Here is a 113,683-nt window from a genome sequence, read left to right as displayed (position 1 = left end):
TCTAAGATGTAATTCCAAAAGCTCGGTCCGCAAGATGATCCCTGAACGCATCCTTTGGTCGTAACCTTCTGGAGCGTGGCATCAAAATGTGACAGTATGACTTTCCTTTGTTGATGATAGCTTTTCACTAGCGTAAACAAGTTCCGAGGGCACTTCTTGCTTCTCAGCTGGCACATTAGAAATGGCCACCGAGCATTATCAAAGGCTCCTCTGATGTCGAGCGAGATTGCTATGATCATCTTCTTGTCTTGCAGCGCAGTCCTAATTTCGTTGACTGAAGCGTTCAGAGCGTCTTCTGTTGATTTCTGGGGCGTAAAACCATATTGCTTGTGACTCAACTTACCTTTTCGATGAAAATGCCAGTTTATCCGATTTATCATCAGCTTTTCCAGTACTTTTCCAAATACTGAAATGAGGCTGATCGGTCTGTAGGACTTGATGTCTTGAAGGTCGTCTTTTCCCGGCTTGGGAATGACAACAACCCTCGCTATTTTCCATTGAGCTGGAAAGTGGCTCACTCTAAGACATGCGTTATACATACCCAATACTAATGACCTATCCACGTTGAAGAAATGAAGGCAAATGTCGGCGGTGAAGTGATCTTCTCCGGGTGCCTTATGTGGACTTATGTTTGATACTATATCCTCGATCTCTTCTTCAGTGAATATCGGGTCGTTTGGGGTGTAGGGTAGAATTTCCGCCATACGTCTGATGTTAATCTGTTCGTTGGTTTCATTTTGTATGGTGTCGTCCGGGAAAAATTTCTCCAATAGCCGCTGAGCGGATTCTTCAGCCGAAGCTAAATACTCGTCGCCATCTTTGAGCGTCGCTGGTGGAGTAGTCTTTCTTCGGTTTACCAAAACTCTGTGAATTGCAGACCAAGCGGTTTCTCTTGTCTGTGATGCGCAGTAATTTTTCCAAGACTCGATTTTGGTTTTCGCAATTGCATCTTTATAAGTTTGTTTCGCTTCAAGATATTCCGGAAGCGTTATGGTCTCTCTTCGGAGTCTTCCTGAATTCTGAAGTCTGTGCTTACATTTGATTGCTTCTTTCTTGAGCTTATCGAGCTCAGCGTTCCACAAAGGACAGGGCTGTCTTTTGAAAGGTTTCCTGATTTGTATACTTGCTTTGCACGATTCTCCCAAGATGTCCATCAATGTGTTTATTTTCTTTTCCAACACAAGCGAGTTGCTCACTTCAGAAAAATAGTTTTCAGAAGCGTTAATTTCCCTCAGTTTATTTTTAATATCTTTCGAAAATTTTTCCCAGTTCGCTTTTTTTGTATTATAAAGGGCAGTTTTCGGATCTGTGGGATTCCAAATCTTTGTGGAAATTTCGAAAGAAATAGGATTATGGTCGCTGAGTTGGTTATCATTTGATTCTACTCTCCACCTGTGAACGGTGTCCAGAAAACTTGAAGAGCAGAATGTCATGTCTATAACGCTTGTGATGTGACGGTTGTCACGATAGGTTTCGAAGGTGGGTCGATTTCCTTCATTGAGAATGTTCAGATTGAGTTCTGAAAGGAAATCTGCGACTTCTTCGCCCCTTCTATCGGTCTTCGCGCTCCCCCACCACACATTTTTTGCGTTTAGGTCACTCCCTATGAGGATTTGAACATCTCCAAGAAGTGTGAGTTTTCCCAATGTTGGGGCAATGTCAGCGTTTGGCTCCACGTACATAGATCCAATAACAAGAGGTCCAGCTTCTGTGGTAATTCTTACAAGTGTGGTATTTGAGTCACTGAATTTGCTCAGCATTATGCCATTTATCGTGGATTTGCAGATAATTATTGCCGCTTTGCAGACCCGCTCCTTGGAAGTCACTGATTGATAAACAGTGACCCCCGGAGCATTAATTCTGCCGGTATTGCCAGTGTAAGGTTCCTGTAGCAGCAATATATCCGCGCCCCTCTTATTGGCTAGTGCTTCTTCTTGTGCCGCTTTGCAACGGCCCAAATTCCACTGAATTACTTTTGTGGTGCCTGTAGTTTTTAATTGGGTCCCGGTGGTATTTGGAACGATGGAGTTAGCCATAGTTGACTCTTTCCATGGTTCGCATCATCATTTTAATCCGATAAGGACAATTCTTGTCGTTGGCTCTGTGTTTTGACACCTCGGTCTTACCTTTGGCCATTTTAATGCAATTCCAGCAGTGGTGTTCGACTTCTTGATCCTTCTTCGTGCAAGACATGGATTTGTGCTCGCCAGCGCAGTGTAAACAACGATCTTTGCTCTCCATGCACCTGGCTAATGAATGTCCAAATCCCATGCACTTGTAACATTGCATAATGGGGCAGCTGTCCTCTACCTGCACTCGCTGGTATCCGATACTTATCCTTCCCTGGCTGATCATGGCTTCTCGGACGTCGCTGTTGACGGTTAAGACGGCATTTCGTAGGCGGTCGCTGTTTCTGTTCCGGAAAGTCCTTTGTAGTTTAATGGCTTCTTTGTCCTGGCCGACGGCTTCAAAAATTGAATCATTCTGCTAGAGAATATATTCTACGATCTCATCATCTTTGGTTAGGTTAGGTTAGGTTAGGTTAGGTTAGGTTAGGTTAGGTCAGGTCAGGTTAGGTTGGGTTAGGTTAGGTTAAGTTGGGTTAGGTTAGGTTAAGTTATATTAGGTTAGATTACGTTAGAATAGGTTAGGTTAGGTTTAGTTCAAAAATGATACTTATACAATCTCATGACGGCATCTGCGCCACATTTACCAAAATTTATATCGATGAACCGAAAAAGATATACCTAGGTGGTGTTATTTGGTTGTAGATTTAGATTGCACAGCTGCATGGTCAGCATGGGCAGAATTCGCATCGTGCGTCCTCAAGACCAAAGAAGAAGACGAAAGATCTCGGCGAGGAGAACAGGTAGAAGTGGCCTAACAAAAGGCAAGGACATAGCTGCCTCCCTGAAGTAATGCATAAAAGCGGATTCCGGGGGGGCAGCTGAGAAGAGGAGGGGGGTTTTAGTGGGTAAGAATCCCACACTACCATCAGTCAGTCGCCGCTGACTGCTGGTGGTGTCTTAAGAAGATTTCCCCCCGCCGAAAAAAAAAAAAAAAAAAAAAAAAAGGTTAGGTTAGGTTAGGTAAGGTTAGGTTAGGTCAGGTCAGGTTAGGTTGGGTTAGGTTAGGTTAAGTTGGGTTAGGTTAGGTTAAGTTATATTAGGTTAGATTACGTTAGAATAGGTTAGGTTAGGTTTAGTTCAAAAATGATACTTATACAATCTCATGACGGCATCTGCGCCACATTTACCAAAATTTATATCGATGAACCGAAAAAGATATACCTAGGTGGTGTTATTTGGTTGTAGATTTACATCAAATAATATATGAACGATAGCAGCACGAATATACACATATTTATATTACTGCGTTAAACATTAATTATATTGACACCTAAGCATCATTTTTGCGATTGCCTTCTAATAAATTGTATTGCTGCTACAATTATTAGTTTGACATTTGTGAATTTCTACCTTTTCTTTGTGATGAACAATTTTACAAATGTGTGCAGTTGTCAAAATTGAGTGAACTTATATTTACAATGAGTGATTTATGATTTTTGTTTTGTGAAACAAACTATTTTATGTGATTTCATCTATTTATTTGTGAAATCATTTAATATATGTGAAAACCACTTTCCAAATGTTAAAGTTATTTTTTTTTTGTGAATTTTGATTATTGCATTGTGCGATTAATTCCCACCCTTAAAAAATCACTGAATTCCAATTCACTTTAGTGCATAAACAACGGGTGTCCTTTTTACGATGTTTATGCTCTAAGAAAAATGCTATTAAACCATTATAATTCCATAAACACGGAAGTCCAACAAACGTTAGGTAGGTACGTATTATCATAATTTTCGTTTTTCTTTGTAAAAATCCACACGCGCAGTCGGATTTCGACAAAATTTGGACAGTAGACGGGGGCTGACGAGCCAAAGTGCGTGGTTGGGTCTCAAATTTTAGATTTAACCCGTTGCAACCCGGGACAGTTTTACGGTTTTTGCGGAAAGGTCTTGAAACGCGGAAGTTAATGCTGCAACCCCCATTTTTTATTGAAAATGTCGCTAAACTGTGTACATTTAAAAAATATTGGCGCTTATTTCAGCTTGATCGGAGGTCAAATGGTAAAGTTAGATTAGAAAAACTAATCACCGCCAGGTTGGCGCGGGCGACGTGTTACGCGTAGATCGGAATGCTTCACTCACGGACAATAATTGTATGTAGTGGCATCAGAGCCAGAGTGCGTGGTCGGAGTCCCGAATTTCAGTTTTAACCCGTTGCACCCCGGGAACGTATCAGAGCCGGAGTGCGTGGTCGGGGTCTCGAATTTCAGTTTTAACCCGTTGCGGGGACAGATTTATAATAATAAATAGAATTTTTACTACTTTTTTAGATATTTAAATGCAATAAATGTACAAAAAAATAAAAATCTAAAATATTATATTTTTTACTTTTTTAAATTCAATCCCTTGCACTTTACGTAACTTCCGGGCAGCGCCGGGTGATACAGCCAGTTATACATAAACAAGTATTACAAAAATGTTTGATTTATTCTTCAAAGAATATAACCGCATGAATGTACCCAAAATTGTGGCTCTATCGCCATATACCTATTCAAAATGGATTTTCAATTAAATACAATAAAAATTTAATTCGGGTTTGATTTGCCACGCAATGATACCTGTGACGCCTGCGATAGCCCTAAGATTAGTCTTAAAGATGTCAATATTTATTTTGAAGAAAAAGAAATTCAAATACACCTTTTAGAAGACCACATACAGGAAGCAGCTGCAATTAAATAAGATTTATAAAACTCTTGCAACAGAAAAAATTACCAGTATGAAAGTAATAATGGTTGACTTGGAGAAGTGTTTACCCATTCCATATAGTTTCCATCTGACTCTGAATTTTACAATTTACGATGATGCAAGTGGTGAGTGAGACACAACACTGATGTGGATGAAATAAAAAGTGGAAGGGGTGACAATAAGATCGGCTGCTGCTTGATGAAAAGGGTATCTAGCAATATTTTAGCAAATATTGAAGAGTTGACGATTTGGTATGATAATTAATTGCCCTAGCCAAAATAGGAATATCATGATTGTTTTTTCATTTACCTGGTTTCTGAAAACCATTCCTGCGTTTAAAATCATAAATCACAAATTCCTATTACGAGGCCATACACACATGGAGATAGACACTGACCACTCTATAACAGAACGTCAAAAAAAGATGCTGAACGGTATGCAGATTGTTACTTCATGGGATTGGGTTCAGTTTGTAGGGACATGTAAAAGAAACAAGCCTTTTAAAGTTATTAACATGCAGTTAAATGATATAAACAATTAATGCTCTTTGTATGCATCATCTTCAGCTCCTTTTGTGGCTCGAAAAAATAATATTGATGGCACACCTTTTTTTTATTTTTTATTTATATCTTAAGATGGCACTGGTTATCTACGTTATAAGGCGAAGTTCTCCGATGAAGATTTCTAAACTGTGGACCTCCGACCTTCTCGCTCGCCGTAAAACGCCGCAAACTTTTTAAAAGCTGACCCCTTCCCCCGTAGATACCAAGTCGCAATGGCCGACCGGTCCAACTGAAGGTCGAACCAACTTGAGAAGCTCTTCCCTTTCAACCAACATAATATGGGGACACTCCCAGAGGATGTGATCGGCATCCTGCAATTCGGCACATAAGCAAGTCGGAGATTCTATTAGGCCAAGAGCTTCGAGGCAAAACCACCGTGTCCGGTTAAGATCTGCAAACTATGAAACAATGGATATCTCCAGAATTTCAACAATTTTATGATAGAATTCAACATAATTCCTCATCAGCTGATGTCCCGGAGAATGACCAGGAATAATATTCTGATTGCGTTGATTTTTTTCTAGAGCAATAATAAATTTCAAATAATCTTGTACTTATGTAAATTAAAAAATATATAATTCCTTTTCCTATTTAGACTTACTGAAATATTTTGTGTATTTAAAATAAAATAATTATTAATAATATGATGCACAGGAAATAAAAATAATTTATACTTACCTATATGGACTTCCGTGTATTATCTATAGGTGAAGTATTGCTTAGTGGTACTTCTACATTATGTGTTAGACAGGGGGGGGGGGCAAACTTTTTGGATGGAGGGCCAAATTTAAGAATTCAAAATGAGCGGCGGGCCGCAAGTAAAATACCATTTTTAGATATACACTATTTATTATCACGAAAAATAAGCATTACAAAAAAATTAATGAGAAGAATGAAACTGTTGTACGTTTTTTAACATTTTTTTTTTTTAATTCAGGTGTTAATTTTGTAGTTGATATTTTCAAAACTGCTTGTAAATGGGCATCGGAGATATTGATCGTAAAGAATTTTTATTGAGGTTCATGATCGAAAATGTTTGTTCACGTAATATATAGGTTGATCCAAAAATAACCAACATTTTTCTTGCATAATCTTTAAGTTGGTCGAATTTGTCTGAATTAAGGGCATTGTAAAATTTGGAGATTTCTTCACGACGATGCAATTCTCTTAAATCTGCGTCACACTGCAGATCAATAATCTCAAGTTGTAGCTCTGGCGGTAGACTATCAATATCTATTGAAAATAGATCGTGTACTATTGCTAAACAAATTTTAATCTATTTTCAATATTTTTTTAAAAAATATATAAAAAAGTTATTCGTAATCAGAAGTACAATATTAATGATGGCGGGCCGCAAAAAACTACCCGGCGGGCCACATGCAGTGTTACAACATAAAACACGGAAGTCCATTAATTTATTATTTCTAAATAATTTGGTATTTCTATCTATACTATGGTCAAAAATAAATTTAATTATGAATAATACCGTTTACAGACCCTAATTACTATAGTTCTTTAAAAAGTTATAGAGTTTCAAACATTTAACCTACACTAAAATCACTCTCCTGAACAAAAGTCCAAACGTGATTTCCGTGGTTCATCCTCTAACGCAGGGGTTCCCAACCTTTTTGTACTCTAGAGCACATTCTAAAATATCGGTAGGGTGGCGGGCACCACCTATTTTTAATCGACAAACTCCTTCCAAAACTTCTCATTTTCCCATAATTTATTTTCTTATATTCATAATTTATTAATAAATAATAAACAAAAATGTTTCAAATTTCAAATGCCCCATCGGTGGTTATCGCAGACAGCTTGTGCAAAGGCATATTTATTGACTTGGCGTATGTTCTGAATGTATTATAAATATCCTCACCCCTTGTCTGTCCTTTCATAGATAATATTTGCAACATATTCTTTATTACTGTGAAGTTATTAAATACCATTCTCACCATAACTGCTAACTGTGCGGTGTCTGATATATCTGTTGACTCGTCAAATTGTAGCGAGAACCAGTCACATATTTCCATGGCAGTCTTTAACTGAGTTTGTATATCTGTTGAAATTGCATGTATTATTCTTGTGACGGTGTTATTTGACAACTGTAAGTCTTGTATTGCTGAAACAATCTCACGTTTGTTAGAAAATCCATCAAACAAACAATCGGCACCAGTCAAAAATAGTTTTTTAAACAACTCACCCACCATCAATGAAAGGTTTCTTCATTTTTGCGAGCATGTGAGAAATTTTGAAAGAAGCAATGGTGGCCTTTTTAGAATTTTCCATATGTCTGGTGAAAACAGTCTGTTGTGCAGTTAGACTTGATTTTAGTTGACATATTTTTTTCTTTCTTACTTCAGATTTAAGTGGATAATTCACATCAAAAGTGGCATGAATTGTCTGATAGTGTCGTTCAACATTATGTTTTTTCGGCACTCCAATACAACTACCACACAACAAACAGACGCATTTATTTTTCACATTAAAGAAACAATATGATTCTTCCCAGTCAGTGTTAAAATTATAGGTTCGTTGTCTTTTACTCGGTTTACTCATTTTAGAACTATATAGAAGGAATATCAAAACTCTTAATTCGTGTTTCGTCAGACGAAAATGTCTCCTAGCTAACTGTCGCGACAATTCAATTCATTTTTATTCAATTCAATTCATTTATTTTTTTAAACATATTGTGGACATTACAAATTATAAGTTTAAGACGTTCACAACATGACATTTAGAAACAAAGATATATAAATATAACAGTATTACATAAAAAAAGAGATATATCAGTAGATGGATTAGATAGGTACACGGAAGTACACCGGATGAGTTAAGCAGACCCTATTTTAAGAATTTATAAAACAAAATCCACCTAAACTCATTCTCACGTAGGTGGAATATATCAACACCCGAAGCAATTTCGTTGAACATAGTTATCACTCTCCCAATTGGCATTACCAGTGGCAGGTTGGTTCTGCACCTTGGGAGAATAAACAACTGATGGTCTCTATTTCTAAGATAGTTATCAGGGACACACAGGTCAACACTGCCCAGAATGGCAGAGTCCTCATTTATACCTTGTATAAGTCGAAAAAAATACGTAGCTAAATAAAGATTTCTTCTAAATTGCAGACTGCAGTATGTAAGCATGCCTAAGAGAAAGTCAGTTGGATAAAGCCACGGATAGTATCCATACAACCTCAAGTAAAGGAGTCTCAAGAATTTCTTCTGTACCCTCTCCACCATAAGGCCATACTTCAACTGGTGCGGTGCCCAAACAATAGACCCACACTCAAGTCTGCTTCGAACTAAAGAATTAAATAAAAGTTTTAATACCGTAACATCTGAAAAGACCCGGGAAGTACGCATGACGAAGCCCAACATTTTAAGCGCTCTGTTACAAATGGTAACTATATGGCTAATAAATGTCAGTTTACTCTCAAACGTAATGCCAAGATCCCTTACAGATGATATTCGTGACAGAACTCTGCCATGCATCGAGTATTGGAAAAACAACACTTTTGAGGCTCTGGTAAACGATCACAATGACAACAACGCGGTTCCAGGCGGGGAATGCTATTTGCACATCAATCCTTGTACACGCCGAAAACCCGAACTGAGCCGACGATCGCCGAAGCAATCGGGACGGTACGAGCATGTGACTACTGTCACGTGCTTCGACGTTCATCGGCTCAGTTCATGGCGTTCGTTCACTTCGGGTTTTCTGCGTGTCAGCTAGCGTGAAAATTCTGTCTCTGTCGAATAGTGGTGGGCACATACGAATCTTTCCGCGGGCGCCATGGTGCCCGCGGGCACGGAGTTGGGAACCCCTGCTCTAACGTATTGCGTTAATCGAATGCAGTTATAATCAGTTTTACACAAATTTTACAAGATTTTGTACATAAGTACATTAATTTATACAATGACCTCAGAGTAATCCTATGCAAACTGAATATCGTATTAGATCAGAATCGCTTTGCGCACATGAAAGGAGTATTGTTCGTAATATTGCTATATGTTCTACTCCGCGAGGTGAGTGAACACATATGAATAAAAATGAAAAGTTGAGCTAAGTCTTAGTAAATGCAGGCAGTGCGTTGCACTTGCATGGTATTAGAGGAGCCGCCGCTGAATACACATATAATGAAAGGAGTTTTATTTACCATTAAAACTCTTATTATTCTTGTTGACTCTGAAGTCCCTTGAGATGTTGATCGTATTTTTGCCTTGTGTTCTTCTGTGCTGGCCCCTTTTTACCCCCTTTTCTTCTCGATTATTTATCTCTCCGGTCGCTCATCTTGTTTTGCCGGCTGGCAGGACTGACGCTTCTATCGTAGCGTGCTTTGTCTTTGGTTATTCAATTTGATATGTCTCAAGGAAACCAGGTAGGTGTTCTCTGGACTTCAGAGTCAACAAGAATAATAAGAGTTTTAATGGTAGGTAAAACTCCTTTCATTATTCGCTATTGACTCTGAAGTCCCTTGAGATATCTGTTTGTTATCACCTGGTAAAGCAAGATAGATCCTGCAAGATAAGGTGGATGAACCTAACATGAGAATTAGGTATAACATCTCCTTGCTTTTAGGCTCAGTGCACCGGGCTGAACAGAGAGGCCAACATATTTTGTTCCCCCGCTGTAGAAGTCTGTGTGTCTATCGGTCTCTGGTAAAATGTTTTAAAAGTAGCTTCTTGGCGCCAATTACCTCTCTGCAGGATGTCATCTATGGGGTAGTTCTCTAACCAATTTAGAGACGCGACTGCTGATCGAGTACTGCCTGGTGATTCCTGTACCCCTGCATCAGCGAGTACTGACTTCACCCAATTTCCAATGACTGCTCGAGTCGCAGGTGGGGCCTCTTGACGAGATAAATAATGCCGGAATATTACCACCCCCTTCTCTTCTCTCATTGGAAACGCAGATAAGTTTTCGTAGCCAAAATACTGGATCGATGTTTTGGCAACTGGAAGCGCTTAATTTCCATCCAGATTGGCGGTGCCTTGATGTGTCTGTCTTGGAACCAAACACTGGCCATAGAATTATATGGTCGCCATTATTGACTAGGCCATTATCCGCTACACTGAATAGGGTAAGGTCATGAACCCGTCGTCCCGATGCGAGTAATAATAATATAGCTGTTCTGCGTGAAACTTCATATAGGTTGTATACTAGTGGTGTTGTTTTCTTGAGGTAGTCCACGATTCTTCTTGGATCCCAAATCGGTGGTTTTGTAGGTCTAGTCTTGCGGGTGGATATGGCTTTTAACATATGACGCACTACTATGTTACTGCTGATGTCTTTACTGATCATAGGTTTGTAAAAGGTAGCTATGGCTGACTTATGTACAAGAATAGTGTTATATGAAAGACCTTCCTTATTGTATGAGTGACCCAGGTATCTAGCCACTTCAATCGGCTCGGGGGTATTATAGCTTATCGTGTTGGCCATGCACCATGTCTACCATTTGTCCCATGCAGGTCTATAAGTCTTCAAAGTGGATGGTCGCCAGCCGGAAGTGAGAAGTAATCTGTCCTCTACCGACGAGCTAGAAACTAACTCTGCCCACCCAAAATTATCCATAACTGGAGTGATAGGTCCCGGACTTGTGGAGGTGGATGGTTTGTCACCGTATTCACTAGAAATGACTCCAAGTGCGGGATCGGGTAGGGGGGTTCCAGTGATCTCTGCTGTAGGTCTGCGCTCCAAAAACACTACTTCCACCATGGGGCCACTAGTAAATATTTTCCCCTTGCCATGTTCAAGTGTGCCAATACTTGTGGAATTAGATTCGGTGGCGGGAATATCCAGGCTAGTTTGAAGTCCCACTGTCGACTGAAGGCATCATGGAACAGTGCAAGGGCATCGTTCGGATTTCGAGAGACATACGTTGCGACAACATGGGCTGTGTTGGACGCGAACAGGTCTACGTCTGGGAGTCCCCATCTTTGAAATAGAGGAGCTATAGCCGCCATAACTAGGTGCCATTCTGGGATAATTTTGCTGCGTGAGAGATGGTCTGCCACGCAGTTGTATTTTCCTGGAAGGTATTGTGCAGTCAATGATATACTGGCCTGGTTGGCGATTTCCAGGATCTGTCGGCAAAGACTTAGTAGGGTTGCGGACTTTGTGCCCCCTTCGTTGTTGATGTAGGCCACCACTGTTTTGTTGTCGATTTGTAGGAGTAATTCTGATCCCCTGAGCGTTTGTTCCCGGAGTTGTATGGCTGCGAGTACTGCATACAGCTCATTCGGTTGGAGTGCCACGTGGATTGGCGTTTTGTCCATGTACCTGATAGGTGTCTTGGTGCTGCCGACAGTACGAACGGAAGGCACGTGAATTAAAGGAGTTCTCCTTGGTAAACTAGCCGAAGAAATCGGCGATGTTGTATAGCTATAGGTACATGTAGGTACGCTTGGCTTAGGTCTATTTTTACTAAGCAGTCTTCCCTTTGCAGGAATGTTGGGACCTTGAAATGGTGGAACAGTTTGAACGGCCTTGGTTGTAGGAAACCGTTTAGGCGTTTTAGGTTGAAGACGGGTCGTTGACTGCCGTCTTGCTTCCTTACTAGGAACGGGGTTGAGAGGAAGCTCGGAGATGGTTCTGCCGATGCCAATACTCCCGATTTCTTCAGTTCCGCGATTTGTGAAGTGATCTCCGGCGATTGTCGCGTTTGGAAATCCTTCTGGAATTGTACGGAAGGCATTATTAGAGGGGGTTTCTTTATAAACGGAATACGGGTTCCCGTTATTATTTTTAATAATGGTGGTGGTGCACCCTTGGCCTGCCAGATTTCCTGGAAATGCTGGAGGCGTCCCCTTTCGAACGTGGTGAGGGAGACCCGGTCACCTGCGTCTAGGGTAAGTGCCCCTCGCACCACCTCGGTTATCTCTGGGAAAACCTCGGTTGGATGGGCGTGGGCCTCTCGGCAAGCCACCCCTAACCTGGTCTGGTATCCTCCTCGTGTATCCCTGCCTCCGAAAGGTGTCCTTCTGTTCACCTGAGGAAGTGCTAGGTTGACTCTCCCTGCCCTGGTCAACCACTTTGGTGGTCTGATCGAAGACCTTCTCCCGACCCCCACCTCTTTCTAGGAACACCGCCAGTTTATCTTTATTGAGGATATGTTCGGCGCTAGGTGGGATCTTGTTAAGAGCCTCTCGGGTGAAGGTGTCTTTTATACCGGAGAGGATTTTCTTCCGCCTCGTCTGAACCAACTCTGCCCGTTTTCCACAAGGGATTCGGGTGACGCGTCCTCAGACACTTTGTTGAGTGCTGAAGAGGGCCCGAACTCCTTTACGACCGTCTCAAAAAGAGCCGTACCGATGGTGTGGGCGCTGACAGAGTCGACCACTCGCTGTAACGCGTTCCGAATACACTCCTTTTCAGCGAGCATCGCATTTTGGAGGCCGGCGATCGTACTCTCCATTAGATGTATCGTTTGCGATGAACGATCGTAGGGGCGTAACTCATAGTTGAGTCCCAACTCAACGAAAGACGGGGCCGCCAAATATTGTTTTTGGGTTTCAGCGTAGCGAACCCCCGCCCAATTATCTGTGTCGAACAGTTGGAGCCTGGTAAGTTCCGCTACCCGAGCGTTGTCTGGCGTCGGAGAAGCAGGCTCCTGAACTACGACACTAAATACAGGCAACGGAATCCTGTTGGGTTTTTCCGCTGTTTCAGGCCTTGCGGGTGGCCGTAGAAACTTACCGGAGAGTCGATGTTTATCGTCGGCCTCTGCGGAGTAGGCACAACTGCAGAGACAGACCCTGTTGGGTCAAGATTGAAAAAATCTGCGATATCTTGTTGTCCAGTGACATTACTGTTGCCCTCAGTTCACCCACTGGATCGTCCAACAGCAATTCCGACTCATTCGAGTCGGTCTCTATCGCTAGTCCCTCCGCGACGTTGTTGGCTTCATTACGCTCCATGTTATTGCACAAATTTCACAATTTAACTGCACTATAACGTTTGACAAAATTTTTCCGCTTCTGAACAAAGGAAAAACAATCAACTAATTGAATAACCAAAGACAAAGCACGCTACGATAGAAGCGTCAGTCCTGCCAGTCGGTAAACAAGACGAGCGACCAGAGAGATAAATAATCAAGAAGAAAAGGGGGTAAAAAGGGGCCAGCACAGAAGAACACAAGGCAAAAAATACGATCAACATCTCAAGGGACTTCAGAGTCAATAGTGAATAATATAATATTGGTTTTTATTTCTGCATTCCAAATAATATAATTGTTTTTTGAAGTGCACATCATTGCCTTGTGACAATTAAATACAGTCAACCTGGGTATCTTTGTACTCCTGGGTAACATTGAACAAAACTGTAATATTTCGTTTGACAATTTTTATCTCCTGTATTACTAGTGTGGGATAATTGATCCAAATATTTTTAGTATGTTTAATGAATGCACCATTTACCATAGACGAAAATAATATGATACCTGTCAAATAATAGCGGGAAATCTGAACTGAAGAGAGTCGTCAAGCGTCAGCTCTGAGATTACATTTTTTCAATTAGATTTCTTTAGCTGCTAAACTTGGTTTTACGGTAAGCTATTACTCTTATTGCTTTCTATAATCATTATACTAACTACAAACTTATTAGAGGATACAAACTTATGTGTTTTTATAGTAAAATTCATTCTGAAACTAACTCATCCTAAATATCGACGTGCCCTAGAAAAACCATTATAAGTCTGAAAATAGCGTATTAAGTTTTATTAGATTTTTATAATATCATATTTTTTGTGCATGTCCTGTAAAAATTTCAGGTCCCTAGCATAAAAATTGACAAAGTTAAGTTTTCGACGATTGTGCAATATTTCAACATATTGCGTCGACTAAATTTGTGTTCACAGAAATTTCCGAAAAGTATAGTCATATCTAAATAAGCAACGTGTCGTGCGCTCTTTCTTTCGAATAAGAGGCTCATAATACTTGCTATTACGCTCTTTCACGGATTTCTGAATAGACACCATGTTTTATATTGATGTATCACATAAGACTCGTAATTTGTTTTGATATATCTTCGAAAAAGATTGATATTTTCAGAATTTATACGCATTAATAATTAAAAACTGGTCAGTAGTATTATATCCGAATGTGAAAATATTATATTACTTAATATAAAATAAATTCTTCGTAGAAAACAAATTAATTTGCATTAAAATTTGCGAAACTATATTATTTCATCACCTGTTTCTATTCACTATGGTAAAGGCCTCCTCACGCTTTCTCCATTCTTTTTGGTTAATTATTTTTCACGGGCACGTGATTTCATCGAACCTAAATATCTTGTCAATATAGCATATTATTATAATTCTAATTATCTTACGTTCCTCTAAAACTACTGGATTATTGCATTCATTCAGCGGTCGTTTCATCTGCGATATATTATGTCCGGCCCATCTCAATTTAAGGGTTGGACATACCTAAATACGCCGCAGACTCTTGATTGCTCATTTATTCATTCGATCCTTTTTCTGTATTTGTGTGTGTTCGTCAACATATACGTCATTATTGTGACAGATTGTAAGAATCTTAATTTTTCGGATTTTCTGTTAATTAACAAGACATAAAAATTTGAATGCTTACATTGGAGACTGAAAACACACGTTGACTAAACACCCTGCTATTTAAACTCAACAAAAGGTTCAGTTCAAACGTTTTATGCACTCTGCCGATAATTTCGATACGTATTATACCACCATGTATCCTAGTAGGAAAACATAATATACACTAATAAAATAAATTGCTCTTGAAATTATTACAAATTCCTACAAAAATAGTCGGTAATGTTATTTCTAAATTTGACAATTTTTATTATTTAATAGAAAACAAATACCTAGTAAAGATACTTAATTTTATTATTTGTGTAATGGAATACATAGTAATTTTGGACTGATATTTATGACACAAACAAGTTAAATAGGTAATCCTTTTTATGACACTTCGAAATAGTGAGTTTTTACAAAAGACCGATAAAATTTTGTGGGAATATTACCTTTTTATAATAATATTATGACTTCGGCTAAGATCAAAATAAATTCAAACATTAAATTATTGAATGTTGGCCTAAGTACAGCACATGTACATAATATTTTTGCAAATATGACAATGTAGCCAGTATTGTTATTATATTATCACTTTAAATATGTCTCGTAGACAAAATCATTAAATTTACTCACTTCTAAGTATCCTAGGAAAATAATTTTATTTGGCGGGATGTCCTAAAAGGATTAGGCGGGCTTTCACAGAGACGCATTTATTGGCCGCAATAAAACATTAACAAAAATATACAAAATGCGGTCAAAGAAGCATTTATTCGTTTCTACATAAATATTGAAGAATTTCTTTTAATTTAAAATTTTTGGGCTTGGTGCCTTATATTATACCTATATATTATTATAATAGAAATTTAGGAAAAGATGAAACAAATAAAACGTCGTGTAGATGGTGAAATGTACACAGAATAATTTCTTCGTTTAACTTTCCCATTGATTAGCGACTGAGAATTTTTATCATTAATTACAAATAAGTATTAAGTACCTACCTATGTAATCTTTGTGTTTATGACTAGTGACCTAATTGGTATTAATTTATATGATTTTATGATCAACGGTTTATAATTATCGTTATTTTCTTTAAAATTTAATTAGTACTTATACCATGTCTGATCGCGCAAAACATATATTGCATTTAGCATCGGGTGGACTTCAAAATAAATTATCAATTAATTTTGAAAAATCTAGTAGTGGTGAGAGTGGTAAGTACATACATTTACATACTTTTTACTTATTGATTATGATTGTTTTATTATTATGAAAGTTATTAGCTATTTAATCCTAGTAAAATTGGACAGAGTTTACATTTTGTATAATTACCTAAATAAAAAAGAATTAGATATGAATGAAAATTGATATTAAACCCTGTTTCTTTGAAAGTTCATAATGAAACGCTTAGATAATGATATCCACTATTTAAAGAAAATACTATTTGATAACCAATTAGCTTATGTTAATATTAAGTTGATTAATTTATAAATTTAATGCATAACGCAATGATTGCTGGTTTGCGCCAACCCTCTAAAATAATTTAATTTTGTGCATTTCTTCATTGTAATTCATACTTATCTGTATTTTTATATATTTAACTACTTTACTATTTAAATAAGATATTTTATGAATATCTACCAAATCATGGTATCTAATGTGCTTGTGTATTGATTTACAGATTATACTTGTATATTGGATGAAGCAAGTGGCGTATTCTGCAATGTGAAAAACATGGTGAATGAAGAATCCCTTGACAACGATGAAGTCATAGGTAAGCATAATATGATATAACCACTATAACAACGTAAGACTATTAAAATATTATTCGATTCTTGATGAAGAGACTGTGTGTGTATTAACCACTTATTAAAATATAATACAATTTATGTAATATTATTTGACATAATTTCACAACAAACTGGACCGTTTTTTTATGCTTCAATAGAAGATTTTATTTTTTTAAAGATTTTGTGTTGGTTTATAAGTTTTATAACACTATCCAATCAAAGTAGAAGAAACTAACCCTCATAGGTAGTAAATTATGGGGAATAAGTATTTGAATTATATTGCGTTTTATATTGATAAAACCTATTTTTTTGTTATATATGTAGCAGACGATCTATGTATATTCTGAATACCACGAAATATTGAGATGTTAGAAAAGATTTAAGTTTTAATATTTCTGAAAAATAAGCAATTCTATAAGGTTAGGTACTGTAAACTCATCTTTAGGAATGTTTTTTACTAGTATCACTCTGTTATCTACTTTTTTAATCATAGGGTATATACATTGGAGTATTAAATTTTAATTTTATATTTTGTTTTTACAGATTCTAACGATACGACAGATAAGGATTACAATTCTAGCTATTCAGAATACTGTCCCAGTATAATTTCGTTTACATCAAGTGCTCCAGATATTGACGAATATTTTAAATGCGCATCTCCTGAAGTTTTGGATTACTTAATGGATGAAATATCGAAACCGCAAACTGACTCAATACAAACATACCGCAATGATTATCAAGATATTGCGATTTCGTCCACTTCAGTGCATTGTAATGACATAATCGCCATTCCAGAAATCATAATGGACAATGATACCTTGACAAATGAAAAACCAAATAATCCCAATTCGACTACACATGATGAAAATGATGTACGATCAACGTATTCTCCATCTAAAGGTGCAAAGAGAAGACGACAAGAAATTAATTGGAAAAAAAATATTTTGAAAACATCAATCAATACTGGCTCCACATACATTTCGAAGGCAGGAAAAATAGTCGATTGGTGTATAAACTATCCAATAAAAGTAATAAAATGTGAGATATTTGTATTAGCATAAAATAATTAATAACATTATGATTGTTCTTTCCATATTTTTAATTTAAATTGTGTTATCAATAATCCAATAAAATTAATTAAATGTGATTTATTTGTATTAACATAAAATAGTTATTAACAATATGATTGTTCTTTCCATATTTTTAATATAAATTGTGTTATCAATAATCCAATAAAATGTGATTTATTTGTATTAATATAAAATAATTATTAACATTACGATTGTTCTTTCCATATTTTTAATGTAAATTGTGTTATCAATAATCCAATAAAATGTGATTTATTTGTATTACGAGTAGCATAAAATAATTATTGACATTATGATTCTTCTTTCCATATTTTTAATATAAATTGTGTTATCAATAATCCAATAAAATGAATAAAATGTGATTTATTTGTATTAACATAAAATATCTATTAAAATTATGATTGTTCTTTCCATATTTTTAATGTAAATTGTGTTACGAGGGTGGGTCAATAATTCCTTAGAAAAAAGCATTAAAACAGTTTTTATTTTTGTATTTTTTTTTTATTTCTCAACATAATCTCCTTGGAGCTCAATACACTTGGTTAGACGTTTCTCAATTTTTTTTTAAACCTTCAGAAAAATAAGTTTTCGGAAGGTCCTCAAAATAAGCATTTGTCCGATCGATGACTTCTTCATTTGAAAAAAAACGTTGTCCACTTAGCCATTTTTTTAAGTTTGGGAAAAGGAAAAAGTCACTGGGGGCTAAATCTGGCGAATACGGTGGGTGGTCGACCAATTCGAACTTCAATTCTTCAATTTTAGCCATTGATCGTAAACATGTGTGAACACGGGCATTGTCCTGATGAAAGAGGATTTTTTTCCTGTTTAAATGAGGCCGTTTTTCTTCAATTTTGTTTTTTAGCTGGTCCAATAAAGATGCATAATAATCCCCTGTTATTGTTTTTCCTTTTTACAAATAGTCAACGAAAATAATTTCACGTGCATCCCAAAATACAGTAGCCATAACCTTACCAGCTGATTTTACGGTTTTCGCCTTCTTTGGACATGGTTTGCCTTCGCAATCCACTGTTTTGACTGTTCTTTCGTCTCGGGAGTATAGTGGTGTATCCATGTTTCATCTACAGTCACAAAGCGACGAAAAAATTCATCCGGATTGCGTTGCATGAGCGACAACAGGGCTTTAGAGGCCACCACCCTATTGCGTTTATTGTCGACTGTGAGCAAACGCGGCACCCATCTTGCAGAAATATTTTTCATGCTCAATTTGTCATGTAAAATAGAAATGACGCTACCTTTTGAGATCCCTGTAACCTCAATTATCTCACTCAACTTTAATCTTCGGTCACTTAACACCATATCGTGGATTTTATTGATCATTTCTGGTGTAGTCACCTCTACAGGACGTCCTGAGCGTGGTTCATCCTTTGTTGATGTACGACCACGTTTAAATTTATTTAACCAGTTATAAATAGTTGCAAGTGAAGGAGCAGATATGCCGTGAACTAAATCCAACTCATTTTTTATTTCCTTTGCTGTTAACCCTTTTATATTAAAATGTTTAATAACAGCTCTAAACTCAATTTTTTCCATTTTTCCATTTTCCACAAGCAAATTTTTTTTTTAAATGTACGAGAAACACACAACAACCCGACCAATCTGATTGAAACTTCGCAGCATACTGAATCAGTAGTGCCGCTGCATGAAAACAAACCGCTTACAGTACTAGTCGCGCCACCTGTCGGCTTTTCTAAGGACTTATTGACCCACCCTCGTATTATGTATAAAAATAAACATTTTCTCTCTCTCGTAGTTACTTGCGTTATATTTTAATTTCTTACATAACTTTATTTATCCTTCCATAATTACTATTTTCCTGAATAATTTATATTACTTATTGTACATATTAACAATATTTATATAAATAACTAAAATAGTTTACATTTTTTTTTGATTTTTTAAAAATTATCATACTTAGATACTTTTCTGTAATAAAAACTTCGTACAAAAAAACTGTATGTCAATATGTCTCCTTACTCTTTGTCATTATTTTGTATTCACGCTGTCCTATTTCGAGCTAAATAATGCGCTATAATGGTTGTTCCGTACAAGAGCACGATAACTATGGTTGTGTTTAATAAAATCGTATAGAGTAAAAAAAACGCGACGTAAAAAACCGTTCTATACCAGAATATAAGTCTGCTGTACGGAGTCAGTGATCTATTTTGTCCGCGCAAAAGCATGTTGAACCGAGTCAAAACATCAAGCGCGTAATATTATTCCAAATAAAAACGATTTTTGGTCATTATCATAGCTGTTAATCAATTAATCACCATTCAATTTTGATAGAAATATAGACCATAAAATGGTCTATCTGATTTACTTAAATAAGATTAGAAAAAACTCACTCATTTTATATGATGAATTTAATAGCGTAAATATTTTAGTTTTTTCGCTCTCCTGAACATTTGTGATTTTAGACTTACACCGGTTTTTCCTGGGGCCGTCGATATGATCATGAATCTGGGTAACATTGAACATTCAATGTTCCCCAGAGTAAAGGTTATCTTCATATGGGTAACTTTGAATAACATTGGACTGTTATAATTATTACTACGTCAATTTTATATTGTTAATGTTATAATGTTATACACATATTATGTGAAAATGACTTCATTGTTTTTTTTTTTAGGTACCAACGTCGCGATGCCTAGAAAAAGCTTAACTGCGAAGCCAGGAGTCAGGAAGTACGGGCTAAAATCAAATTACTTAGAAGCGACATTAAACGAAGCACTGGAAAAAATTCGCTCTGTGGTTATGACCTCCCGAAAGGCTGCCAAAGAATACTCGATACCCCATACCTCATTATATTATAAGTTGAAGTCAAAACATTTGAAGAAAGCTGGGTGCCCAATAATTCTAACAAACGACGAAGAAGAGATGTTTAGGGATCATCTTCTTGCTATGAGTGACATAGGTATACCCATTTGTATGAGTGATTTTAGAGTAGTGGTGAAAAACTACCTCGATAAAGAGGGGAAAAATATTGTACGTTTCAAAAATAATTTACCGGGCTGGGAGTGGGGTCAATTATACTTAGAGAGACACCCTATTTTAAAAGAAAAAGTGGCCCATAACATCTCCCGTAAACGTGCTCAAGTCAACGATATTGTAATCAAGGATTTTTTTGACAAATTATCCGTGGAAATTGATGGAGTACCTCCTGAAAATATCTTTAATGTTGATGAATCTGGATTTCATGATGATCCAGGAAAAAAGAAATTACTGTTTCGGCGCCAATGTCGCCATCCGGAAGCAATAACACATTCTACTAAGTCTTATTATACTCTTGTCTGTTGTGGAAGTGCCGCTGGGGAAATCTTACCACCTTTTTTTATTTTTAAAGGCACGAACAAGTGGTCCGATTGGCTTATTAATGGTCCGCCAGGGTCACGTATGGCTGTTTCTAAATGTGGTTGGATTGATGCAGAAATTTATGAAGAATGGCTTAAGAATCAATTCAATCCATTTGTAAATAAGAAAGAGGGAAAAAAAATTCTTATATGTGACAATTTGAGCTCACATATTTCTGTTAATGGGCTGAGGTTGTGTGCAGATAATCAGATAAATTTAATCTGCTTGGTTCCAAACTCCACGCATTTACTGCAGCCCTTAGACGTGGGGTATTTTTCTTCACTAAAGTCAACGTGGCGTGATGTTTTAAATACTTGGCGTCAAACAGGGAGGGGAATGAAAGCCTCTAATCTTCCAAAGAATTTATTTGCCCAGCTAATCAAAAGAACTCTTGAATTGAATATGCCGAGTACTAAAGAGAATTTAAAAGCTGGTTTTAGAAGCACTGGGATATATCCCTTTTCACCGGAAGTAGCACTTAATAAATTACCAGGCTACGCAACCGCTAAAATTGATGTGCAAAATGCCATAGGGGAAAACTTCAAGGAATACTTAGAAGAAAGACGCAACATTGATTTAAATGTTAAAAAAATGTGATAGGTTTCAAATACCAGTTTACGCAGGTAAGAGTGTGTCGTTAGAACGTGTGGAACTCTACTATAAAGCAAGAGAGGAAACAGCTAGACAAAAACTGACACAAACTTCTAAAAGAGGACGTCCAGCCGGATCAAAAAATAAGCCAAAAAAGAAAACTATTGTTACAGAATCTTCTGAAATACATACTAACCCCAAGCATCGTTCTTCACCGTCACATTCTGAAAATAATTCTGCATCCTGAAGGCAATGAATTGGAAAACGAAAATAACATCAATTTGGGCAAAGAGACGAACAATGTTGATCATAATTATACAAATTCTATAGACCAAGATGAAATAATACAAGAATTTATTGTATTATTCCATAATATCCAATGTAATAATGGCACTCTAATTGAAGACTTCGATTTCGGTGAAAATGGCGTTCTAGTTGAAGATGGCGTTCTCGATGAACATAGTGTTTTCATCGAAGACAGTGACAACTTTGAAAATATAACGTCTCCCAATGATGCGATGTCTGTTGGTAATTATTGCATTATAAATTATGAAAGTTGTCTTTTTCCGGCAATAATTACAAAAATTGACACTCATCAAGTTGGGGTACGCACTTTCCAAAAAAATTTTGGTGGTATGGGATGGAGGCTAACATGTCCACCAGACAATTTATTGATAAAGTCAAAGAACATTGTAAACCTTCTAAAGCCTAGTGAGATTACAAAAATAAAATGGCGTGTTTGTCTTCATCGATGCCTGTTTGTCTATGGAGTGGGGCGATTAATCGATAATATTTTTTATTTTTTTTTTATTTTATATGTTATGTAATAAACTCTATAATTTTTTTTTACTCCTATGGTAACGAAAATATCTATATGTATATTGTTATGATAATAAAACAGTGAGCATATTGACGTAGTTTCTTTTGTATGTTCCGCTTTCTTTATTTTTTTTAAATATTGATCCACCACTTGCAACGCTAAACTGTTTGGTTTTAGAAAGACAAATTGACAACTTTTATGAAATTTGTTTGATTCAAAGATACCCTGAGGTCTTATGTTATTAAAAATATTAAATTTCGATACAAACTATAATGGTATTCAATGTTACCCAGTTTACCAGGTAACATTGAACACTCGCTTTTTCTCGATTTTTCCTTTAAAAAGTCTTTAAAGTTCGTATTTGGTGTAGAATTCATAAAATATACGAATAAGTCCCCAATATTCATAAGAACTTTATAACAACTTTCATAAAAACAAATGCAATCGCAAAAAAAACGCAAAAATCATTCAAAGTTACCCAGGTTGACTGTAGGGCCTATGAATAAAGTTAGTTTAAAAATTAATAGTTTAAAATTACTAGAAAAAACATAATGTTAACAACAATACTGAACATATTAACAATATTTAAAATCCTAATTCCTCTTCACTCCTCACGATTTTCCTTTGGCAATTTATCACCTCTTTACTTAATTATAATTGGAACTTTCCTTTTTAAATCACAAAGCTCACTTTCTACCCCAAACATACAGTATTAACATTCATAACATTAAGTGAGTAAATTCCAACATTCACAAATCATGTCTGCGAAAACACGAATTAGGTACTTATAGTGTCATAAATGTAATCTGATCCCGGCGGCATTGGTGTAGTTAACTGCCCAGTCAGATTTTATTGCTTAGCACCGAAAATGTTGTTTTTAAATGATCGACACATTAACAGTTTTGCTCGGTATACCCGAGAAGTAGCTCGTTATAAAAGTGAATGAAGGTATGGAGAAAATCATAAACTAAAATGTCAATGAGAGTTTCCTCATTACATACGAGATCTCACTATTTCCGTGATCGTAATAACCAAGTTAGACTGTATTTAGAATTATATAAGTAGTGAGATTATACTGCACCTACTTTTTAGGGAATCAAGCAGTGAGAATGGATAAAAAAAACTTATTTTATGCAATAATTCCTATTTTATTGACCATTATGAATTAGATATTGTACAATTTGTATGTGTATCTTGTGTACCTTTGAAGTTATACAAAAATAAAGGTAGTCATGATAAAAACAACATCAAACTATGAACTGACATAAAAATAATGGTAGCTACTAAATTCTCTGCCAACGTATTATTAAATATATTATTACTTATAATTAAATAATTTTTATCATCATATAACCAGATTGACTTTACATGCTACCACCTTTTTGTAAAAGCTGAGCAAATCGATTAGTTATTAATAATGAAACATCAATGAATCGATCTACACAATTAATCAGGCATGTTTCTGTCCTCGAGTCTAGTTTACCACTAGGCTTGTCCACACATTTCTCCCAGCAAAAGTCATTGAATTCATGGATCTGTAAGAAAAAATTATAACATAAGAATTAAATTAATCTAGTACAATAATTTCATTGATATTATGTATGTTATGGTGACTTAATCAAAATCAAATATCCAACAGTGTCATTCGAAGCATATAAACAAATGAATGCTAAATTACATACTTTTTCAAATGTTAGGTTAGGTTTTGAATTTTAAAATACCATTTAATATGAAGAATATATGCTGGCATCGGTAGAATTACACACTGGGTCAGGGGGGGCAAACCTCCGTCCCGCCGGGTATTTTTTTGCGGCCCGATATCATTAATTGTACGATTACGAATAACTTTTTTATATTTTTTTAAAAAAATATTGACAATAGATTAAAATTTTTTCAGCAAGAGTACGCGATCCACTTTTAATAGATATTGATAGTGTACCGATAGAGCTACAACTTGAGATTATTGATCTACAGTGTGACACTGATTAAAGGGAATTGCATCGTCGTGAAGAAATCTCCAAATTTTACAATGCCCTTAATTCAGACAAATTCGACTAATTTAAAGATTATGCAAGAAAAATGTTCATTATTTTTGGATCAACCTATACCTATATGTGAACAAACATTTTCGATCATGAACCTCAATAAAAATTCTTTACGGTCAAATATATCCGATGCCCATTTACAAGCAGTTTTGAGAATATCCTGAGAACACCTGAATTTTAAAAAATGTACAACGGTTTCATTCTTCTCATTAATTTTTTTGTAATGTTTATTTTTCGTGATAATAAATAGTGTATATACCGACATTTTACTTGCTGGCCAGCTGCTCATTTCGAATTCTTGAATTTGGCCCTCCAGCCAAAAAGTTTGCCCCCCCCCCTGCACTAGGTACTACAACGCGCAAACTGCCATACAATACTGTCTCTCGATTGAAATCACCCGTGGGCCATGCCACCTGTTTGGCGGTCTAAGAACAAATTGTCTCATTGTGCCTCCGAAAACCGAAATGAATAAACGTAAGATAGTTCAAGAAAATAGTAAAATTGAAACCGGAGTTGAAAAGTTTGGACGGATTCGTCAGAAAATTGATCACTAAGTTATATCTACTACATTGTGCAATAACTTGAAAATAGTGTCAATGATGAAAATGATAAATTTGCTATAATCGAGTATGCAGCAGTCAAGTTAGCTTCGTCGAATTTAAATTAATGACAAATCAAGACACATTCGACAGTTTAATAATAAAAACGTATAAATGAAAATACTCTAACCTGAGCGTTGAATTGCGCTTTCTGTTTCTCTACCATTAGAAACTCTTGCAGTTCACTTTCATTGCCTTTTCCAGAGAGACTGGATAAATCGAACGAATCGGACATGGTATGTATTTTTTATTGAAAGATCAAGTTCACTAGTTGAGACAACGATTTTGGTAAATCGGAAAGTGAGGTTATATCGTTATATGTTATATGTCATGGATCAGACCAATGTCATAGATCAGGGGGGTGTATCAGGCATACACCTAAGAGGTATTAAATGATTTGTATGGAGTCCAGACTGTAGAAATCTGTTGGATCGACTGCTTAACAAAATGGCGGTGAAAAATGTGACCAGCTATCATAGATGTTATCCAGCTATATTGTACATTTATATTTGCCATGTGTAATAAATATTTTTTTTTATTCAACGAATAATTACAAGATTTAGAAATGTCCTACTTACGTTATTTTAAAACACTTCTGAAAAATATATATATATAAAAAATCTTTTTGAAACAAATACGACACCCAGCAGGATCGTGAAGGATTAAATAATTATAATTTATGTTTATTATCTCTTCATTCTTTATTAATGTTTCTTTATAAAATAAATATATTCTTTGAACCTTGTGTTTATCAAGTGGAGAAATCTTATTTCAATTATTTCCAGTTATTTAATTATCCTCTAGATAATTTATTAATAATATTTCATATTACAGAGTTTTTATTGTGCAACATGTTTATTAGGTATATTGTTATAATTTATAAAAAAATGTGACATATTATTTAATTTGAGATATATGGATGTTAGTATTGTTGCAAAAAAATACAATACCTACTATAAGTGATATTACATTTATATACATATTCATATCGTTATCATCATCATCATCAACTAGGATCAATCCACTGCTGGATAAAGGGTTCCGCAACCTGATTCTACTACTAGCGGTTAAACGAATTTGTGATAGTATACCTATTTCTATCATCCTTATCGACATCGACCTGAACCAATCCACTGTTGGATAAAGGCCTCCCTACCCTGATTCTACTCCTTTCTGTCATTTGAATTGTTATATTTGGTTGTATAATTGATATATCGGTTGAGTGGATTTTGCGTTAAAATCAGACAAACGGATAGACAGATAGAGATTACAAGTTTATATCATGGGCCAAACATAAATATACGTCAGTAAATTTGTACCTTAATCTCGATTCAATTTACTCTGTGACCATATCGTGCTTATTGATTTAATAAGTGTTTGTCGTACTGTATATTTTTATCTTTTAACATTTTTGATGCTCCTTTTTTTTTGATCTAGCCTTTCTATTTTAAATAATAATGTGTAAATTATCATTTTTGTTGTGTCATCTTAACTGAATTACAAATAAATAATTATTCATCATTCGCTTAACTCCAGATCATATCCAAAATGAAAACACTCATGAATCCATGAGGTATTACAAAAAAAAAAAAAAAAACAATGTGACTTTCAACAGATGGCACACCGATCAGGAATCAAACGTACTAACCATACGTACTCTGCTCTGAGACATTCGCAGCAGAGAGGTTAAAATGGAATATAATACATCATAATATTTATCCTATGAAAATAAGTTTATTAGGTCGAGAGTTCTTATTTTGAATATTTATATTTTGTTTACTGGATTTTTCAAATGTCAAATGAATATGAAACAAAACACAACTGGATTGGTGAAAAACACATTGAAATCTACTAAAACGTTTGTGAAATTAAATACTTTTCGTAATAATTGACGAGTAATAATTAATATTAGATAAAATTTATTAAATAATGTCAAAGGATAGGTGTGCAGTAAAAGGGTGTGATAATTTACCAACCACGAGTAAGAAGAGTTAATAAAACATGAAACGGTGGTGAAATTCTGTCGATCCCAAAGACTAAGGTGGGCTGGACACGTTGAGAGAATGCCTGAACATAGGACGCCAAAAATCATGACCAAGTGGATCCCACAGCGGAAACGGTCTAGGGGCAGACCAAAGAAGAGGTGGGCTGACTGCATCGAAGAGGACTGGAGAAAGATGGGGAGGGCTGGAGACTGGAGAGGAGCAGCCAGGGAAAGGAGCGTGTGGAGGACAATTGTAGAGGAGGCCAAATCCCGCCCCGGGATGTAGTGCCGAGAAAGAAGAAGAAGGTACCTACCTATTTATACATAAGGATAAAAATTCTCATGATTTTTGATAAATTTGATATTTTAAGGGGTACTTTAAATAAACTAATGTGTTCCTCAAAAATCGATTCTCTAGCGAGAATCATAATATAATACTCTTTAAGAGTAAATGACATTTTATCATTTTGAACCTTGAATATATAAAATAAAACTACATGAATTAATTTGTGTAAGTATTTAAATTAACATGGCGTTAATCGTCTATAATGTAAATGTACCTATTTATTTTTGCAATGTTTTCCGCTCATTTATCAGTGTACATAGTTTCAATATTGCATTGCAAATGGAATTCTTCCAATTAAATGCTATCTCATTTATTATAAATTATATAAGCCTTCAGTAAAATTTCTTGTGAATAATTGAAAAATGTTAAACCTTACTTTGATTTAAGATTTTATTGAATTTGTCATATTACATTCTGTTTTCGATAATTTGATGATATTTTGTTGTAATATTATGTATTTATATTTTTATTGTATATGCTGTTCTGTGTATTTCAAAAAATAAAATGTCAAACTTATAATATTTTTTTGTTTTTAATTCCCGCCTAAGTCCCAGTCCAAGATTCAAGCCACTTTTTAAAACAAAGACCTCCAGTTCAAGATTCGAGCCATTTTTTAAAACGAAGACCTCCAGTCCAAATTAGAGAGAGATATATAGAGAATGATTTTGAACCACTTCTACACATTGATGTGGCTTATCTATAGTATATAGTATATTAGTCTATGTCATAGATATAGTATATTAGTCTATGGTCATAGACTATAAATGTTTTATAATAAAATTGTGATTTACTTTGGGATGCCTGAAAGAAAAATCATTCCGTAATAAAAGTCTTGATAATAATAATAGTTTTTAAAACAAAACAATTTACAGTTATTATATTTCTTTATATTACTACATACAAATGTATATTTATATAATTTATTTATTTGTTTATGTATATTATGTATTGATTAGAGCAAGGAATATTTTGTTGTATAATGAAAATTGTATACTGTCTATTGTATATATAGATTGTCTATTGCGTCAGCTTGTCTTTGATAAAGTCTATCGACGTTTCAGGTTGTCACTTTCGTTCTGTCATTTTAATTTTTGTTAATCATGGATGACTTCGGCGATAACTTTGACCAACCCGAAGTGGATCCGGCAGCAGATTTTTTAGCCAGAGAACAAGATCAACTCGCAGGGTTGGAAGATGAACTTGAATCAACAATTCCAGTGGCGGCCCCCCTAAATGATGATATTCCCATATCAATGCCTGGTATGTGGGCGGCGCTCGACGCTACGCTTTATATATTTGCGATATCACATTTCCTCATTAAAAATTGATTAAATTACCCACCACACTTGTCTTCATAAAAGACTCGGAAGCCACTTTTCAGCTTATGCCAATTCGAGGTATACAATTTTTTAATATATTAAATCTTTAGCTTTCATTGTAAAAAAACTAATTTATATTTTAGCTTACGATAATCCCTCGCCAACTCCGTCCAAACAAGACAAAGAAGAACCGGAAAAAATAAGGAAATGGAGAGAGGAGCAGAAAATTCGCTTGGAGGAAAAAGGTGCTGTAAAACAACCACTTCATTAATCAATTTTATATCTATAGGTATACTAAATTATTTGTCAATGTGTATTTGTTAATATTGCGGAATATTTTAATTGTTCGTGGGCACTTATTGTCCTGCAAATTTTAATGTAGGTAGGTAATAATAAACTAAAATTATAACAATAATGATATCACATTAGCATAAATTTTGATAGTTTTGACGAAAAACAAGACATACAGTTGCAAAAACAAATGAGAAAAAGCGATGCAATAGGTTTTATGTAAGAGAAGTCGATAATAGCAATCGTATTAATAATCACATCTGGTTAAATTGTTCCATTATATGTAGGTATATAAAATGCACGACTCATCGCAGGTTATTAATGAATAAGTTTCATTTTAAAAAAGCCATTAATTTAATTCAATTTAATGATAGGCATAACAAAATCTGAGTTATTATTTGGCCTAGCTGCAATATTTAATGACACTCTAGCTAATTATAATGAAATCAGCCACTGATCTATATTATTGATGGTAGGATTTACCTTTTAAGGACCCTGGTCTGGTGTGGTGTCAAATTACCAGGTGGACACCACATCTGATTCTTACACAAAGAAAAGATTACTGTCTATTAGTTGTTACATGTTGGTATAATGTTGATTTTACTCATGGATGTGTATTTTAGATGCTGAGGAAGAATTGAAGAAAGCAGAGATGAAAGTAGTCGCCAAAAAGGAGCTTGAAGAGTGGTACGCGAATCACGAAGAACAAATCAGCAAAACCAAGGCTGCCAACAGGTTCATTTCCATTGATATTTCATGTGATAAGACAAATGCGCTAAGATCCACAACGCTATTAAATGACACATATTGAAATCTAAAAGTTTTTATAAACAAGAATCTGAAGAGATTGAAACAATCGTAATATACATAGGAGACTTTAGATTTTTGACTTAAAATTTTGCAACTTGAGTGCCCTTCACACTTCAAATGAAACAATTAGGTGGTTTTCCATTATATTTCAGTCTGAACCTCTTTACTGTTGAAGTTTTATGCTAAATAAAAAGGACATAACAGAGTTGTAGATTTTTATGTTGTGACGCTGTCTATTCAGATTAATAAAATGATCTCACGGCCAAAGAGAAATATTCATATTTTATTATTTATAAAATGATTTATTTGATAATTTGCTTTCTATTTAATTAGTACTTGGCCTATATTTTACAAAATAGTTCTGTTTTCATCATTCGTAATGAAAATATTCTTTTGAAGAATTTATACGTTATCTTCAAAGCTAATTTCTATTCCTCGTTATTAAACAGAGATAGATGTTGCTTTATTATTTCGCTTAATTGTATTTATTTTATTTCATTTTCATGCTTACTAGGGAGGCTGCTAAGTAAGTATAGACATCTCTGTTAATTTAATTGAATTTCATTATTTTAACAGAAATAATGTGTCTTTTAAAAAAATACTATTTAGATTAACACTTTACCTACCGCTCCTGCCAGCAGATGTTGAATATTCAATTCACAATAAAATAATTATATTATGTTTTACATGTTTTTCACAGATTTTTTCATTCATTTTGAATTTCATTCACCCATACATATTTTTATATGTCAAAAGCGCATGGAGTGTCATTCGGCACATTTTTTATATGTATGCCAGATGTATTTATATATATATATATATATTTGTGCAGTGGTAAATGGTATTCCAAAATAACAGTGGGTGAAATGGGTCTTAAATCATACCGAAACTGTCATTCCATCCATGAATAGGCGGTTTGTATTTTGAAATCTTTGCCGTTTTTGTTTTATTAAATTGAAGTAGTGACTGTAGTTTTTAGATTGGTGACAATAGATGCATAAAATTTGATTGAAATAATAAAATATATTGGATACCTAGTTGAAAAGTTTAATTTTGTGATCGAAATTTGTCGAAAAACATTGTCAGTATTTAGTGTAATTTTCACAGTAGGTAAAGTGTTAATAATATTATGCTCTACAGCAGTGCTACTCAATCTTTTTTGGTGTGGGTTTGGTGTGCTTATACCAATAAGATTGCCGTGTTTGTCACATCTGTGGATTCATCTAGCTAGCTGCAAAGAATAGTTGTTTGGCAATTTTATTTCTTCTATATGCTGTTCTTCCATATCGTTACCAAGATCATGAATTCTTTGAACTATTATGCCATTGGATGGTGGAACGCATTTGACTTTCTTTGCTGCCAACTCACCCAGCATTTCAAAACAGATGTTGTTAATAAAGCCCTTCATAAAATCCTAACATATTGTGTATAGTTTTTTTTGCATTAGCAACACGAAGGGCCACGTTATATGAGGATTTCAAAAAAACAGACAGGTACCAAACTACACAGATAATCACTGACTGACTGGAGACTTGACATGTATTTGCAAGGAGTATGGGAAAGAGACAAACCAACCAGCGCTCAGTTTAGCCATCGTCGATATCAATGGCATGCAGACATTTGTGCAAAAATTTTCAACCCAGCATTGAGAAAAAAACATTTTTTAAAAGACAAGTAGTGCAGCTCAAAATCAATTCTAAAATGTTCCTCTTAATGCTAATATTACAGCATTTTGATAAATTCCTTGGGGTCAAGAATCCAAAATTGTTCATTCTTCTGTGACATAATTTTTCTGCTTATATAAGATATTTCTTCTACGTAGACATTAAAAACATTATGGTATTCTGTCATGTTAAAAAAAGTATTTTGGAATTGATATTACTAATGACTAAAGTGTCATGCATAGGAAGAGCCTTCCCATTTGTTCTCATTTACGCATATCTCAATAATATATTTCAGTCTGAGAAGACTTTGAAAATAAAAGTTAACCACAAACTTCAAAACAATGAATCTAATATTTATAAAAACAATAGAAAATATTCAGAAGAATAAAATAAACATAAAAAAACTATTTTTATCATGATTCATTTTCTTTTAGGATTCTATACCATTTAACTAGTAGGTATTTATAAATATTTGATTTATTTGTTTCCTAATGGGTTTAAAAAATTAAATAAATATTTTGCGCAAATATAGTATTCATATATTTACTTTGTTGACGTCCACAGTCCAACATTTGAGTAGCACTGCTCTTCGGTTGTATGTCGCAAAAAATATGCTGAAAGAATCTTGTTGTTTTTTTTTGCGCTTCTATTGCAAAAATTAACACGATTTATGAAGTTTGCAATTTTTTGCCTCTATATGTATTATGTTATGAGTTATGCTTATCTGTACAATTTTTCCTGCGAAAACTACATTACATGAACAAAGTTAAAAAATGCCCAAATCAAATATTGGAAAGTAACATATTAAGTCATTTTTAAAAATTCTTTTTGGAAAGAGTATTGTCCAAATAAAACAGTATATTAGTATTCATACAAATAGTCCTAAATCATCAGCTATGTTCAGAATTTGATTAGTTAAAGTGGGGACAAAAGGAGCAAGGGGGTATACTCCCAGATGATTCAGAACTATAGTAGTAATTCTACGTATACCACATATTTTTAAATGATGAAAACTTGTTTCATCCACTAGGATTATTGATAATAATATGGACGAAACATCTGGAAAAAAAATGACACTCACTTTTTTGTGGGGTCTGCATGGTCTGGCATGGCATAATCTGTTCTAACGCCATTATAATAAAGGTGATATTGCTATAAATTCTCGATGCTTTGTGTCGGGTCTGTCGAATGGCATAATTAATATTTTAATATCAATATCGCTCGCTCAAATGAACATGGACACTAGAAACACTGTCCTAACGCCATTACAATAAAAGTTGATATTGCTATAAATTCCTGATGTGTGATATCTCATAAGTGCGTTGTCCATTAATAATATCATTGACTAGGATAGACATTGTCAACTGATGAGCAGTTGGCAATGATATTATTAGTTTATTGTTCTTATAAGAACATGGATGTTGATTTTAAGATACCTATTCAAATAAGGTTATTGAACTTCTCGAAATAAGTCCATGGATTGTAATTATTTATAACACAGGTAATAATCACGCTAGATCCATGTTGGTGATGGGAACATGAATATCCTATTCCATTGGGAAATGAAGCAATCTCGTAAATTTATCATTACAATTAGTTTTTAGAATTGTGAAACCAGTGTGATGGATTGTGATCTATTTAGAGCAGTGTTTCCCAATTAATTTTTGTCATGGAAACTTTTTATATTCTGTGAACCCCTTGCATAGAACATCAAACAAACTTTTAGCTACGAAATTCTTCTTCAAGAAAATGTGTGAAGCAAATTTATACTTTATATTTAATTATACTATTATTACCAAGAGTGCAACTTACGAAACAATTAATATAATTTTTTTTATTTGTCCCGTTAAAAATGATTTTTCTTTGGAGTAATAAACGTGCTTCATTTAATTTTGTGTCAGCAAGGTATGCATTTTTGGATAACCACGAAATGTTTATTAATCAATCAAATATAATCCAGAAAATATTCCACAATCTCTTACTGCAGTTAAAACATTCTAACAAGAACTTTAATTATTGATACCACCATATCTCTGAATGCAAAATCGGGGCTGAGTGGCGATTACATACTCAAATATTCACATTTAATTTTATCTTTACAGTGCTGACGGCACAGCTGTTGTGTCGTCATTAGATGGACATTAGATATAATTAGCATGTTATTTAAATGTGGTAATGAAATGCTCCACAGTGAAGAAGTTAATAAAATCAGTAATCTGGACCGTTTCATCTAGCACAGTTTTAAGGTTTTAAGTATTTTTTGTCAGGCTTCATCAATCCCTTTTGTCAAAATCATACTTCATAAAACTAGCAACCCTTTAATTTATTTCACTACCTATTTGAGAAACACTTTTATAGATATGTATTGTACTATGGTTTTTTTTGTGAATGTCTAACGGTGTATTTAAACGTTTACAGAAATGCTGAGAAGCAGTTTGTAGCTGAAAGTGATGAGGTGGAACCAGGCACCGAGTGGGAGCGTATAGCTAAGCTGTGCGACTTCAATCCTAAATCTGCTAAGTCATCTAAGGATGTGTCTCGAATGCGGTCTATAATATTACAATTGAAGCAAAGCGCTGTAGTGACCCCTAAAAAAGCATGAGAGTAACGTCTGCCTCTATCGCATTCCTTGTTGTAACATTTTTAGCTGGGCTAGCTAATAAAATGTATAAACTTAGATTTCATTATTGTAATATAGGTTAATTGATTTGACATTATTTTCTCTATTATAAAATGTTTTTTGTATCACCGTAACTTCGCATAACATAATATATTATATTTAATCTGTTAATAAAATGCATTGCAATGCATTTGTGTATGAACATTTAGATTTATGAAAAATAAAAAAAAAACATGTTTTAAAAACGAAACATCATATTTTATTTTATAAAATACACTAAAATTTATTTACAATTACGTAATATAAATAACACACATTCATGCCCTGGATCCGAGTAGGTACACATTAATTTGAAAAAATAAAAAAACTCAGCAATAAAATTACAACTTTCTTTTCAAATTCTTAAGAGCAGTGGTCCCCAACCTTTTTATCGCCGCGGACCGGTCAACCTTTGATAATTTTACCGCGGCCTGCTGAGGTGGGGACGTTGATTGTTTATATTTTAGATTGTCTTGATTTAATAATTTTAATTTTATTGTATTTAAACATGCCTTCACAATAAAATACAGTTACACCAAAAAATGAATATAAAGTGATTTAACATTTTAACTCACTAGAACGCTAAATCAATGAGAACCCTGAGCTTGTTTCTTTGCAACGAGACGGTTCCATTTGGGGGTAATAGGAGACAATGACACCTGAAGTGTGTTGCTTATGTCCAGTTTATTCCGTTGTTTTGTTTCGGTTGCTGTCATTGTAGAAAACCCCGCTTCACACAGATAGGATGTCGGAAATGGCAATAGGGATTTAAGCGCTGTGGTGGCAATCTTAAGGTATTCTGCCATGACTAATCCAGAACACCGGCAGAGTTGTTGTCTCGAACGTAGTTTTAAGGCCGCCGTCATTTGCGATCTCCAGCAGTTGATCTTCTTCTTGCACAGACATGCTAGATGCGCCTGGTTTGTCGACAAGTGGGTCGTCACAGTAAATAAAATGGAAATAATTTAATGTTCCTTGGGCGGCCCGGTACCATTTGATCCACAGACCGGTACCGGTCCGCGGACCGGGGGTTGGGGACCACTGCTTAAGAGTAAACAAAATTAACTTTCTTTGTAAGCACTAAATTAAGTTTTATATTCAATTGTATTCGCTGTGTACGTTAATATGAAATTATTAATATAGGTTAAGTTTCAAACCCTAGACTTGATTACTAGTCAGGTGTTTTACCAACAGTCTATGTCTCAGATATTCTGCCTCCCTAATACACTAAATAAAAAACAATATTTCCACAACATGGAATGTTATAAATGTTTGGAAATAGATAAAATAAAAAAATATACTGAAGTAATTTTTACTTCCCATAAAAGAAAAAAAATATCGTTCTTAATACTTTGTTGGTTAACATTTTCATATTTGAAAACATCAATTGGTACATAAAAAACTCGTGAGATTTTGATGGAATATCATGACAATTTTAATTAATGAATGACCAAATGCAGAACTGTCGACATCACTTTAGTTTAAACGATTGAAAGTGCTCTTGTTTTTTAAATTCTGATTTTGCATAACCTTTGAAAATATTTTTTAACTGACCAATGGTAAAAGAATGAAAACTGCACAATATATAAATTGAATGGTTAAAAGTTAATAGTCGATACAAATTTTATACAAATTAATGGTTGTTTTATCAGTGGTTTACTTGAATAAATGCAAATGCAATTTGGATACAGTATCCCTAGCATTATTTATTATGTAGTGAAACGCCAACACATTCTTCCTGTTCATTATTTTGCCATTAGGATAGTCACTCGTTATATTATATACCTGAATATCAGCTACGTAACGCTTAGCCGACTTATTTAGATGAGAATCACTAAGTTTGGGGCCTCATATAGATAGTTATTGTTACAAGAAATAACACCCAGTACTGAAAAATGCGTAGTCATCAAATAACATGATAGCTAAAATAATGTTTCTTTAGTTGTATGTCTTTATAGTCTGGAAGCACTTCCAACGAATTTAGATATTCCCTGAATTGACACTAAAAATAGAAGTGAATGTATTATGGGGGATTATTTTATTTTAACAAATAAATAAAATATATTCCAACAACAACCTTTTCAATAAATATCAGTAACTCTAGTAGACTTATTCTAAAGTTGCAGAAATGCTGACAATTAGGGAGAATTTAACATCTGCGTGTGTGTCCATTATTATTATATCGGTATATGGGGACAATTATTAATTTTTGTTTAACAATAACAATAAGTTTGTAAAATATAACATATCAGAGTGTTTCATACGACACTCCAAGCTATTTGTCTCATATTTCCGTTTCCTGTTTGAAAGTCACCTGTAAGATAAAAATAATTATTATCAGGTTTATATATTAGACAATTCTATTAACGGCCCACGTGCTCGTCGTAGGTCAAAATTGACTTTTTATCGTATTTTCAAACCATGATCCTGGACACTCCACTCCTTAAACGTTGTAGATAATCTATTTATATAATTTTGAAGCCTTATTATCTTTTATAGTTATTTTAAACATTTGATGACTGCATAAAGTATTTTTGTTACATAAAATAGTATTCTTTTAAACCTCTCGCTCTAATGTTTTAGAATATAGTCATATTTCGGTACATAACTGTGCAGTGGTGTTAAGATTTTTTACATTTTTTAATTTTTAAACGCATTTATAAAACCATTAGTATAATTTATTACGAGATAATTTTTCTAAAATATTCACGATAAAAAATTATATTGATTATCTCTGTGATCCCAAATTTGACAAGAATTAGGCATTTTATTATTCAAAAAATCGGCAAGATTAACACATTTGAAGATGATTCTAAAGATACTTATTATAAGCTATGTCTTTGACCATTCAAGTGTGATAAACGTCTTATGAATAATGATTGCTTTATAATAATTATTGACCTAAGAATAAGGTAGTGTTTTTTTGAAATACGCCATTTCTTTTGTCATTCCCCAGTGGTTAAGCTACAACATACGGTCGTAGCCATAAATTGACAAACTATAATTGAAGTAGGGAGTAAAATTATGTTAACGCGCGTGTTTGAACATGAAAATAATACATAAAATAATACATAAAAAAATTAATAAATGTAAAAAATCTTAACACCACTGCACAGTTATGTACCGAAATATGACTATATTCTAAAAAATTAGAGCGAGAGGTTTAAAAGAATACTATTTTATGTAACAAAAATACTTTATGCAGTCATCAAATGTTTAAAATAACTATAAAGGATAATAAGGCTTCAAAATTATATAAATAGATTATATACAACGTTTAAGGAGTGTCCAGTATCATGGTTTGAAAATACAATAAAAACTCAATTTTGACATTCGACGAGCATGTCCCCCCTTAAGGCAAAGTGCAATGCTACTGCTGTGGTTCTACTTGTGACATCTGGCAACAGAATATGAAGCATACAGTTTAATAAAATTTAATTAACCTGTAGCCAAAAACATTAAAAACAAAATCTTCCAATAATGAACCTTACATTCTTATTATCTTGAGTATCATTCATTGAATAAAAGAATAGTCATTAGTAAGTGGAAGTATGTTAAAACTAATTTTTGGAGTTCTGTGATTCAAAATCAAAAAAGATGGTCGACGATTAGAATAATTAAAAAATAATGATTCGAGGTGTGCGTGGAACTGATAGTGGATGATATTGTGTAAACTCATAGTGTGGATTACGATTACGAATTTATTTACTGGTTTAAGTACAATGATAAAGTATAGAAGTTATACACATAAAAGCTGAGTGAGATATTCAGCCCGAGGTGCTGTGATACAGAGTGACATCTCCATTCAATTGTGTTGTGCTATCTATTGAAGCCATCGCATTCGAATAATGCTGACACTGATACCCCATGAATTTCGGTCAACCACTGTATTGGGTATTGGCTGACTGCGTGAGAAATGCATATTAAAAATAATAAATATTAATTGGGGTAATCACTCTTATTAGTAATTAGTAACCGGATGCGTATGAAATTGTATGTTAAGGAAATGCGTATAATAAACAATACTATAATCACCGTACTGTACCGTAATCATGTACTTATTGATTACTAAAAAACACAATAAAATATTAATTCTTCTGATATAAATTATCAATAAATTATTTTAATTGCATCTTTCGTATTATGTCCCTTGATGTCCCTCGTAGCACTACACTTCCCTTTAAGTTGGATCAAAAATTTATTTTCAGCATACTAACCAGTAATATGACAATTCTTGAAGATCAGTATAGAAATATAGGGACACTTGGAGAAAATTACTTCGATAGATTTATTGGTAATTGGACAATTCGAAAGTATTAGTTCCGTTAATGTATTGGCACATTCACTTTCTAAAATACTTAAAACGCCATCATCAGATACCTGAAATTATATTGATGTATTAGACATAACATTTTTAGTAATTAATTAGACTTTGACATAAGATAAAAGGTTGTTCATAATATATGAATTCATGCCCCATTCGAAAAAAGTAATAGTTCGAGATTATCTCAATTCAATATCTTAGTGTATGACTAAAATGATGAATATGTATGCTTTGGTGGCTAGCTTCTTCATATTATAATATGATACAAAAAGATATGGTTCATTATGAATTTAAAAAATATATATATTTACATAATTACCTTTGTTCCTGCTATATTTAGGGCGTGTAGTTGAATATTTTTTAAGCTGTCCATAGTTTTGTTCGTTATTTGACAACAATAAGCTATGTCTATTGCTTTTAACAATGGACAATGTATTACAAGTTCTTCAATCAAAGCGTCATCTAGGATGTTACATCTTTTCAGCACAAATTTCTCCAATTTTGGTAATTTGGGTATCAGTTTTTTCAAACCTATTCAAAACAAAAAAAAATGAGTCCAATTAATACTGTCAAGGTTATGTATAAATATTGCGTGTGATATTATGTACAGTTCAGTGGGAAGGAAAGAATACAATTTAAAAATGTAACAATACTTTAACACTTACAATAGTACGACAATAATTACAATATCATAACAATTAGTAAATCATTATGCAGGTAATGTCCAGTTATTTTTCTGCTCACTCAATGTTAACCCATTCGCTGCGTCCAACGCAACTGATGCGTTGCCCATCAGGTAGCTATTAGATATATGTAATGACAAGTGACATCTTTAAAAGATGCCTTTACTTGAGTCATATGCCATTCGGGATTTTGTCAGTCCAGAGAGAAATTTACATATTGTCGGTGTTTTGTAAAAAGGGCGAATCAACCATTTTCGCAAAATCGAGATTGTAATGAAAAAACAATAATATGTACCTCACTAGATTGTGTAAAAATGGCGAATTTGTATCTCCACAGGAAAGTACTTAAAATCGATAATCGTAAGGGTGAATATCCACTAGTGTTACGAATAAAAAGCGAATGTGACTTATTAGGCCTTTAAAAATATTATATTATAAAGCCTATTTTAGAGACAGTATTCTTTCTAAGCTTTATTATAAACTTGTTTATAGAGTTAAAGACATTTATAATCATCCACATGTAATTAATAAATAAATGTCAAAAGTTAAAAATCCCCCTGTAAAATAGCATTTTGGTTAATTCGCCATTTTTTACAAAACACTGACGACATCATCTACCTAACCATAAGAATGTGATTACCTGGAGAGTCAGCACATTTATGTTTAAACTGACTTTAAAATACACACTATTTTTTCCGTAAATTCATGCACGTGTACCAGTGACGAAGGGTGGAGGTAGGCTTTTAACATTTGACATAAATATTGCACTCTAAACTTTGTCAGTCATACTTATTTGTTTATTTATTTTATTTATTTATTTATTTATAAAAAAGAGTATTACGGCATTACAGCTTTTGGCCAATGCGCCATAATACATAATACATACAAATATATAAAAATATCTTAATTACAAATAACAACTAATATGACAAGAAAGAGGAAAAGACAGCATGTGTAAATATTAAAGAAATATGATAATATATACAATTATAAATTTATCCTATTTAAAACGTCTACAAACATTATATAATTAATAAAAAACAAATCAACCTTTATGGTGCCATCAAATAAGCTAATTGCACGATACACAGCATCATGAAACATAACATCTGTCCTGCGACGAGGTATCTTGAAGACCGTGGAGCTGCGAGTGATATTGGTGGGAACATGAAAATTAATATTTGCCAGTATATGCGGATTGTAAATGAACCCACGAAGAAGTAAAAAGAAATGCTTTAAAAGAACAATCACTCTTCGGGTAGACAGGGATTGCATTGATAGCATACCCAGAAGAAAACGAGTCGGGAAATTCATTTTATTGTCATTATCATAAGGAAAGAACCCGTATGTTCTTAAGTAGAGAAATCTAAGAAATCTATTGTGGACTCGATCCAGCTTAATTGTGTGCATGAACCTATTAGGACTCCAAATAATGCTGGCATATTCAAGAATACTCTTCATTGAATTAAGAATATAATTCGCAGATGATGCTTATTAGTTATTAAAGTTCAATTAAACCCTGCCTTACGAAATCATAATAGTTTTGATATGCTATGGGCATCCAACAAAAATAATGCACACTTTTTCAGCCATACTTATTGTTGAATTAAGAATACATACATATTACAGATGGTGTTGGTTAGTTTTTTAAAATTCATTAAGCCCTACCTATGACAAACTGTAATCGATAAAAAATATTCTTCTATCTATAAAATATCTAAAACAATGTATGGTTGAATTGAACAATTTTATGTATTTTATGGATAAACGAATACTAATACGAAACTGTATAATTTTTGACCATAGCTTGGATTAGGCCAGGTTTAATTGAATTTTATAAACTTCCAAATAATACTATTTACACATTGTTGTCTCAGTTCAATGAAAACAAATACGTTTCACTAACAAAGTTTAGTGTGCATTATTTATGTCGGATCTTAACAACCTACCTCCACCCTTCGCCACTGATGTCTAGTATTACTTTTTAAATAATGAATGGACTAAAAAATGATGACTGAAGGAAATACATACCATCTGCAGTTATATCTTTAGTTGAGTCTCCCAAATCGATTATTCTTAAATGTTGGCTTGTCGAGACTGATTTCAACATTTCATCAGTCACATTACAGCTTGAAATGTCTAAAATTTCTGAATATGGATGGAGCAAGTATTCTAAAATGACAGGATCTGCCAAGACATTTTCTCTGCATGAAGCCAATCTCATTAATTCACTTTTGAAATGTATTGGAATGTATCGTAGATGATTTTTCAATTTGGGAAGTCCTTCTATTATTATTGGCAAACACCTGAAAATTTAAAATGTAATCATAATTGCAGGGTGCTCTTCTAATTTGCTTTAAATTGACACAAGCTGACAATTAAAAATCTCTGTCCAGATAGTTTGTGCCACCCGCCAAGATTTGTATCACTGTTATAAACACACCACATAAGCGTGAAGTTCGATAGTCCAGACCAAGTGTATATTGTGAACAAATGAATATTTATATAAAAACTATATGAACATTTAAAACGTTTTGATACAAAATATATTTTTGTATTCTTCCTTGGATGGAAAACATTGTTCACATACTTTAGCACAGATAATCTTAGTGTTCAATACGCATTATAACGATTTTCGCATGGATCCCACGATCTGTTAATACATTTTAGCTGTTTATGTATAAATACTGTGATAGGTTTCAAGAATGTTTACGAAAATGTGCCACATAGTTTATTTCATTTGTTCTTCTTTCTTACTTTTCATGTAATAAATTGATAGGTATTTAACTATTATTGGTGCTTTTTACTGGTTCTCCGTCGTCTTTATCTGTCAGTCGCCATTTTGGAATTCAGCTATCTTTTTGTCATCGAATTATAGTACACGGTTCAAGACAATTATAGTATTTTGGCAAAAATTATAGGATGTGTTGAAAATGTAAGTTTTTTGTTTGTCACATAAACATAACGGAGAATTCGAGACATTCCGATGCCCTGCTTTATTAAAACACCTCTTACGACCGAAAAATGCTAACACCGGCCGCTGTTATTAACTGTCACGTTAGTTTTATAGAGTATACAACGCAAGACTACGTCCATAGACTAATATCGCACACTGAGATCTTATATTATATAGATTATACTTACTACGTCTCTTGCTTCACGTTATTACGATTTGTGATTGAAGTACGAACATTTTACGAAACTTTATACATCGACAATATACACAACTTTTAACCGCAATGAAATAAGCAATGGGGAATATTCGTACAACCGGCGAGTTCAATTAATTCCATTTTTCAAAATTGTGGTATTTTTGACATACTATACTTTTTTAATAGTACGCAGACGAAAATGTTACATTTTTAATACTACGCGAACCAAAATGTACTATAATTATAGTTCGGTTGGCAACACTGCGCTCACTGACAGATGACAGCGAGCGGTGGCGGAGAACCAGTAAAAAGACCCATATTATTTAATGTATGTACTTACAATTCTTGGAGGGAAGAAACAATTCTATGATATGATGTCATCATTAAGCATATCTTAAATAACTCTGATTCGATCATTTGAGCACCATGAATATAAAATTAGTATAATATTATGTGAAAGCTTTATTTTTCCGCCGAGAACAATGCGTCGAGCTATGTGTAACTAAAATAAACAATAAGGTGAAGTGTTATACATACATCCTTAATTTTATATTATTTGACATTAATCTTGGATAGAACAAAGAGATGTAGGCATTATCACTCGATCATAATATTGAGGACGTAAATGAATGGATTGCTGGATTTAGCCATAAATAGCTCCGAGAAACAATACTGAAGGAGCTTTTTACTGGAGCTGCTTGGATGTTAATGATTATTATATTATAACATAGTCAAAGAGTCTAAAAAAACATTCGACATTTGGTTACCTTTCTTGGGATGAATTCCGATAAAGTAAATCCGGTTCTGAATTATTAAGTTAGAAACTAGTAGAAAAGTGAATGAAGTCAAGTCAAGAAAATATAGTAATTAATGCAATAGTTTAGTACACTACATTCTTAAACCATGTTGATTTTAATATAAAGTATTTGAATAGACCTGTATTTGCAGAGCCTAATAATTGACAGATTAGAAACATAGACTAATATACGATATGTCAAAACAACTCTGGTATATTGCCATACACGAAAATATTATTGATTGTAGTGTTGCCATGTTTTTGTCGCTAAAGGAATGAGTTCCAAGAACTATGCATGGTCATAGAAAGAAGGTTTTTTGTTTCTCACAAAAAAGTAACGCTTTGTTTTTTATTTAGGTAGGTACCTCTATTGACCAAAAAAGCTAACCGGCAAATTCAAGACATTCCATTTTATGTCAAGGGTCTTTTTTGCCTCATTCCAGCTATTTTTTCTCTCGACCACCAATTTTTCGTCTTTTAAAAAATATAGTACTTTGCACCAATCTAGATTGGAAATAACGAAACTTTAGTAAGTACTTTTGGTGTATTTTAATGTCGAAATCTTTAAATACTTTTTTCCGATATTCAAAAATGAAAGGAGTTTTACCAACCAATAAAACTCTTATTATTCATGTTGATTTTGAAGTCCTTGAGAGAGGGTTTGCTCTTTCTTCTTCACGTGAGGTTATATTTTACTAATTTAGTTTCCTTTTTCTTGTCGTCGGTCATTCCTCCCTTTTTATTTACTGGTCATACCCGCGCGTCCCTTTTTTATGTAGGGAGTTTGGGACCCCCTTTGTCTTCATTATGATATGGCTCAAAAACCGGTTACCTGGATATCAAAGTCAACATGAATAATGAAAGGAGTTTTACCTACCAATAAAACTCTTATTATTCATGTTGACTTTGAAGTCCTTGAGATAGGGTTTGTTCTTTCTTCTTCGCGTGAGGTATATTCTACTAATTTATTTTCCTTTTTTTTTCGTTGGTCATTCCTCCCTTTTTATTTACTGGTCATACCCGCGCGCCTTTTTTATGCAGGGAGTTTGGCATTCCTTTGTTCATTATGATATGGCTCAAATAACCAGGTAGAAGTTATCTGAAATTTTGAAATCCTTGAGATATCTGTTTGTTATCACCTGGTGTTGGGTATGCCAAATTCCTGTATGTGACAATGGTGTAGACATGACAATGGTATAGACCATCGTGACTTTCAATGTATATAGTTGAATAGAGAAGTTAATGGGTTCTTTTCCCCTTCTTCATTGATAGTGGTGTGTCCATCGTTCTCTGGTAGTTGTCGTGAAATGTCGACTCACTACGCCAGTTACCTCTCTTTAAGATATCATCTATTGGGTATATTTACAGCTTAAGGAAGCCACCACTGAGCGGACACTGCCTGGTGGTTCTTGTACACCTGCTTCCAACGGTACTGACCTTATCCAATTCCCTATAACTGTCCTGGTGGCTAGTTTTGGTGGTCCTCTTGAAGATATAAATAATTCAGAAATATCCTTCCTCTCTTCTTGGGTTTGGCATGCAGACGAGTTTCCGTAACCAGAATACTGGGTCGATGTTTTGACACGTGAAAGCGCTTAGCTTCCATTCCGATTGACGATGCTTGGCGGTATCTGTCTTTGCGCAAAACATTGGCCATACAATTATGTGGTCACCTTTATCCACTAATCCGTTGTCTGCAATTACTGAGTAGTGGGAGGTCATGAACCCTTCGTCCCGATGCGAGAAGCAGCCGAGTAGGTAGCTGTCCTACGAGACGTTTCGAATAGGTTGTACTCCATCGGTGTTGTTTTCCTAAGATGATCTACCACTCGTCCTGAATCCCAAACCGGTGGTTTGACAGGTTTCGTTTTGTGTACCGAAATTGCTTGTAACATTTTGTGTTGTACTACCACGTTGATGCTGATATCTACAATGATAATCGGTTTGCAAAATGTGGCTATGGCTGACTTATGCACCAGGATGGTGTTGTACGACAAACCCTCCATGTTGTGCAGGTATCTGGCCAATTCCATTGGTTGAGGGCTATTATGATCCATTAGGTTCATGTTACACCATGTCATTGTCTTCCATTTGTTCCAAGCTGGTTGTAAGTTGTTAGAGTCGAAGGCCGCCATTTGGAAGAAAGGTGCCCTTTCTTCCACCATTCAATTTGATGTTATTCGACCCCACCCGAAATTAACCATAGTTAAAGGGACAGGTCCTGGGTCCTTGGAGGTGGACGGTTGGTCTCCATACCTACTAGTGTCGTATGTAGGTGAGGCATTGTATAAGGAGGTACTATCGCCCTTTTTCGTAAGTCCACTTCCCAAAAGCATTGTTTCCAGCTCGGTGCCACTAGTAAGTACTTCCCTTTTGCTGAGTTCAGGTGCACTAGGACTCGTGAAAGTAAGTTTGGTGGGGGAAATATCCACGCAAGTCCTATACTCGGCTGAAGGCGTCGTGAAACAGCGCGCCACTGTCTGTAACGTTTCGTGACACATACGTTGCAACGACACGTGCTGTTTCGCTTGCGAATAAATCCACCTCGGGAACACCCCATCTTTGAAACAGGGGGATGGTTGCGGTGTTGATGAGGTGCCACTCGGGAATGAGTTATCTGCGGGAGAGATGATCTGCCACACAGTTGTAATTTCTGCGGAAGTATTGTGCAGTAAACGTGTTGTTGGCTCGACTGGTAAATACTAGTATCTGTCCGCATGGGTTTAGGAGGGTGACAGATTTTGTGCTGCCTTCGTTGTTACTTGTTGGTGTATGCCACCACTGTTTTTTTTGTCTCTCTGCAGAAGAAGATCTGCTCCTATGATTGCTTGTACCCGAGATTGAATTGCAAACATTTCCTTCCTATTGGAATGCCATGCCATGCTAACTGGTCTTGTTTCCACGTATCTGATAGGTGGTGTTCATTCAGTTGGCTCCCCAGCCTGTGTCGGCTGCGTCTGTCGTCAGGAAGTGATTGAATGTCGTTCTGTGTGTCAACTCTGAGGATCCTATCACCTGAAGCCACCACATGATGTCCTGTTAGGCCTGTGGTGGGATTGTCGTCTTTATTGGCGAGAATGGTACCTCGACAATATTGATGACTGGAGCTTTGTAGCCGTCGGCAATGTAACCTTCCTCGTGGAGTGAGGATGCGAAGTTAAGTCGCCCCAGAAGGGATTGAACATGTGCCTGTTTGAGGGACCAACTGCCTTTTTGTACCTGCGTTGTGTCAACTCTGAGGATCCTATCGCCTAGAGCCACCACATGATGTTCTGTTGGGCCTGTGGTGGGATTGTCATCAATTGGCAACGATGAGACCTCGGCCATATTGATGACTGGAGCGTTGTAGCCGTCGGCAATGCAATCTTCCTCGTGGAGGTAGGATGTGAAGTTGAGTCGCCCCAGAAGGAATTGGATATTGTGCCTGTCTGAGGGACCAACTGCCATTTTGAACCTGCGTTAGCAGATGGTGACGGAGTGCTACACACTTCTCCGGTGACAGAAACCTCCGCTTGTTGTGTGTGTTCCACGTGATGTCCAGGAACCCTCATTGTTGGCTTGGGTTCATACAGGATCTTTTTTATATTTATTAATCACACTAAAGACTATAGGAAGGTTATCCTGTATTCCACCTGAACCGAGACTGTTTCTCGGATTGGTTGGCTACTGAGAAGTCGTCTAGGTAAGTGAATATTCTCAGCCATTCTTTTGTCAGGGATGCATCGGAGCAGCTGACAGCACGAACGGGAGACACGTGAATTGTAGGAGCTCCCCTCGGTAGGTTAGTCGAACGAATCGACGATGTTGAGAAGCCATGGATACCTGGAGGTACGCCTGGCTTAGATCTATTATTACTAGCCAGTCTTCTTTTTGTAAGACGGCTGGAACCTTGTAATGGTGAATTAGTTTAATGGCTTTGGCTGTAGGAACGCATTCAAACGCTTTCGGTTGAAAACAGGGCATAGGGTCTTGTTTCTTGATCTGAAACAGGGTTGAGAGAAAACTGGGGGTTGGACCCGCTTCTTCTAGAATCCCTGAGTTCTTTAACTCCTCGATCTCGAGAGTGACCTCTGCTGATTGTTGCGTTTGAAATTCTTTCCGTAAAAGTAAAGAAGGACTTACCAATGGTGGTGTCCGCACAAAAGGTATGCGGGCTACGGCTTTTTTTACCAATGTTGGGGGGGGGGGTACCCTACGCCATCCAGACTCCCCGAAAGTCTTTTAGGCGGCCCCTAATGTTGTTGGTCGTCCAGATGCGATCACTTCCGCTTGGAGTACAGACCCCTGGTGGAGCCCGTACCTCCCCTGGAGAACTACCTTCCCACAGGACGTCTCCCCTTGTGAGTACCCCGGCTATAATGTGAGTTCGAGGGCCTTCCGGAGGAATCCTTGATAGTGCCTCCCGAGTGAAGGTATCTTTCACTGAGGACGAAATCACCCGGCGCCGAGCTTGCATAATCTGTAAGCATCTGAGTCATGTCCTCGCAAATTTGATTATGCGTTGTCCCCAAAACTCTCTTCGATTTTTTGGTACAGGCCCATCGATGTTATAATGTTTTGAGGATTGGTTGCTCAATCCACTAACCCTTGCATACCCTTCCAGAAGCTGTCCGTTTGGACAACATCGCATTCTGGAAGGCCGCGATGGTCCTCTCCGTCAGATGGTTAGCTGATGACGAGTGGTCGTAACGACGCAACTCGTCATTAAGACCTAACTCTATGAACGTAGGGGCCGCCAAGAATTGTTTTTGGGCGTTGCGCCACTCCTTGCCGGTCCCTCTGCTGAAATAAGGTACGTAACGAGGATACCTCAAACATCAGCATCTTAATCGACGCTCGTACGTTGAACTTTTCCTCCTATATAATAATAATAATATCCTCCTCACGGTCATTCAGATGTTGCGCCATAATCACTGATCACTCAACGGTCGTCCAAGATAATTTTTTTGATAGTTAGAAATGAAATGTCAGACACAACATCTAAACATTAAGAAAGCCAAATCCAGAATGAAGACAAAGGGCTACCAAACTCCCCACATTAAAAAAGGGACGCGCAGGTATGACCAGTAAATAAAAAGGGAGGAATGACCAACGACAAGAAAAAGGAAATAAATTAGTAGAATATTTTATAGAATTAGTAGAGCGAAGAAGAAAGAGCAAACCCTATCTCAAGGACTTCAAAGTAAAATTCGAATAATATAGTATTTCAGGGGTACCTACTATAAACCTTTTTAATATTATCGTACCTACTTAAATCGTGGACCGAAAATATAGTAGGTAGGTACCTACACAAATACTATAAATTATAGTAGGGTTGAGAACACTATGCCATGATCAAATTTACATGCAACATCAATTTATTCGATTCTCAAAATTTTATTTCATGTTTACATTTGTCTGTGGCACCGTTAGGGACGATTGATAGAAATAAACAATATTTCCAGTAGGTACCTACAGTTGTCGTTGATAAATATACCACTCTTCATTTTAATATTTTAGTCGTAGACAATGAAGATACCTAATTATTTTGCTAATGTTATGTGATTTTGGTGATAGGTATTAAAAATTACCTAAATTAGTAAAATAATTGTAGGTAAAATGGTAAAGTACGTACCTAGGTAGATAAAACGTGTTTATCAAATAAGTACCTATATTGTATATTATATTTAAATACGATATGAATATTCATATAAAAATAAATAATACTCATTATTGACGAGGGTCAGTTATAATAATTAATTGTTTAAGTAAATTAATATTATTTTATTTATCAGACTGTATAATAATATAACTATGTGACGTTTGTCTGTTTTTGTCTATGGTTAATATATTGTAGTGATTGTAAAATGGCGGATGTCTCTATTTCAGAACGAAAACTGAAAACGCCGAAAACTCCCAAAACAACTAAAAAACGCACTCGCAATCCTGAAGGTATTGTAGGTTTATTAAGCGAAATCACTTTTCCAGGATATGAATCCGCGCGACCTAATTATTTGTCAGATATATAAGCGGGAAGTCTTTGTTTTGGTATACTTTTTTTGCCTCTTACTGCCTTTTGAGCACCTTTCATACTAATTTTAAATTTCTCTTTAGCGGGAATCCGCGGAATAAAGTTATAATATTAAAACATTATGAATAAAGACATTTTAATTTCTACTTCGCGTCTATTCATTATATTATTTTTTGTATTATAATCATGATTGTAATTTTTTTGCATACAGAATGGCACAAACAGAAACAGAAAAGACTTCGGATAGCGGGGAAAGAACATATAAATACAAACGGAAAACTGGTGGCTGAGAAGAGTCCCGGACCCGACTGTCACTGCAGACGGCGGTGCTTCTCAAAGGTACCCGAGCAGGTGCGCGTCAAGACCTTCGAGGGTTTCTATTCCATGAAAACCCACGACGAACAGAACGCCTACCTGTTTGGTCTGATGCGGCAGATCGACATCAAGAGGAAGAGGAAGAAGGATAGCAGCCGGCGGACATGCACCTTCGAGTACTTTATCAGGGTGCGTGGTAGGGAGACTCAGGTCTGCCAGACTGCGTTCAAGAACATCCACTCTATCACGGAGCGTAAAGTAAGGGTCCTCTGCAAGAAGATGGATGACGGGATCATGTTCCCAAGTGACAACCGAGGGAAGAACAGTGGCAAGCGAGCCGGGGAGGTGAGGATGGCGCCCGAGATCATCGACCAGATCAAGACTCATGTCTTCTCCATAGTGCACACCCATCGCCTTAAGGATTTCATCCGGCTTGATAAATTTACCGGCCTCGAGATTAATATTTCCAAAATGTGGAAGGATTACATCAGAACCTTCGACCCAACTTACGTATTCGTCACACTGCCGAAGGGACAGAAGAACACTGCGGCTGATGGACCACAGCCCGTCGCGCAGAATGACTTCCGGCAGCGAGAGACGGCGGTCGTGCCCACTGACCCCTTCCAGACTGTTACCTATCCAGGTAGTGGCCATCTTATTAATATCGCTGAAAACTATTTCGCCCAGGCTGCTGCCGCGCAGGGCCAGTACTCTGCCCAGCACATCGGTGAATACATCCATGCTGACAAGATGGGATACTACCAGCAGGGACATGTCGTGGTGCAGCCTGCTTCCGTCCAGCATCTGCAGCTGCCCTCTCACTCCGCTCTCCCTTCACTCACTCTGCCTCACCCCTCCGGGCACCCCCATCGGCAGCATGACACCAATACATATGTCATACTTCAGCCTGTGGCGGCGGCGGAACCCGCTGAGAGTGGCCGCGCCGTCAAACACGAAGCTGAAGACCATGGGGGGAAGGGCAGGAAGGAGGCGAAGAAACGCGGGCCCGCAGTCAAACAGTGGCGTTACACCAGCATCTTTCATGAGGAGATCAACGGTGCCGCTCTCACCGCCATCAAAACTCGCCTCGGCATGTACTACACGGAAGCTGAAGTGAAGAAAAAGAAGATTAAAACTGAGATAAAACCGGTTTCTCAGGCCCAATCTATGCCTCAGCAGCAGGCGGGTGTAGGTATGAACGTGGTGGGTGTGGGCACGGGTACAGTAGGGCAGAGCCGTCCTGTTGGACAGCTCCTCGGCCAACAGGTGCACGTGACGTCGGCTCCTCTTCCGCAGCATCACCACGGCTGACCCCCACCGCTTCTCACGCATTGCCTTTTGCTTACTCCGTAGCTTTGTCAGTGAAAAAGTATTTCAGAAATCTTTGACTGTATTTATTTATGAACGATTGACAGCTGACTGTTGAAATAATATCCTACGAGTAATGGTAACGATTGGTATTTTGCTGAAAACATTTATAGTTATGGACGTTAAGTAATTACAAAAGTTATGCGTTTAACGACGATATTTGATTGGATATGTGTAAAAGTGTGATTTTACGTATTTATGATCATCGCAATCAAATTGACAGTGTATATTCAAATGAGACCGTTTTCCTATGTGTGACTTGCGTGCAATAATCACACTAAATGCCTTGAACATTTATGAATTTACTTACCTGCCATGCGATCATCGTATAAGCAAACACACCACTTTGGAGGTAGCTAAAAGAAGTGTGACTATAAAATAATGTTTGGCTAATGAACATGAAATTTAAAATTTCTTATGTCAAAGGAAAAATTTCATTCAAAGTAAAAATTATTTTTCATTCAAGGTAAAGATTATGAATTCACTATTATCTTTGTAAAATATACTTATAAAATAAAATAATAAATAATCATTTTAGAATTTTAAGTGAATAAGGTGAATAGTCTGCCTACCAGTGGTGAAGGGTGGATGTAGGCCTTTGGAGATCTGAAATAAACAGTGCTCACTAAACTTCATCAGTCATACTTATTTATTTTCAAATCGGTGTTGGTTAGTTTTTAAAATTCAATTAAAGCTTTCCTAAACCAAACCATTATACCTAGGTACCTAAAAAAAAAGCAGTTTAGTGTGCACTATTTATGCTGAATCTTCACAGCCTACCTCCACTCTACGCCACTGCTGTCTACCAGAGGTTCCTACCCGAAAAATACTAAGCTTGCAATTTGAAACATTTTTTGATAATTTAACATACAAAAATTGGATTAGATATAAATAAAAAGGAATTCAAGTTATACACATTTTTATTTTTTATATAACTTGATGTTTTTTAATACAATAAAAATAGGTATAAAAAACATTAATAGTATGAATGAATTGGTTGAAAAATCTTTTCAATACATTAGAGAAAACTTGATGAAATAAATTTTAATAATAATTACCACACCATTAAATAACATGTAGGGAAGTAATCGATAAAAAATATTTTTCCTTTTAATGTTTTTAAATACATATTTATTGATTAAAACACTTTGTAGATTACCAAAAAATTGTGTCAAATTGCAAGCTTCTTATCCACCTTCAATGAAATAAATATTTTCTAGATTTCATATGATAGATACAATAATGAACTCAAAATATGTCAACATGTTATATTTACATCACAATATAAATTTAGTGTAAATATTTATTAAGTTAATTGTGAAGATTAATTTTATTATTAGTCCTATAAATAATGCATTATAAAAAATGAGACTGTATCATTCTATGTATATGATGGAGGTCAGTCAATTTGGTTCATACTTATTTAAATTATAATGAAATAAATTAACTAAGAAATAGAACTGTAAGGTTTTAAATAAACGATTATTGTGTATTCGACTAAATTGCCATTAATCAACTACTGCATAATATTTATAAACGATTTTTGTATCTGGCTAATAGATTTTATTGTTTCTTTATAATATTTTATTATTATAAATGCCAGAATTGTGATATAAATGGCCATTTGTATTAAAGTTAATGTCTACTAGTAATTATATATTCGTAGGTATTAGTATAGTGTTATTGGAATGAAGTAAGTCTACTTTTCCTGCTTTTTTTCATGGAATTAGTGTGTTATAAATGTCTAACATCTAACCCACATCTAACCCATTTACAACTTTCATGAATAAATTGGTTACTTACCGTAATTCTATTAAAATAAATTCCGTTTAAATGAAATTAACCAAATATACATGTTATTTATCTTATCAGGTTGGTCTTTACTTGCTTTAGGTATATTAACTTCTTCACCGCGCGGAGCATTTAATTACTATTTAATTACCACATTTAAATAACATGCTAATTATATCTAATGGCTATCTAATAACGACACAACAGTTGTGCTGCCAGCGCTGAAAGGATTAAAACTATACATTAGTACCTCTAGTTGCTTTACACCTTGTATTCCTTTAATTTTTTAGTACGCATGTACTAATACTATATGATAGTTATAATATATTTATAAGAATATTATGTATTATAATATTACGATCAATAAAACGCCAATATATATTTTAAATGTTTATTATTTACTCCATTCTATAGGTCTAATTACAGCAGACCCAACTAGATTCAACGATCATCTTGAGCAATCATCAATTATAAATGGCAATTACACGGAACGATTCAGCTACCAACTCAATCGTATTGGCGCATGATATGATTGATTCATAATATACGCTCGGTTGCTAATGTGAACAATTATAAGTAAAACAACAAAAGAAGTTTAGACAAGTCATGAGTAGCTGGTTGTTTTTACTAGGGTATTATTTTTGTTTTGTATTATTATTGTCTGTAAAAATAATGGATAGTCAGGCAGCCTTCTTCGCAGCAGTTATGTTATGCCGAACGCAAGAGGGCATGCTCATGCAGCCACTCTTGGAAGTTCAAGATCAATTCAGATATGAATGATAAAACGAATACGATTGATTCAATATTATTGAGTTAAAACAGAATATTATAGTGTATGTATAGGTAAATCAATTTCCGTCTCACTTAGTTGTTTCACCCTTATAACATTATCAACTCAAAGCACTTTAATACAAGTGACAATTTGATTTCAAGTATCAGTTGATTTATCGGGTCGAGAAGAAAATGTATTCTTTATGTCATTGCTTATTCGCATAAACTGATTAGTCTTGTCATTTTTTCATGTCTAATAAATTGTTAAAATATTCCAAAGAAAATGCATTCCTTAATGTTTCATTATGTCGGAATTCCAAAATTTACCCCTATAATTGGTACATGATAATTGATCTCTACTTGAAATGGTTTTTTAAATATTCGTATTTCACTGTTTTTTTTACGAAAATCCATAAAATGCACCAACATGTCTTTTGTTGGCATCAAACTACAGAATGATATCGACTGTGTTTAGGAAAAAGGGCGTAACCATCGATTTTTCGAAAAGTGCTTTTATTAGATATTAGCTTTATAATATACGTATAAAAATGAATGTTGTAGATTTTCTGCAATAATTTTAGTCATAAAAAAAAATTAATTAAATTATTTAACATAATATTACGGGCTGCTTGTTGGGCATTGACACTAACCATTTATGTGGTGCAGTAATGCAATGTGCAGACCGTCGGTTAATGACCCCTGCTCATTCGTAGAATGTTCCTAATTAAATTAAAACATGTTATGAATGCTAAATGTTAGTAATTCTATCATTTGAAAGAAGTAAAATTGTACGATTTTACAATGAAAGAGAATTGGAAACTCTTTATAATATAAACGGATACCCGTTTGCATGCCCCCCACGGGGGGGGGGGAGTCTGTCAGGGCTCTAGCCTAGGGGCACGGCAATCAAACATGTGAGATAAACACACATCACGAATTTGCTCTAACAATAAAAAAGTCGCCTGGGCGCTATTACATGACAATGAGGTTGAGCGGTCCAATTTTTGACTGTTTTGTGTTTTTTTTTTTTTTAGAATTATTAATAACCATGTCCTTGCTTTTTCGTACAAGGTGGTTGTTAGTAATTTGAACAATCACAAACACCCAGGCTTTGAGAAAAACACATAAATGTTTTTGTCATGACCGGGAATGTGTTGATACTCGACATCTCTATACCTTAATTAAGTAGATGTATCAAAACTACAAAAAATATACTGAATCTTCTTACACCTCTAATACAATTTTGAAAACGCTTCTGTTGAGCGTCACAGATGTCTTTAAACTTAGCGATAGGTAGGAGGCCCGCAAATGATCCTAACCGGAGGGGGCCCATGCCCATTTGAAGAAAATACAAACATTAAGTACATTATTAATTAATCCTCTAGTATGGAAAAAATGTTGTTTGATTCATAGATACATAATGCAAGTCTGTAATAAGTATATAAGTACATATTGATCGACAAGTAATAAGTATACCTAGTCCGTGAAAAATATTCCGAAACGAAATTACTTACCCACGTAATAATCATTAACCGAGGTCGTAAAAATATTTTAATTTTAATATTATCGTGGAGTAAATATTTTAACGTAATTAATTATTCAAAATAATAAAGAGACCAGTGACGCAGTACGTCACTGGAACTGTTCATCGGTGTCAAGATAAATTGGGATTTTGTTGTGAACGCGTTCTGAGACGTCGATTCCTTCACCCCTCGAGATGTTTCCTTAATATTTACTATTATTATGTTATTGGGAATAATTAATTAGTAAGTGAAGGCACTGACTTAACCCGTTCTGACACTTTCCTTCCTACGAGTTTGTTGACAAACTAGGCGAGGGTTAAATTTCACGCGGCGCCCTATCGCTAAAATATTATAAGACAACTACGAAGCAACATTATATTCAAGCCTATGTATTTTATCTATTGAAACGTCTCGGAATTTTATTATTCTAAATTTGAATCAATAATATTCTCGGTATATCTACATCGCAGGAAAGCCATCCATCGTGTTATATTAAAATCATAAGGGATATTTTCCCAATATAAGTAATCACTTCCGTTTTCGATATTCCGAAAATCTGATAGGTACAAAAAAAATACTCATTTTATACAAGCTTTCAAAACAAATGAAAGTCTTCTGTCACTTGCATATTATTACAATTGTTTAGGTACTTATATTATGACAATTATTCTCTATGCATCCACTCATACAAAATTTAAAAAAATAAACAAAGGAATGTCGCTTCTTATGACACTTGACATTCAAACCAAAAAACACCACAGTGCCATTTTTAAAATTGAAGATCAAAATGCTATCAGCAGTGGGATATGTCAAAAATAAAACTTTTGAGATAATAATTAAACTTTTATGTTTGTGTCATACAAATAAAGGAGTTAACTATATGTTTATTTTGTTTTTTTTCTACGGTTTGTAATGGACAATAATGGTAGGATTTTTTTGTATACCGTTATTAACAGTGGAGTATCTCAGTTATTTATACCACTGTTGCTTTTTAAATTAAATATTTTATATATTCACCTTCTATTCATGACACTTATCTGGCCGACCCCTGGCTAGAGCCCTATCAGCCTCCTTGTGGGGGGCATGTTGTAATGTTAATATTATTTAATACTATGTGGTGGAGAAAGAAGAGGGGGTGAACATTTTAAATGAGAAAATCGTGATGAGCAATTAGCGTTTGAAGTGTTGTTAATTAATATATAAGGGTAATTTGAGGGTAACATTTTCCCAAACAATACAGCAGAGGATCGTGGCGGATGGAAAAGGGCATGGCTCGAGCTAAGGACAACGAACTCGAGAACTGAACTGGGCAGCCAAGGTATTGCACAAATTAAAGTTAAATATTTACACATATAAATTACTCGATATTCATGAATCATTACTGGAAATCAAATAAATTAAGGCTGACTATAAACTGGCTACCAAGGAGTTTTTATTATTACAAAAAATCGATAAACCATAATATTCATCCTCTTTGACTCATTACCATTGCTGACGACCTTCGTAGTCCAATACGTAAGGCAATAAGTTTTCATACGGGTTGTTCTGGATTCGATTAGGTACATTTTTGTGATTTTCTCAAGCCTGGATTTAATTCCATGATTGTTTTACTAATACCAGTGGCGAGGAATGGATATAGGCTGTTAAGATCCGACATAAATAGTGACATTGTCAGTAATACTTATTTTGTTTTCATTTAACTAAGAATACAAATTTCAAGTGATGCTGGTAAGTTTATAAAATTCAATTAAACCCTGCCTAACCAAACCCTAATATTTTAGGTATGCTATGGGCGATCCGACAAAAATAATGCGCACTTTTAAGTCATATTTATTTTTGTGTTATCGGTGAATTAATAATATGTAATAGATAGTGTTGATTAGTTTTTTAAAATTCATTAAGCTCTGCCTTCGCAAACCATAATCGATAAAAAATATTCTTCTATGTATGATGTAATGGCATAAATTTAGATATTTTATATATAGAAGAATATTTTTTTGACAATTATCTATTATGGTTTGGTTTACGCAGGGTTTCAGTGAATTATTAAAAAAACTAACAAACACTTTCTGCGATTTTTAGTTCTAGTTTGATTACAACAAATATTGTGCATGACTGACAAACTTTAGTGTGCACTATTTATGTCGGATCTTAATAACCTACCTACACCCTTCGATACTGAGTACCACTACTACCATACTACTTCTTCACTACTGTGATTGAATCTGATGGCCTGTTGTAGTCTGATTGATGAAAGATGTCTCCATTATGTTTCCAGAGGTTTTCATTTGCAGAATTATCTTGCGAACGTCACGTAGATAACCGATAATAAATTCAAAACATGAAAGATGACCCAAAGAGCGGGTGATCTAACCTAAACAGCGTAATATGGCATTCGAGGGCATTCAAGAGACAATCGACAGGTTGCATAACAACTCCTCTCGCGTTGGTTTGAAAATCAACGCGAAGAAAACCAATGTCTTGTGTAATAGCACCTGTCCTGATCCAGATTTCCCTCTGATTAGCGACGGACAAAACATCGAGATCGTCGACAGCTTCAAGTACCTGGGGGTACACATCACGGGAGATGGCATTTTGCAGAAAGAGCTCGCTATCCGAATGGGAATGGCTGGAGCAACATTCAACTCGATGCGGAATGTCTGGGACTCACGATTGTACTCGGTCAAAACCAAATGCCGCCTATTCGACGCTTGCATTCTGACGGTGCTGCTTTACGGTAGCGAATCATGGCACCTTACGAAGGCTCAGAGCAACCGTATACTGAGCTTCGAAAACAGATGTTTGCGACGAATACTGGGTGTGCGGTGGTATGACTTTAGGAGCAACGAGAAGATAAGAGAACGCACCAAGCAGCCTCTCATCACGCTGAAAGTGAAGAGGCGACGTTGGACCTGGCTCGGCCACGTGCTGCGGATGCCAGAAGAGAACTTCAACCTGGCTTGCCTGTTCTTCAAGCCGACCGGATTCCGGCGTCCTGGAAGGCCGCTAAATACAATCTACAGAGTGTATACGGTGAAGCTACGGGATGCTGGTTTGACCTGGAACGAAGCAAGAAGACTGGCGAGCGACAGGGATTCTTGGAGGCGCCGCGTGGTGTCCATATGCTCCAGTTAAGGGGCGGATATGGCAAAAGAAGAAGAATATAGTTGTTCTTGAAAATCGTTGAACCATAACGTATACGTGGTAAATGTACCTAAATCATATGCATTATTATACTTTATTATCGCTAGTAGTTATACAAATTGGGGAACGTCCAGCGTGGACGTAGGGTTCCAACGTAAAAGCCATCCAGGCTCCAAAGGGTGAGAGATTCTTTGGCAGTAGACGTCAGAACTTATGTGATCTTGTGGTCATTGTATTCATCTGTGCAGTGCCAGTCGACCCGCAACAGAATCGTTCCATGCCGGTCATTATCAAGGGAATCAATCAATGAGACGTAGAAGACGATGGAACACAATCATTGTGACTCATGAGACGGTCTAATTAATTCAGTATGTATTTATTTTTTAAATATAAAATTACTGTATATATGTGTTTGAGAATGAAATTTGTATGTACTATATACCTACCATCAATCTTCACAGTGACGTCCCGTGGGGGTAGGCAGATTGAGCGTCGCTTGGGGGCGGCAGTTACCCGAAGGGCGGCAAATCGATAAGAATCATTAGGACGTATACATAAATGGAGAGGTCCATAAACTCAGTAATATCGGAAATATTTTTCCATTAAAAAAATCAGCTCACTGGTTGCAAACAAAATGTATTAATTAACATAAAAGGTTAAAAAGACTCTAATTTTTTTGTCGGGTTCGCGATGTGTAGTTTACTTCCGTTGTCCTTCGATGTCATGTCCTTGATGGCCAGCAATGACACGTACAGATTTCCGAATTATAGGTAGGTACATAGGTACTTACATAATTAATTTATCCAAATATTTTTGGATTAGTCACTCGCGAATTTTGAAAATTGTCAGGTGTATTTTTAAATGTATCTGTAACCGTGGACTCGCAATTTTGACTATGGAAGTAGAGATGGCATTGAAATAATTAGATTTAGTGGTATATATTTTGTTAGTAATGTATCCATAAAACACATTTCTTAGATATAAGAGTAATGAAAGGATGATAAAAAATACTGTCTGAAAAATAGGGCGGTATTTTGGCCCTGTCTAGGGGCGGCATTTTATCTAGAGACGTCACTGAATCTTCATTTCTTATTCTATTAGCTTTACAATCCGATTTGGATCTTGGCCGCCTCACGGGGAGGTTTCTATTAGATCTTTTCAATGAGAAGTCTTTATGGATTCTGTGGACATTATGGTCCATGCTTTAAAACAAAATATGAATTGGCTAGACCCGGGATTTGAACCGGAGACCACGACTTCATAAACGGACATGTTATCATTCAACCATCTCGACCGCTATCTTCTCCACATTCACTCAGTTCAATCGTCAGGTTCAGCAGTTATTTTGGCTGAGTCTAACAAGTCTAAAAAATACGACTGTCTATCCCTTGGATTTCGAGATATTTTGACCCTGGGGATCATCTTTGAAGACGCTGGCTAAGATAGATCATCGCTTGACTAATAAAACAGGTGAGTGCCGTTCAAAACTGAGTACCTACCCGAGAAAGCGAATAAGCATATATATAATATACACCAAAAAAATAATGCAGTCGCTGTTTTAGGCAGGGCTCGAAATGGACCGGAACACACCGGAGCGCCGTTCCGTTTCGTGAAATCGGTGAAATTATCGCTCTGTCTTGTGGGAAAAATATGTTGATCGTCTGAACTAGATAAGCCTTTTAACACACTTATTTTTATAAAATACACATAAATTTAGATAACTTTCTAATTATCTTCAGAAAAATGTCGAGCGCTCCGGTTCGTAAACTTTTCCATTTCGAGCGCTGGTTTTAGATACTCTTGAGGTATCCAGGAGACTGGAGGAGGTATTTTATATACTTGGAGAAACCTAGTATATAAATAGTTTTATAATTATTATTTTATTGGTTTACATACACATATATGTAATTATATCATATAATTTTACAACTTCTCTCACTTAGGTATTTTGTTTAACTCTTTTATCGTTATTATTGTTTCTCTATACTTACATTTTTTTAATTCACTCAATTCAACGGTTTGTTTCAATAATACAAAATTCCACATTATTGAAAAAAAATAGATAAAGTCTCACGCTAATTCATAGTTAAAATATGTACCACTAAATTTTACAAAGGTGTTTGTATAAGGAATATATTCGAATTTACCTGAAAGAGAAAAGCAACAAGGTAAATTAATGATATACCTACAATAATATTGTGAATGGTTTATGCGGATACATACACTGTTATCGTTCGCTAATTCATAAGAGCAAAGTGTTGTATTAGGTACCTACCTAATGTTCAACATAACGTAGATTATGCCAACAACTTAAGTAAAATGTAATAATTATTCATGATGGGACAACGAAATCTAACATTACAATTTAATTATGAAAAAAAGTATGTATAACTACAATGTTTATAAAATACTAATAAATTACGATGAGTAAAATTAATAAAAATCTCTACCAAGAAAATTTGGTTGGAATAATTCGTTAAAACTCTTGACCTATTTTTTTCTTGTTACTAGAAGGAAAGTTTTTCCAATGAATTTTTTGTAAGTTTAGCCTTCCAGCCCCACTATAAAAACAGACTGAAATTTTGTAAAACCATCAGTTTTCTTTCGTTGTCAGTCAACGACCAACTTCTTACGGTAAACATTATCATTTTGTAAACAAAGCATTTAGTATTAATATTATTATACTAACTCATTTTAATAATAGTAATGTATAGTAATTTAAATGTCAATTATATAATAATACGTATCTACATATAGTGGCAATGGAAAATAATCACATTAATAAATTTATCAATTGTTATTAATATAAGTATTAATATAAGTTAAAGGAACTAATAATAATAAAAATCTTTATATCCGTGATTAATTTGAATGATAATAATTATTTTTGTAATATGTATTTAATTAACCCCGACATAATCCAATGATAAATTTTGTTTTATACGTAATATTTGATTAAAATTGTCGATATTAATATCAATATCACATACGTTTTTGAATTAAATTAAATTTAAAAGACAATGTAATGTATAAAAAGAAATGATTCACTTAGTAAATATAATAATAATATATTATTTGATGGGAAAATCTTTACCGTTAAATCACTTCAACAACAACTTATTTGATTGAATTTCATTTTAAATAATTCGACAATGATATGATAACAGAAATACCTGTCAATTATTAACCATACCTGTTAAAATAATAGTATATTGGTGGTATTGTGTAAATATTAAAAGCTCGCACATGAAAATGTCAATATATTATTTATGCTTATTGTAATAATACTGAATATCGACGTCCGTAAGGTTTATTGTTGATTACACATATGTGTTTGTTTATATTAAATATAAAAAATAGTGTTAATAGACTATCGATATTTTTTTTTTTTTTTTTAAATATTAACCATATTTTGTAAAAATGTGGCATAATTCCCTTTGAAAGTGACATACTATTCGGTAGGCTGTTTATATCAGGGCTTCGAACCGGAATTAAACCGAAAACCGGAAAACCGTTATTTTTGTTCGAATGAAAACCGGAACCGGAACATGTACGATTTTTTCGGTTCGGTAGATGTTTAAACATGCGCTTTAACATGATCTTACTCCTCACGTCTTTAGTTGTCGTTTAGTGTCAAATTCAAGGCGCAAAGAAATCATTTACGATCGTGTAACGCATCTCGACATAATTCTTATAATTTATAATTTATTATTTTAAAAATTAATGGCTACGGCCGTGCGGTGCAGCATAACTATTGGTTTCCGGGCTATCATACAAGTACCATAAATTATTCTTAATTATGGAAAATATTTTTTTAATACAAATAAAAACATTCAAAAATTAATCACTCGGAGCTAAACCGGAAAAACCGTTATTTTTTCGGAGTAAAAACCAGAACCGAACCAATATTTTACTTGAACCGGAATAAAAACCGAAACGAAAAAAATAACGGTTCGAAGCCCTAGTTTATATCCCTGAAGAATTTCTGTTTTTTTCTTTATAGATGAATTTTCTGTGGTTCCTTGGGTTGGTTTGCTTCTCAGCTGTGTCAGTGAGTACTCAATCTGACAGCATGTTTTTAGCACCAAAGCGACACGAATCGAAGCGTCGTTTCTGCGGCAACAATCTGGCTAATACGCTATCGCTCTTGTGCCAAGGTGTTTACAACGACTGGTCTAGAATGTCGAAAAAGGATGGATCATGTATGGAATATTATTTCATTACTAATTACATGTGCTTAGCCATAAGTTTTTATAAATAAGATCTGGGAATGTTGGGAACATATTATTTAGTTGTTTGAAAGTGTTTTTAAATATATTTTATCAACATTAATATATTTTACTAAAATTAATAGATTGATTTATTATTATTTAATTTATCAATTATATACTGATAACTTATTAAAGACCTGCAAAAAAATGTGAAAATTCTGGAATAAAATAAATTCAAAGGTATTTTGCTGAATAACAATTGGTTAATTACATGGAATTTGAATTTAAATACAATAAAATTTATCTTACTAATGTATTTATTGAAATCCAGACATCAGTAGCCACAATATAAAATGAAGAAAAAACAATAGCTTGCATACAATTTAGTTGATCATACCCATGGCCCCCTCATCTTAAAGCGGGCCCTCAGGCTAGAATCTTCAGCGGGCCCCCCTACCTAGCGCTAAGATTAAAGGCAGTGTGACGATCTACATTTGTGTATTCCAAATAGTGTTCGAGATAAAATTTACGCTATTTTATAGCGATTTTTTGTATTTTTTAATACACCCACTTGAATTATGGAGTTGTCGAATATCGATAAACAATAATCAAAAATTGCATCGCACAAATACATATTTTTTAATTTTAGTATGCCAAAAGTGAAATAGAACCGCAGGCAAACTTTTTTTACTATTGGTGCAATTTTGTGTTGTGTGTTTATCTCAGTTGGCTGGTCGATCCGCCACACCGGGCCCCCAGGCTAGAGCCCTGTCAGCCCCCCCTTGTGAGGGCCATCATCATACCTTTACACCAACCACCAAACTATTAGTTAGGCAATGCTCGTCATTATGGAAATACTACATAATAGATTGACTCAACTGTATTTTAAAAGTTTCCCTTGATTGATATTATTTGAAGCCCACTTTTATAATTGAAAAATAAATAAAATATAAGATTGACAGTAATTTTATGGAAAAATACATTTTCAGGGATGGACATGAGTTCCGAGGACTACGACCAGTCACCTCCTCAGCTGGAATGGCCATTCATCTCTCATCAGTCGGCAGCTTCGTTCATGCAAGGTGACGCTCCTCACTATCGAAGATATCGACGAGGAGTCTTCGACGAATGCTGCAAAAAGCCTTGTTCGCTCTCAGAACTGAAAACATACTGTGCACCATTATAAATAAAACTTACAGGACTCCATTATATATACCCTAACCTAACGATAACAATCAAAATGACATAACGAATAGTGCGCTACAATTAGACATAAAATAAAATGTAAACATGGCTTTGTATTTGCCACGGCAACTTACTATTTGTGCAACGACTATATGCTGCAGTTATAATGTAAAGCATATTATATACAAAGTAACTGCAGTTCCATAAACAGTAAACTGTATAAAAATAGAAAAAAAAACATTTGATAGAAAAGTTATGAGTTGCTGGAATTAGTTACTGATAGCTGTTAGTAGCAAAATATAAGTTTTTATCATTTTTTTCAATTGATGAAGTTATCTATCAAAGTAATCTATTCCAATTTTAACTTTCAAATCAATTAAGTACATGTTATTTATATAAATTAACGTGTTGGCTAAATTAATCGATATTAAGGTGTATTAATATATTAAACATATATTGCCATCTTTCAGCATCTTTCAACCCCAGCGAAGCTATTCTAAGATTTCACTTAACATCCAAAGAGCTACCTGTGATAAATATATCAATAGCACGGTTAACTTATTGTGTTAATTAATTACTTGAATACATAAAATGATAAATGTGTTATATGTTTATGTAGCTCTTTTTAGATTAATGTTCTATAATATCACCAACATTTAGAAAAAATAATAAAAATCTCCGATTTTCTCTCTTATTTTAATAATACCAAAACACCTTTAATGTACGTAGTTATCACATTTGGGCCTTTAAAAATACTCGATGACGATAAATAAATCAAATTATTCAGAGATATACAAATAATATACATTTTTATACTTATAAACCATTTTTTTACCTCTGTAAAAATTTAATTTTGTCACATCGAAGCTCAACCACGATATAAAAAAATGAAACAAGGATAGTCATTTTGAATAATATGTAGTTAATGAAAAACGTTGTAGACATTCAAACTAATAGGGATATCACTGTGTAGAAAAAGCTGTTGATTTTTTTTTTTTTAAATAATTATTGTTTAATATCAATTTGTAAAAAGCCACTATTTTTGTAATTGATGTACTTGTGTTGAAATATATAGATATTAATAATATTGACAACATATATTTTTATTTTCAAACGATATTACACTATTATCCGAAGTTGTGACGAAGATATAGACGTTTGACGAAGTTAATTAGTATAAAAATATGTATATATAAACTTTTTAACAGGGTTTGAGAACCAATAATAGTAGTATAATGAAACAGTAGTATAATCAGTAACATAAGTGAAACAATCATAGACACACAGGCTTTGATAAAATCACATAAATCTATTGTGACCTCATCAGAATTGAGCCCGGAGCCCCCGGATGATAGGTCAGCGCTTCATGCACTGGACTACGAAAGCCGCATTGTAATATATATTGTTTTTTTGAGCCGGAATGACGTGTGCCTACCTATACGTCATGAAAAGAAATATTTTATAAATTATCATAAATGCAAGCCAAATAAACAGACCGTTGGAGCGGAGCTCGGAGCAGGAGTACGGAGCAGTGAAGCAATGGGATTTTGCCCGGAGCACCGAAAATTTGTAGTGCTCCACTGCTCCGGATGTTTTTTGATTATTATATGTTCTTCCTAAAATCCAATGAAGATATTAGGTGTATTTTGACACATTGAATTGCATTTTTAACAGTGAAATTATTTGAAATACGGCAACACTGCCGAGTGCTAAACAATTTCACTTTTTTCGAAGATGATTTGCTGGCGGAAATTTTGTTTAATAGAATTAATAATGAAAATGATGAATAATAAACCTTATATCAAAACTATATTATATAATATTATAACTTTTCACTCGGAGCGGAGCAGACCCTGGAGCAGAGCTGGAGCAAGTATTAGCTCCCAGAGCGGAGCTGGAGCGGAGCAGCTAAAAAAAGGGTATACTCCAACCATCTGCAAATAAATGCTGAAAAGCTAACAATTTCATTAATTTATTTTTAAATGATTCTATCTGATAGACATTTACTTTAATTAACCTATCAAAATGAATCAAAGAAAACGAGTAGGATTAGAACTCACATCTTGTACTCTCCGAGTGAGTGATCTTATCCTGCTACTGGTTCGCCTTAGCATCATGTGAATTATTTTATAAATTATGTTATCCAAGTTTTCAAATATATAATAACATTTCAATATGTATGGAGTCCAGTTTATGTAATTTAATACAAATAATGTAAGTAATTAACTCTGCAAATTTAAGAATAATTTTTTGCTGGTTAAATTCATATTCGTTTATTTGGGAGGCGTTGATTGGTCCGTATTGGATAGGTTAAATACACCCTTGAAAAGAAAAATGTGAAGCGTGTGATAAAAAACTAAAAATCACGAAAATTCACTTGTGCAATTTTGCTTTTCAACTGTCAATATTTACGTTGTAAACAAATTAAAAATATTATGAAGTATGTAATAAATACAAATCTGGTAATACAACCTACACATGCCAATATGATCTTCTTAGGCGTAAAACCCACTTAACGGAGCGAGTGGGGCTCTCGCGCAAAATTTCACAAGTGGGTGAAAATACAACGTAATCAAATACGCCAGCGCACACTGGATTTGACTACGCATTGTGCCCGCCTGCCCCATGAGTCACCGTTGTGTGGCTTTTCAGCCGGACGAATTGACGAAAATACAACGTAGTCCATTCATTGAACACGGCGAGCAAAATCACGCTCTGGAAGCGTCGTCGATAGACGGGCGAGAAGCCATTATTTAATAACAGAGAACTCATTGTTTAGTTATTGCGTAATTACAAGCCCCGAGAAATAATATAATATTTTTATTGCTTTGTTATGAGAGACGCTGATAATAATAATTATTTTGTGCTTCTTGGGCCCCTTATTACATAGGTGAAGGGTAATGCGCGGGTGGGAGGGGGCCTACTCAGTAGTGAGCGCACCGAACGCTTTTTTGGTGGGCTTTATGCCTTAGGATCGGACATGATTAAAAAATAAATATGATATATTCAGACCTGTGATATCAAGAAAGCGGTCGTGTTGCGGGCTTGTGATAGCTTAGCCATTGTTAACTATAGAGTGACTCAAAACGCATATGTTCGACCTTCGTTGCACTAAATCTGTTACGGTTTGAGTGAACGTCGCGTTTATATCATCCATCCTGAATTTATCATCATCATTCATCAACCTCATAATATATCATCCATCAAAAGTGTATCGTCCGTTTACCAGTGTGTGAGTGCGTAAATACTAAGCTGGTCCCAGTGTGCGCCAGCCCTCTCATCATAAAGGTCAGTGTCTGGCATCCTGTGGAACCGAAAAAAATCGTTTTTTTTAAACGGTACATGTTCAAACACGCGCGTTAACATGATCTTACTCACTACTTCATTTATCGCTTGTCAATTTATGGCTACGGCCGTATGTTGTTGCTTAACCTCTGGGAAATGCCAATAGATATGACGTATTTCAAAAAATTATTACCTTATTCTTAGGTATTCTATTATATTATTCGTATACGTATTATTCTTACGCCCACGGTGGCCGCGCGGCTTAAGCGTTGGACTATCACGCCGTGGGTCCCAGGTTCGAATCCTGGGTCTAGCAAGTACACATATTGTTTTTCAATTTGTGTGTGAGTCAGGGTATGGACCTAATAGGTTGAGCAAGTGGCTGACATCCATTTCTCGTAAAAAACAAAATCTGTTAATACAAACCTCTACTCTTTGGAGGCCCATATGATCCTATTAGGATCGGATATGGTAGAAAAAAAAAAAAAACAATCATTATTCGTAGGATGTTTTATCACATTTGAATGGTCAAAGACATAGCTTATAGTCAGTATCTTTAGAATTATCTTCAAATTTGTTAATCGTGCCCATTTTTTGAATAATAAAATGCATAATTCTTTTCAAATTTGGGATCACAGAGATTATAAAATATATTTTTTAACGTAAATATTTCAATATATAATATTAAAATTAATTTTACTAATGGTTTTATAAATGCATTTAAAAATTAATAAATCTAAAAAATCTTAACACCACTGCACATTTATGTACTGAAATATGACTTTATTCTAAAACATTAGATCGAGAGGTTTAAAAGAATACTATTTTATGTACCTAATATTTTATGCAGTCATCAATTGTTTTAAATATATTATATAAAGGATAATAGGGCTTCAAAATTATAGAAATAGATTATCTATAACGTTTAAGGAATGTCCAGGATTATGCTCTGAAAATACCATAAAAATCCCCATTTTGGTCTACGTGGCTCACGTGGGCCGTTGTTATACAGTGGAAAATATTTTAATTTTCTTAGCCGTAAAACTTATATGTGGTAAAACATAAATTATTGTGTCCGAACATTGGAAAGAATGCGAATACTAACTCTAGAATACACAATGGACCTTAGGTTATTATGGTAAAAAGAGTTATTGTAATATATATTCATAACAGATTGAGACATCTTAACAAAATTTTCAGCAATCAATTTCGATCTTAAATTATGCTGCGCACTGACATAACCACAAGACGTTACGTTTTCTCCCCGCAATGCTCAGTGAAGGCGTCTCCTACCGATTGTCTCCAATACTTCCTACGGGGGAAATGTGCGTGGAGTGTAAACAAGTTCCGACGCGATGAGTGATGACCAAAGGTTATAATGGGCGGAGGCCGTTAGTTATGAGCGATAGACTAACAGATACCCGTTTCTGAACTTTAATATAAAGTTGTATTTTAGCGATTCACGGTAGACGTAGACGTTGCATAATATCGCCGCCCCAAAAGCAAAAGGGCACATGTGCAATTTTGACGGTTTTGAGTTATGAATGCAGTTTTCTTCGTAATTTTTTTCTCTACATTATGGGAAAAACGGCATTTGTGAAGCAAAACCCATGAATTAACAATTGAGCAAAGAATATAAAGGTTACTTGTGTATTTGTAAACTGATCTTTATTCAATGTAATAGGAAAAAGGTAACATGTACACGATTTTAGGAACTATGTGCAATGTTTACAAAAATAATATAGGAAAAGGGTAACAAGTGTAATTATTTCAAAGTGAGTAAGGGCACTTGTGAAATTTGTGAATAATTTAAAAACATGTTGGCAGCGGACAAAGAGATATTTTGAAAGATCACAATAAGCGTAAAGTGGACGCTCGCAAATCAAAAGATGAAGATAAAGCTATTCAAAAATGCATATAGGAAAAGAGTAACATGTGACTTAAAACCTCTTAAAAATCAAAAATTGACATATTATAAAAAAAAATAAAAATTGCATTTCAATTTTGAGTAATTAGGTCATATGTGTTCCAAATTTCATTTAAAAATATTAGGTAATAACCTCTCCACGATTTTTTCTCTCTCCAAAAACACTTAAAATGCGTTTTTCTCAAAATTCAATTTATGCACAAGTGTCATTTTGCTTTTGGGGCGACGATATAATATTATATAACACACATTATTGAAGTTTAAATAACTTGTTTAGGTTGATTGAAGTATCCTCCGAATGCAATACATTTCATAATTAATAAAATACTAAGTTTTAAAACTATTATAATATGCGTTTTGTCACAGAAACGCCAATTCAATTAATAAGATAATAATATATCGTATATGTCGTAGACACGTAAACAGAACGTATACGAGGTATTTTAATCAGTTTCTATCTACTACTTAGTAGTTTTAATTCATTTTACTCTTAACATAATGTATTCTTTATTGCGGATTGAGAATTACCATGCCTAAGGTTTTATATAAAATAAAAACTCATTTTCGTTGGAACTTAAACATATGCACGATTAAATCATTGTTTACGTCTGCATATGTACATTCTCACCAACTATTAAATCATAATATAATCATTTAAATATAAATAATAATATTATTTTTTTACCTATAAGTACATAACGTCTATTTATTTTCGAATTCCGTGGCGTCCAGTTGTCCCGGTGCCAAATCGTCATGCTTTGAACGTTCTACGCTTCTACGCTACGTTACGTAGATCGCCGTAGCCCATAGTAAAGGTCTCTGGACGTTAAGGAGCGGCTGAAGAGCTCGGTATTCAAATATAATTTAGTATGAAATGGACCTCGGCGTCGTACGCACGTTAATTTAAATCGATCTTTTGGCAAACATCACTAATCATCGGAGATTGTATTTAAAAAAAATATTATTATTACTATTGTCGAACTTCTACATTATTATTATTGTGGACAATCTTACATTATTATTTGATAAACACCTGCACGTGTCCGCTGATCAGAAAACAGGGCTGTCAAAATAATATAATATTTGTAAAATGTTAATTTCATCATAGTTTTTAATCAAACCTGTGCAAGTACATACTGATAACTTGGGTGGATATCGTGGCAAGCATACTATTGATATATCTACGGGTATGTTATTATTATAACCCAATTCAAATTGAACATAGGTTGATACTCAAATACTATTATAGTATCTTTATGATTTCGAGAAAATAATACGATGGAATATATTATATAATCCATATCAATTATTTGAAAACATTATATTTGCATGTATATAATATAGTGAAAAGGTCAGATAACTGTTTTCTCTGCAAGATAACATCAAAATTTATATAGACTTACTTAAATGAAGAATTACATTCATGAGTGAGCACGGCTCAAAGCTCAAAGTTGACTTTATATAACTAATAAAAAATGCTGTTTGTTTCTACGAATAAAAAATCACGGCAATCAGAAAGGCCGGAAAATATGGCCGACAATGCATGATACACAAACATAAAATACACAAAATTACAAACACATACGAAGTTTACCGCACACGTGCAGACCACGTGATATTTGTTTACGCAAAATCGTCGCTTTCCAAAATGGCGAATTTGGTTGCCAGTTTTTACTGCGATGAATCAATGTGTTCCTTCCCGTCTTTTTTTATTCGTAGGTTTGTTTACTATGTACACCGAGAAATTTCCATTAATAAAATCGGAAATGAGTTGGAATATAATGCAACCAAAACTGGAAAAATTCTATTATGGGTGTTTACTTTTTGAATTAGTTGACCCCAGAAAAACAGGTACATGCCACTACGTGAACCGCAGTGGATATTAGATGGACAAAACTTAAATAATATAAATATTATAAATAAAACTTAAAAAGTACAAAATACTTATGTCTTCGACAGCCCTGACGTTATTTTTTGCCTGCCAGTCCGACTGGCGAATAAAAAATAAATGTGTGTGGTGACTGTATGTTAATAATTATTTTTAGGCACTCATGATATAAATTATTTCGTCCATTGGCTTTACATAAAATAATGGTAGGTACTACCTACCTATTGTTTCACTAGTTGTATAAAAGTAAAATTGCGCAATAAGTACCTATTATTTTTAATATGTAGGTCCTAAACATTAAAAATAAATACTATTCATTATTAATGTTTTTTGGATAGCACATGAAATAAAAATGTAGGAAGATATGCATTTCAACATCCTTCGTATGTTTAATTCTCGGACAATTTCAGGTTAAAAAGTTATTAATATATTATTAAGTTTATATTGTGGTAACCACATAATTGAAAATGTCACCATCATATTGGTTTCAATACTTTCTCCCAAACAGTTGATTAACAAATTGAATTTAGTAACATTTACGTACCTACCTATATTAGAAGATATTATTTTTTGGTCACCCCATTCTGTCTTCACATCGACCGTATTTATGATTTAAATTTAATTTAGAGACCATTTACATTTGACACAAGCATTGTCGGCGACCTTTGTATATTGCTAGTAGACCAACAATTCCGGACCACATATAAAAAAATCATATTTTCAATTCTCAAGGGCAATTCTGTAGAGCTTCTGTTTTACCCAATATAAATTAAAATTAGCATACTCTTGTGTGAATTGAGATGTTGATGTTGATGTTGATGAGCGGGGGGTGTGATGGGCGACGTATGAAGTGAAGAGGGGTATTGTGTAGTTCGATGGCGTTTGCGTTATTTATTTCCGGATTGACAATTATTACAGTCGTACATAAGTACAATAAAGTCAATAATATAAGATATAAAAACCAGTGAGGTACGTAGCCCGAGACTTGGCGATACTGAGTGACTGAAATGGAGTGACTGTTATACGAACAAGATAAAAACGGAGAGAGATATTTACTCAACCGTGATAACCTATTTATTGTAATTCTCACGATTGAATAATGCTGACACTGAGTATCCCATGCTTTTGGTGAGAAATGCATTTTAACATAATAAATATTACTGAGGTAAAAGTTCTTATTTGCAATTGGTAATTAGATTTGTCTGAAATTTGTATGTATTGCACAATCTTATTTTTCATTGCCAGCGTTTCTCACTGAGTAAGTACTAACCGATACCGCTGACGGCTTGTGAAAAATGTATGTAAAAAAAATTAAATAATATTTACGCAATCGATTCGTATGTCACGGATTTTGCTGACAATGCTTCTTCTCAAAGGACTCGTTGATCGCAACACTTGTTATTACTTCTTTATTGTGATAACTATCAATTCATGTCAATCAATGTCATGGTGGAAATGCATTTATTAATTAAAATAAAATACAATATTTAGTACTTACCCATTTTTTTGTTATAGCGGTAAAATTAAAAATAATCGCATGTGCCTAAGAATATAGTGCTATGGTTTTGACAGGCACACACATAAGGGGTAGGATCCCCAAAGAAATGGAAAAATACACCTATTTAGATAAATAAAATGTTAGTAAAGCTCTCCTTACCACTTATTCTTCGTCAGAATCCCATGATTGAGGATTTGGTTGTCGAACTGCCTATGAAAGGGTTGGAGACTCGCAAAAGCTCGTTATACTAATACACTGGTGCAATTATCTGGGGTAACCAATGTTTGCTTTATTATTCAAATGTGGCATCTCTAAAAGACAAAAATATGCTGACAACACACTATCACACAAATGATGTTGTAAACTGTAACAAGATTTTCAGTGCACTCATGCAGAGAGCTAGATATTCGTCTTGGACAGAAATCCAAAATTCCTCCATAGTTATTTCAGAAAATTAATTTTTATAGTACCTACTTATATTCTAGTGGCGCCTGTGAGGCTAACGGAAGACGCGTGCAATCGATTCGGCAAAATCGAAATCACATTAGATCTATCGTCGGCTTCCATAATTTCATAAAGGAGTTTTTCGGTTGTCACTATTTCGCGGATTTTTCTGCTTCTATCATATTTTTGCGGTGCACTTGGAACAAGCTGGTGGTGCACTGGTTAAGAACCACTGCTCTAAGTCATATTGCGTAGTCTCATAGACCTGCGTAGAATCACTAAAGCTATATACCAGGGGAGGGCAAACTTTGTGGATGGAGGGCCAAATTCAAAATGAGTGGCGGGCCGCAAGTAAAATACCATTTTTAGATATACACTATTTATTATCACGAAAAATAAACATTACAAAAAAAATAATGAGAAGAATGAAACTGTTGTATATTTTTTAACATTTTTTTAAATTCAGGTGTTAATTTTGTAGTTAATATTCTCAAAACTGCTTGTAAATGGGCATCGGAGATATTTGATCGTAAACATTTTTTATTGAGGTTCATGATCCAAAATGTTTGTTCACATAATATATAGGTTGATCAAAAAATAACGAACATTTTTCTTGCATAATCTTTAAGTTGGTCGAATTTGTCTGAATTAAGGGCATTGTAAAATTTGGAGATTTCTTCACGACGATGCAATTCTCTTAAATCAGTATCACACTGCAGATCAATAATCTCAAGTTGTAGCTCTGTCGGTACACTATCAATGTATTCTATTGAAAATGAATCGCGTACTATTGCTAAACTTATCTCAATTTTTCGGAAGTCACCAAATCTTTGTGAAAAATCGTCATTCAGAGCTTTAATATTTTTACCATATTCTTCAAATTTATATTCTGGTATATTCAGCAACATCAAAGTTGGAAAGTGGTCCACGTTGTTATTCGATATTTATCGAAGTAATAACTTAAGTTTTAATTGAAATCCATTGAAACTTTTTACCATAATATCATGGGCATATATTTTTTTTCCTTGACGCGGAGTTAAAAGTAATTAAATGTGTCACGATGTTCAACGTAAAAAATAGTGGCTACTTAGTGTGAAACGAGACGCAAGGAAGACGTACTGAGATAATACATTTACGAAACAACAAATTCTTCAAATTTTAATCTATTGTCAATATTTTTAAAAAAATTATAAAAAAGTTATTCGTAGTCAGAAGTACAATTAATGATAGCGGGCCGCAAAAAATATCCGGCGAGCCACATGCAGCCCGCGGGCTGCAGTTTGCCCCCCTCTGCTATATACTTATTATGAATTAAATTTTTTTTTATGTACCGCCCAAAATGTACCTAATTATTATGTAAAAATATAATCTAGAACAAAAATAAAATTCTTAAAAAAAGCAAATAAAATTAGTTTTATTACATAGTATAAAAATTGAAATACCTACATAATATTGTAAGGACTGGCACTAAGGTTCGTGTCATATTAGATTGAATGTATGTAGATGTTATTCCTCTATTCTAATAGCAGATCTAAGAAGTTAGGTCACATACTTATTACCTACTGATAAAGAATTACAATAACATACGGTTATCATTTTTATTTAATACTGATTTTATTAGAATGTTTTACTTATAATGTAAATTTTATTAGTCTACGCTACGACTCATTGACTTGTTAAGAAGCTTTATTAATAGGCGTGACCTCAAAAATTCATTTCCATATTTTTCGATCTAAATTTAGGTTTTTATTTTAACATTTTCATGTGTGGGCCACACTATAAAAACAGATGAAATTTTGAGAAAAGCATCAGTTTTCCTCAGTCTATCCATCCACAATAACAACACTAAGGCAAGTTAATCATTTTTGTAGAAAATTTTGCGAAAACAGTGTGCATACTCATAAATAATACTGGTACTAAAACGTCAGTATTGGTAACTGACTATTAAATCATATGTGCGGAACTGAAATATGAATCTAATGATTATTTAAAGTTTATTCTTCGACTATTTTGGTTTCTATACTATTTCCAAAACTGCAATATCGTATAGAAAGACACAGCGAGCAATAATAAAACACTTAAAGTTGTAAAGTAATACTAATATTCTAAAGTGAAATTATAAAGTTAATGCTAAATTGGTTTAAAAAGAGTTTTAAGAGTGTCCATCAAAGTTACGTTTTGTTTACAGCCATTCGTTGCCCTCGCAGGTTTCTTTTAGCAGGCGCATTTAGTATTAAAGCTAAAATTATCACCTATGCAGTATGCACAGATAATATTGATACTTAAATTAAGAATCAGTTGACGTGATTGCTAGAATACCAATAAAGCCAATTGTGTAAACATTTGAATCAGAACTACAAACGAATTAACACCAATCTTTGTATATAACGTAACTATATAAATATGATAATATGCACGATTAACCTCAACATTATCAAAATTTTTAATACCTTTTAAATAAAATGTTATAATATAATATTTTTATATTATTTGTTTTATATTTTCAATCAATTTTCGTGTATCTATACTAGATACCTAGCTTAGATTAACCTGTTAATGAGGAGGACTATTATTTACTTATTGGACACTGTTGTTATATTGGTTAAATGAAAAGTGAATAGTATATATTAATAGTATAATAGAAATGTTCAATTATCCAGACTAAACATATATAATATGACTAACCAGTAATACCTAAGTAAAAAAATGAGAATATTTCACAAGGTTTTTGAATTTTTGAATCATCCGTTCCTGTTGGTTTAAAAATTATAGTCTTAATAAAGGGTTGTTTCGATGAATTGGGTCCGTAACGGCTGATGTAAGACCTTTTGATAGATAGGGCTTCTTTCTCTTCAGTATGATTACAATGTATAGTTTAAAAAAAAAATGGAAGACATCTGCACTTGGCTACGTATTTTCAAGTGTATTGTGGGTTTGTGTTTATTGTCTGTTGAATGCATTTTTCTAACTTTTACGTGGTTCGAATGCAAATTCTGTTCAGGAGAAAATAAATTGGGAGCATCGGTTGTTTGTTCTACCAAGACGTATAATTAATTTACCATTTGTGATTCAATTAGGATGGTGATCAGTCTATGTGTTCAATCAAGTTGAAAATTTAGATTAGCGTTGTTTTTTTTAATAATTATTAAACTCATCACATACTAATTTATAACATATTTAAAGTTTAACTAAATATAATGTTATGACTGTATTTAACTAATAATGGATAATATCTATCACAAAATCAGTCAGTTTTGCTCTTTTATTGCAAATCATGCACAGTTTTGAAAATCACTGAAATTTAAAAGGGCTTCTTTGATTCTTTTTTTTAACAATAATTCTTGGTGCGTTCAAGTTATCTCGCCCTCTAATTGTAAAATTTAATATTTGATTAAGAGATTCGTTAACATTATTGTCATTAGAATAGAAAACATTCTGGAACGATTTCACCCTTACCCCTTCCAATCCACCTACAAATAAATACATTGAAATTGTATTCAATTCGTAATTATAGGGTATATGCGGTGCCTATTTATTTAAAGGAAGTCTCAATACCAAATGGAAATTATAGTTTGATATTCGCTGAGCTATCGTGGATTGATGGGTGATTGAAACGTATAAATTATTAATATGGTATTTTTTTTATTTATTTATAGATGAATAATTATACTTGGATTGGGATCATCTGCTTATGTGCCATCTCTGTCACCTGTCAATCTGAAATGTTTCAACTAGCAAAACGACACGATGGAACACGCCGTTTCTGTGGCGGCTATTTAACTGAAATACTTTCTGGCTTGTGTCAAGGCTCTTACAATGGATATTCTACGAAATCGAAAAAAGATGGATCTTGTAAGTTTTTGTTTCCTATTTAATTATTATAAACATATAGGTACAATCAGCTACCGTAGCCATACTCTTAATAAATAGTCTGGTCTATTTCACATTGTTAATAATATTTCACCTGCGAGATGAAATGTCACGGATACTAGGATTTGTATGTTAAACAGTTTTCCGATATACGATATCTAATGCCTAAATTATATTGTTACAGGGATCGACATGACTTCCGATGATTATGAAATGCCGTCAAACGATTTGGATTGGCCATTCCTTTCTCATCAGTCAGCTTCCACGTTCATGGCTGGAGATGCTCCTTATTATCGCAGATTTCGTCGAGGAGTGTACGACGAGTGCTGCAAGAAACCATGCTCGATCAGCGTGCTTAGAACGTATTGCGCGAAATAATTTCCTGAACCCCTGAAGAAGTCGATAATGGCACCAAAAGTGTAACGATTTAATAGTACATCTAGGAATAAACATCATACAATATTATAGAATTTATTATTACATATAATTACTTAATCTATCTACACATTTTATTGTTATTTTTAACCAAATATAATCTATTTAACTATGTATTAAATATTAACAATTAATTTGAATTACTTTGAACTTGTGTAGAAGATGATAAATCAAGACTGTACATTATATATTATGTATTTTAACTAATAAATTGACATTTTTGTCTATATACCTGCACACTTATTGCATCTGTCACCATATTTTTATTTGACGAAGAAATATTTTTACTTTAATATTTCAAATGTTGTACTATTCGTTTTGAGTTGTATTTTGCGACCCAGACTTCGTCTTTCGGCATATTCGGGCACTATGCGCATTAACCAAACAGTTAATTATATATTGAGAAAAGTTCGTTTTGAAAATTCCTTTCACTTACCAGGAAAGCAAAGTTACAATTCTATATACATACATAATATTCGAATTCGAACGTAGCTACTAATTGGATAGTTTGAAGAACTATGAATAACGCAATTAGAATATTATGTCGGTTTTGTAAACATGTTAAAATCTTGCTTAAAGTTTTCTATATTAATATAAAAAAATACATATCTACTGTGTTATCTTGCTGTCGTTCTGTAGATGTATTTTTAGCTCGAAACAGCTGTTAACAAAATCAATTAATTATCTTAGAATTAATAAAACACGTTGTTTTAAAACCATTATAATTTCATTACATAAACATCAATTCAAGATAATAATATGTCTTTAAATATGCGACAACTAGATTAATTACACGGATAATAGAAATGCCTTGAACGTTCTACGCTTCTACGTCACGTTCCGTAGACCACCGTAGCTCATAGTAAAGGTATCTGGATGTTAATTAATAATACTTGTTTTGAAGGCTCAATGACATTGAGCTACTTTACAAGCTGCTTGTCGGCAAGTTTAAAAATGGGCGAGTCAGCTAGTATGATTGTGATAAATGACACACAAAATTTTCCACTCGCTCAGAAGCCTCAAGCTAGCGAGTTGAAATCGTCATTTCTTGTACTATTTTGACAAGACGTTTTGAGTAGTTCGTTTAATACCGGAGGTCGTCGCTATCGCTTTACTGCGCAGACGCATATCGGCCCACATGCCAGCGCGTAGCGTGTAAAGTAGTCCGGCTTTCAACTCTTGGTAGATTGTTTACAATCTGCTTGTTAGCTAGTTCGATGATGAAACTGGGCGAGTTTACAAGCAGATTGTAAATTCGCTGGCTTGTAGCTTGTAAAGTAGCTAAATGTCATCGACGCATAACCAATATAATTTAAAATCTGAAGGATTTAAACACGGAAAATTGTTACTGATCTTATATTCAAATTGATATCTTTTATTTTAATAGCATAATCATGTTATTACTTTTTTATTGTGTTAATTATAAATTTGTGGTGTAAATGCAATATATTAATAAAATTAGTATTTATTCCATTTTCTTGTTATTACAGTAAAATTTAAATGAAACACGAAATTACACGAAAATATAGTGATATGGTTTTGACAAGGGGGGTGGGAGTTTGGATCTAGACCTCCCCAGAAACGGAAAAAAGTACAAATTATTTAGGTAGGTACAAGGGATATTAGTTCTTCATACTACTTATTCGACCAGTATATGAAAGGGTCGGTCTCACTTCTCTCAAAGACTCATTCTACTCATAACTTGGTGCAATGATTTGAGTTAATCCATCTCCCCCGAGTTTGATTACCCCAGTTACCCCGTCATATGTCATCATCAGCCTGAATCTATCCCCCGCTGGATGAAGGCCTTTTGAAGCTACTTCCACTTCTCTCGGTCTTGTGAGTTGCGCTGCCACGTACTTCCGCAGAACTTTATCATTTCATCTATTCAGCGGCCTCTAGGTCTACCTTGCGGACATTTTGTACTTCTAGGATACCACTGGATGACTAAGTGTGTGCAATCATTGTCTCTTCTTCGAGCTATGTGTCCAGCACATCTCCATTTGAGACTTTTAACGAACTCTATTACATTGCAAACCCTCGTCTGCTTCCAAATCCACTCATTTTTTTTTGTCCTTTCGCGTAATGCCCTGCATGCACCTCTCCATACCACGTTGTGATACTCTAAGTATATGGATCTCTCTTTTACTTAGGGTCCATGTTTCACACGCATATGTGATTACGGGAAGCACATACTGGTTGAACACTTTGCGCTTTAGGCAGAGTGGAAGGTCACTTTTGAAGACATTATTCAGGCGGCCAAAAGCACTCCAGTCTAGCTTAACTCTGCGAACAATTTCATCAAATATACATCCATCTATAGACATTTGTTGTCCCAGATAGATGTAGTTTTTCACCTGTTCGAGCTGAGTGTCATTTAGCGGCCTGCACTCACACAATCTTGTTTGCGTGAAAGCCTCGTGTGCGCGATGTCGCACGGGAATGATCGTGTGTCTAAAGTCGCGTAGCGAACAGCGGAAAGAGTGGGGTTGGTCGCGTCCAATTTCTCTCACCAATTTATTACGGACCTTATGGACATCTATAAAATATTCCCATGTTTGTGGAGAATCAAATCGGCGGCATATGAACATAGAAATTTACGCGATGTGGCGTATGCAAAATTAATTAATTTCTTCAAATAGAGAGGATTTCCCGAGGCTAATAGAGAATTTGTAGTAAAAAAATTTCAAAGCCTTAGGGGTTGTTTTCGGAAAAAGTAGAGGAAAGTCGACGTAGCGATGGCGGAAGAGATGAAGTAGGTATACGAGCCATCATTATGGTATTACGATATGCTGCTCTTCACGAAGGACCAAGAGCTTCCAACGGCAAACATGTCAAATATGGATTAGGAGATCGGGGATATCGAGGATGAATCTGTAATCAAATGATGAACTACTGTTCATTCTTAAATAATTTTTAAAATCATCGGGATAGTTTTGACATAATTCACGAATTAAGGGTAGGTGATCAAAACACCGTCTATAGTCTTTAACCCAGACTTCGTTTTTTGTTTTAACTTAAACTTATACTTGCGCCTGCACAAGCTCAGCTAGTATAATATTTATCTTTATATATCCATTTATAATGTACAAATTAAGTGTGAACAGATGCCTTCTTGTATAAAAGTAAAGATAAACTTGTTCACGCGTTATATGTTGGTTATGTTGTGTGCGGAAGGATTTGATTACATTGTTTTATCTCAAGAATGGTTTGTTTACGAAACTGTGTTTGAGCTAAATGTCAAAATGCAGTGTGCCAAAATAACACACTCATACACACTCTTACTTAAAACCATGCTAAAACCGTTGAATCGTGTACGCTCCAACGACTTCCACGATCACGCCGTAATGAACGCGCGATATACCTTTAGACGCTCAATCCCGGCGCGCGCTCCTCAAAACATGCGCAAAACGTTGTGCTATCACGCAGGATATAGTTGACATGTAAATTGTAGCAGCAGACATCTGACACGTGTGATATTACGCGCTCAATATCGGGTTCCGGCGCGTACGCCTCTGAGCACGCAGTAAAATCAACCAATTGATCAACCTATTAGATCCATACTCTGACTCTAAACGGAAAACTGAGAAACAATATGTGTATTTGCCAGACCCAGGATTCGAAACTGGGATCCACGATATTATAAAGCGATGAGTAAGCTCCTCGGCCACCGTGTGCGTTAACGTGTAAATAACGTTATATCATTGACTTTCTGACAGAAATACCATGTCAACGTTTTATAATATATTGAAATTTAAAATTGTAAAACAGTATATTACGGAATTTTTCCCTCACATATGATAGTCTTAGACGCATATAAATTATTTTTAATTAATCTGGTACAAAACTAAGTTTGAAAGAATAACTTAAAACTGAAAAATTATGCTATTTAGAGTATTTAGACAGTGGTGGCGCTTTTATAGTGGACTGTAATTTATATATGATTGTGATGGTGGATGTGGATGCTGGGGAGGGGGGTTACACAGGAAGTAGTCCAGGCACTAATATTATTGATGTTAAGCAATCTAGCTGAAGCTGGACCCTGGTGCATGCCCTCATGTTCTAGTAGGCACTCGCACGGTACACTTGGGCGTATAAGATAAAGAGGAGACACCATGTGCCGGTGTTTTTATTTACTAATTTTGCAAGGACATTCGAATAGAATTGTGATTTCCACGACGGTTACACTGTACACGCTCGTGGTAGGAGGGTAATATTGAGACGAGGCGATCATAATTGGCCCAACCAGACAGTTTTTAAAATATATTAAAATATTATTCAATCTAGACAGGTTTAACGGATTACTAGCGATAACTCGCGACATTGCCGTGTGAAATACGGAAATAAAAAGTGTGAGGAATGATATTATATTATATATAAGCAAGCTGATTCGAATTGTTTTTTTCAAATCAATTAGATATACGATTAGATCGAGACGCACGCTCCTTTACCCGCACAACATCTCACTACTCCACCGCTGTTATGTGTCAATGTTATCTACTCGTGATTAATTTTTGCAAGTGCGTTATTATCGTGTTGTTTTCTCATTACGTCGAAACCTTGTGAGACGTCTTCATGAAACTGTAGTAAATTGGTGCCAATAATGTATCTGTGTAACTAGGGATTGCAATACCGGTATTCAATTATTTATCGATACCGAAATACCGGTTTCAAAAATCCAATATACCTGTGTTTTCGGTATTGAGAAAGCATACACGTTTCTGTTTTTCGAAAATGAATTTAACCAAAATGCAAATATATTGACTGAAACCAACAAAAATTACATATTTTGAAAAATAAAACATTCGTGCCAAATATTTCTATAACTATTGATCCAACGTTGATAGTACATCCGACAAACGTTGAATTTGGGAGAGATTTTCCTATACCCGGACTTATAGTATTTGTAAAAATTAGCGGTTCTAAAATATTAGGATTTATACATATTTATTAAGGTCATTATAATAAATGTAGGTAGGTTGCTATAAAATCGTGTTTTAAATAGATTTTAATAGTTATATTAATTATTTATAAGTACCTACTTATTTTTTTTCTATAATTAGCTTTGACGAATACCGGTATTGATATTATATTCATTCGGTATTGCAATCCCTATGTGTAGGTAACTAAAAAGGTGTAAATTAAAATAAAATATGTTTGTCTTTAGGTATCATGAAGATAGTCAAAAGGCAAATACGGTTTTATTATTAGTATAAATAAAGATTAAGATACATTTTAAAGCAACCCTATGTTTCACCTATCATATAAACTGTTGTCGATTCTGATATTCCAGCGGCTGGAACCCATTGTAGAAGGAATACTCGGGCACTACCAAGGAGGCTTTCGACGAGGGAGATCATGTGTTACTCAAATATTCACTCTAAGGCAGATTCTAGAAAGGACCACTGAATTCAATATTAACACGTATCACCTGTTCATCGATTTTAAGGCAGCTTATGATAGCATTAATCGATACCGGCTATACGAAGCAATGCGAAAATTTGAAATTCCGACGAAAATAATTAAACTTGTAGAGATGACAATGACACCAGTACAATGCCGGGTAAAGCTTCAAGCGGAAATATCCGAGCCATTTGTATCACTGAATGGCCTAAGGCAAGGTGACGCTCTGGCATGCCTTCTTTTCAATATTGCGCTAAAAAAGGCGATATGGGATGCAAAAATTGATGCCCGTGGCAGCGGCACGATATTTACTAAGCCTGTGCAGCTGCTGGCGTATGCTGATGATATCGACATCATTGCCATATCAGAATTGGCGCTGAAAAATGCATTCACAGCACTAGAAGCCTCTGCCAAAAGAATGGGTTTACAAATAAACGAGGCAAAAACTAAATACATGCCTGTCTATGTCACACCACTAGAAGTCGCACCAAAGTTAGATATTGGTACATACAAGTTTGATACGGTCGACAGTTTCATATACCTTGGATCTCTTGTAACTCGACATAATGATATTACAGAAGAAATCAACAAGAGAATCATGTCTGGGAATAAATGCTACTTTGGTCTGTTAAGAGATTTTAAGTCCCGCTTACTATCTTGTCGAACTAAAAGCACTCTTTACAAGACACTTGTAAAGCCAGTGCTCACCTACGCATCGGAAACCTGGACATTAACTCTGCGAAATGAACGAGCCCTGAACATATTTGAAAAAAAAATTCTCCGCTGTATATATGGACCGATCAGGGATGGCACCAATTGGAGGAGAAGATATAATGCTGAGCTCTACGGGCTATACGAAGATTGCAGCGCAGTTCAATCAATTAAGATTGGGAGACTGCGATGGCTAGGTCATGTGCACCGTATGAATGACAATGAACCGGCAAAGAGAGTGATGTCCAGCAATCCAATAGGACGTAGAAGAAGAGGGAGGCCAAAGATTCGCTCGTTAGATGGAGCTGCCAGTGACTGCCGTATTCTAGGGGTACCAAATTGGAAAGCGGCTACACTGGATAGGGACAGGTGGAGGGAGCTGTTGGAGGAGGCCAGGATCTACACCGGGTTGTCGCGCCCCTGATGATGATGACGTTTCACCTATCATAATAATATAATCATCATGGATTTACATTGGCTATTGACTCAACATGACAAACGTTTGTCATTATTATTTATGTATGATTTTATTAGAATGCTTTTACTTATAATATAAATTCATTTACGTTATGATTCAATGACGTGTTGGAAAGCTTCATTAATAGCGGTGACCTCTAAAATTAATTTCCATATTTTTCCATCTAAATTTAGGTTTTTCTTTTAACATTTTAATGTGTGGGCCGCACTATGAAAAGAGATGAAATTTTAAGAAAAGCATCAGTTTTCGCCAGTTTATCCATCCACAATAAGGATACTAAGGCAAGCTAATCATTGTTGTAGAACAATTTGCTTAAACAGTGTACCTACTTATATAATACTAGTACCAAACCTTTAGGCTTGGTAACTTTTGATTGATACCTTTTAAAAGAAAATGTTATTATATTATATATTATTGTAATAGAATATTTAATTATCCAGACCAATTATGAATATGACTAAAAAAATAAGAATATTTTAAAAAGTTTTTGAATTTTTTTTATTATTATCCGTTCTTGGTGGTTTGAAAAATATAGTCATGGTGGGTTGTTTCGATTATTATAAATATCTATATTTCTTTGAATCAGGCTTGAGAGTGAATCGATTTTTGGGTCCATAAAGGCTGATATATACGACCTTATGATCGATAGGGCTTCTTCTTCGTCGTCTTTTATTGTCTGTTGAATGTTTGAACATTTTACAACGTTTAAACTTTTACGTGCTGCGAATAATGGTATGTGGTACAACACAAAAATATCTTGGAGCACTCCGTGACGTTGGCTAGTAATTAAAGTAATACCTACTTTGATTTGAAATACAAAAGTCGATAGCCAATCGTACCTCAATTTGGGAAGCGTTTCAGAGAGTTATTATAAGACCGAATAGTTAAAATTTGTCGTAATTAGTATGAAAGCTTCAGCATAGTGGTCTATGCATGGCGGGCGCGATACCCGAGAGATGCAGGTTCGATTCCTGCGGGGTGTCTTACTTTTTGCAAAAAGATTTTTTCTATTGGTTATATTATACATTTTTTCAGAAGTGTTTTTAGAATTATTTATGCCCAGTACTTAGAATATTACATTCTTAAATCTTGTGAATTATTCGTTGAATAAAAAAAATAGTTATTATAAATTATAAATATAGTATTTTTTATTTATTTATAGATGAATAATTATACTTGGTTTGGGATCATCTGCATATGTGCCATTTCTGTCACCTGTCAATCTGAAATGTTTCAACTCGCAAAACGACACGATGGGACACGCCGTTTCTGTGGCAGCTATCTAACTGAAATACTTTCTGGCTTGTGTCAAGGCTCTTACAATGGATATTCTACGAAATCGAAAAAAGATGGATCTTGTAAGTTTTTGTTTCCTATTTAATTATTACAAACATATAGGTAGAATCAGCTACCGTAACCATACTCTTAATAAATAGTCGGGTCTATTTTACATTGTTAATAATATTTCACCTGCGAGATTAAATGTCACAGATACTAGGATTTTTATGGTGTTTTCTGATATACGATATCTAATGTCTAAATTAATTGCTACAGGGATCGACATGACTTCCGATGATTATGAAATGCCATCAAACGAATTGGATTGGCCATTCCTTTCTCATCAGTCAGCTTCCACGTTCATGGCTGGAGATGCTCCTTATTATCGCAGATTTCGTCGAGGAGTGTACGACGAGTGCTGCAAGAAACCATGCTCGATTAGCGTGCTAAGGACGTATTGCGCGAAATAATTTCCTGATTCCCTGAAGAAGTCGATAATGGCACCAAAAGTGTGACGATTTTGTCGCATATCTAGGAATAAATATCATACAATATTATAGAATTTATTATTTCATATAATTACTTAATCTATCTACACATTTTATTGTTATTTTTAACCAAATATAATCTATTTAAATACGATTGTGTATAAGATGATAAATCAAGACTGTACATTTTAACTAATAAATTGACATTTTTGTCTATATACCAATACACTTATTGCATCTATCACCATATTTTTATTTGACGAAGAAATATTTTTACTTTAATATTTTAAATTTTGTACTATTCGTTTTGAGTTGTAATTTGCGACCCGGATTTCGCCTTTCGGCATATTCGGGCACTATGCGCACTCACCAAACAGTTAATTATATAATGAGAAAAGTTCGTTTTGGAAATCCCTTTCACTTACCGCTAAATTAAACCTACAATTATATATACATACATAATATTCGAATGGAACGTAGCTACTAATTGGATAGTTTGAAGAACTATTAATAACGCAATTAGAATATTATGTCGGTTTTCTAGAAATGTTAAAATCATGCTTATAGTTTACTATATTAATATAAAAATAATTAAAAGATAAAAATAACTTTTTATATACTTACAATGTTTTTAAATTTTCTGTTGAATTATTATGCTCAAACTTGTACCTGATATGAAGTAAATAAAAAACAAACAAACAAATAGAATACTGAAATGTCATTTTGACATTTCATTTTGATTTCTATAGTAACACACGGTATATATTAATAATTTAGTTACTAGGACCACCGCCTTAGCAACCAATAATAGTCTTTTATTTTTTACGGATTTTTCTGAAATAACTTTCCATACAAAACAGAATTAACTGAAAATGAATTCAATTCTGCTTAAAGATGGCTAAAAGTATTAAAAGAATGCATTGACATCGTGTTCTGATATATTCTAAAAGTTTCAAAAATGTCTATCTAGTCGGGAAGTAAGTAAAAAATCGATTGCAAGATTTGTACTGGACAAACAACCACCGGACAAACAAGAATACGAGCTAATAAAAACGTTGTAATAAAAAATACATATCTACTGTGTTATCTTATTGTCGTTCTGTAGATGTATTTTAGCTCGAAACAGCTGTTAACAAAATCAATTAATTATCGTAGAATTAAGAAAACACGTTGTTTTAAAATCATTATAATTTCATTACATAAACATCAGTTCAAGATAATAATATGCCTTTAAATATGCGACAACTAGATTAATTACACGGATAATAGAAATGCCTTGAACGCTCTACGCTTCTACGTCACGTTCCGTAGACCACCGTAGCTCATAATAAAGATCTCTGGATGTTAATTATTAGTAGGTAATACTTGTTTTGAAGGCTCGAGGAGATTGAGCTACGTTAAAAGCTGATTGTCGGCGAGTTTAAAAGCGGGCGAGTCAGCTAGTACGATTGTTATGATGACACACAAAACTTTCCACTCGCTCAGAAGCCAACAAACTAGCGAGTTGAAACCATCATTTTTGGTACTATTTTGACAGGACGTTTTGAGTAGTTTTTTTTTACCGAGAGGTTGCCACTATCACTCTACTGCGCAGACGCATATCGGTCCACACGCTAGCATGTAGCGTGTAAAGTAGCCCGGCTTTCAACTTTTCTCGGTAGATTGTTTACAATCTGCTTGTTAGCTAGTTCGATGATGACACTGGGCGAGTTTACAAGCAGATTGTAAATTCGCTGGCTTGTAGCTTGTAAAGTAGCTCAATGTCATCGACGCATAACCAATAGGATTTAAAATCTGAAGGATTTAAACACGGAAAATTGTTACTGATCTTATATTCAAATTGATATCTTTTATTTTAATAGCATAATCATGTTATTACTTTTTTATTGTGTTAATTATAAATTCGTGGTGGAAATGCAATATATTAATAAAATTAGTATTTATTCCATTTTCTTGTTATTACAGTAAAATTTAAATGAAACACGAAATTACACGAAAATATAGTGATATGGTTTTGACAAGGGGGGTGGGAGTTCGGATCTAGACCTCCCTAGAAACGGAAAAAAGTACAAATTATTTAGGTAGGTACAAGGGATATTAGTTCTTCATACTACTTATTCGACCAGTATATGAAAGGGTCGGTCTCACTTCTCTCAAAGACTCATTCTACTCATAACTTGGTGCAATGATTTGAGTTAATCCATCTCCCCCGAGTTTGATTACCCCAGTTACCCCGTCATATGTCATCATCAGCCTGAATCTATCCCCTGCTGGATGAAGGCCTTTTGAAGCTACTTCAACTTCTCTCGGTCCTGTGAGTTGCGCTGCCACGTACTTCCGCAGAACTTTATCATTTCATCTATTCAGCGGCCTCTAGGTCTACCTTGCGGACATTTTGTACTTCTAGGATACCACTGGATGACTAAGTGTGTGCAATCATTGTCTCTTCTTCGAGCTATGTGTCCAGCACATCTCCATTTGAGACTTTTAACGAACTCTATTACATTGCAAACCCTCGTCTGCTTCCAAATCCACTCATTTTTTTTTTGTCCTTTCGCGTAATGCCCAGCATGCACTTCTCCATACCACGTTGTGCTACTCTAAGTTTATGGATCTCTCTTTTACTTAGGGTCCATGTTTCACACGCATATGTGATTACGGGAAGCACATACTGGTTGAACACTTTGCGCTTTAGGCACAGTGGAAGGTCACTTTTGAAGACATTATTCAGGCGGCCAAAAGCACTCCAGCCTAGCTTAACTCTGCGAACAATTTCATCAAATATACATTGATGAGGATCTCTTTTTGGCCCGCAAAGCAGTTGAACATGACTTTCGACTTTGTTACATTTATTTTAAAACCTACTTTGTTGCTTACTTCAGCGAGTTCCTGCATTCTACTTTGGAGGTTTTTTGAGTTTTGCGAGAAAATTACTATGTCATCGGCAAAACGCAGATGACTCCGTCATGTGTATGTAGCCGCAATTAGTGCACGGCCGCCTTCCGTGACGCTATAAATCTATCAGAATGAAACGATTTTAGTGCCATACTTCCTTGTCTCGAAACGAATCTGCACGGCAGTGATGCATCAACTATCAACCATGCACCTTTTGTGCTTAAAGAAAGAGTTTAGAAAATAAAATAAGAAACTTGACTTGCTCTACCGTCATTTATCTTTAGTGATATGAAGTGTCTTCTGTACTACTGAAACTCTACCAAAACAGTAAAACAGAGGAGTCAGTAGTTTAAAGTTTAAAATAATGAAACTTAGGAGGGATCGGAATTATTCCGTCCTCCATATGACGCAGCAAATTTTTCAAAATCTTCGAAGTTGGCCTTGGTTGATGTCAAGTCGGCGTGGCCAATTGAGGCCGTGTATAGACGGACCATGGCAAACAGCTCCGCTCGGTCGGATTCCATCGGCGGGTAGTCCCAGAGGACATGTTCAGTGTCTTGATGGTCGTGCCCGTGGGTAGTCAGAAACTGACTTATAAATTGGTGCAATTATTTGGGACAACCACATGTTAATATCCCGATGCGATATGTCCAAAAGACAACACAACGTGGACACAAATGGACGCTAATGATCCTGATAATAATTATGACCGTTAAGCCACGCGCATTTGATAGACACTTGTAGGTGCGACAGGTCGTAAGTGAACACGCTTAGTTATATTTATATGCTATGTGTTTATCACTTGACTCGAAGTGTGAAGTGTCTTGGTATGGAGAACATCTGGAAAATGTGGTATCCCGTGGTCGAAGCGATGAAAAGCTATACGTAGTCGGCAGAGTAAATCCCACCATCTTCCGCCGCCTTTAAAATCAATGAAAATATTATGAATATATTTTCAAAATGGATTTCACACCCTCCCACACTATTTTTTCTGTGTGCGCGCCTAGATTTTGACATACAAGTAGTAAATAAGTATAACCTCATAAATTGTTATACAGATCAATATCATTGTGCATACTATTATGGTCTACGCCATATCGTGTAGTGTCGTAGACCGGCGTAGAATCATTACAGAACAGAAAGTGTAGCTAAGTTTTATAATATATATTATGAATTAAAATATTATTTTGATATACTGTTTTTACGTACTATTTGATTCGATCTAACACACAATCTAAAACAACAAAATTATTCTTAGAAAAAAGCGTATAAAATAAGTTTTATTACATAGTATAAAAATTGAAATATATATTGGATTAAATGTATATAGATGTTATTCCATGAAATGACCATGCTTGCAGATACGAACGACTTAACTCGATAGAAAAGGGCAGGTTCACCTTATTAGTCATTTTACATACATGTCAGTTATTACTATTATATTACTAGACCATGCCCTCACCCAGCGCTCCGTAACCGGTGTGCCATGAGACGATGCTAGGTGTGCCGTGGTGCAATAGCCAAATTTGCGTAAATGGCTGGTAATGTATTTGAGCACCTGCATGAACTTAATAAAACAATGCAAGGTCAGAATGAAAATATATTGACGTGCTCTGATAAATTAGCAGAATTCAAAAATAAACTCAAACTTTGGCAGAAGGAGTTAAGACAAGGATCTCTACAAATGTTCCATAGGAACTACCAGATCACCATTGAAAACAAGCAATCAATTTTGGATCCGTCTCAAAAACATTAAACTTAGCTGCAAAAGAAATTTCATCAGTACTTTCATACAATCAATGCGACTGGATACGAAACCCTTTTGCAACCAGATAACCTATATAAGTGCTTTTCCTTTAAATTCGAGAGGAATTTGTTGAATTGATAAATGACGGGATGCTAAAACTGAACTTCGCCGATGTTCCATTAGTTATTTTCTGGATTTCGGTTAATAAAAATATCCTCAGATTTCTGACAAAACTATCGCAGTTCAGCTCCCATTTTCAAGTCAAAAAAAGTCACCTGCGGCACTATTTTCCTACGCTAGTATTAACATTTTAAAACATCTTATCATAGGATACAATTTATTATTATTGTGTCAATATTCGACAAATAATTATTCCTAACCCGACAACTAACCATAATTATATAAATATATTATAACCATACGAAAAATTGCTAAACATAAAATCAATATCATTAATTTTACCTCGAACACTATTTTAAAAATGCTATTAGATTATCACGCTGTCTTCAACCTAGCTATAGGTAGGGGGCCCGCCAAAGATCTTCGCCTGGGGTCCCCCTTCAGGATGTGGGGTCCATGTTTTGGTGTATAAATTGTTTTACGTGTTGTGTGCCGCGGAATTATGGGAAGACTTTTGGTGTGCCGTGGGTGGGAAAAGGTTGCGGAGAACTGCCCTAACCTACTAAGATCATAATATGGGCCTCCACAGAATGGAGGTTTTGTATGAACATTTTATTTTTATTTTTACGAGAAATGGATGTTAGCACTTGATCAACCTATTAGGTCCATACTCTGACTCCAAAAACAAACTGAAAAATAATACGATAACACGGCTTGACATGTGGTTTGATTTACTGAATTTGCACGGAGATTTGAATATAATTATGGTTTACACAACGGTTACACTGTACACGCTCGTGGTCTGGACTTAACTTTTGAGTCAGTCAGTAACTAAATGTTTTTCAATTACGGTTGACTTATGACCAGTAACTGAATTTCGCCTGGGTTTGCGACAATAACTGAATATGTGAGGTAGGAGGGCAATATCGGGATGAAGGCGACCATAATTAGCCCAACCAGACAGTTTTTCAAATGTATTAAAAATATTATTCATTCTACACAGGTTTATACTAGCGATAACCCGCAACATTGTCCGTGTGAAATACGGAAATAAAAAGTGTGAAGAATGATATATTATATTATTATATATTATAAGCAAGCTGATTCGATTTGATTTTTTCAAATCAATTAGATATAGAACGATTGGATCGAGACGCACGCTCGTCTACCTGTACCACACCTCACTACTTCACTGCTGTTATCTACTCGTGATTAATTTTTGCAGGTGCGTTATTATATAGTTGTTTTTTCAATACGTCGAAACCTTGTGAGATGTCGACATGAACTGTAGTAAATTGGTGCCAATAATGTACCTGTGTAACTAGGGATTGCAATACCGGTAATTCAAAACCGGTATTAAATTATTTATCGGTATACCGGTTTCAATAATCCAATACATCGGTATTTTCGGCACCTATTAAGAAAGCATCCACGTTTCTGTTTTTCGTAAATGAATTTAATGTTATTTTTTTTATTACTTACCCAAAATGCAAATATATTAACTGAAACCAACAAAAGTTAAATAATATTAAAACAAAATCCCTCAAATATACTTAAATATAGAATTTTCGCGATGAATTAACATATTTTGAAAAAGAAAACATTCGTGGCAAATATTTCTAATTATTCTATAACTATTGATCCAACATTGATAGTACATCCAACAAACGTTGAATTTGAGAGAGATTTTCCTGTACCTGGACTTAAAGTATTTGTAAAAATTACCAGTTCTAAAATATTATGATCTATATATTATATTTATAAATGTTAATATAATAATAGGTAGGTTGCTATAACATCGTGTTTTAAACAAATTTTAATAGTTATATTTATTGATAGGTACTTCTTTTTTTCTACAATATGTTTTGACGAATTCCGGGATTCAATAAGAACTAGGTACCAAAATAACGGTATTGCTATATTCATTCGGTATTACAATCCCTATGTGCAGGTAACTAAAAAGATATAAATTTAAAAAAAAAAAACTATAGTTGTCTAAACTATATTGTCTTTAGGTACGAGTATATAATAATATATTATATTCTCTACGGCTTCCCAAATACAAATCACATCACACAGCCACATATTTTGAAATGGAAAATAGCGCCGCAGCCGACTTGTTTACTAAGTATTAGAGCAAATTTGTGTATTTAACTGGTCGACTTGCCACGCCGGGCCCCCTCTAAGCCCGGGCCCCCAGGCTAGAGCCCTGTCAGCCCACCCTTTGTGGGGGCCATGCATGCAGGATTACGTTGAAAATGGTTAAGGTGATGTCTCTAGGTAAAGTTGTTATCGAAAAATAGCTAGAAAAGTTTACTAGAAATGTTTCGGCTTGAGAGTGGGGCGATTTTTGGGTCCGTAATGGCTGAAATACGACTTTATGATCGGTAGGGCTTCTTTTTTTTCGGTATGATTACATAGTATAGTTTAAAAATTTGAAAATATATCTGAATTTGGCTTCGTATTTTTCATGTTGTTATTATGGGTTTGTGTTTATTGTCTGTTGAATGTATTTTTCTGACTTTTACGTGGTGCGAATGGAAATTCTTTTGTTGACGTTAGTGTTGATCTGTGCTTTCCTGATAAACATGTAAAATTTGGGAGCATCGGTTGTTTATTCTCCCAATATCTATAATTAATTTACCATTTGTGATATCAATTAGGATGGTGATCATTCTGTGATCAATCAAATTGCAAATTTAGATTAGCGTTGTTTTATTAATAATTATTAAACTCATCACTCACATCACATACTACTGTATAACATATTTAAAGTTTAACTACATATAATTTTATGACTGTATTTAACTAATAATGGAAAATATCTATCACAAAATCAGTTTTTGAAAGTCACTGAAATTGAAAAATGCTTCTTTGATTCTTTTTTTAAAACAATAATTCTTGGTGCGTTCTCGTTATCTTTAATATATTTTATCGCCCTCTCATTTTAAATTTATTATTTTATTAAAAGATTCGTTAACATTATTGTCATTAGAATAGAAAACATTCTGGTACGATTTCACCCTTACCCCTACTAATCCACCTACAAATAAATACAGTGAAATTGTATTCAATTCGTAATTATGGGGTATATGCGGTACCTATTTATTTAAAGGAAGTCTCAATACCAAATGGAAATGACATTAACATTAACACACTTACATGGCATACTACTTTATAACCTATTTAAAGTTCAACTAAATATAATGTTATGACTGTATTAAACTAATAATGTATAATATCGATCACACAATCAGGCTATTTTTGCTTCATTTTATTGTATTGCAAATCATGTATAGTTTTGAAAATCACTGAATTTTAATAGGGTTTCTTTAATTCATTTTTTTAAACAATAATTCTTGGTGCGTTATCACGTTATCTTTACTCTAATTTATCGCCCTCTCACTGTTCAATTTAATATTTGATTAAAAGCTTCATTGACATTATTGTCGACTTTGCAGTCATGTATGATTGCGATTAAATAGAAAACTTCCTTGAACGATCTCACCCTTACTACTACCAATCCACCCACAAATACATTGACATTGTATTTAATTGGTAATTATAGGGTGTATGCGGTACTTATTTATAGGACGTCTCAATACCAAATGGAAATTCTAGTTTGATATTCGGTAAGCTATCGTCATTTGACGATTGATTTAAACATATATGTTATTAATGTGATATTTTTCTTATTTATTTATAGATGAATAATTATACTTGGTTTGGGATAATCTGCATATGTGTCATCTCTGTCACCTGTCAATCTGAAATGTTTCAACTGGCAAAACGACACGATGGGACACGCCGTTTTTGTGGCAGCTATCTAACTGAAATACTTTCTGGCTTGTGTCGAGGCTCTTACAATGGATATTCTACGAAATCGAAAAAAGATGGATCTTGTAAGTTTATGTTTTCTATTTAATTATTATATCCAATCAGCTACCGTAGCTATACTGTTAATTAGTAGTCTATTTCATATTGTTGATAATATTTTTTTTAAGACATTTTAAGTCCCGCATACTATCTCGCCGAACTAAAAGCACTCTTTATAAGACACTTGTAGAGCCCTGAACATCTTCAAAAGAAAAATTCTCCGCCGTATATATGGACCGATCACAGACGGCACCAATTGGAGGAGAAGATATAATGCTGAGCTCTACGGGCTGTACGAGGTTTACAGCGCAGTTCAATCAGTTAAGATTGGGAGACTGCGATGGCTAGGTCATGTGCACCGTATGAATGACAATGAACCGGCAAAGAGAGTGATGTCCAGCAATCCAATAGGATGTAGAAGAAGAGGGAGGCCAAAGATTCGTTGGTTGGATGGAGTTGCCAGTGACTGCCGTATTCTGGGGGTACCAAATTGGAAAGCGGCCACACTGGATAGGGACAGGTGGATGGAGCTGTTGGAGGAAGCCAGGACTCATACTGGGTTGTCGCGCCCCTGATGATGATGAATAATATTTTTTCACCCGCGAGATGAAATGTCATTGATACTAGCACTTTTATGGTGTTTTCCGATATACGATAATATCTAATGTCTAAATTATATTGTTACAGGGATCGACATGACTTCCGATGATGATGAAATGCCATCAAACGATTTGGATTGGCCTTTCCTTTCTCATCAGTCAGCTTCCACGTTCATGGTTGGAGATGCTCCTTATTATCGAAGATTTCGTCGAGGAGTGTACGACGAGTGCTGCAAGAAACCATGCTCGATTAGCGTGCTTAGGACGTATTGCGCGTAATAATTTCCTGAACCCCTGAAGAAATGGCGCTAAAAGTGTAACGATTTTGTCGTATATCTAGGAATAAATATCATTAAATAATGTAGAATTTATTATTACAAATATTATAAATACTTAATCTATTTCTATTTTACCGAATATAATCTATTTAACTATATATTATAATATTAACAATTACATAGATAATCTGTAATGCGATTTATATTTTTAAAAGTTTTGAATTTGTGTATAAGATGATAAATCAAGACTGTACATTGTATATTTATCTTTATTAATAAATTGACATGTTTGTCTATATACCTATTTACTTATTGATTGTATTATTATTATTATTTTTATTTGACGAAGAAATATTTTGACTTCTTGATTTAAGTTCTGTTTTATTCCATTTGAGTCATTTTTTGCTACCCGGATATCGTCTTTCGGCACTTTTGTACACTAGACGCACTCACCAATGGTAAATGCACACTAACAATGATCATAGTTCTCACTTATATAATATAATAAGATAAAGTAAATATCATTAGATACACTGTGTTTGAAGATACCGAATGGCGTAATCCGGCTCGCAAAAAATAACATACTTAGTACAAAAATTAAATCAGTTGGAACGTAAATTCAAATTCCACCGAGTATCCTTGGTCGATTGTATGATTTTTTTTTTTTTTTTTTTTAAATATTTTTACATTTAAAAATGGAATTGAATAAAATTCAAATATGGATAGTGCTGTAGAAATTTGACAGGCTATAAATATTTGCCATTTCAACTTTCAGCTTGTATAATTAGATTTACTTTACTGAGCATTCATGTCAGTGTCTAAGCGACAGATCTACCTCACTACTACAGTTTTAATTATTTGTCGATACTTCTCTAATGAAGTGACCGTATCGTCTGCTTCATTGAAAACTACCACTGACATCAAAAGTTGTAATATTTGTATTCGTTCTTTCATTTGCCGCCATTATGCAACGCATGACCTGCCTACCCTTACGGTAGGTTACTGGCCAGAATTAATAGCAGTAAAATAAAAAGCCTACACATCTAAATTATAATTAATCTAATATGTATTCTCTCTGCATGACAATGTTTTACTGATTCGGACTATGCAATGTCATTTTGTTAGATATCTTTGTACAAGATCTCACATATTAGAAGAAATTGCATACTGGCATGTTAATGCAGGGCAGGTACTTTTCGTCGTAAACTAATGGTGTTGAAATTATAGCTTTCTTGGAAATTATTTATTTATTTAAGAAAACAAAACATTATGGACATAGCAAATCAAAATTTTTTTATACATACAAAATTTACATTATAACAAATATTACCTTCACAAGTGAGAAGAAGAAGAAATAAAAAAAAACATAATCAACTATATATAGTATAATACACAGCACATCAATGAAAATATATGTCTTTGGGGAGCGCATTGACTGGTCTTGCAGCCCTCTCTAATGGTGTCTGATAGGCTTGACTCGAAGAACAGTTCTGACCCAGAATAGGTCATGGCTGCGATCACGCAGTTAATTGACAGATTTTAAATTTAAATCCTTTAGGACGCCAGGATTGGACCTCTCTCTCGATCCCTCTTGATAGCAGGCAAAATGTGTCAAGAGCAAAAGTGACCTACACGATTCAACAGAATGAAAAGTGAGCATGCTTTGTAGAAAGGCAGTCGGAAAGCACATAATCGTTTGACAAAAAGGAAAATAGTTATATGTCTTAAAATAAACTTTAAATTTCTTCTGGAGCGCTCTAAAATATGCTTGTAGGAAGGACTCCAGATAATAGACCCATATCTATGAATACTACGCACTAACGAGACGTATAGTGTACGTATGACATTTGGATTCTTGCATGGTTTGGATTATCACAAAATGAATCCTAGAAGCTTATTTGCACGTAGAGCTTATGCGAGTGAACATAATATGAGGCGTCTAATTACAAAAAGCGACAAGTCCACAATTCAATATTTTCGGGAAACAACGTTTTTATGTTTCAAGCTTCAGTTATTTGTTCTAACGTGAGATTATTTTTTCCGTTATATTCTAAGTCGGAATCAGAACCAAATGACAATTTGTTTCAGCCGATAAACTCCTAAATGTAATAAATATAGGCAAAATAAAATTGGACGTAGCGCTACTTGTACCTCACTTTTTAATTTATTCCGCATAAGGCACATATTTCCGTGGCACTGTCATGAGTTTACCAGATGCTACAGCATGGGAGACGCTCTTTTCAATATTGAACGTTCCCTTATTGGTTGACTTAAACATGCACGAAATCAACCAAGCTTTAAATAATAAGAAACACGACTTGGCGCTTTTTGTAATAAATCGAGACTTAAAATATTTTTTTCGTAGGGTTATGTCGCGTTTTGGAATTTATAGATCAATACATATAAAAAATATACAAAGAATACGTGCGTATTTTTTTCTCGATTTTGATCAAATGTGGACTTATCGCTTTTTGGAATTAGACGCCTCATATAATAGAAAAGATTATAATAGTACCTATCACTTCCCTCCATTTTGGTAAGAGAATTTCTCTCAACTGTCACTTTGTGTTTTGTTTTCTTTTTTATCGTCTGTATTTGGGATGAAGGTGGGTAATTAAGAAACCGGAATTGTGATGGAAGCGGCGAGTTTATTTACGTTTAATATACTATATGGTTACATTTTTTTAATAATTTAATTCTACGGAAGGCGAAATGTACGCGTTCGCGATTTTGCTGCTTGTCGCGATCTCCGCGCCATCTTGTGATTTTTTCCAACGAAACCGTCGTCGAAAAGAAAGCGACGTTGCAAATCTCTAACGGTTAACAAGATTTACGGCATTGCCGGCTGGGCTCTTTTATTATTATTTATTTTCGTAATCAGCGCTTTATTATTTGTTGGCTTTGATACCGATTCGGGCGTCTCCAGATACACAAAGACATCCCCAAATGGGGACCATACGGGGGTGTCACATACCTTATGGAAATGTTTCACTGAGTAAGCTCGAACCTGCTATCAAGCTGACTGTGGTAATTGTGAGATTAGTAAAATGGACTTTTTTCCAATCTGCGAGGGATGATGACAAATAGTGTCCTTAATTTAGCTGTGGCTTGTCTCTAGATGATAACGTATTAATATTTTACGGATATTTTAAATTGAACTAAATAAACTACTTTTCGTCTAACTTACGATAAGTTTCGTGGTGATTAATAAATGCTTCAGTGGCTTTAATAAACACCACCCGGCATGCGATGGTTATGATCCTATTCAATATAAGCATTTCTATGTTTTTCTAATAGGTACTGTTACACCCCCGTATGGTCCCCATTTGGGGATGTCTCTGTGTATCTGGAGAGGCCCGAGTCGGTATCAAATCCAACAAATATTAAGCGCTGATTACGAAAATGAATAATAGAGCCGGCAATCCCGTAGCTTATGACGGTTGAAGAATATTGCACCGTCGCCGTTTTTCGACAACGCTCTCGTTTAAAGCGAAACACAAGATGGCGGGGAATATACTGCAAACATCCAAACAGTAAACACACACATTTCGTCCTCCGTAAAATAAATTATTAAAAATGTAACTATTATATAATATTAACGTAAATATACCTTGCCGTTTCCAAAACAATTCCGGTTTGTTATTTGTTCACCTCCAAGTCCTAAAATCCAGACGAAAAACCAGACAACAAAATAAAAGTGACAGCATGTTTTTCACTTTCGAAAATGGAGGGGAATGACAGTACCTATATTATGTTATGAAAAATTAAATAGTATATTTAATAAAGAATACATTTATTCTTACAATCTCTCAAATTCTTCATTTGAATAAAAAATAGTTTAAATATAAATAGTACGTTTTATTAACTTATCATTCGTTATTTCATATATTTGATAAGTAATTAAAAAGCTTTTCTTTACAACCACATTTTGTGAATTATATTTTCAAATCAAATGGCCATTTTCAGGATTCGTTAGGAATGGTAGAGTATACGTTTTATAACTTTGTACTTTTTGCACGTTTTAGTACACTGATACAACTCTTTGCCTGATTACCCCACATACAATTAGATCAAATGATAATAATCACTTGTATTAATATATATATAGTAATGAATATATAAATACTGCCCCATATGGAAAAAGGTAGCTTTTCGACCAACATCACAAATTGAGTTGATGTAAAAATAAATGCTCTACGTGAAATTCTGAACGATTTGACATAAAATTAAAGCAGTATAAAATTTAATGTATGAAAATCGACATATGTTTTTTTTTTTTTTTTTACGAAAACGGTAGTTATTCTGAACGGTTACATGTAAGTTGTGCGTATGCAGTTCATCGTGGGACACTTATTCGTGCGCCGCAGTACGTGAAACATGAGTTCGTATAACATTTTATAAAATGACGAGTTCTTCGTTGAACATTTCACCGTGGAATACATTTGTACGTATCTTATAAAATGCGGCGATAGTTAGCAAATAGTACTGTTCCAATTAGATTAACCCTAACCTAACCTAACCTAGTAAAGACATCTCATAAAATTTGCCACATGTTGTCGCAAACACGCGCGTCAATATAATTTTACTCCCTACTTCAATTATAGTTTGTCAATTTATGGCTACGGCCGTATGGAATGGACATAGGAATGCCAAAAGAAATGGCGTATTTCAAAAAAACACTACCTTATTCTTAGGTCAATAATTATTATAAAGCAATCATTATTCATAAGATGTTTATCACACTTGAATGGTCAAAGACATAGCTTATAAGTATCTTTAGAATCATCTTCAAATGTGTTAATCTTGCCGATTTTTTGAGTAATAAAATGCCTAATTCTTGTCAAATTTGGGATCACAGAGATTATCAATATAATTTTTTATCGTAAATATTTTACTAAAATTATCTCGTCATAAATTATATTAATGGTTTTATAAATGCGATTAAAAATTAATAAATGTAAAAAATCTTAACACCACTGCACATTCATGTACCGAAATATGACTATATTCTAAAACATTAGAGCGAGAGGTTTAAAAGAATACTATATTTTATGTAACACAAATACTTTATGCAGTAATCAAATGTTTAAAATAAATATAAAGAATAATAAGGCTTCAAAATTATATAAATAGATTATCTACAACGTTTAAGGAGTGTCCAGGATCATGGTTTAAAAATACAATAAAAACTCAATTTTGACCTACGACGAGCATGTGGGCCGTTAAGAAAAGTTGAAAAAACGTGAATGTCTCATTATCGCAAAATGTGGCTTCGGTAAATACCTGCCCTTTTGCTTATGAGGGCAGAATAGATAGTGCATGTAAAAAAAATATTTTTAGAATATAGTTACTTATTACATAATTTTCATCGTAGACCCGGAGAATAAAGTTACTCGCATATACTCGTATAGGGTTGAAGAAAAACTCTTTGTAATACATATATGCAGAAAATATTAATTTATTCAGAATCCCTGATTAAAATGCGTTATGGCTAGACTAGACTGATTTTAATATTCCTATTTTAGTATTCGCAAATAAGTGACTATAGATAAGTATACTGTTTGATATTCACATAATATGGATTAACGTTGCACTATAAAAGATTGAAAATATCTAAGACGATCATCAGTTTCCAGCTGGATTTCAACCTACTTGGACTATAACGTCGTCAGGGTAAGAAGGAAACAGTTTTATTCTATAAACTTTCTCAGTAATTGAACAATTTGAATCATTAAGAGCATACTTCAGAGAAACGGTAAATAATTTTCAACTATAGGTGCGACGAAATTTCGGACTCGTTGGCAATCGGAGAGCGAAAGTCGAGCTGTGAACACGTCAATTTGTTTTGTGTAGGCGACGGGGGAATTAATTCTTAAATCGTGTAAAGATGACTAAAAACGTTACCCATTTACTTGAAAAAGAAAACATGTCAATCAATATATTATTATTATTATTACTAATAGAACAATAAACATAACATTAAATGGAAGCATGTTGACTTTTATGATAAATTATGTTTTGTTCCGCACGCGTCGTTTGCACAATCTTCGCGTCGCGTAGTCGCGATCGTTTTTGACCGTGCCCCTGCTGAAGTATAGCCTTAAGGAAAATTATCATTTTGGGCGGTAAAGTCGATAGCAATGGATTTTTATTTTGGTAGGAGGACTTAACAAAATAGGACGCTGTAAAACAATTTTGAAAACCACTGGTACCTATAGTATAAAAATAACAGTGGCGAAGGGTGGAGGTAGGCTGTTAAGTTCCAAGATAAATAGTGCACAGTAAACTTTGTCAGTCAACGTATCTGTTTACATTGAACTAAGACTACAATGTGTAGTCTTAGTTTGTTAGTTTTTAAAATTCAATTAAACCCTGCCTAATCCAAGCCATAGTAGATAATAGTCTAAAAATATTCGTTCATCTATAAACTATCTAAAATTATGCCATTAAACCAGACATAAAAAATAAGCCCTTTTCAATAATTGAGCTACCTTCTGTCAAGCTTGCAATTATTGTCATGTGCTTTTCTGGTTGAACTGTGTATGAAGTCTCGGATACTTCAACCGCGCAACTCCGAATTCGCGTAAGTCGGGGTATTACTGTGGTTCCAAAACCCGGTAAAATGTTAAAAATATAATGACTCACAGAAACTGATTAATTAAAACAATACAAATAAATTCCGATGTGTCCAATTACATAGTGCTAAGAGGTTCTATCGGTTACTAAAATTGGATTTATATAATTCTATCTTAATTATAGAATTGGATATATAATTCTAACTTAAAAATAAAACCACGCTGACAATCCACCATTTACTATTTTTAAACACATACGTTTACCACAAATATTAAATTGTGGACTTATCGGTATTTGGACATAATACTACTACTACTTGACCATGTTTGATCCTTAGATAATCATATAGGCCTCTACAGAGTACAGAGTGGAAGTTGTTTTAAAAGCTTTTGTTTTTACTAGAAATGGATATTAGCCACTTGCTCAACCTATTAGGTCCATACTCTGACTCAGAAATAAATTGAAAAACAATATGTGTATTTTGCCAGACCCAGGATGCGAACCTGGAACACATGACGATATAGACCGACGCTTAGGCCGCTCGGCTACCGTGGGCGTCGGAAATAGGCGTCATAATAATTATAGCTGCTAATCGTCGCATGTTGGACATATACAACTTAAATATAATATTCCAAAGTAAATTTGTATTAACAATAAAATTTAAACATATAATATCGTTAATTTTAATCCTAATAATACTAATTTTATAAAATCATGGTGACGCTTATTCATATCACCTTTTGTTGGCATTAGTCGCTTTTCTGCTCCACCGATGATGTATTCTTACCGAGTTGTGACATGTAAGTTATGTTTTATATCATGTAAAAATTTCCACTCCATAACTTTTAACCAATATAAATTTTTCATTAACTTTCAGATGAATTTACCATTGTTGATTGGACTGATCGGCATGTTTGCATTTTCCGTGGCCTATCAACAGCAAAACGTTCAACCTCCAGTAGTCCTATATCCTGGTCCGCATTCTTACTGCAGCGGTGAATTGGCTATGATCCTTCAACTGGTATGCAATGGGACCTATTACACTGGGGAATCGAAAAAAGACAATGGCTGTAAGTTTCAAAGAAAAAAAACATAATCATAAGCTATGCACTTAACTTACTTAAATATATCACATTGAGAAGAAAAGATTTTGCAATCCTTGGATTTACGGGATAAGATTTGTTTCAACCCCAGTATTAGACAAATATCAAAGAAGCTTTTTTTAATTTTCTTATACTGAATTTGTGTAATTGTATACTAATAAAAAAATTGGGAGTTCCGGGATTATGATTGTTTCACTTCTATTACTAACTATATTATATTGGGTTTTATGACCCATTCTAGTATATATTATAATATATAAGTAATTTCACATAATTAATAATATACTTTCTTATTTGACAATTTCTACTCGTAGTATCGTCTCTGTTCTGGCAGAACACACCAACTGGAGAATACTAGTAATACTAGACTTTGAAGTTGTTGAAATGTTTGAAATGGTCTATCATGTGAGTTTATTAAGTAATCGTAAAAAGGATGACTTTAAAATAAAGACTGTTTATTTATTAAGAAGGTTTCCAGACGGCAAAGTTTGAAATAAAGAACATTTTGGTATAACTAACTCAATATGTCGTTTTTTCGAATTAGTGTCTTCTGCCAGAACAACGGTATGACGATTTTTCCGATCTTGTAATTCTATGAAAGTTACCTAGCTTTGTTTTATTTATATATTATTATTTACAAACAATTGTACTAAAAAAGTACATGTTTAATTATTATTACGGTTTATTAATATAATATATAACAAATTACGAAATCTTGGGATTTTAATATATTATTCAATCCCTCCTGAGATTTCGGGTCAATAAATAGAATAAGATCTCGCTCTGAGATATGTAGGCGAGTACTAGGTACCTACTTAGTATTTTGATTATTGTTATATTTCAGTTTAATAATAATTTTATTTCAATACCAAATCATTAAAATAACAACAGTAATGGAAGTAGAAAATTTCTTCCGGTTGCAAATAGTATTGTCGACCATTTGCATGTCCATGTATAAATGCTAAAAATTATAAGCAAATCATCAACATCCAGCAAATTATATTAATTAATATTTTTCTAATGCCACTCTGCGCATCTATTCTATACATAAGACTGCTATCGGCGGCTATCGAGGGTAGTTTATCATATTTATGTAGGTATTGATTTCTTTTATTGTGTTAAATGTCAATTCATGGTGGAAATGCAAAACGCAAATTTTTATCATACTTATTCCACTTTTCTTAATTATATCTGGACCGGTTTCGTCCGCCTCAGAGAAACATTTTCAACTTTATTTATTGAGGTGGTTAATTTTTATAATAAATTAATCGTCTAAACTGTCAAAAAGTGCTATGTTTTAACAGCGAAATCTTATTTTTTTAAATTTTAGAGCTGAGATAAACGGTTTTCACAGTTTAGACTGCTGACTTATTGTAACAATGATAGCACTTCAATACATGAATATGATAAACTACCGTTGATAGCTGCAGATAGCAGCCTTGTGTATATAATAGATTATCTATCCGGTATTCAGACATAAAATACAAACATTGCCTCAGTTTTAGATATCATTAAAATCGTTTTAAATGTTTAAATAAATTGTCCGGGTTTTCGACTACATATTCAAGCGAGAAGACTTTTTCAGCCATGTCAGTAATAAAAACTAAATAAAAAAACCGAATTAATGTCAATTCAGCTCTTCTTTTTTCTGCAACAATACTAAAGTCACGGTTATCAACTATTCTAGCTAAAATGCAGCAGCAGATTTCGCACTATTATTAACAATTAATTTACAGATCGGTTTCCAATTATTCCTGTTAATATTACAATTTTCATGGTATCTATATTTTTTTGTATTTACAATCAGACTATTGTATGTCTGTTTTGCCCAACAGTTATAATTAGGGCCCGGATTTATATGCTAGTGCATGTTTTGTTATGGTGTATGTGTTACGCCAAATATGCGAAATTGACTATTACATGAAATGGGCTAAATTTTGGCTAATTCATGTAATAGTCAAGCCTGTTGCCTTATTCATGAATTAGGTAAATTTTCTGCCGAGTACATGAAGTCGCTAGGGCATGGAATTCTTAAACTGTCAACATGGCAGTAGAAAAAGTAAATATACTACGGATGGTTTTATTAGTTATAATTGGATATAATATAATATTATTATTATTAGGTTAGGTTAGGTTAGGTTTTTAAATTCTGAATTATTCAACTGAATGTCCATTTTGACGTTAGCTAGCATAATCAATGACATTTGACACATTTGGTTAGTTTGATTAGTTGCAAAAAACACCACCGTAGCGCGACCATCTATTTTGATCATAGATAATATACGTACATTTTGACCAATCCACGAGCATTTCACACATTTAGTTTAGTTGCAAAAAATACCACCGTAGCGCTACTATCTAATTTGTCCAATGCATGAACAAGGCAGAAAAATTACTGGCGAATTCACGCACTCACCAGATATTTTGTCTAACTCATGAATAAAGCAACGGGCTTGCATTTTTCATGATTTAGGCAAAATTTAGCCCATTTCATGTAATAGTCAATTTCGCACATTCGGCGTAACATATGCACAGCTATGAGAGTTGCACAGAAATCTGTTTTGAAAGACACAGAATCCAAAAATAAAATTGTATTGTGCATATAAATGCATATTTGAGACGTTAGGGCTTATTTGAGACATTGGAGCATATTTCATAAATAAATGCATATTTTGGAGCTTTTGAAATTATAATTTAAGTTTTTTTTAAATTATTTTATCGAAATATAACTAAGTTAGGAAGGTAGATAGTTTAGATGCACTTGCATTTTTAATGCCATCTTCGAGATGTGGATTTATCGGAAAAAGTGAAGTCAACTCGGGCACTTGTATTTAAAGTTTGCCCAATCACCTCTGTGGACGTTGACAGGTCGTTTTCCGCATATAAACAAAATACTGACATATAGCTATGCGGAAAATTTTAATGCCAGAGCATAATATTGATATAGTAATTAGGAATAGGTAGTTAAGTGTGTCGTTTTTGTTTTCAAGTTATGTTTGGTTTACATTGCATTTATTATTCAATTATAAAAATATAGTAATTAGGAATAGGTAGTTAAGTGTGTCGTTTTTGTTTTCAAGTTATGTTTGGTTTACATTGCATTTATTATTCAATTATAAAAAACTATTTTGAAAATTGTAATTGATTAACTTTATTTTCATTTGTGTTTACATGTTTGTGTTTTTTGTTCGGTTAACGTGTTATGTTGAAAAATTATTAGCTATTATTAACTAGTAATTCGATTTTTGTCAGTAATATTTGGTAAAGTGGGTATTTACAATTTTTTCCCACAAATTTTTAATTACATATTTCTTCAGTTTTAGTGCATATTTTATTGATTTTAAGTGCATAAGTGCATGCGTATAATCATGTCCTAGTTATAATACTAGATTTTAAAACTAATTAACAAATTAGTATTATATAAATAATATGTTTTATTTTGCGTTAGCGGTCCGCGAAATATTTCTCCAATTTTCACCGGTCCGCAGGTGTAAAAATGTTGGAAAACACTAAGTTACACGACCGTAAGTACATAATATTATGTATTACGTCATAATTGTGTATTCTGAATCCTGCTAATTTCTCTTCTATTGTCTGGTTGAATTCATATCACATTGCTTTTCAGGGGGTGACATGACTTCCGATGACTATGATCTACAATCACCAGAAGCAGACTGGGCAGATTATGGTCGTGATTCAGATGACAGATTCAGGAATAGAGATGCCCCTTACTACCGAAGACTTATTCGTTCTCGGCCATATTACAGAAGACCTCTCATCACCGAAGAGTGCTGCAAGAGACCGTGTACGCCGAGAGTTTTAGCTACATATTGCGCCAGAGGCTGAACATAATGGTTGTTATCAATAGTTAATAAAGGTAGATTGTTCATCTATCGTGCGCCGATCATAAAGTGAATCATAAAATAACGAATATCCAACAATGAAAAATCGCGACTCAGTGTACTTCAGGCGTACAGGCCAATACTTGTCAAACTGTTTTATAAAAATACCTAAAAATACCATAAATTTTATTGAACAATAACCAGTGAAGCAACAACGAGACGCAGGTTAAGTTATGCTTCTTCCACGGCGCTACACCCCGGGGTGGGATTTGGCCTCCTCCACAACCGCTCTCCACTCACTCCGGTCTCTCGCCACACTTCTCCAGTTACCGGGTCTTCCTATATGAAGCCAGTCCACTTCTACGGCGTCAGCCCATCTCCTTCTTGGACGGCCTCTGGGTCTCTTCCGTTAGCCGGGGTAGCCACTTTGTCATGATCCTTGGCGCTCTAACTTCGTTAAGCAGGTTAAGTGGTGGTTTTAAAAAAAATGCCATTATTTTCTGAGTTTGAAGCTTTCGATTCCATTAGAGCAGTATTCAGCGAAGAATTTTTCTTATTACATAAATAAAACTGCTACCACAACACAATATACATAATATAATAACATTGTGATATTTGCTTATTGAGCACGGCTGGTGACAATGTACCTTTAAAAATATATTTAAAAATCTACGATTCAAATTATATTAATCTTCAAATATACCTACATACCTATATATTTTTTAAATATATTGATAACCTCTATAATCAATCTATAATCTATTATTTTAGTAGACATTAAAATATTCATAGAATATAATATATTTACCAATGATATTGTAATTTTAATAATAGGTATTAAATTTTGTCTATATAATTTATACATAAAAATATTATATAATATATGAAAATATACACTTATAGCTTGCCAACCTGTGTTTTTTCTATATTGACAATAGTTATTGTTTGAAGGGTATTTATTCTGTCTACCTAAATTACCTAAGACCTAAAATTTCTTGTTTAGATCAAAAAATACGGAAACCCACAATTACCGTGTTTTTTTCCAACGACACACGATAATCAAAAATTGAGATAATTACAAGATAAAAAGAACTTTTTATGTACAACGTTTTTAAATTTTCTGTTGAATCATATAAACTTGACTTGACTAGCTTAAACGATCAAAAAAAATGTTCTTGATAGAAATAATACTGAAATGTCATATTTATTTTCATAGTAACGCACGTATATATTAATAATTTAGTTGCTAGGACCCCAGACTCCTAGAAACCAATAATGGTGTCAAATAGCTTTTCATGCAAAACAGAATTAATTGAAAATGAATTCAATTCTACTTAAAGATGGCTAAAAGTATTAAAAAATGCATTGGCATCGTGTTCTGATATATTCTAAAAGTTTCAAATGTCTAGCTAATCGGGATGTTAGTTAAAAATCGATTGTAAGATTTGTACCGGACAAAGAACCACCAGACAAAGAACCACCGGACAAAGAACCACCGGACAAATAAGAATACGAGCTAAGAAAAACGTTGTAAAATACATTGTAGGTATACCTCGTGCAAATATATATTTTAAAATGTTAATACATCTGAAGCAAAATAGCACCGACTTTTTTTACTATTCATTTAACAAATGTGCGAATCTGTACAAAAGCAGTAATTAAACAACAAAAAAAAACAACTGTTGTCTTCTGTTGATCTTATTTATCTGGCCACGTCGCGTCGGGCCCTTCCTAAGGTCGGGCCCCCAGGCTACAGTCCTGTCAGCCCCACCCTTATGGCGGCCATGTAGGTATGTAATTACTCGATAGAATTTGAATTTAAATTCTAATTATTATCGATTTAAGTTTTGTAATTACTATTCTATTTGGGTCATTCTTTACGACCTGGGTTTCTCTTTTCGTCATTTTCAGGCTCTATGCGAACCAACGAAGCGTCCATTTATGAAGATGCCAAAAATAATTTTAATAATAATAATGATAATTTTATATATGAAAAAGCCGATTCAAATAATTAACACGTCAGTAAAGACTCATAAATACATTCATTATCAAGAATATCTGGTGTTAGATGGTTTGCGGAATAGGCTTATTGAACTTTAGAAATAGGTACTGATTTTATAAACATAAAAAAAAAACTTTTTTTTCTATTTAGTATTATATTTTTTTGTTTCTTACCTTTCTTCTACGTGGAACAAAAGTAAAATAGATATCTTTGATGACTAACATAATATTCCCAAAAATCTTATTCAAACATCTTTAGCGTTATAATATTATATTTTTAGAGGGTGTAGTTTTTTTCGGCGGGCTTTGTACGCCTTCCATGAGCGCGAAAAAAGACCTAAACAGCCGAAACTGAGATGGCTGAACTGGTCCACGATTGATTTTATAAGAATGCTCAGTCGAGGAACTGGATGGAAATGACGTTGGAAACTCTGAGCGTTGGATTGTCCAGGTCTTAGGACGATTGACGACATCGCACTTTCAACGACAATAAAATTAAAAAAAAACTTAAGCAACGGATGAAGCGATAGATTAAAGGCGCGTTTCAATTTGAATTGAAAATTTCAGTATCTTTGAACAATATATTATATTAAAGTTAGCCTTTTGGCTATTGATATGTGAGATGCAGTACAATACAATACTGTTACACGAATAAAATAGGCCAGTATTTTATTGTCATTGTATTTTTGCTGTCAAATAATTATTCATAGGAGTTCAAGCGGCAATCGGTGGCTATCGACGATAGTTTGTCATATTTGTGTATTGAGGTACCTATTATATTATATCCAGTTTTACTTTTTGCAGACGATTAAAAATTATATGCGTCAATTCGCAGCGAATTAGATTGTCACATATTACAAAATAATCTCAATTCAATTGTGTACCCCGGAGGCATAGGACATCATGTCCATTTTGACAACTTTACAGGAGAGCATAAAAACGATTTTTTTGGTGTTTTTTTATATGTTTTTGAACTAAAACGCATTTGTTTAACTTTTTATTTTATTTATTTATTCAATTAAGCCTACAAAGATGTTAAGAAATGAAAAATTTAAAGAAAATGTATAAAACAATTTATAATGGACATGGTGTTTTGTCTCTCTAAGTAAATATACATAACGTTGTAGAAATATTGGACATGATGGAGGAATTTAAGAATAATATAGTAAACGAAATAAAATTTTATTGTACTTCTGAAATAAAAAAAATGATTTACAATATTCCACCAAAGAGTTAATATGATTCGTTGTCATCAGGAATGTTAGTTACATTCAGGATAATCATGAGAATTGGCCCCATGTTTTAATTTTTTATAAAAATATGACAATATGAAGGTAAGAAAGTCTTCTTCTTCGGCCATATCCGCCCCTTAGCTGGAGCATATGAACACCACGTGGCGCCTCCAAGAATGTCTGTCGCTCGCCAGTCGTTTTGTATCGTTCCAGGTCAAACCAGCATCCCGTAGCTCCGCCATATACACTCTGTAGATGGTATTTAGCGGCCTTCCAGGACGCCGGAATCCGGTTGGCTTCAAGAAGAGGCAAGCCAGGTTGAAATTCTCTTCTGGCATCCGCAGTACGTGGCCGAGCCAGGGCCAACGCCACCTCTTCACTCTCAGCGTAATCAGAGGCTGCTTGGTGCGCTCTCTTATCTCCTCGTTGCTCCGAAAATCATACTACAGCACACCCGCACACCCAGTATCCGTCGCAAACATCTGTTTTCGAAGCTCAGTATACGGTTGCTCTGGGCCTTCGTAAGGTGCCATGATTCGCTACCGTAAAGCAGCACCGTCGGAATGCAAGCGTCGAATAGGCGGCATTTGGTTTTGACCGACTACAATCATGAGTCCCAGACATTCCGCGTCGAGTTGAATGTTGCTCCAGCCATTCCCATTCGGGTAGCGAGCTCTCTCTCCAAAATGCCATCTTCCGTGATGTGTACCCCCCAGGTATTTAAAGCTGTCAACGCTCTCGATAGTTTGCCTCTCGCTAATCAGAGGGAAATCTGGATCAGGACAGGTGCTGTTGCATAAAACGTTGGGTTTCTTCGCGTTGATTTTCAAACCAATGCGAGATGAGTTGTCATGCAACATGTCGATTGTCTCCTGAATGCCCTCGAATAGGACATTATACCATTATACTTTTTATTATGAATGGGTGTGCGGTATGACAATATCGATGATTACTTGTTTAGTCTTGTATGTTATGCAAAGGGTATCTTCTTATTTTTATACCATGCCCTAGCACAGGTCAGCCACCATCAAGGCGATCTTAGCTTTGTCATCTGCTACCCGAAACAGTTCAATGGAGCTGCACTCCTACCAACCACGGAGGTTCTTAAGCCATGAAATGCGGTGTCATCCTCTGCTACGCTTACCATTGTTCTTTCCTTGAATGACAAGCTGGGGAATGCTGTACTTTTGTCCTCTCATAATGTGGCCGAGGTACTGTAGTTTCCTGGTTTTGATACTACGCAGAACTTCTTGGTTCTTTTTCATTCGATTGAGACTTCAACATAATATGTCACCCGGTCAGTCTAAGGAATTTTGAGATTGCGTCTATACAGCTACATCTCGAAAGCTACAACTCTCCGTGACATCTCTTCTTCAACAAGCTGTTGATCGAAGATTAATCGAAGCTCTCTGCATGTAACAATGTATTTCCCTCTTTTGCAAAATTTCGGGTATCATTCAAATGTTCCCTAATCGTTACTGTAATAAAATAATAATTGGTGGTAATATTAACATGTAAATTATGTATGGAGAAAAAACTTGTGTGAAATTAGGTATATGACTATAAATTTAAACTTAACAACTCATTCGAACACTTCAGTACTTACTTAAAAATATATCATTTCACAGAGCATATCTACTGTATATAGGTTCATTATTAATGTAGGTGTGCAATAATATTTACCTGGTTGTAGACATTCTCTAGAATTTTGGGCTGATGTTGACGCCAACAACATTATCCATTGTGCACGCGAACTCATTATTTCCTTATAAACTTAAAAATGAAAAACTATAAAAATATAGTTCCCACACCAATAATACTAAATTACAAAAATATGGGTCTTTTATATGAAAGTAGTTGCTATATTTCGTGAAATTGACACTCAATAATCATCCAATATCAGTTACCATAGATTAAAAGTGAAAAAGTTCTTAGAGGCATACAACGATATGTGGATATGATGTCATTGGAAAAATAAATAATTAGAGGCATATAACTACATGTCCACAAAGTGTTATATGCCCTGGAATGAAAATGGATATGGTGTTTTTTTATACACTACTATTTCTGTTAATATACCGAATTGGGGATACTGTTATATACCCGTAGGTAGAGGGAAAAAACTTAAGTATTCCTGTGTTGAAAAAATAGGCAAAAATAGACACGATGTCCTATGGGTAGTACGAACATACCGGTGCGGTTGCAGTGTAATAAGCATATTTTCTGGTCTTAGATATAGTATTTGTATGAAAACTTAGATGTCTTGTTATGATTGTGTTAATTGAAATTTGGTTGAAAAAAATAAACTCGAATTTAATACTGACAAATTGTGTGTGAATTAGCTTTTCGAAATCATCTCAAATCATCAATCAATTCGAATTATTTGTTTTTTTTAAATTTCTTTTCTATAAAATAATTTTTTGCTTTGTTTTTTCTCTCTATTTAGTTGATTTACCTGTACTTTTTATTCTAAATGTCATGTTGTCAACGTCTCGAATTAATAATTGTCAAAACTGTCTATCTCGCTATAAAAGCTAACACAGCCAAGAGCGGGGCTGTTAAAACATAAAACTTTTTGACAGTTATAACAATTAATCGCCTCAATACATAAATATGATAAACTACCGCCGATAGCCGCCGATAGCCGCCTTGTGTATAGAATAGACCCACAAGATATGAATATGAACAACTTTCTGATAAAGAGGCAAAAACCACCGTGTAAGTGAGAATAGTTTTGTTAGGCACATTATCAAAATGTAAATAGATACGTGATGAAGAATTTTTTGAATATTTTTTTCAAGAAATGACAAGATGGGAAAAATAATGTAGCAAGCGGCCTCAAGCAATACTTCAATCTGACCTCGCTCTTGCTAGGACCGTCCCTGAGTCCAGGATGGGAAAAGTTTTTATTGAAGGCAAAGATCCGCACAAGGGTTGTAGGTAATGTAAGATAAATAAATATATAATGGTGTTTTTTTCATAATTGGAACATTATAAATTAATATACATAAATTTCCGTAATATGTTTCAGATTTAAATTTAATTTAAAAGGCAAACAAAGACACTGAATTTTATCCTGCTCATCAATAAATGGTTTAAGTTTGTATCGATAAACGTTTCGAATTATTATAATTACTGTAATTTATACACTATGGCTAATGGCTATATTAATTGATTATTATTATTGAAATTCTGTCTTACGAATATTATGCAATACGACGTTATACGATGTTAGCTAGTTGGCCCATCGTCACATTTTGTCACATAACCTTTTACCCCCCCTGTCTATATTGCGTCACAGTTTTGACACCCCCCCCCCACTAAACGTTAAAAACAGCATTTTTTTAAACATTCATCCTTAAATCTCCGATCCCCAATATTGTATTATTGTAATAAAATATTTTTTGTTTACTTTGTGTTTACTACTTACGTTTTCTTTGACCCTCCCTCGCCCCTTCGTTACAAATCATCACATTATATCGGAAGAGTGTGACGTCATATATGGACGGCCCCTTAGCATATCGCAAAGATACCGCTCCGCAATAAATCACACCAAAATATTTCATCGATCGACTGCTCGCATAATCTTAATAGTTAAATATGTATTTTTGAAGACCATCGCTACAAGCAAAAGTCACCGCACGCCACTTATAAAATTAATATATTATAATATAACCATAAGGTGAATACGTGTATTAAATAAGGCTCTAAGTACCAAAAAGTAGTACTGCCTGTAGTTACAAAATACCGAGACATTGCAGTAAAATTTCATGAAGCAGACCTTTTGAAAAATGTAGTTTTACAGTGTGAAGCAATCACGGCAGCTTCTATAATTTTAGGTATTAAGAACTTGCAAGTGTCAACACACCATCGTCAGCTATTTTATATTAAATGCCGTTGACCACTGCAGTGCTACTTACACCATTATAAATAAAACACGCCAACGGACTTACAACGTCGACAGGTTTAATTATTTTGCTGTATTTTTTTGACTTGCTTGAGGCACTTAGACTATAGTTGAAGTTATTGGCGTTGGTATGTAGAACATTTTTCTATAAAAATGTCAGTTTTTATTTTTTTGGTACTTAGCGCCTTAATTAATACACGTATTCATGTGATCTTAAC

The 113,683-nt window shown here is 34.4% G+C and overlaps 5 protein-coding genes across 6 annotated transcripts; 3 read left to right on the top strand and 2 right to left on the bottom strand.

The window, feature by feature from the left end:
• Nucleotides 1-23,745: 23,745 nt before the first annotated feature.
• Nucleotides 23,746-25,607, bottom strand: Tim8 (translocase of inner membrane 8). The gene is made up of 2 exons (XM_085958656.1): nucleotides 25,369-25,607; nucleotides 23,746-24,129 (listed from the first exon to the last, which is right to left on the bottom strand). The coding sequence occupies exons 1-2, from the start codon at nucleotides 25,471-25,473 to the stop codon at nucleotides 23,959-23,961; spliced, it is 276 nt and encodes a 91-aa protein (XP_085814782.1). The 5' UTR covers nucleotides 25,474-25,607; the 3' UTR covers nucleotides 23,746-23,958.
• A 2,993-nt stretch (nucleotides 25,608-28,600) lies between these two features.
• Nucleotides 28,601-34,625, top strand: Clc (clathrin light chain). Its single transcript, XM_085958655.1, has 4 exons — nucleotides 28,601-28,828; nucleotides 29,031-29,132; nucleotides 29,802-29,913; nucleotides 34,071-34,625. Exons 1-4 carry the CDS (start codon nucleotides 28,669-28,671, stop codon nucleotides 34,252-34,254), a joined length of 558 nt encoding a protein of 185 aa, XP_085814781.1. The 5' UTR covers nucleotides 28,601-28,668; the 3' UTR covers nucleotides 34,255-34,625.
• On the bottom strand, nucleotides 34,509-43,494 carry LOC147063969 (protein AMN1 homolog). Of its 2 annotated transcripts, XR_015071979.1 has the most exons (7): nucleotides 43,238-43,480; nucleotides 42,811-42,972; nucleotides 41,350-41,624; nucleotides 38,955-39,166; nucleotides 38,529-38,691; nucleotides 35,972-36,625; nucleotides 34,509-34,695 (listed from the first exon to the last, which is right to left on the bottom strand). XR_015071979.1 is itself a non-coding variant. In XM_085958653.1 (6 exons), exons 2-6 carry the CDS (start codon nucleotides 42,885-42,887, stop codon nucleotides 36,570-36,572), a joined length of 783 nt encoding a protein of 260 aa, XP_085814779.1. In that variant the 5' UTR covers nucleotides 42,888-42,972; nucleotides 43,238-43,494; the 3' UTR covers nucleotides 34,509-36,569. The 2 variants fall into 2 exon arrangements, 1 of the variants encoding a protein (XP_085814779.1); XM_085958653.1 differs by having other exon boundaries at nucleotides 34,509-36,625; nucleotides 43,238-43,494.
• Nucleotides 43,495-49,099: 5,605 nt separating this feature from the next.
• Nucleotides 49,100-51,027, top strand: LOC147063968 (uncharacterized). The gene is made up of 2 exons (XM_085958616.1): nucleotides 49,100-49,197; nucleotides 49,488-51,027. Exons 1-2 carry the CDS (start codon nucleotides 49,113-49,115, stop codon nucleotides 50,900-50,902), a joined length of 1,500 nt encoding a protein of 499 aa, XP_085814742.1. The 5' UTR covers nucleotides 49,100-49,112; the 3' UTR covers nucleotides 50,903-51,027.
• An 11,233-nt stretch (nucleotides 51,028-62,260) lies between these two features.
• LOC147063967 (LIRP-like) lies at nucleotides 62,261-63,585 on the top strand. The gene is made up of 2 exons (XM_085959125.1): nucleotides 62,261-62,390; nucleotides 63,389-63,585. The coding sequence occupies exons 1-2, from the start codon at nucleotides 62,261-62,263 to the stop codon at nucleotides 63,583-63,585; spliced, it is 327 nt and encodes a 108-aa protein (XP_085815251.1).
• Nucleotides 63,586-113,683: the final 50,098 nt, after the last annotated feature.

The sequence above is a fragment of the Rhyacophila brunnea genome, unplaced genomic scaffold (assembly GCF_057557595.1).
Source record: "Rhyacophila brunnea isolate RB1 unplaced genomic scaffold, BYU_Rbru_1.0 scaffold_8, whole genome shotgun sequence".
Classification (NCBI taxonomy): domain Eukaryota; kingdom Metazoa; phylum Arthropoda; class Insecta; order Trichoptera; family Rhyacophilidae; genus Rhyacophila; species Rhyacophila brunnea.
Note: the sequence above shows the minus strand (reverse complement) of the source record. Positions and strands in the feature narration are given on the sequence as shown.

Bases quoted from the DNA above. Each gene is read 5' to 3' on its own strand.
- Tim8 (XM_085958656.1), bottom strand. From the start codon at position 25,473: ATGTCCGATTCGTTCGATTTATCCAGTCTCTCTGGAAAAGGCAATGAA. The intron at 24,130-25,368 runs GTTAGAGTATTT...TTTTTCTTACAG, and splicing joins AAGCGCAATTCAACGCTCAG to ATCCATGAATTCAATGACTT.
- Clc (XM_085958655.1), top strand. From the start codon at position 28,669: ATGGATGACTTCGGCGATAACTTTGACCAACCCGAAGTGGATCCGGCA. The intron at 29,133-29,801 runs GTGCTGTAAAAC...TGTGTATTTTAG, and splicing joins AATTCGCTTGGAGGAAAAAG to ATGCTGAGGAAGAATTGAAG. The intron at 29,914-34,070 runs GTTCATTTCCAT...AAACGTTTACAG, and splicing joins AAAACCAAGGCTGCCAACAG to AAATGCTGAGAAGCAGTTTG.
- LOC147063969 (XM_085958653.1), bottom strand. From the start codon at position 42,887: ATGATCGAATCAGAGTTATTTAAGATATGCTTAATGATGACATCATAT. The intron at 41,625-42,810 runs GTAAGTACATAC...TTAAATTTTCAG, and splicing joins GTTTCTTCCCTCCAAGAATT to GTGTTTGCCAATAATAATAG. The intron at 36,626-38,528 runs GTTAGTATGCTG...TTTATCTTACAG, and splicing joins CAAGAATTGTCATATTACTG to GTGACTTTCAAACAGGAAAC.
- LOC147063968 (XM_085958616.1), top strand. From the start codon at position 49,113: ATGGCGGATGTCTCTATTTCAGAACGAAAACTGAAAACGCCGAAAACT. The intron at 49,198-49,487 runs GTATTGTAGGTT...TTTTGCATACAG, and splicing joins ACGCACTCGCAATCCTGAAG to AATGGCACAAACAGAAACAG.
- LOC147063967 (XM_085959125.1), top strand. From the start codon at position 62,261: ATGTTTTTAGCACCAAAGCGACACGAATCGAAGCGTCGTTTCTGCGGC. The intron at 62,391-63,388 runs GTATGGAATATT...ATACATTTTCAG, and splicing joins GTCGAAAAAGGATGGATCAT to GGATGGACATGAGTTCCGAG.